At 29.0% G+C, this 113,609-nt stretch overlaps 1 protein-coding gene across 10 annotated transcripts; it reads left to right on the plus strand.

Moving 5' to 3' along the window:
* The first annotated feature begins 3,636 nt into the window (after positions 1 to 3,636).
* LOC107442660 (RIMS-binding protein 2) lies at positions 3,637 to 110,601 on the plus strand. Of its 10 annotated transcripts, none has more exons than XM_043057810.2 (29): positions 3,658 to 3,795; positions 52,848 to 52,967; positions 54,192 to 54,275; positions 54,408 to 54,488; positions 56,534 to 56,656; positions 58,047 to 58,202; positions 61,318 to 61,452; positions 62,945 to 63,134; positions 67,154 to 67,315; positions 70,129 to 70,233; positions 73,747 to 73,845; positions 75,615 to 75,976; positions 77,864 to 77,939; positions 78,018 to 78,167; positions 79,524 to 79,622; positions 79,721 to 79,908; positions 84,142 to 84,223; positions 84,302 to 84,463; positions 87,172 to 87,309; positions 91,275 to 91,451; positions 92,248 to 92,396; positions 95,269 to 95,466; positions 96,577 to 96,669; positions 97,732 to 98,293; positions 99,462 to 99,838; positions 100,555 to 100,711; positions 101,165 to 101,262; positions 104,220 to 104,412; positions 107,696 to 110,601. In XM_043057810.2, the coding sequence occupies exons 6-29, from the start codon at positions 58,050 to 58,052 to the stop codon at positions 107,905 to 107,907; spliced, it is 4,317 nt and encodes a 1,438-aa protein (XP_042913744.1). In that variant the 5' UTR covers positions 3,658 to 3,795; positions 52,848 to 52,967; positions 54,192 to 54,275; positions 54,408 to 54,488; positions 56,534 to 56,656; positions 58,047 to 58,049; the 3' UTR covers positions 107,908 to 110,601. The 10 variants fall into 10 exon arrangements, with proteins under 10 accessions (XP_071034594.1, XP_042913744.1, XP_071034581.1 ...); XM_071178480.1 differs by having other exon boundaries at positions 87,172 to 87,300; XM_071178473.1 differs by having other exon boundaries at positions 3,670 to 3,799.
* The last annotated feature ends 3,008 nt before the right edge of the window (positions 110,602 to 113,609 follow it).

Raw genomic sequence — 113,609 nt, forward strand, 5'->3', positions numbered from 1 at the left:
AATACCGGTAGCATACCTGCCAACTTTTAATCCTTTCCATTATAATTTTTCCCAGTGGTATTAAAATGGAATTAATACTTCAATTTTAAGCAAAGAAATACGTTGTATTTAAGAAAACTTAAGTTGACAACCATGATAGTAACGCATATTGATATATGTGCTTAATTTTTGTAAGAATAGTGGTGATCAAAATCATTTAAAAATTAAAATTATAAAAGAAAAAATAGTATATATTTACTACCACTTTAAATATGAAAATAAAATCTTCCGGAAAATCCGGAAGAGTTGGTAGGTATGCGGTAGCCTGAGTGCCGATACTTTTTACCGTAATTTTATCAGAAATGTTTTACAGTGTACCAAAAACAGTTCATTTTTTTCACTAACTAATACACCAACTTTAAGATACTTTAAATATCTGTTATCGGGAAAAATTTAATTAAAATTCAATTTATAAATAATGTTTTGTTGCATGTTAAAAAACTTAAACGCTCTTTTCTAATTAAAAAAAAATTGTTAGATAATTATAATATTTTAAACAAAAATTTATTTTTCAATATTTTTTGATTTGCACAATTCTCTTTAAAATATCTTTTTTAATGTATATATTTGCAGAAAGTGATGCAAATATAGTACGGCTTATATACTCTGGCTTCATTGTACTCTCAGCCATAAAGTACTCTCAACTCTAAAACTGTAACCACCTCCACCCTTATTTTTTCTTCTTTGAAATGTTGATGCTGTTTAACTCATCAAAAAGTCAGCTTTAAAAAATGCCCTCAAATGACGTAAATTTATCTGCCACCTTTTAACACTAACACTAGTTTATTATATTATACAGTTAAAATGAGAATTTCTTAAAAATTATCATGCCATCTGAATTAATGTTACCTTCAATCTACATTCATTTTTTTCACAAAATAAATACTACAATACCCCAGCTCTTGAAACAAGCGTTAAATTTCAGTTTTTTAAATGTAAGTCATCTCTGTTAATTTGTAAACTTTTCTTTAAAAATAACTTTTTGTGTACAAATTATAAAAGTTTAAAAAGAGGTTTTTCAAAATTTTCATTCTCATAAATTATCTGAATGATTTTTTGAAAATTTAAATTTTGTCACTTAAAATTATATAATTTAAATTCATGTAAAGTTAGAGTAGCTAACAGCAAAGAATTTTTCAAATGAAAGAGTAATAAAATTAATAGTTAATTATAAAAATATAGTTTTAAGTTGGAGCTATTTTTGGATGAACAAATTTTATAATGGTGTACGAAAATTTTTCAATTCATTTAAGCATTTTCATTAAAAAATATTTGAAAAAATTAAAATTCAGATATACAAAATTTGTTCCCAATTCTCACCAACTAAAAGGATAATATTTTAAAGATTAAAACTAGCTCAGAATTTTTTTTTGAAGATGAAAAATTAGTTCCGAGGAGGAAATATCAAAAAATATTTCTTTAGCATATAAATAATTTTATTTCAACGCTAATAAAGTAGGTGTAATTGATTAATTGGATATTTTAAGTAAATCACTTATGAGTCGCAGTTTATAATCTTCTTCTATATTATATAAAACGCTAATGCGTACGTATGTATGTATCAATAAAACCGATGATATTTCTTTTCTCGCGTTGGCAACAGTTTTCATTTTTAATTTATTGGATTCGGCGCGCAAGAGCACGTAGTGAGCAACCAGATAACAATAACCAGAGTGAGCATTATCAGGTTGTTCAATACAGATTCATGCACTAAAAACATGACAATATTTAATTTAAACTCAATTAGGAATTAATTAATTAATTGAAGTGAGAATGCTTTAAAAGGCCGCTGTTGAATTGATATTTTTCTACTGGGAGCTACCTAAACGTCTAAAAAACGTTTAAGTGTTTGTATTGAATGCATTGAATTTTTTTATATTTCGCGTTTATTTATGCATTGAATTTTCACGCTTTAAAATGCAGAATATTAGTGAAGCAATATTTGATAATTTATTTTGCTAATATGTTTCTTATTTAGCTAATGTTTTGATTTTTTCACCATGTACAATCTAAATAGCTAATATACTTTTTTAAAAGCCAATAAGAACATTGGTAGAATTCTTCTACATAAGTACAATACTATGTCTTTGATGATAAAATACTATGTCTTTGATGATAATATATTATGTCTTTGTGCTAGAACATTGTGTTCATTGGCGAGCGAGCGCAGCGAGCCATGGTTCACGGCGTGAACCACATAGGATTGCGTAGCAATTCTCGGGGGTTGGTGAGCGTTAGCGAGCAGGGGGCGGAGCCTCCTAGTTACTAATATTATCTGAATTTTGAATTTTCTTGGCAAATATGAATTTACATGAAAGAAACGAAAAGTAAAACTTTTTGTGAGTGTAATTATTACACACAAAAAATTATGCACAAACAGTGTTACTACTGTTTTTTTTTTTTTTTTTTTTTTTTTTCAAATTTTTTATAAAAGTTTTTCATTTTCCTATCATACCTTGTGACTGAAAGAGAGCATTTTTTGATTCTTAATAAATCATTGAATAAACCTTAATAAATCATAAAACTGTTATCCCAGTTTAGCCCGTAAAATGGTCCTTGTCACCAATATTATATGGTGCTATAATGGTCCTAAGGATCGATATTATATGGTTCCATATATGGTCCGTATATATATATATATATATATCATACAATTCATTAATGGTAAATATATTACTAATAATTTACCGAAACACTACAGAACAATTGTAAATTTTGTACATTATATGGATAAACCAAGATAAAATAAAAATAAAATTCTTCATTAATTAATGTTCCTTCATAATTACTATTTAATCCAAACTACAATTTTTTTACTAAATGATACCCTACTTTCAGTTGCTAAAATCATTCCCACTCCCTTTTGTTACATTTGCAATTTGCCTATCATTTCTTGTAACTAAAAGAAAATTTTCTCAATCTTAATAAGGTACTGAGTTAAAACACATTATCATACTTCGTTTACTTGGTTTCATGATACTATATTTGAAGTTGAACAAAAACAAGGTTCAGTTTAAAACCATATTAGAGATTTTAACACAGTTTCACCCTATATTGATCCTAAGCATCAATGTTATGGTTCAAAATTGAACCTTTTTTTCTGAGAGTATTTCACATAAATCTCCACTCATATTTTCTTATATATATATAAGACAGTTGCATCAATTCTTAAGAATAACTTCGTTAAATAAAATTTATAATTTATTATGATTATCAAAACATTTTTGATAGTTCTAATAACTAATAATAAATTAATAGCATAATAATTTTTAAACATATTATTAAAATATTTAGCCGTGCAGCTTAAATATATAATGAGGTATAAAATTCATACATAATTTTGTAATTTAAAGAGCGGAACAAGCGCTAATTTTTCACAGTGTTACAGATTAGTTTTTTAAAGAAAATCAAAAATTTTCATTTCTTTCCAAATTGGTGTTCTTTTCGAAACCACATTCACTTTCTTCACTAAATGATACCCCGCCCTCAGATGCTACAATCATTCCCTCTCCCTCTCATCCCCTGTGTCATTTGCCTATCATCTCTTGTGAGCACTTTTCGCACAAAAACCCTCACTAGCTACCTGTCACCCCCTACAGAGCAATGGAATGGTTCTCTTTCTCTCTATCTCTCTTTTAACTCCGGTACCATTGATCAGAGAATGCTAACTGTAACTGGGACACTGTGATACACATTTGGAATACTTTTCCAGAGGATAGAACAAAAATTCCTCAAATAAGATTGTTCTTATCGAAAGTAAGTGAGTTATGTTACTTTTCTCTATCATATTCTTACGTAGCTAAAAAGGAATAATCGAATTTCTTCTGAGGTTAGAGAGTAGGCTTAACGGCCGGTGCTTTCACTGCAATAACATGAACCATGCGGAGAAGCGACTAGTTCTGGGTGCAGGCCTGCGGGCATCTTCCCGCACTACTTCGCTTAAAAAATAGAAAAATATTTTAACCCTTTAAATATTTTATTTAAAATTAAAGAAAAATTCTCAAAATATTAGTTGAATATTAATTTCTTACGTTTTGTAGCATTGTTTGAATGAAATGAAATTTGAAATTTTTATGCTTACCCAAAAAGATTGCCTTTTACATGTTAACCCATCTTATAATATCTGTAAATGAACTTATTTTGAGAATTTTATATATTAAATTATGGAATTTCTATAGCCTATATAATATGGAAATTTAACGGAAATGAGAATGCTTGTATTATCAATGCAAAAGTAAAGATCTTTAAAATAATTTTTTTTTTAAATTTTATTATAGATGTATTTTATGACCTTAATATAAATTGTAACTTTTATTCATGTTATTATTTATATAGTGATATTTTAATTAAAATTCTAGAAATAAATAAAATAATGAATTATTGATGAAAAAGAACCTATTTTTACTAGACAGTGTTAAACTATTTAACTAATATTTTATCTCTATTCAAATGTTATAGTTTTAATCACTTCAATTAAGTTTAATGTTTAAAGCATACAATAAGTTTACACACTTATGCTCTGAAAATAAAGTTTAAAAAAATACTTTTTCCTGGATAATTTTTGCTGTCATTTTCTTTATTCAGTCTTCGTTTAAAGATTAAGTATGAGAAAAATATACATTGCATTTTATATATAAAAAAAAAAGTTCAGAACGTACAAGCTATTTATGCGACAATAATTTTAAGTTATAATTTGATTTATATCAATAGTTGTAAGTTTGGTGAAATTCAAATCTGTCTATTCAAAAATGACAAATGAAAGAAAATATAATTCCATTTAAAAATAATATTTCTTTAATTATTAATATTTGCATTTTAATTCCTTCCAAATATCTCTTTATCAAACTTTTATACAATTGTACAAACATTTATTTATTTTTACTTTCAGTACGGAAACAATAAATTTAAAGGGTATATATTAAAAATTATTTGGGGGACATTGATCAAGTCATTGGGTAACAATTTTACCCATGTTCAAGTATTGTTTATTATTTTTACGATGCATGAAAATCTCTGAAAGTAAGCAAGCAATTGAAATATTTTATTCTTTTAATTAAATTTATTCCAGTTAAATTTTTCTAACAACATTCCAAACTTCTTAATATTTTGATATTTTTATTCCTTCTCCGTAATAAGAAAAAAAATACCTTCAGGCTTGTAGTTAGATAAGAATTCTTTTATAATAATAAATCATATCTTTATTGTAGAGTGCTCAAAAAATAAATGGAATACCCAGAATAACTTTTTAACTAATGATCAGATTTTCACGCACTTGGACTCAAGATGGTTTAAGGGAATGACCTCAAATATGCTAACTAATTAGTGAATACTATGGTTAAAGTTACGAAAGCAGACACAATGTAATTTCTCTGAATTAACGTTCCTTTTTTAAACGAATTGTGATTTCTGATCCACAAAATATCGAGAAGCACTCTTGGAAATAATGTTCTGAGATCTTAATTAGGAGAGTGGGCAAAAGTTTAAACTCTTTAATATTAATATGACTATAAAATAACTGACTATGACTATATGACTAAAATGACTGATTATTACTATAAAAAGCACTTTTAAGGTACCCAAATATCTTTGGAGGCAAAATTTTGAAATTTTTAATTTAGAAATTTTTTATTTAAATGTATGAGTGCATTTTACTCTAGAACATGGCACGAATACAAAAACAAATCTGGAAAAATTGTTTTTAAAAACTATGGATGGAAAGCTGGTCTAAAACAACTAAAAATCGGCTTTCAAACTTTGTTAAAAAGTATTATTTTTCATTACTCTTGCTTTATTCATAATTCTATTTCGAAAAAAGACCACTCATCTATACATTATATTAACATTTAGATAATTTACAACAGATATCAAAAACTCATTTAGTAGAAAAGGCCAAAAATTGTAATTAGTTATTCAGCTGTAAAATATTAAATAATAGTTTAATCAACTGATCCGTAGTTAACTCCCTAGACATCTACATAAAAAAATATTTATATTAAATTTCAAATAATTAGAACTAAACTATTTTGAGATAATACATAATGCATTTTATTGAAGGAAAGTAACCTAAAAATTAAATTTAATAAAAAGGAGAAAAAAAAGCACAATTATCGAAGTAACACGCAAAATATTTTATTTTAATTCATCATAACTTCTGTTCGATTTTATGTTGAAACATATTTTGAACATATGTTGAAACATAGAATCGAAGTTTTTTATATTGAAACGAAAAGTTCATAGTTTTATTTCACATAAAAAAGCAGAAAAATGATATTTTAGTCAATGGTGGTTAAAAAAAGGTAGTCAGGTACCTTAAAAAGTAAAGTGAAATGATGTAGCAGTTTCAATCCTATCTAACATCCTTATTATTAATATCCGTATTCCTAGTCGATAATTATATCTATAAAATGTACTTATTAGTGATCTCAAATTAGTATTTTATGTAAGAAAGGGAATAAAAAAACATCACAACCTACAAAATTACCATCAAACTCAAAATAATGTAAATTCAGTTTGATTGTCACTATCTGATGGGAACGAAAGGTAACACAAAATGGTTGTTAAGAACATCATTTAGTTTCATCTGGTGCACAGACAGATCGTGATGCTTAATTTTGATTATTGTTTTCCTAACTTGAATAAGACTCTTAATGATTGTATTTTTTTTCGGGTAATAACGTCCTGATAAACGTTTGGAAATAATATATTTTGAAGAAAATATATATTATGGAACATCCAGTATTCTTTAAATGTGACTTTTATCAAGAAAAGTTTTAATTAATTCAGATTAATCCTTTTCCATCTTTTTAGATGAAAAATAAATTTTCTTTTTTCTTTTTTTTCGTAGGCGATATGAAATGAATTTCTGCCTAAATAGTACAAAATTTCCATTCAGAAGCAAAAACCAACAAACATTTATTTATTTAAGTTTAATGCATAGCATTTTGATACATTTTTATTACTTAAGTTTAATGCATAACGATTTTTAATTCTATTCTTAATACTTATATGGGGAAAAATAAAAGAAATCTAAGAACTACAAAATTGTAACATTTATATACATCTTATGTAAATCCAACTTATTAACCTCTAAAAATCAATATACTTTCCTCTTATAGAAAGTAATCAACAAAAATCTATGTAATATTAAATCAATATTGTCTTATAGATTAGGAAATTAGAAAAAAGTCAACAATGACCCATAAAAACTATATTTCGTATAAATCGTCAAATTTCTGCTCATCCAGAAAATGCAAGTAAAAATTGTAAATGGAAATGAGCTTGCAACAACTTTAACTTTTCCTTTTCATAGAAAGAAAATACCAATTCAAATAACTTAGTGGTTTTGCTAGAAATACATTTTAAGCTCCTTAATTAGTATTCTGACATTATTTGTGTGAACGAATTTGGTCATACACTTCAAGAAAAGAATTTTAAAGTCAGGAACATTGGTTTAAGGCATAACCACCACATTTTAAATCTTGAAACTTTCATTGTTACTTCTTGGATAACACTAATTTTTAGTTGAATTTTTTTAGCATCTTTGTTAATAAAATTTGAGTATTCATGCTATTTAAATTTATTTTTCGAAGAGATTGAACAAGTTCTGAATATCCAAATTAGTAATAAACACAATACTGCATAAAAAATTAATGAATTTTTTTTTACTTTAATTAAAAAAAATTCATTTATTAAAAAATTTTTAAAATTTAACGGTTTATTTCAAAAGTTTCTAACTGTCAAGAACAGAAGTCTTTTTACATGTTGTAAGTAGTAAAGTCTACAGAGAAATGAGTTTGTGTTAACTGAACCTGCTGCACGTACCGAGGGGAAAAACAGAGAATGCCCAGCATGCATCATTCTTTGATTTTTTAGTTCTAATTTTGATTATATTAGTTCTAACTTTGGTTTTATTACTTCTGACTTTGATGTTATTAGTTTTGGTTAATTTTATTAGTTCTTTCTTAAATTTTATCAGTTTTTTTAGTTATAAACTAATTTCCTTCAGACATTAATATTTCATCTGGAAAATGACATTTTGAATGGATCTATCTTATTTCGGTTTTTTAATATATGTTCTATTTTGTAATCAAATTGATTGAAAATAATGCAAAATTGCTAAATAATTTTAAAAAAAGTTCCTTAGCACTTGCCTAAAAAACCTAAACGGTTACCAACACAGAAGATAGTGCCTATTTTTAATGGTATCAAAAACATATTATTAATGCTAAATTCCACCGGTAGGTGGCGCAAATATTTACACGGATCCAAAATACTTGTGAGCCAGGCTACAAATATTCAGTAATTTTATTTTATTTATTTATTTATTAATAATTTTTTTTATGTTTTAAATTTAGGTCGTTTGTTTAAAATTTTCATTTTTAACACAAAAATTTAATTTTTCTGCTTTATTTTTAATTTCACTTTTTAATGCAATAACTCTGTTTTAATTTTACTAGCAAATGAAAAAATATAAGTAAATGTTTATATTTGCACAAAAGGATTTTTGAATATACATATCACGTTTTTTGTAAAATTTATCTTAAGAATTGTTGTTGTATTTAAATTAAAAACACTACCTGCAAAACATCATTTTATTGTTTCAGCTCATTTACTTGTGAATGTTTTTAATAGCAGTCACAATTTTATGCAGGACATCTCCTTATTATTTTTTTATAAACTCTATAAATTCAGAAATACAAAGCGTTCTTTGACTTAAACCATTTTGTGGTTTTTCCTATAAATTGATTTTCGCTTCACGTTTTCTTTTCATACAAAAAGTTTTTCAAGTTGGAAAACATTTTTTGGGGAATTTACAGAACTGTTAGAAGAATTTTATTTTAAAAAACTTCAATAATAGAACTTGAATTGTTTTGAATATTTTAACTGTTAACATCTTTTCGATAAAATCTAGATGTGTTTGAAGATATACAGTTATTCCCAAATTTTGAAATTTAAGCTTCAAATTATGCTAAAATTTTGTGAAGAAAGGTCAAATTTCGAATTTTATACGAAATATTGCTACTATCTGCATGTTACTTTTTAAAAAGATATCTCTAAAAGAGATAATTTTAAAATTTATTCCAGAAAGGAGTGGAGCATAAATATTTTTGTGTAGATAAAACTTAGTTATAAAATTAATGTAAATAAAATTAAGAAATATTTTTGTTTACTATTGAATTATTGCTCTACAACCACTTATATCTCCAAAATAATCTGTATGTAGAACATTAAATAATTTTTTAAAATATTTAAAAATTATCAAAATAGCACAAATAACTTTTTCCTTTAGTATTATTTTAATGATTAAATTGATTTCAAATTACTTTTGGAGTAACGATTTATTTTGAGGTAGTATTTGTTTAACTGTGTAAAATTTTGGTATTATTTTAGCATGTTTCAGATTTGCTCAGAAATTAACTAAGAAATCATGGTTACAGCGTTTTCTGAAATGTTACATTTATTATTAAAGAGAACTTACTTTTTTGCAACAAAATAAAGTATTTTTAACAGCTGCCTTAATCTTTCATTTTACAACCAGACTTTATTTTTTTAAGAAATTTATTCATCACATGTTTAAGACTTACGTGTTTTATTATTATTGGAAGGTATCAAATTATTTTAAGTGTCATTAATTTAAAAATTGAGTTATTTAATTAGTAATAAATTGATTTTAATTATGAATTTAACCATTTATTTGCCTTTGCAAAAACAGATTAACACCGGAGTTATTTTAAATTACTAAATTATTTAAAAATTATTTCTTGATAAAAAAAAAATTTAATAGAAATTAAATGTGCATTTAATTTATCTCAAATGTTTTACTTTTAATACTGTCTCTTACAAATAATTGTTTGCATTTGCATATTTAATGCCCTAAAGAATAAAAAATATTGTTTTTATACTATTTGTATTAAAAATTTATTGTTTAAATTAAATTAAATGGAATACAAACACTCATATTTTTAAATAAGTATATCACCGTCGATTTTTTTTTATTTAATATTTTCAATTCCCTTAGATGTATTATTTTTCACATAAAATTTTAACCAAATTGGTTTGCCAAAACCTTCGCATTTAAAAAGAATTAAAGAAAATACTGGAGTGCAAATATCTTATAACTTCCTTTGAAATTTGTTTTATTTAAAATCATTGTATCAGCATTATTGCTTTAATTTGAATTACAATGATTTTTATTTTCATAACTTAAAATTAGCTAAAAATAAAAGTATAAAAGATTTATAAAATAAAATTTAAAAAGGAAACATTAGTTTTTTATCATTTCAAAAATAAAATATTATTTTAAAATTGAGAGAACACTTTATATCCATCACAATTTTAATAGTAGGTGCAAGAAACAAAATGTGTAATTTAATTTTTGTATTACTAAAAGGAAAGATCACAAATATCTAGTACATAACTTTTTAATAATTTTTAGGAAAAACTAAACTCTAGGCTTATCACAGTCTGGTCGAGAAAAAAAACATGTCTGCAAAGCTTGCAAACTATTCTAAAGGTTTGAAACCAATTAATTTTGTGTTTATGATATTTTTATAAAATACCATTTGGGGTGAGAGTGTACAAAAAATGTATTTTATTCTTTAAAACTTTTAGAAAAACTTCATCATTTTTATATTTCAATTGTTTCCTCTATGCTAATATATTGAGCTTTTATGCTTGATAATGTTAACACTTCATTAAAAAAAAAATTGGAAAACTCACCAGGAATGGTGGGAAAAAAACAGATTTTAAAAAATAAAAACACAAAGTTTCTATCAAAAAAAGAGCTAAAAAAAACACGGTAGCGAGTAACAAATCAAGGCCAGGTGAACTTCCAAGCACTATTATGGGTTATTATGAACTCAAGTCCTTAACTAGGTTATCGGTTTTCATATGAATTAAACAAGATTTCAAACTATCGAGATGAGCTGATGTGACAGATATGGAAAGAATTTAATTGTATATTGAGCTTGTAAATTGAAAATCGAATGCGTAAAATATGAAAATTCATTTGCGTAAATGAGTTTAATTTTTATAACTATTATAAATTTATTAATGATAAATTTGTTTTTAAAAAAATTCCATTAAAAATCCTAAGGTTTTCTAGTTTTTAGTTAAAAATTTCTTTGAAAGCATAATTAAGACATAGTTTTTGCTTTTTATTATTTTTTCGATGACTCAAATAATTTTCCAAAGTAGTAATGGCTTAAACTTGTACTTTAAAAAACATCTAATTAAAAACAGTTTAGGCCTGGTTTTACAGAACAATTAAGACATTTTATTGAATTATTGAAAAATTACTGCCACACTGATATGAAATTTAAGTATTAATGATATATATTTTTGAAGACGTAGGAAATTCATCTATTTTTATTTCAAATTTTTCCATCAATAAAAATAAAACATATTTTCTTCTTAAATCTTGTCTTGAGTAAGCTTATTTAAATAATAATTTACTTTTTGAGTTTATGAAAACTTGATTTTTATTGTTGTTCATTAGATTTCTCCTAAAGCTATGAAAAATAAGTCAAAAATTTTAGATAAAGTTTAAGTTTTAGTTAGATATATACCTTTATAATGCTGTAATTTTTTTCAAAAGTGAGCGAAAATGTGCCAAAAAAGCTCCGAAACAAATAATAATCGAATTCGAAAATCCCATGTATTCGAAATTGAAGGAGCATATGCTCTATTTTGAGCAAAATTTAAGGTGTTGGAGAAATGTATTAGAGAGATGTTCGTAGGCTGCTCGAGGGATTTGGAAAAAAAATCTCAGGGTTCGGTGTAAATCGCTCTAACTACCATAGCTGTACAACTCAGCCCAGAGAGTGTTAAGTAGCTTTATACACCGAAGAGCAATTACATTATGACCACCCTCCATCTATAACAATGGGCTCGCTCAGGTTTCATGGTTTCTCGCCCAGGAACAATGTTTTCATGGGGCACATTAGGACCCATAATCCTCATAGAACAATCCCTGACGTCTGTAAGCTACTTGAACATAGTTGCAGACCAGGTTCACCCATTCATGGCAACAGTTTTTCCTGCGGGGGATGGTGTTTACCAACAGGATAATGCACCATGTCATAAGGGTCGAATCGTCGAGGAACATTCCAGTGACTTTCAAGTCTTGTCTTAGCCCCCAAATTCACCTGACCTGAATCCAATAGAGCATTTGTGGTCCTACTTGGAAAACCAAATTCATGCTACCAAGCTACCCCCTCGCAATGTGAGGGAATTGCAGGACTAGTTGGTGAGCGCTTGGTACCAGATACCTCAGACTACCTATCAGCACCTTGTGGAATCAATGCCACGGCGGGTGCTAGCAGTTTTGAGGGCTAACTGTTATTAGCATGGTGGTCATAATGCAATGGCTCTTCGATGTATAATGGCCGTCGCGATGACACATCAAAACATTAATTTCCAATTTAAACGCTACAAAGGGTAGCAATTTGGAAAATATGGTTCCAAGAGCTTAGTCAGGAGATCGATAAATTTAATTTCACTTCTTTCTTATTTTGCTATATCTTGAAAGCTTTTAAGCTAAAGGAATGTATGTCATGATGTGTCATTGCACACTATATAATGATTCCTATTTTTTCCTGAACTGGGTTGTAATGGTAATTAGAACAACCTACTACCAACCAGAGCTCATCGGTTCGAATCCTGCCAACAGCAACATCTCTCTGACATAATTTCCCTCCACATCACTTTTGAAACTAAGCATTTTGGTCAAAAAAGATTATATGCTGTTTCAGTTTTGAATATATTGGGTTCTCGAATTCGACTATTATTTTTTCGGAACTATTTTTGAAGATTTAGGCTCAATTTTGAGAACCCTTTTTCACAGTGTACTTTTAATTGGTTTAAACAAATATTAGAATATTTCTTTTCCATGACTAAAAAAAAATAATCTTATTGAAATCTTTTGTTTCAACTATCTAATTTAAATTAATAATCTATTGGTTATACATGAAGTAAATTTTAAAGACAGTAAAAAAAGAAATAAATTTTTACTATTCATTAAAATTAGAAGAAATTTTTTTACCAAAATGTGACGTTAAAAGTGTATTTTTACCTTCTATTACCTTCAATTAAAAAGGAAAGTTTTACCATAAGTTACCTCAATTACGATTAAAAGTAAAGAATTTTAATATTAACTTGTACTAAGTATGGTGATGTTATTATTTGAACTTCGAATCACTAAAACTATTTTTTAATCACTAAGCAGAGCTTTATTTATGTCTTTTTTAACTGTACCTTTTTGTTTTAGTTTGAAACTTAAAAATACTAATAATATGAACAAAATATAAATTTTATAAAACTCTTATACCTACAAATAGCTTACTTCATTTAATTATCTTTTTTCTTTAAAAAAAAAAAAGAAATCTTACTATAAATGCATTTAATTAAAGTCACTCTTTTTATAAAAGCCGAGTAATTTTGGTTTAATTACTTTCAGCTAAGAGAAAATAATGATGCATAAATTGTTAGATTATTTTAGAACACCGAAAAGTGCATTTTTTCTGGATAAATTTAGTATGTTTGCATTTTTTTTCCTTCTTTATTTTTTTTAGTATAGACAAGAAAGAGTGTAATCTTCTCGATTTAATTAAAGTTTAAAATATTTTTTTCGTAAAACTGAAAGTACTTTATGCGTTTTCGATACGATTATCTTTTCCAACTCTTTCACTAAAATTTTAAAAAAATAATAATAAATTCAGAAACTGGTCATTAACATATCTTCCTAAAAATACAGCCACTTTCACTTATTATTATGTACAAAGGCGAGTAAAACTGTTTCATTTCTCGCATAAGTACTTTGCCACATTTATTGTTTTCTGAGAATTTGACTTTTCATGTAGAGTTTTAAGAAAAAAACAAAGAGATAAAGTTAAGGACGTGAATATATTTGTTGCCTTAAATGCATTTCTACAAATAAATGCATATTTTCACGCTCTGGAAACAGAACTTCTCCGCGAGAAAAAAGATTCCAGAACAATAGAACTTTTCAAAAGGATTTTATGAAGTTCTTTAAGTAGGGGGGAAATTGAAATCCTCAAAAATGCAGAATGGTTAAGCATCTGGAGAGCCTCCAGAATATTTTGTCTTATTTTATTCCTTTATTTCTGGAATAACATTCTAAATAGCAGAATTTGAAACATATTTTAATATATCTTTATTAAATAAAAATATATAAGGAGAATATTTAATTAAACATTGATTATTAAGTAACTTTATTATTTATTTGCTTGAGAAAAGTTACTTTTTTCTTGTTTGTTGAAACAAGTTTTTGATCAGCCATGTTCTTGTAAACTTTGCGCGTTAATTTAATAAAGCATAGAGTTCAAAATCTATTCTTAAATACTTTTAGGAAATAAAAAATATATAGTAGTTACTATTAATTTGAAAGTAGGAAGCAAAAATTATTTCGATATCTTATAAAATATATTTATAATATGTTTGTTTTAGTAAGTTCAAGTACACTGTTAGAATTTTCATTTTTAAAATTATGATAAAATAACTGGCAGCAGTCTGTCCATCCAGTTATCCATAAAGTTTACGGTAAAGAATATTTTTTACTTTTACGGTTTTGAAACCGTTCTTAACTAGCATGGTTTAAAAAAATATGAATGTGAAATTATATGGTTTTTTAACCATTTGCAATCAGCATTTTTCCAAATCGTTAAATAAGAAATTTAACTGGACATTGTAGCTAATCTTTTAGTAAGGTAGCGGGCATTAGAGATCCGAGTGCAGGACATCGGAAACCATTTAATTACGACCATTTAAATAATCCACACTACTAGATAGGATGGTATCGTGTCTTGCTACGCAGATTTTCCGGTTTTGAATCCCAGAAATGACTGAGAGGTCCTTACTTCACATATTTTCTAAATTTCATACAAGTAATTTTTTACAGCAAATTTTTGAATCTGCTGTAAGCTACAGGTACGTTTTGTCGCTAATTTTCAGGAATATTTTTTTAAACTTTGTAGCTAAAATTTAGAAAAAATTATTAAAGTTATTATAGGTTAATATTTTAAGTATCTACGCTATTCAAAATTCAGGATCAAATTACGATTAAAAGTGCCGGCACTCATTGTGCGCAGGTACTTTTTACCGTAAAATGCTAAATCAATCTAATTAAATAAATACTTTATAAAATCCTGTTTATTATTTAACGGTAAAAATGGATTTTACGGGTGATGCACACAAAGTAATTGTACTTTATACCGGAATTTGATCCGAAATTTCTTACAGTGTGCTTAATATTTTAAAGTTCAAGAATATATTAAAATACATATTCCAAAGACAATTAAATATTTCGCATTTGCATGCAGTACGTGTAAAAAACACTAAATAAACACTTCAATACTACGGTAAACACTTAAATAAAAAATTTAATAAAAAGACTTAATTGTCAAAATAAATCTAAGCTCAAATCTTTCAAAATCTCATCAATAAATGTCAAGAAGTTATTTTGCATATTTTGAGTTCAACATACTCTCGTCGATATATAAAATAAGAATGGCTTATTTACAATAGCTGTAATTAGATCATAGTTCTTTGGATATCTATTTTGAAATTCAAATGCAATCATTCAGAAAAAGTATACAAATATGCACAATGGGTATCTAAATATTAAATTCATGTTGATGGAAATTCCTGAAATAGACTTGATTGAAATTATTTTTGCTCTTTTGTGCTGGAATGTATTCAATCATTTTTATTCTAAATTTATTTTACAAGCACATTAAACTTACAAATATTTATTCAACAATTTACTAAATTAAAGTATTAAAATATAGTATTCTTGCTTAGAAAATAATGATTTTTAAATTCATAAAACTAGTTAGAATAGTTATTAACCAAATTTTTTCATTTTTATCAGCTTTTTTAAATAAGACGGATATTTAAAAATGATTTTTTTTTTAAATAAAAGGAGATTTACTGATAATGTTTTGTTATTTAAAGAAAATTACTAAAAACACAGATGATTCAAAGTTAATATAATTTGCTTATACTTTGGAATAATATTCTAACAAGAAACAAAGTTTCATGATCTCTTAATCTAGTGATAAAAGTTTCAAAAGCTTAGGGATGTTATTTAAAAAAAAAGGTTCAAAGAAGAAATATATATACATTGATCACTGCATAATTGATTTTATTTCGATTTGTTCAATGTATTATTGATTTTATTTTGATTTGATCAATGTATTATTGATTTTATTTTCATTTGATCACTGTATTATTGATTTTATTTCATACCCTATTTTGATTATATTTCGATATCCTATTATGTATGATTATACTTTGATACCCTATCATGATTCCATTTTGATACCTTATTATACTTATATTTTGATACACTGAGAAAACAAATAAGATGAATACTACTGAAACATGGTAAAATTCGTTGTATTTCTGGCATAAGAACATCTAAAAGCTCATAATTTTTACAGAATCGCTATGGTAATGATTTTGCTAAAATTAACAATAAAATATGGTTTTAAAATATTTGATAAAATTTAGAAAATGTCGTAAAATTTGTAATAATCCGCATCCGGCTCACCCTGTTTACAGTGCTAATGAAAAATATCCTCAGTGGTAATCGGATCATGAGTTAGATTTCACTGGCCGTCAGGCTAACAGTGAGAGATTTTCGTGGTTTTCCTCTCCGTGTAACCCAAATGCGTGAAAGTTCCCTCAAAAAGTCCTCCACGAAGGCAAACTCCCAATACTTGATCAAGCAGTTCCCTTGTCTTCTTAATTGAGTTCAAAATTACAAGGCTACGAAGTGGAACATTGGTAGTCGTAAACTCAAAATTAAGTCGGCTATTCAATGATGGTTGTGAAATAAAATTAGGAAAATATAGTTAAAAATTTGATCCTTTCTATCATAAAAATTTTCCTTTTTCTATTATATTTCAAAATAAGATGTGACTTAAATTTTTCCTATCATTTTTTTTAATTAGAAATGTCTCTAGCAGTTTTTTTCCTACTCTCGCATTTCTAACACTTAGAGGAAAATAAGAAGAAATAAAAAAAAAACTTATTCAAGCAAATCTATATTGCTTTTGGTATTACATCTTTTTTTTCCATTGCTGTAAGATGATATAAACATGATGTTCATCGAAGAAATCTTTTGTTTCCTTACCGTATATAAAAGTCATCCGGCTCTTCCCGATAAACCATTCATTTCTTTTTCGGTTGCCTAGGTAACAATATCTGTAAAATGTCTTTATGTTCTTGAATATCAGAAGAGTAAGTTCGATATAAGTCTCTTTTTATTGGTTCCAGCGGAGTGAAATTTTGATTAAGTTTTTCGACAGGTGAACAAGTGGCATTCGGCACAGTTCTTTGCCAGCTGTTGAATCCTGTCGAATCAAGGAGAGCAGGATGTCTTCGATTTTTTGGACAATATTAAAAACGAAATGATACTCTCTTGATACCTGTTAATCGGTTCGATGTGTAAATATTCTTCGCTATGATACTTCTTTGATTGAATTTTTTTTTGTACTACATTTAAAAAAATAACCTAAAACTTCTGCAAAGTATCAAAACGTCTGAATTTTTAATATTTTTTTGTATATTACGTATTTTTAGTAAGTGTATTATAAAACTTAATTTATAATACACTAACTAAGTGTATGATAAGCTGAGTTATAAATTAAGTTATAATTTAATTTACTCCGAAGAGCCATTATATTATTACCACCCTGCGAATAACATGTAGGACCACCTTTAGCCCTCAAAACTGCTAGCACCCGCCGTGGCATTGATTCCACAAGGTGCTAATATGTAGTCTGAGGTATCTGGTACCAAGCGCTCACCAACTGGTCCTGCAATTCCCTCACATTGCGAGGGGATAGCGTGGCAGCACGAATTTGGTTTTCCAAGTAGGACCACAAATGCTCTATTGGATTAAGGTCAGGTGAATTTGGGGGCCAAGACATGACTTGAAAATCATTGGAATGTTCCTCGACTATTCGACCCTTATGACATGGTGCATTATCCTGTTGGTAAACACTATTCCCCGCAGAAAAAACTGTTACCATGAATGGGTGAACCTGGTCTGCAACTATGTTCAAGTAGCTTACAGTCGTCACGGATTGTTCTATGAGGATTATGGGTCCTAATGTGCCCCTGAAAACATCTGGGCTAGAAACTATGAAAACCTGGGCGAGCCCATTGTTATAGATGGAGGGTGATCATAATGTAATGGCTCTTCGGTGTATAATGCATTAATTTATAAATTTCTTTGTAATGCATTCAATAATTTATAATAATTGTTATTGTTCTTAATTATCAAAGTCTATCTCAGTGAAAGTGGAATACTCTGTTTATTACAGTAATTACCGATTGCTTTTTTTAAAATAATTATGAACAAAATTTAAAAACATCATTTTTTCCAAAGTAATAGAAATATAGGTACTCTAATAATATGCTGTTAATATGTATTGACTCCTTCTGAAAACGAACACAAAATTTAATCTGTAAAAATATCCATGATTAAACATGTAAACTTTTCAGTGTTTTAATATGTATTATATTTATAAATTGAATAATTTCTCAATTAATGTTTATCAATTTCTATTTTTTTGGTTATTTAATATTATTATTAGCTATTCTATTTGGCATTATAAATTTACGTTAATGTTTTAGTAAAATGCTTTATATAAACTTTATTTGTTAGGAACTCTAAATAATATATTATAAGATGCATTCGCTCTCTTTGCAAACGAATATAGAACTCAACAGATGTAAATATCTGTGGTTAAGTATTTTAAGTTTTAGGGTTTTGATATAAACTATATTTATACATTGTATAAGTTTGCAACTTAATGTTTGTTACTTTCGGCTGAGTCTAGTTTCATTAACAATAGAAAAATGGTTGGAGCCAATTTGGCACATCTTCTTTTTGTTGCTGTGAAATTCGAAAAATAACTTAATAGAAGAGGGGAGTAATTCTGATTTTTTTATAATTTGAAATTTAATTGTTTATTCAATCATTCATGCGTTAACCTTACAGAAACGTTTATATAGAACTTAATACCTAGAATAACAAATGGGGTCACTTTGGTATTTCGGTAGGTATACCATAACCCCTTGTAGTTTTGGGACTAATGTACTCTTTGGTATGAACTGGGAACCCCAGTTTTATTAAAAAAACAAGAGTATTTCAACATATCCATTATATTATTTATAGTGAAAATGAAACTCAACTATATAAAAAACTAGTGTATACCTATAATTAAAAAGCCAGTGAGTTGTATTTAATTAAAGAAAAATTTTAGCCAAATTGAATAAAATACCATAGAATTTCAATGATATCTATAGTAGTTTTTTTCTAAATTAATTACGATTCCAATTTAAGATTTTGAATGTCTTATTTATCTACATACAAACAATCTAGAAAGGGCCATTATTTAATCATTCATGCGTTAACCTTACAGAAACGTTTATATAGAGCTTAATACCTAGAATAACGAATGAGGCCAGAGTGGTCACTTTTGCATTTTGGTAGGTATACCATAACCCCTTGTAGTTTTGGAACTAATGTACTCTTCTTTGGTATGAATAGGGTACCCCAGTTTTATTAAAAAAACAAGAGTATTTCAACATATCTATTATATTATTTATAGGGAAAATGCAACTCAACCATATAAAAAACTAATGTATACGTATAATTAAAAAGCCAGTGAGTGGTCCATTCAATTAAATATTTTTGTTAGACAAATAGATTAAAATACCATTGAATTTCAATGATATCTATAATAATTTTTTTAAATTAATTACGATTCTATTTTAAGATTTTGGATGTCTAACTAATCTGCATACAAACAATCTGGGAAGGGCAAAATTTGCCCCCTTCATTCTTCTAAGTATACAGCAATATTTAGTCCTAAGTATACAGCAATGTTCAGCATTTATAAGTATACAGCCATGTTCGGCATTTCTATGTACACAGCCATGTTCGGCATTTCTATGTACACAGCCATGTTCGGTATTTCTATGTACACAGCAATGTTCAGTATTCCTAAGTATACAGCAATGTTCAGTCGTTTTAAGTATATAGCAATATTCAGTATTTCTAAGTATACACCAATGTTCAGTCTTTCCAGCATTAAACTACTTTAGTATATTATTTCAATAGTTAAGAACTCTAATAGACTCGTAATATTTACTGAAAGAACACTCCAAATCAATAAAAGTAAATATCCATAATTCAGTGTCTAAATTTTCATTATAGTAAAATAAATTAAATTTATACATTGTATAGTTTCTCAATCTTACGTTCGTCACTTTCCATTTATTTCTACATTAATTTTGGTTAATTTTTCAGTAAAATACATCACTTCAATAATTAGGAAGTCCAAAATTTAATATCTGAACGTGGCACTTTTCCTGCGTTGCCAGATATAATCAAAAGTTATTTCTCGCTATCTTTCAATCCGTTTTATCGTCATTCACCGGAGTACTCCGGTCTTTTCCGTTGAATCCTAATAACGGCAGCCTCTTCAATTTACTCGCTACGCAGCTTTGCTTATCGATTGATTTACATACGTGACTGACTTGAGGTTGACTGCAAATCTCGTAATAGTGGCTGAACGGGAAAAAAAACTTTTAATCTCTCCGACCACTTCTGGTTAAAAATAGTTCCGAATTCTTTGGATGAAATGTCGTAAATTGCACTGTCAGTTATAGTAGTTAGGAATTTCTAGTTTAAAACAACTATGATAAGTAATTAAATAACTTATATATTATGTGGATTAGTTTTGTTTACAGGAATATATGATTCCGCATTTATTATTCGTCTATTTTTGGATTTAGTTATTACTACTGTCATGTTTTTATATTTATTATTTCTGAAAAATTTCATTTAATTTCACTTTATTACCTCTCATTATCCAATCTTTTTATTCATACATATGTTATGGTTGAAGTAGTAAATCCGATTATTGTTAATAGTAACCGCTTTTGTTGGTCAAAGTGAGAAATATCTCAAATTTTTCACTTTAACCGGTTATTGTTAATAATAACCAAAAAGGTTTGGTCAATGTGATTAAACGGTTTATATAGTATTGGGATATGGGTGTGCCTCTTTGTATATGTGTTACCATTAAAGTGATAAATCCGGTTTTTATTAATACTAACCGTTCAAAATTAATATTAACCTCTTCTTTTGGTCAAAGTGAGAAATATTAGAAGATTTCCGAATCGTGATCTGTGGCAGAATTATTGCCAAATCTTGGCTACTTCCGGTCAGTGGCCCGTGAGAAACTACAAAAAAACATCACAGAAAGGGATCAGCTTGAAGGGTATAACTCTAAGCCCTCCACATGTTTTTTTCTTTTTTTAATTTTTCAAGTTTAGAATCAATTTGGCGCCTTGGCGATTGCAGTTGGCGTGGCAGATCACTATACGGAAATATGCCCACTAAAATCCCGGAAGAATGACATTGACCAAACTTCCTTGGTTATTAATAATAACTGGTTAATGTGATGAATTCTCTTAAATTATTCACTTTAATCGGCTTCTTTGGTCATTATTAATATTGACTGGTTAGTATTAATTGTAACCGACTATTCACTTATACTCTCATTTAATCTATCAAAAATATCCCCATACATTTATTTTGATTTTAGTTTTATTCTTTAATTTTACTTTTCTTAATTTTCCCAACTTTTAAAGTATGATTGGTTGTAATTCAAGTTTAACCTGATTCGAAAATAACTTAATTCTAAAATTAAAAATATAATCTTCACTTACGGAACTACAGGAATCACATTTTGAAAAAACAATGTCATCCTTTGTCTTCTTTTTCTTCATTTTTCAACCCTGACGGAAACCATCATATAATTTTTAATATTCATAAAAATATGAGATTCTAATCGTCTGCTTTTTCCTGCTTTTGGTGTTCTTAATAACAACTATTATTGATGATAATTGCTGTTACTAATTTTTATGTAAACATTTTTACAAAAATTCTAATATAAAATGTTACTACTTGCCGCCCCTTAGTACTTATTAAATAGTAAATTGTTTACGATACGCAAATGATAAGATTTATTTATTATTTTATTTTATTTCTCTATGATAAATTTGACATAATAAAGATAGCATCTATTGCAATCAAATTTAGTTAAACAGGAATTACTTTTACTGTGTTTTATTAGCTTACGAAGTAGCATCTTTTTTATATTTTCTGTTCCTTAGAGATAAGGTTTTTTTCATAAAAAGCAAAAACTGCTTAGAACAATAGTTTTATGTGCTTTAGATTAAAGAAAAAGGCACTACATATGTAAGAAAACGTCATTATATTTATAAATCAACATAAATCTAATATTGCATCTACTAATAGTGTTGATGCTAAAACTGATGTAAATGAGGTGATACTAAAACTGAGATATAAAAACTGTATAGTTAGCATAAATAATATTGTAACTTTTTTTATTTCATTTATTACAATGAGGCTAGTAAAACGCAAGAATTGTAATTATTTTTGGAACTTATCCGTTTACTGGTTACCTACCAGGTAAAATTTGACGAAATTCGTCTAAATTCACATCAGCTTCGCCATCTGCAATGAAAGCTTGTCTCTTCATCTTTAGACTATAGTCCAATTGTGTAGTCTCTCTTAGCATTTAAATAAACATGTAGTTTTTTCTTAAATATGACTAAAAAGTTTAAGATTAACTGTGTTGAAAAGTAATTAATTAATTAATTCTTAATATTTTATGCCCATTTTAACGCATATAGGTTTATTTTTCTTATATCTCTATATTTTTATGCTCTTTCTACTTACATCATACTATACTGTAATCTTTGTAAAATTAAAAGTATATTTTCAAAAAATTTTTTACTAAGATTACACTTGATATTGTTTTAAACAAACAAAGTATTCTTGAAAAATTTAAGCATGTTTTAATCTTTTTTTTACTTTAATGGATTAATGTACACTGATTACATAAAAAAATATGTTCTAAAGACACCCATGATTTTATATACAGAGAAAAAAGTTCTAGTAAAATTATCGTACTCTAATGAAATTTCTTGTTGAAAACAACTGTAATTCTGGTAATAAAAACCAAACTATATGGTAGTTAAACCATTAATTTGGTAATTTTACCGTTCATATAGTATCGGTTTACAAGAAATTCTGTTTCTTAAAATTATAGTTCTTATTACCTCACCTTTAGAAAAAACAATGAAACTGAAAGGTAGATTTTATAGAATAAATGGTTCTTATGTCATTCTCTAAAGTATCATGGTAAAATTACCAAATTTTATCACATATTAAAAAACTATATTCATTGTTAATTTCACCAAAATCATTTCGAAGCACTTTGGAAACAATTACCGAGATTCCCATAGAAACACTGTAAATTAATTTGAACCTAATTTTTTTCATCAGTGTGAAATTTGTAATGAATCGTATTCCTATAATAAACTTCTTATTTACCTTCTAAGACCCATATTTAACATTAATTTTGATAAAGTAATAATAAGCTGAAAATTTTTTAAAAAAATTATTTCCCTAAACTTTTATTATAACTTTCTTACAAAAGTGTTAAAATGTAAAAAAATACATCGATTTCATCATTATACTTTAAATATTTTGTTAATTTAAATAGTTTTTAACATTTGACTTTTACATCTAAATATTCTACAAAACATTTCATCTATTTATGAATTACAAACGCTTCTCAAATCCATTATCTAGGTGAGATAAATGGATTTATGTTTGGTTCATTGTTTGCATTGACACAGAATTTTCATCAAATGATTTAGGTGAATGACCTTAGAAAGTTTTGATTAATGTTATTTTGCAATCTAGGTTTAATTTTGAAAGTGCTTTACTTTCTCTTTTCTGCCATAAAACTGAAATATATATGAAGGGAAATTAATGATCTGACTTATATATTTTAGAAAACTTTTATTTACTCTCTTTTTTGGTTAACACTGATTTACTTTAGTCAAGAATCAGGAAATGAGAAGAAATCATTCACAAAATAATTATTTATATTAATGTAATTATTGAAAATTTTTAATTTAAACTTTAGTTTGCATTTTAAAATTTTTCGTGGCAACTGATTTGTATTTTACAAAATAAATTAGAATCTGAAGGTAAAACTTAGAGAGAGGGATAACTTCCATTTTAGTAAATTATAACTAAATTTTTTTCATTTATTAATTTACTTTTTCATTTTTACATGAAATCAGATTTGTAGAAAATTACTTATCTGCTCGAAGTATTTGTACAGTATATATATACCTTAAAGCTAATTTTTCTTATCTGGAACAATTATGCCATGAAAATACAAATCTTTCTGCATTTGCTATATTTAGTTTTCGATGTGGGTTTTTTACCACAGAAAGCTTTATTCCATCAACAATTTATTTGCTTATTTAAAAAAAATAATTATTAATCATTAATACAATATTTTATTATATTCATTTAATTATTAATAAAAAAAATCAGAAATGTATCAAAAAAATTCTTTTCGAATCAGTGTTTTGCAAACCCTAAAGGTTTACTACCTCACTACGGAGTATCCTGTTAAGAAAAAGTTCTATTTATCATTCTCAAAAATGAAACGGAACATTACAAACCACAATTTTAATAAATTATTTTTTAATTTTCTTCTCTTTTTTTTATTTTAGCTTCTCAGTTTTTTATTTTTACACAAAAGCTGACTTATTTGCTTGAATAATAAGTTACGTTTCTTTAACCTTACGAAAAACATATGTGACAGAAATCTGTTTAACAGGTGCTTTTGTATGATTTGTTGATTAATTTTCAACAAAAATTCTAATTAGATTTTTAAGGATAGGTAATGAATGAGAAGTTTAAGTAAATAAAAAGTTGAAAAATAATAAATAAGTAGTAATAAGTAGAAAAGAAGTCTAAAAATATCGCATTAGTAATTATTTTTATTATGTTTAATTTTGCATGAACACAAAACTGCAACAAACTTTTTCTCTACTCAAATCGAAAACTCTATTAATGAAAAAATATTTTATTTACTGCGAAGAATTTTTATGAAGACACACCTTTGCACATCTTTTTATTTGTACTTATACGAAAATACTAATTTGGTTTCATCCAATCTGTCAAGTATTTTTTTTGCTTTAAAAAAATAAAAAATAAATAAATAAATAAAATAAAAAAGCATGGAATTTGTGAAAACTACTTTTTTTTGTTCAAATCACAGTCCGTATATCCTGAAAGTTTACCTCATATGAAACTTGTCGGGAAGCAGCTATACTAACTCATTTGTTCCATTTGTTATAATTCTTATTCAGTTTTCGGCAAAAACAAATAACTTTTATTATTTGCTTAAATATAAAGACATTATCACATTTCTTTTTTACGAAAATTGAGCCAAGCACTGTTCTGCGCAGATCGCGGTCCCATGCATCCTGAAAGTTTATTTTGCCTTACTAAGAGGAAACTTGCTGGGAAACAGTTTTACATGTGCACTTAGAATAATTTGTTCTTCAGTTTTCGACGGAAATAAAACGGCGGAAAGTTTTAGGTTAGTTTTTACGTCAGCGAGATAAAAAACTATAAAAGAAAAACATTATGGAGACAGCAATTTTGAATAAATTTTTAAAAAATTTATTTTGTAACAGTATAATAATATATAGCTATTTTTTTCTGCTTTTCTAAGAAGTATCACATACAATCTCTTTTACTAAAATATATTGTGCGGGGAAAAAGTTAACAGTTTTATAATTATTTTTGCAATATTAATTATTTATTTTTTTGACGTAACAAGTCGTTTTCGACAGAAAATTTAACTTACGCTACCATTATTCCTGAATTTCGACCCTGCATAACTTACCTGAATATCCTGAATTAGGAATTCTTAATCTTTGTTATTCCTTAATATTTCAGAATTTCATATTGTTCATATTTTTGGTTTGGCTTATCGTTTTTTCTTGAGTTATACACCTTTTAAAGACTATACAAATGTATCTAAATTGAATTATTTTCAATTGTTAAATAGTCATTGATATTTAATGATTTTCTAAAAATTAATATTTTGCAGAAATTCAGCTAAATTTTTAGCAAATAAATGCTTTCTATTCATCTGATTTGTTGCTTCTAACAAAGTCTAGTTCAATTTATATGCATTCTACTTTAAGGCATAATTAAAAATGTAAAGCACATCAATTATTTTTATAAATAACTGTTCTAAAACAAGATTTTCTGCACTTAATATCGTCGCCACATATTTGTGACAAAGAAAAGTATTTGTGATCCAATTTTTCATACTTAAAAATTTACCCCAACTATAAAAAAAATTCATAGTCCTTAAAAATATTTTTATTTTTATTAACAATTAATCATATATTAAAACATTGCATTTTTTAATAAAAAAGTAATTAACGAAACGCTTAATATTTTCTTAATTACAATAATAACATGAAAAATAACGATTGTGATAATGTGATAAATAATGAAAAGACTAAAAGATTAGATATTTGTGGAATGAACCACTTCCCATAAAAATTGCTTTGTCCAAGTGCTGAAATTATTATGAAGGGCAGTAGGGCCATACACTCCGCCAAGACTATTTGGAGCCACGTGTTTTCCCTGCCCACCACGTTTGCGTGTTCCGCCAAAGTGTGAGGGTGGTTTCATTCTACCCTCACCCCCATAAGTTCCCGGGCCAGCAGCAGTCTACTCTTGCGCGGGTGGGTTGTGGATGTGGGTGGCAAGTGATCCCAGCCAATGACCTTGCATCAGGCAGTTGAGAGTCTACCTGCATATAGACACTTAGCCACACTGCATCGATTTCGTCCACCCTCCCGTCGAACATTTTTCGAACCTTTTTCTCCTCCTTTTTTGATGAACCAACGTCACGCGCAAAGGGTAACTTATGTGCATTGCCATTCCTTTCATTGTTATTTCAAACATTTTTTTTTATCCTACTTTTCCAGCAAATATTCTTTTTTTTATATGTATCTCTCTATATATATTAGGTTTAGGAAGCGTAAGAGGAAGCTGGAGATAAGACGTATAGCAAAAATGTGTGAGGAGAAGTTTAATCAGAAGTAGGATTACATGGAGTATGTGAGCACAATTGAAGACGATATCCTGGCGGGATGTTTAATATAAAACTCTTTTGTAACAATCTTTCATCTCCTTAATCTACAGAAGCCCTCTTCGTACCAAAAAAGAAATCAGGTTTTTTTCTCCTAGTTAAAAAAAAAAATCATGTCACAATCTTTAACAATGTTTCTTGATTGCACGCGGTACTTTATTGTAGCAAAAAAGCAATCTTTAAACATCTAACTCATTTTTGTCACTTTTATAATTTTATTAGAATGTGCAAGAATTATCATTATACTAAGAAATTATGAAAATTTAATATTTTCACGGTAATAATGGTAAAAACTAAAATTGTAATTTTCCTCTTTAATATAAATCTTTATTTGCTAATTTTCGGTTCTCCTATAAAGGTGACTTTCAAATTCCTTTTTAAAGCCCTATAAATATTGTTACCAAACTTTACCCATGAAATTAGCACACCTTCATTATTAGTTTGGAAAGCTTTTGTTTTAAAAAATTCATAAAGTTTAGGCTTATTTCAGATTTGAAAAATTTGGTTTTATGAGCTTTGCATTATAAAAATAGATTTTAAAGTTCTGTCATTTTTTTTAATTGAATTCATGCGAATACATCTCTAGCAAGTTTTAATTTCTAATCACCCTCCTCAGTCCCGCATTATCAACGGTTTTTTTTTTCTTTTTTTTTTTTCTCANTTTTTTTTTTTTTTTTTTTCAACCATCCGGTCTGGAATTTTTCATTGTCGGATCCATAAAAAAAACACAATTGACATCATCGGTAAAAATTAGAAGGTTGCATTTTTTTCATTATTCAAACTCTCAATTTTTTTGCCCCTTAATAAATGTTACAGTGATTAGAATAATTGGAAATACAAATGGCGTCATATTGGGCTAGTATGCTGGGTGAGGCAATACCTCCCACCTCCCTAATTTGTTCCACTTCTAGAATAGATATTCTTGATCAATATGACTTGTAAAGGTAAAAATCATCAAATTTGCACCTGGAAAACTCCGTTCGGCTTCCGATAAGGATTACTGCAATTTTTTAGTACCTACTGTTGCGTTACTACCAATGTAAAACTCAAAGATATACTGAATGTGAACCTCCACTGTTATTTGTCTAGCCATAAATTGCAAAAAAATAATAATATTTAATTATGAACAAGTAAACAAGTCGCTCTAGTCTTAAAGTGCCTGGGGCAAAACTATAATGATCTGTGGTAAATGACTTACGAAGATCGATATGCGCTAAAACGACAAAACTACCTGGTTCCCTTTTTATATTCTATTGTTAAATACTGGCGTCTTAAGTTATTCTTTTCAGTGAATATTATGCTTTTATTTTGATGAGAATTATTTTTGCACGCAAGAATTAGTTGTCAACTAAATAATTTAATATAGTCTAACGTGGTTTTCAAGTTGTCAATCAATTCAAAATATCTTGAAGTTTAATTATGTAGTTCAATTCGCATTACGGAAGTCCAAACTCTCGATAATTTCGCAGATCGGAATTTTGATATGAAAAGTTAAGATTGTCAGTCTTTTTGTTTTGAGTTGAGAAAGTTGTTGTTGTTAATTTACGTCACACTAGAGCTGCACAATGGGCTATTGGCGACGGTCAGGAAAACATCCCTAAGGTTGATCCGAAGACATGCCATCACAATTTTGATCCTCTGCGGAGGGGATGGCACCCCCGCTTCGGTAGCCCGACGACCTGCGAGCGAAGTTGAGCACTTTACGGTAGCACAGTTTAACGAAGGACCAATACCGCACATCCTCGGTCCCTACTCAGACTGATCCAAGTGGTCACCCACCCGCACACTGACCATAGCCAGTGATGCTTGACTTCGGTGATCTGTTAGGAACCGTGTCTTAACGATCAGTCCACTGCGGAACGAGTTGAGAAAGACTACTGATTAATAGTTTAAATTTACTACTTGCTTTTTTTATCTTATAAAACACAAAAAGTAAGAAATCCTCCCGAGAAATTTCTAAACGTTTAAAAAAGAGATATTTCTACTCTTTTTGATGGCTACTGTTTGATGCAGAGATTAATATGATAGCAGCTATGCTGAAAACAAAAGAAGTGCACGTTTCGCATATTTTGGTAGAAAATTAAAAATTTGGAAGTTTAATAAAATTTATAAATGTCAATGCAGTTTTTTTTTTAAAAAAAACTAATTATATTTTTAAAGAATAATATTTTATCAGAAAAAAAAGAAAAATATTAACTTTGGTTGACATTCACAATTATTTTATTTTTTATATATTAAGCAAAACTAAAAATAATTTTAAAATTCTAAAAACATTCTGGAAATAATTTTACTTAAAACTACTTTTAAATTTAACTGAAAATTGTTTTTTAAAAATCAAAGTGGAAGCTTTTTTGAAAAGAATCACTACATAGCTGTAAGAGCCAAGAGGCATTTATTAAATTAAATCAAAATATTTAGAATTTTTGAACTTCTAACATATTTTATTACAATTACTACTTTGATTGGAAATTTAAATTTAAATAAAAAATTTCAGTTTATTTATTGTAATTCTTTTTTATGTATAAAATTATTTTTATTAATATAATAGATTAAATACTTTTCATCATTGTTTTTATATAATTGTAATATATTGTAAATTATATAAAGATATAAATATATTTCTATTATATTTCCCCTCCATTCTCTTAAAAGCAAATTAACTAAATTTTTCAGGCAATTTTTTTTTGCTCATTAAAGACATTTTTACGGAAAACAGAAATATACTTTTTACACTTAATTTGCACAAACTAATTTGTGACAATTCTGTATTATGCATGATATTTATTCTTTATTATACATAATATTTATTCATTATTGTGCATAATATTCCATAACAATATATCATTTCAATTCGTTGATGAGAATCCTTTTAAATGGCGCTTCTCTAAGCAAAACTAATTTGTAGCAATGATGGAGATTCAATATCAGATCCCATAAAAATATTTAATTCCTACTTATTTGAAAAGAATCTCTCTATATTTTTATTTTTTCATTTTCTATTTGTTTGTTAAACTCTAACGCAAATTAGTTTATAACAAAGATACATAATATTCATATTTCGTAAGAATATATCATTCCCACTTAAAAAAACATTTCTATTTGTAGCCCTATAATTTGACATTAGTTCATTGTTTAAATCATAATGCAAACTAATTAATGAAAATGATACATAATTGTCATATCAATGCTACCCCTTTCTTACTTAATTAGAGTTCTTTTCGTTGTATATACACTTAAAAAGAGATTTCTAAAAATTAAGCATAAATGTGTCAAAATAGCTCCGAAACAAAATGCAGTCGAATGTAAAAATTTCAGGTATCAAAATGATTAATTTCAAAAATGATGTGGAGAAAGAAATATGTGAGAGAGAAGCTCTTTGCTGACAGAATTCGAACCAAAGACCTACGGGGATTCATATTGAGATGCTCTAAAAACCATAGTTATACACCCTAGTTTAGGAAGAATCAGGAAGGTTTTTATAAAGGCCGCCGCAGTGGCACGTCATGATATAAATTCCATTCGCTTAAAGTTTCTTTAAATGTAGCAAAAAAAATTAAATAATGAAATAAAAATTATCAATCTTCAGACTAATCTATCCCAACTATACTAACCAATTTTTAACCCTTGAAATTGGAAATTAGCATGTCAAGATAGGTCATTGAGACTGCCATTATATAAAATATCCTGAACTCCCCCTAAACGGGGATGTACAACTATATTGATTAAGTCATCCTATTACGAACTCGAAGGACTTTGGTTCTAATCCTGCCAGCAACCAATAAACATCTCTCTCATACATTTCTTTTTCCATATCAATTTTGAGACTATGCATTTTGCTCAAAACTGAGTATACTCTGTTACAATTTTGAATACGTGGGGTTTTCAAATTCGATTATACTTTGTTTAAGAGATATTTAAACACGTTGTTGATAGATTTTAAAAAAGCTCTTTTTTTAACCTCTTTATGAAGATACGCATTATTGTTGTTATATTCTGACCCTAAATAGTTTATAACAATTCTTTATGATACATAATAGTCATATCCTTTAAAAATATTTCATTCCTACTTAACGGAAGAGAATCTTTATAAATGTATGCCATACAATTTGTCATTCGTTCATTGTTAAATTCTGACACAAACTTGATTTATAACAATTCTTAATTATACATTATAATCACATCCTATAACAATACCTGGTTGGTTGGTTCTAATGCCACTTGCCACACGGGCAAGCCTGCTTGGTGAAACCGAGCAAATTTAAGGCAGAGCGTGTGATTCTTGTTCTTCAGTAGCGCCATCTATTGCCAAGAATTCGACTTCTACCACATCATACGTCACACCTGTTTAAAAGACAGACCCATTCATACATCCATTCATTCATCCACAGATCGCAATTTTGACCTGAATTAGAGAACGATCGATCTCCAATCCAGTACCCCCAGAGGTATTGATTTGTTATGGGAACTTGGAGGACTTTGCGACTCGACAGAATTTTAACGTGCATCAGTCACCAACTACACGGGGAGTCTTCGACCGGCGGGATTCGAACCCATGAACTCTCGGACATTAGCTCAGCACCCTACCGACCAGGCTATCTCGACCCCACAATATCTTATTCCTACTTAATTAAACAGAGGTCTATAGTATGTTAATCAGATAATTTGATATTAATCTGTTCTTAAATTCTAACCCAAGCTAATTTGTAACACTTATATATGATACATAATAATCAAATCCTACTGCAATATTTCATCCCTACTTAACTGAAGAGAATCTTTCTAAATGTATATAATTATATTTGACCAAATTTTTGACAAATTATATTTGACATTCCTTCATTGTTAAATACTGATCCAAAACTGATTCTTAATGATACATAATAATCATATCCTATATCTATATCTGATTCCAACCCAATTTAAAAGAGAATCCTTCTATATAGTTCATATAATTTCACATGAGTTCAAATAACCAATTAGTAAAAATTCTCAATGATACATAATCCTATAACAATATCTCACTCCTCTTCAATTAAGAAGTGGCCAACTACATGCAGATTATGTAAATTGTTATTAATTCAGTGTTAAATTCTAAACCAAGCTAATTTGTAACACTTTTATATGATTCATAATATTCTATAACAGTATTCCAACTTAACTGAATAGAAACTTTCTAAATGTAGACCATGTAGTTTGACATTCGTTCATTGTTAAATTCTGACCCAAAACTGATTTATAACGATTCCTAATGATACATAATAATCGTATCCTATAACAATATCTTATTCCAACCTAATTGAAAAGAGAATTTCTCTATACGTAAGTCCATGTAATTTGACATTAGTTCAGACAACCAATTAGTAAAAAATAAACTTCTCATTTATGTATTAAAATAAAACGAGTCTGCTCATTTTTTTTCTGTTCTATAACATCAAAAAGAATGGAAATCCTTTACATTTTCTCTCTGTACGACAAATGTAGAAAGGTGAGTAATTGATTGCCGTCCCAAGGGAAAAACCATCTTACTTTTTCACGTGACTCACGTAACATTTTCTACCTTATTTCGGAAAAAAAATTTATTTCCTGCATGTTCACTTATAATCATAAAGATTAGATTGCCTTTAAGTACTTAAAATGTGTCCTTTGTGGTAAATATCTTCTTACACTGAATAATTTTTTTAATTCCACTTTTGTACCCATATATTAAAAATATTTTTTTAATGCTTTTTTTTAATTTGTAGTTAATATAATCACTCAAGATGATAAAAATGTGTTGTGGTTTAAAGCTGCATTTTTAATTTCTTGATAATTTGTTAAGCATATGCTTCTACACGTTCTTATGTATGTGTTTTTACATTCGTACATGCATTAAAATTATTCATTAAGCTATTCCCTTGAATTAAATTATGGCATTGCATTTAATTGTATTAAGATATTAAAACATCATTAAATGATATTACGACACTTGAACAGCATTATATTACAATTAGATGTTGAATTTATTTATTACGATATTACACGAAATGCATTACGATATTAAACCGGCGTTAAATTACAATACAATATTAGGTTGTATTTAATTACATTATGAAATTGAAACTACATTGTATAACAATAAGATACTCAATTAGTTTATTATAATATTGCATTAATATCGCAATATTGCTAAATTGAATTAGGATATTTAAACAACATTAAAATGAAATACGATATTAAATTAATTCTTTTAAATATTACATTAAATTATATTACAATAATGAAACAGTGTTATATTTAAATAAGATGTTAAATTATTTCTGTATTGACATTATAAATTACCCACGTAACATTTTCTACCTTATTTTTAAAAAAAAAAATTTGATGCATGTTCACTTATACTCATAAAGATTGATTTCTAAGTTCATAAAATGTGTCCTTTATAAAAATATCTTCTTGCATTGAATGATTTTTCAATTCCCTTTCTGTACTCGTATACTAAAACCATTTTTAAATGTGTCCTAATTTGTAGTTAATTTAATTTGTCAAGGTGATAAAAATGTATTATGGTTCAAATTTGTATTTTAATTTTATTAATTAAACTGAATTAAGATATGAAACATTAAATTGTATTACGACGCTTAAACGGCATTATATTACAGTAAGATATTGAATTAATTCATTACGATGTTACTCTAAATCGCATTACGATGTTGAAGCAGCACTGAATTACAATACGACATTAAGTTGAATTTAATTATATTACGAAGTTGAAACGACATTATATTACGATAAGATATTCAATTAGATATTATCATTACGTTGCATTAAATTGAATTAGGATATGGAAACATCATTAAATTGTTATACGTTAATAAAGTAATTCATTTTTATATTGCTTTAAGATATTTTACGATAATGAAGCAGCATTATATTAAATTAAGATATTAAATTAATTTTGCATTGACATTATAAATGACTCACTTAACATTTTCTACCTTATTCCAAGAAAAAATTCAATTTCTTGCATATTCACTTGTACTTATAAAAATTAGATTTCTTTTAAGTTCTTAAACTGTGCTTTTTGTGAAAAATATCTTTTTACACTAATTTATCTTTTAATTCATTTTTTTTATTCGTATAATAAAAATATTAATTTTTATTTTGTAGCGTTTTAATTTGTAGTTAATTTAATCAGTCAATTTAATAAAAATGTATCATAATTTAAAGCTTTATTTTTAATTTCCTGTTAATTTTTTATGCATACTTTGCTACATGCACGATATACATTAAATTATTCATTTTGATGTTCCCTGGAATTGAGTTACGCTATTGTATTAAATTACATTAAGATATTGAAACATCATTTAATTTTATTACGACACTGACACGACATTATATTACAATAAGATGTTGATTTTATTCATTGCAATATTACACGAAGTCACATTACGATATTAAAACTCCATTAAATTACAATACAATATTAAGTTGATTTCAAAGATACGGAATTTAATTACATTACGAAATTGAACCGGCATTATATAACATATTCAATTAGTTCATTACAATATTGCATTGAATTAAATTAGGATATTGAAATAACATTGAACTACAATACTATACTAAATTAATTCATTTCGATATTGCATTATCTTAAGGACTTATATTACGATAATTAAGCAGCATTATATTAAAATAAGATATTAAATTTATCCTGCATTTATTTTGCATTAATTATTTCGTTATCAAACTGTTTGTTGTAGAAATACTGAATTTCTTTGACAAATAGTCTACAAATTTACCAACTTAGACTTAAATCGAAATTCTTTGGTGTAAAATTTATAGGAATATACTTATCTATTTTTCATCAATTAGATTTACTATTAAGAATATCATACTTTTGAAACAAGACAATAATTATTGCAGATTCTAACTGCAAATGACTTATAAATAATAAATAATATTATATAGACTTATAAATAATATTATACTAATAAATTCTATTTATTATTCATAATATTCATATCCCATAAAAAATATCTCATTTCTATGTTATTCGTTCCGATTAAAATGTTTCTTTTCTCCTTAATTGCAGAGAATCTTTCTATGAATAGTCATTATAATATAGACATCAATTCAGATAGCAAATGAGCAAAAGTTAATCTGCCGGTTTATTTAATAAAATTATTCAACTATATTTTTTTTCTTTTTCCCTAACATAAAATGCGATTAAAAACTCTTTATAATTTTATTTCATGCGATAAAACTAGAAACGTGAGTAATTGATTATCATCCCTGGGGAAAACCCTTCTTGTTTTTCGGCTGACTCATATAACATTTACCTTATTTCAGGAAAACTCCGTTTTCAAAATATTTGCTTATATTCATTCAAATCGGATTTACATTACCTAATAAAAATTAGTCTTTGATTTAAGAGGTATTTTTAAAAGGGAATCCCTTTAATGTATACTGCATTAAAAAAAATTGAGTTAAATTTTGAATTCTAAATCTAAAATTAAACTAATAATTAAAAACACTTTATAAATATTTGCAGATTGGAAATTTAAAAAAAATTATTGTATTTAATTATTTTATTACTAATATATTTAATATTTTCAGAAAAACAAATAAAAATTTACAAATGTGCACAAAATTTCATGTGCATGTTATTATGAAACTTTGACTTTGATATCATAAATTTTCAAAAAGAGCTTTTAAAAACTTATTTTTTAATAAATTTTCTTCTCTCGTCCTTAGTCTTGACTTTCTCGCGAGTTTTATTCTCCACAGCTCATTATAAAACCTTTTTTTTCTTTGCAAGTCTTATGCCCGTTCCAGCTTGAAAAGTTGGCAAAAAAAAGATTCAATATTCATCGGTAACACCGTATATTATTAGTTATTATCATTATTAGATATTATTATTATTAGATATTATTATTATTAGTCAGTATTATTTTTAATTATCATTTTTATTAGGTTATTAGTTACATTTTTTATGATTTTATACATTAAATTGCGTGCTGCGTAACATAAAAAAATTATTTTCATGGAAAAAAAACTAATTTTTATTTTTTCAATAGGAAATAAGTTCTATTTTTCACTTTTTGTTTAAGAAAACAGCATAAATATGAAATATTATGTACATATAACACATATAATACCGATTATAGTAGTGGAGAGACAAAAAACCCCTAATTTAATCAATATTTTTATCAAAATAACCAAAAAATCAGACAACTATTCACTTTGTATCAAATCCTACTTAACCTAAAAATATTTTTTTTAAAAATCATGTATTTTGTTTGCTTTATCTTTTTTACAATATATCAACTACTCAACAACTCAAAATGAAATGTATAGATAAAGGATTTTTATTCAGAACGGGTTAAAATTTCTCAAATTGATTCAGTTATTCTTGTAATAGTTACTGCTGCAAAATGAAAGCTGTTTAAAAATTACAAAATGAAAGGATTTAAAAGCTTTTTTTACCGTTGCGAACAGCTATTAAGCATTACAATCTGTGGTTTCTTGTCATAAATTTCTCGCTTGGCAAATTAGCGCCTCTTGAATCATTTCGTTCTGATGTAACGACCCAATTAATTAGTTCAGTAACAAATGACTATTATCTTGGGTACTTGCCAAAGTATCTGAAAGTAAATTGCTTTTCACAGATTTTCTCCTTGAATTTAAGCTTAGAACCGATGTTCTACATAAATATTATTACGAGCGTGGTACGCTTATCATTCTCACATTTTAAGTTTTACAAACGCGATTTGTGTAATATAAAAAATTATGCATCCACGCTGTTAAGAAATAATTTTCATTTTAATTCTATTTAATATCATAAAAAGATAATTATTATATTATCATCTCGTAAATTCTCATTAGACAGAGAAATCACGAGATTAGACAGAGGAATCGCGTGATATGATTGTTAATAAGCAAAGACTTAATCCTTGGATGTCATCAGCATAAAATTAACTCTACATTATTATGTATTTGATTTTAAATATTATTCCCTAATACTATTCTGTAGAAGCATTATATTGCCAATTTATGGTAGAAATTTTTAGCTGTTTTAAAACTATTAAAAAGTAAATAAGTAAAATTTTGTTTACTTTTATAGTTTAAAATTATTAAAATTATTTGAAGACTTTTATCGAAAACTCCATGGCAACGAACAATAAATATAATACACTTTATAACAATAATAAATTTTATTATTAACTTCAGTAATTTTATAACCTATTTAGCAAAAAATATTTTATTCATTTTTAAAGTAACCTTAAATTAAATTAGAATTTCTAAAGTAAGTCTGAGGTTACTTTTAGAATTCTAATTGGTATGAAATTTCTTCCCAATGAAATCCATAATTAAATCTGTGTTAATACGATGTAAATTTTGACATATGTCTTTTATTTGAATAATTTTTGATTTTCATGTAACAGTCCATTAACACTAAGAAATAAAAATGATTCTGAAGCAATCGTGTCGGCTGTTGAGCGTAGGAAGCAGGAGGAAGAGCCCTCTAGTTATTTATAATATTACAAGTTATAAAAACTTCTTTTTTTACTTTACTAATGATGAACAATAAAATGAAGTGGGTTATTGCTTGTAATAAGTATTTTGATAATGTCTTATATCACGAACAGATAAAATATCAATAGTGCCTAAAGAAATGTTATACCAATATATTAGAAATTATACTTTAATTAACATCATAATACTGAAATTTTATTGCAGATTCTTAGATTATTCTAATGTATTTCATGTACGTAAATAGCATGAAATATTTTTTATTAATAAGTAAAGCACCTTTAATTATTTAACTAAATCGAGCTCGTTTTCAATTTGTTTTTATGAGTCACAGAATCATTATTAATACATTTAGACGAAAGATTTGATTGAAAGATTGAAGGATTTTTTTAGAGATTTGTTCATAATTGATAAGTAATCATAGAGCTTGAATATTCAGTTGTGAAACCATCGTGATTAATAGGAAGCTTCATATAATAGAATAGAGATATTTATTTAAACACAAGGATTTGCAACCACAATGATTTGCAAAATTACACCCATTTTAGAGTAGAAATATTTATTTGGATATAAAGAATTGCAACTATCGTGATTTGTAAATTTCCTAAAAAATGTTCCTGAATGATAAAAGGACGTGCGACCATCATGGATTTTAGTAATCCTCCAAATTTAATTTGAAATATATTTGCTTGAATTAGGAATATCTAATGATAACTTAATCAACAAGACTTTTGTATTCACATTTACTCATCACCGAACTAATTAGCATAAATAATTCTATTCGTAAACACGTGATAAAGACTCTCTCAATTTTAATCACTAAATGAAATAATTAAATACCCTTATATCAAATTTCACTGCACTTCATATTTATTAAGTTGGTAAAGATTTTATGTTTTGCCTCCCCTTACCTTCCTTATCATAATTCGCTAATTCTGCTTAAAAAGAAGCTTTCTATACTTTACAGATCTTAAAATACTGCGTTAACATACTTGTGTCTTCTCGAAGCAAATTTAAGTTTCGTGAAGAATTATAAATGTAAAATTAAAATTTAACTAAAAAGTGAATAAAATTAGACATAACTAAAGTTAAAAAGATTTAAATGTAAAATTATAAAGAAAGAAAACTAAAAATAATTTAAATTAAGAAGACAAAACTAATAATAATTAAGAAATTAAAAATTCTTTAAATGAAGAAATATTATTAAAAAATTGAAAATAATTTAAATTGAAGAAAAAACTAAAAATGGTTAAAATTAAAAATATTTAAAATTGGAAAATAATTATGAATTAAAGATATTTTTCAAAAAATCTTTATTTAAAGAAACTTTTTTCGTAATAAAAGCATTAAATAACAATGCAACCAACAACTCTATACCAATTATCGTGATAATTAATTATAACCTATAACTGCCTTAACATACTTGTGTCGTCTCAAAGCAAATTTCGTGAAAAGGTATTAATGTAAAATTAAAATTTAACTTAAAAATGAATAAAATTAAACATAACTAACGTTAAAAAAATTCAACTAAAAGAAATGAAATTATAAATATGTTAAATTATAAAAAAAAAAATAATAATTTAAATTAAAAAGATAAAACTAATAATTGAGAAATTAAAAACTATTTAACTTAGGAAAATAATATCAACAAGTTAAAAACAATTTCAATTAAAAAAAACTAAAAATGGTTAACATTAAAAACATTTAAAATAAAAAATAATTATAAAATAAAGCTACCTTTTTTAATAATCTTTAATTATAAAAACCATTTCCGTAACAAAAAAAATTAAACAACAATGCAGCCAACGACTCTAAGCCAATTATTGAGACAATTAATTGTAACTTATAATTTCCTTACTTACTTGCATCTTCTTGAAGCAAATTTTAGTTTTATGAAAGATTATTAATGTAAAATTAAAGTAAAATTGAAATTTTACTTAATGTATAAAATTAAACATAACTAAAGTTAAAAAAATTCAACTAAAACGAAATAAAATTATATGTATGTTAAGTTATAAAAAAAGAAAACTATAAATAATTTAAATTAAAAAGATAAAACTAATAATTATAAAATTAAAAATTATTTAAATTAAAAAAGTGTACTAAAAATTAAAAATAATTTTAATAGAAAAAAAACTGAAAATGGTTAAAAATTAAAAATATTTAAAATTTAAAATTGAAAAATAATTATAAATTAAAGCTATTTTTTAATAATTTTATTTATAAAAACTTTTTCTCATAACAAAAGCATTAAATAACTATGCCATCAACAATTCTAATCCGATTATTGTGATAATTAATTATAACCTATATATTTTTCTATCATTGTGGTATGGATCTTAAAAAACTGATATCACAACTCCCCTTTAATTTATTTTACTCTTTCAAAATACAATATCTTACATCTTATTACCTTTAAATGTATATTAATATTCATAGCCTAAACAAAATTACCTAAACATCCTAATAAGTTCCCAGTTCTGAACTAAAATCACCATTTTTTATTTATCACAGATTGAAATATTTGAAATAAAATATTAAAATATTATAATAAATATATTTAAAATTAAAAAATAATATTGATTTAATAAAATATTGAAATATTAAATATATTTTAAATTACAAAATAATTTTAATTCGATGGATATTTTTTTAATAATCTTCAGTTATAAAAACTTTTTTCTCAGTAGGTACGCTAAATAATAATACAACCAACAACTCTAAAAAAATACTCATGATATTATCTGATTAATTATCAAGATAATTTATTGTATCGTATATATTTTTCGCCCGGCGGTTAGGCGATAGCGCTTCGCGATGTCGTGACACAGGTCCCTGGTTCGATCCCCGGGATGGGCAAGGTTGGCTCAGCCTTTCATCCCTTCAGTGGGTCGATAAATGAGTACCAAGCATGCTTGGGAACTAAACGCTGGGGGTTCCGCGTTCGGCTGACCACCTGATCAGAACATCTGCTCCTGCATCCCAGAACCTAAGGTCAAGAAAACTGAGATGGGCACAGTAGGCCTTGGCCCTCTATGGGCTGTCGCGCCACTGAGTTTAGTTTATATATTTTTCGATCATTGTGGCATAGATCTTAAATAACCGATATCCTAACTTCACTTTATTAGCTGTAAATTTATTTTGCTATATTATTATTTTATTATATATTTTACTATATTATTATTTTATTATATATTTTACTATATTATTATTTTATTATTATTACTATATTATTTTGCTATATTATTATTTTATTACATATTTTACTATATTATTATTTTATTATTATTACTATATTATTTTGCTATAAAACAATATCTTACACATTATTACCTTTTTGAGGAATATTAATATCATTATTATTAATACCTTTTATTATTGAAATATGTCTAAATTAAAATTCATGGAGAATAATGTACCACATAAACCCATGAATATAATAAATAGCGAAACACTCAGAGTTTAAAATTTATGTAGCATATTATTCTATTTTCTTGAAACAAAAACGACATTTAATGCAAAAATATAGGTTTATTTTTCCGAGGCAATAAATAAAGATACCCTTAAGCCAAAAATTCATTTTCCGATGTTCATGCTTCTACCGTTATTTTTATAAATTACTATCTTTATTTATCCACTTAATTTTTCACCATCAAAATATCTCTACAGTGGTTATCTTCGTCATTTTATCCCCATTAAGGAAAACAAAGATCTTCTTGTCACGCAAGGGAACAAAAATAACTCTGCCGTTGATATCCAGACTTGATGCCCTTAAGACTGCGTCAAGATGTTGTTTGACTTAACAGAAACTTTTATTTCGGAGGAAAATGAATAATCAACATTGTTGAACAAACTTGTTTTCGTTGCTTGAGCCGAAAGGTGCATGATGCATTTCATTGCATGCTCCAAACTTTTAACTTGCAGAAAGATATTACATTGCCGCTGGAGTTCAGCTATTTTTAACACATCAACAGGCATGCTTCAAGAAAAGACCAAGATGTACAAACTATGTTTAGATTATTTTTTCCGAATATCCACTGATAGATAAATTGCAGTGAGTTGTGCCAGAATATCATACAAATTTTATACAACTTTAATATAGTGCTAATTTGAAACATGCAATAGCATTTTTTAAATTTAATTACGCGGTGCTATGGTTCCATTTAGACTGAAACATAAATTAATTAAACATCTTAACATGTTTGTTTTAAATTTAAACCATTTTATGGTTTATTTTACAATATAAGTGCTCAAAATTGAACTTAATTTCCTAAGAGTGTTGTGGTAGTAATAGTTTATTGTTGCCTTCCTAGTTAATCTTCATTCTTTTCATTAATTTCATAATTATAATCATAATTTAATTACACGGTGCTATGGTTCCGTTTAGACTGAAACTTGAATTAATTAAGCAGCTTAACATGGTTGTTGTAAATTTAAACCATTTTATGGTTTAACTTGCAATATAGGTGTTCAAAATTGAACTGAATTTCTTAAGAGTGTTCTGTTAGTGATAGTTCATGTTGCCTTCCAAGTTAATCGCCATTCTTTTCATTAAAAAGACTGCTTGTCGAGTGATCAATATTTTTAAGCTTATTCAAACTCTGTGAAGAAATTGAGTTTCTGACTCGAATGCCTCAGAAATTTTTAGACTGATTTCAATGCGATTTTTTTACATCTTACCTTCTTATGTTTAGCTTAATTATTTACAAAGTCTGATTAAACCACTGCTGGTTTTTCGATTTCATAATAAACAAAACCATTTCTGAACACTAAATTTCTACATTGTAAGATTTCTTGATAGAGGAAAAACATCTATGTTTGGAAGAAGAAAACAAGAAAAAACTTTCGCACTAAATTTGACCTTTCATTTGACCCGTCATTGAACAGCTGACCCAATTTTGGGTTTGCGACTACTAATGTTCAAATCCGTAGGCTTGTAATTTTGAATCCAATACAGAAGACAGGAGAACTCCTGGATTAAGTATTGGGAGAAATTTGCGTTCGTAGAAGACTTTTTAATGGAACTAAGCAGCATTTGCGTTACATAGCGACTAAAACTGTGAAATCTCCAACGGTTAGCCAGATGACCAGGGGACTCTAACCCATGATCCGTCTACCACTGAGGATATTTTTACGTCAGCACTGGGGTCAGTGCGAGCCGGTTGCGGAATTCCTAGCGACCAGTTATCGCTGAGATTTGAACCATGTTCACCTCATTGAAAGGCGAACGCTCTATCTCCTGAGCCACCACGGCTCAACTGTTGATAATGTTGGTAGCCCAGTCCCACGTGGGTGACTCGCAAATGTGATTTGAACACGCCTACCTCGACTGAAACACTCACTTCGATTTAAACGCACCTAGTTCTATGGATTATTCACAATAAACAGTTAACTTGCTATTCGTGACTGCGACATTGTCCTCCTAACGCTGTTGCTACTCAATCTCGATTACACACTACGGAGACCTGTACACACTCGACTGTTAACTGAAGCACAGGAGCTACCAATCTCACAACCGTGATACTGATACAGCTCTCCGGCCACTCGCAAAACAGTAATGAATCAACTTGCGGTATTCGCTCATCAAATTCTATCGCAGTTAAAATTCTGACGGGCGAGCAATGTAACGTAACTACCACTACAACTATTAAATTCCAATTCACTAATATATATAACACATGTTAACCCGATTTTGTTAAATGAGATTTTTTAACAGATCTTAGATACTTTCGTATAGCTGATTTCAAAAATGCCCTTGATTTCTTTCTCCAAGCTACAGTTTTTTTCTTCCAAAAAATGACATTAACATGTAGGACCATCTAATAACCCTGCTAATAACATGTGTGACCACCATTAGCCCTCAAAATTTCTAGCACCCGCCGTGGCATTGATTCCATAAGGTGCTGATATGTAGTCTGAGGTATCTGGTACCAAACACTCACTAACTGGTCCTGCAATTCCTTCACATTGCGAGGGGGTAGCGAGGCAGCACGAATTTGGTTTTCCAAGTAGGACCACAAATGCTCTATTGGATTAAGGTCAGGTGAATTTGGGGGCCCAGACATGACTTGAAAGTCACTGGAATGTTCTCGATGATTCGACCCTTATGACATGGTACATTATCCTGTTGGTAAACACCATCCCCCGCAGGAAAAACTGTTGCCATGAATGGGTGAACCTGGTCTGCAACTATGTTCAAGTAGCTTACAGACGTCAGGGATTGTTCTATGAGGATTATGGGTCCTAATGTGCCCCATGAAATCATTGCTCCTGGCGAGAAACCATGAAAACCTGGGCCCATTGTTATAGATAGAGGGTGGTCATAATGTAATGGCTCTTCGGTGTATAACAGAGAGTCACATAAATGTTGCGACAAACTTCTAGGGAAGATAGGGCACATCATCTGGATTAAAATAACAGAGAAGCCTATGCACTGCAATGTCATCATACGCTGCTAAGAGAGCTTCTCTATAATGAACTCTTTCCTTATGTGTTTCTGAGCAATTCATTTGTCAAATTAATTAAATTAAAGAAAAATTTGTAGCTTTAGGAGCAAAAATAATTTCAGATTTGGAATCCCCACACCCGAATTAAACACGATCAAGTATTTGTATATATCTGCAACGAAAATTTGTTCCATAGAGTTTTATTCGTTTATATGCCTAAATTTATGATTAAAAATAAATAATATAATTCATTCCTGGTAGAAACGCTCTAAAATTATTTTTTTACGCTAATTATTATTTGCTTTTAAAAATTTTTATTTCTCAAAATTGCTTAGTTAAATACATGTCTAGACGCCCGGTGGCTAAGTAGTAGCTCTTTGCGCTCCCGTGCCACAGGTTCTGGGTTCGATCCTCGGCCCGGGCAAGGTTGACTCAGCCTTTCATCCCTTCAGTGGGTCGATAAATGAGTACCAAGCATGCTTGGGAACTAAACACTAGGGGTTTCGCGTTCGGCTGACCACCTAACCGGAACATCTACTCCTACACCCCAGAGCCCAAGGTCAAGAAAACTGAGATGGGCACAGTAGGCCTTGGCCCTCTATGGGCTGTCGCACCACTGAGTTTATTTTAAATACATGTCTAACGTTAAATATAGCTTTTAAATTTAACGAAATTTAACTAATGAAAAATTTGTAGAATAAAATTAATTCAATGAAATGGTATGAAGACTATAAATAATTAACTACAGCATTCATGTAGAAATGTAAAATAAAATTGCATAGGCTTAATAATATCGTTTTATCTAACCATCATATCGTTTCTAAAATTACGCTGTTGTATTCCTGCAATAAACTTATGCTTGTAAAATTTCGAATGACTAAATTATACACAACATTTCAATCTAAATATTTTTATTCTAAATAATCCAGACTGCTTATGAATACAAATTATATTCCACTTCAGAATGCATCAACAAAACAATGTAAAAAGTAACCATTTTTCGCTTATATCTTCCACACCGGAAAATTATTCTTGTAAATGCATTTGGCAACTGCACCAAACATCACAAGTAGTAAAGTGCCAATGGGGAAAAAACAAGTTGTTTTTTCAACACTCCCAGCATCAAAAAAGAGAATGCTTTATTTGCAGCCTATTGCTCAGTTGTTATAAGAGTAGCAGCGGCATGTCTGTCACTGCGAATTTTTCGTCTGCCGCTTCAATCCGCCTAGCCTGCTAGGCGTCTTTTCTTGATTCTCTTTTTACTTTTCTTGGTGTTTTCTATCTTTATTGACTCCGTAAAAGAGGAACGGGGAAGCTCTAGCAATTTTCATGGCACTCTGCCAGATCTGGATCACTGCGTTCAGCGATCCCCTTTCTTCTCTTAAATGTTCGAGAAATCGAGTTTGTTTCCTTTTAGGTTTATATAAACTGGTATTTTGTTTTATCAATAAATGCGGCGCGTTGCCTCTCAAACTTATTCCTTTTCATGTTTTTCGAAATGAATTTTTTTTTTCCGATTTAATTCTATTTTATGTTGTTTTTTTTTTTTCGGGTGAAAACATAATTAAACGAGTCGTCGCAAAAAGATACCATCAATCGTATTTTAGCTTTGTTAGATATTTCTAGAGTTATAGTTTCCGTAAAATAATGTAAGTTCGTTTTAATTTTCTAACAAAATTTGGCTCATCTGATCAATCAACGAGCATTAACTAATATAATTTAAACTAACTTTTAATTTATTTTTTTTAATTAATTTCAATTTAAAAATTTGCTTAGTTTTAAAAAATACAAACAGAACAAATAAAGACGAGTAAAATACGTGTCCTGAGCTTTAGTTACATATAGTCGCGTTGCCTCTCAAACTTATTCCTTTCCTTGTTTTTCGAAATTAATTTTTTTTCCCGATCTAATTCTATTTTTTTTTCGGGTGAAAACATGATTAAACGAATCGTCGTAAAAAGATACCATCAATCGTATTTCAGCTTTGTTAGATATTTCTAGAGTTATAGTTTCCGTAAAATAATGTAAGTTCGTTTTAATTTTCTACCAAAATTTGGCTCATCTGATCAACTAACGAGCATTTACTAACATAATTAAAATTAACTTTTTATTTATTTTTTTAATTATTTTCACTTTAAAAATTTATTTATTTTTAAAAAGTACAAGCAGAACAAATAAATACGGGTAAAATACGTGTCCTGAGCTTTAGTTATATATAGTCGCGTTGCCTCTCAAACTTATTCCTTTCCTTGTTTTCCGAAATTAATTTTTTTTCCCGATCTAATTCTATTTTGTGTTTTTTTTCTTCAGGTGAAAACATAATTAAACGAGTCGTCGTAAAAAGGTACCATCAATCGTATTTTAGCTTTGTTAGATATTTCTGGAGTTATAGTTTCCGTAAAATAATGTAAGTTCTTTTTTAATTTTCGAACAAAATTTGGTTCATCTGATCAACTAACGAGCATTTACTAACGTAATTAAATCTAACTTTCAATTTATTTTTTAAATTAATTTCAATTTAAAAAAATTTTTAGTTTTAAAATGTACAAGCAGAACAAATAAAGAAGGGTAAAATACGTGCCCTGACCTTTAGTTATAAACCCTTTTACCGACAATAAACATCTCTGGCCCATTCATTGCTTACCATATATGCTGACAGTATAACCATTAAATAACTAAAATCATTCATAAATTTTTCGAATAACATATTTATTATTTTTCTCTTCATTTCATAGGAAATTTTCATAGAATTTTAGGCTGCTAGAAAGATAAGATGGTTAGCTTTTTCAAGTCACAAGTTGATTAGCTTTTTCAAAACATAAAAATTCTATATATATTGTGTTTATGCGACAATTTGAGAGTTCATCCTGTAATTTTTTAAAAAGAAATAGTTTACACCAGACAATTACCTTGGCTAGAAAATAATTTTAAATATAAATCTTTTAACCACAATTAAAATACAGTCCCTTTTTTAAACATAATATGGTATGTCACCTAGAATAGGGTTTTTTTTCTGGTCGAGTCTTTTTTTTTTTTTCAGAATAATTTTTACGCGACCCTGCATCTTTATGCACTGAGAAAAAAATTATGATCAAAACTACCAGAATAAGATAAAATTTTTCCGTTTTTCTAGCTCTAAATCAACACCAAAAAGCACTTTAGTTTTTACCGGCCCTCTTTAGCTGTGACTTTTGTAAAATTACAGTAAAATATTACTTTATAATATGTGTCCGAAATTTGATAAATCTGGTCGGAATTTTATATTTTTATTACGGTTTTTTAGCGCATAACATGAAAATCATTTATTTCTTTTAAATTTATTTTTCAGTTTTGTATTTTTACTAAACGTGTGGTAATAAGAACTACAATTTTGAAAATCATATGAACAGAACAACTAACAAATGAATGGTTTAAATACTGTATACTTCAGTTTTGTTACAAAAAATATGAATTTTTTTTTATCAGAAATGTCTTTATAGTGCGGTAATTCTGCAGGAATTTTTTCCTTCATGTAGTTTGTAATTAGTAAAAATGGAGATGAGCAACCTAAACGCAAAACCTGCTATGTACTTGAACGAAACGTGAAAAATACCTATGCCAGCATATAATATAATATAAATAACTATATGATATAAAAATATGTTACAAGAGCACATAACAGAGCCTACTGATGAAGCTTACTTTTATAAATTTATAATAATAAGCTGTTAGAAACTGAGAAAAAAGATATTTTCTTACTGAAGCAAATTTAATCTCTGGTACAATGACGTCTTTAATTTTAAAAAGAAAAAACAGCTGTCAGTAGGTTTAGAATCGTTATAATACTACTTATATTAATTGATAAATAATATGGTCTTTGGTTTCTTTAAAAGCTAATAAAGTGGATTTTTGTACAAACAATTTCATTCTTGTTGCTGGCGTTAATTTGTTTGGCATTATAGTTTGTTTTTTGAATAATTTTAAGTATTTATCAAAGTTGAATAAAAAATAAAAATTTTTCAATGTGAAGCATTTATTGAAGAACAAGAGAAAAAACTACTTTTTTCGACAGGTAAAACAACAGGTTAAGGAACGTCTTCAAGTATCCTACAGTAGGAAGCTAAATATACTGGTATTTCAAATTAATAAACAAGTTTTTATTTTATTTTTTAATTTAAATGACTATAATATTTAAATGGCAATAATTTGAATTGATAATAAATAGTTACAATAGGTAGGAAAAGTAAAAAAAATCTAAAGCTCAATCTAATAGTCACAAAGTAACATTCTGAAATGATAAAATTTCAAATTAAAAATTTAAAAATAAATACAGTGTAAAAACAGAAAGATAAAAAATAAAGGAGCTGATGTTTATTCAATATTAACAGCATTTAGTACTGGAAAAGTCTTAAACAGAGAAAAAATGTATAGTCAGAATAACCAGAATATGTAAAATTGGCTCTAATACGCCAAAAATTTCGGTAATTTTTATCGAAGCTCTTTGATACTGATTTTGATAAAATTAACCATAAAATATGGTTTTATAATGTATGATAAATTTTGGTAAATGTGGAAATATTTAGTAATTTTATCACAATACCATAAAACATGGCATAAAAACCATTTCTTTGGTCAAATCTACTTATGCATGTATGTTATGTATTTTTTGCTAAATATGAGATTCTGCGAACTATAATTTTGAAAACCAGAATTTCTGAAAAACCGTTACCATATGAACGGAAAATTACCGAATGAATGATTTAATTACCATATATTTTTATTTTATTAACCAATTATCAAGAATTACGAGGGTTTTTTTTTACCAGAAACTTCATTACCATAAAATGCAGTAATTTTAACAATTTTTTTTCCTCCATGATTCTATTGATTTAGTTTTTAAGAAGCTATTGGCTGTACAACAAAGCTTCAAAATCATAACCGTAGCATAGGAACATTTATATTTGTTCTAAACCATTTAAATACTTTTTTATAATTTGCTGTATGCTGTTATAATAATTGATTTGTTATGTTTAATTGCGATATTTTGTTATAATTTAAAACCACGAGTTAGAAAAACATCACAGCAGCATTCCCAAATGGAACACAACAAATAACACGAGCAAAAAACAATAACATTTTTTTTAAATAATAATGACATGACTACTATGTCATAATAGAATTAAAAAATTATAGTGTTTTTAATAATAATGGTGCAGTAAAAACTAATTTTTTAAGTTTCTTCAAAGATTAATAATTCTGTTATGAAAACATTTTGTTGCATTACAACAATGGCAAATTAACATATGTCATCATTATAACTTAAATTTTTTGAAACTGCTTTCGTAAGCTATAAAATATTTAAATTTATCATAAAAAAAATCCTTCTGAAGCAAACTTGGACGGAGATTGTCTCTTGCATTGTTTGATATTGATAAATTACCAAAATTGGGATGAGGCGAAGATTATATTCCCGGTTTTTTTTTTTTTTTAACTGTAATAGCTCATGAATAGAAAAATCTGGCTCCATTCCCGGCTTTTTTGGCAGCTGTCGTTCTCAAACTATTGATCTCTAAGTAATACAATAGTAGCTGTTCTTTGAGTATAGATAAATCGATTATATTGTTATACCCCATCTCTGAAAGCGTTTAAAGTCAATTGATTCTACAGATACATAGAAAATTTTGAAAATTTTAGAAAAGCACCTTTTTTTTAAAAAAAAGAAACATAAGTGCTAGAAATTTTCTGTATTTAAAAATAATAAGAAAAGCTACTGCAAAATTTTTTTTTTATCATTTATCATAATATACTTAAACCATTGACGGTTTTGCACGCAAAAAGTGGTATTTTACACTGGAGTATTTTCCACATAGCAAAAACGGGTTTTGCGTGTTATTAGAAAAGAAAAAAATGAATAGGGGAGAAACATTCTCCCAATTTTGCCCATTTGCTAAACCATGCACCAGTGGGTTAACTTTAATTTCTGCACAGCAAAAACGGGTTTTCCGTGTTATTAGATAGAGAAATAATAAATAGTGAAGAAACATTCTCCAAATTTTGCCCATTTGTTAAACCATGCACCAGTGGGTTAACTTTAATTTCTGCACAGCAAAAATGGGTTTTCCGTGTTATTAGATAGAGAAATAATAAATAGTGAAGAAACATTCTCCAAATTTTGCCCATTTGCTAAACCATGCACCAGTAGGTCAACTTTAATTTCTGCACAGCAAAAACGGGTTTTCCGTGTTATTAGATAGAGAAATAATAAATAGTGAAGAAACATTCTCCAAATTTTGCCCATTTGCTAAACCATGCACCAGTGGGTCAACTTTAATTTCTGCACAGCAAAAACGGGTTTTCCGTGTTATTAGAAAAGAAAAAAATGAATAGGGGAGAAACATTCTCCCAATTTTTCCCATTTGCTAAACCATGCACCAGTGGGTCAACTTTAATTTCTGCACAGCAAAAACGGGTTTTCCGTGTTATTAGATAGAGAAATAATAAATAGTGAAGAAACATTCTCCAAATTTTGCCCATTTGCTAAACCACCAGTGGGTTAACTTCAATTTCTAAATAAAAAAAAATTTTATTTGGCTTTCAGATATAATATATATCTTTGTACCTTTCAAATTTTCGTTATGATAGGTTTTTTTAAGTATCATTTGAAATAATTTAATAAAAATGCTAAAAGTTCTTAAAAGTTAATCCTCACTTATAATAATTCAACTTTTTGAATGAAAATCACTTGGAACAGTTTTTAAAAGTATGCATCGTCTAACTGAAAAATCTTCACGAGACTCAGATTATCAATTTTTTTCAATACTAATTGCTAAGAACACTTTTGAAAATAATATGTGTAATAAACTTTTTGCACTAAAAGCTGTAGTAAAATAAAATCTAATTTAAGCAGTTTTCAAAAATTGAGCTTCATCCAATATAATTTTATAAGTACGCGTTTTATTTTTTTTTTTTAAAAAATCTAGCAGACCATTTTTTCATAAAGTATTAGCACTTTTACCGCAAATTTTACCGTAAAATATCATACTACAGAAATTACGCTATGTTATATTTTTGTTCCGTGACATGTTTCAGTAAAAATAGATTTTACCGTAATTTGATCTGGAGTTTTTACAGTGCATAAACTATAAAATATTACATCTGCAAATCAAAGTTATTTGCAAACAAAATCAGAGAAAAGTTAAAGTTAAAACCTGACGATGCAATTGTACCATTTCTCGTTAAACCACTTTTCAAGATCAATTTAATAGAAAGAAATTAGTGATACTGTCTTTTCATTTCTTAAAGCAAACTAAATGCTTTGATAATTTTAATATTTACAGTTGTAGTAACGTTTGATTCTTCAAGTTGAATAATGTTCTTGAGAAGCGTAGCACTGAAGTATTTAAAAAAAATTTAAAGCCATTATTAATTTATCATAATTTAGCTTATTTTCTGTTCTATTGCCCTCTAACTAGTATAAAGAGTTTAATTTTCCTTTTATTTCCTTGAATATTTTCACAGTTCATCTTGAATATGTGAAGAATAATTTAAAATGAACGGAATTGTGATGAAGTATTTGTTACATAAATGTTACATCCCATTAAATTTGGAGAAAAAAAATAGCAATAAAATGTATAAAGAAGCAATATTTCCATTATTTCATTTCTACCTTAAAAATCCACTACTAATTATCAAGTAAAAATCCCTCTTTGTAATTCAGAAAGAGACGAATAAATATTTAATCAAAAATTTATTTTTAAATATAAATAATTGAAACTTACGGAACATATTGTTTTCAAACTTATTAATTTTTCCATTTTATTAAAAAATAAAGGATACTTCAAAAAATTTATTCATACTATTTTTACCTAAAAAGATTTAAAAATCATTAATCATTAAATCATTCGATTAAAATTTGAAATTTTTTTTATTTATTTGTATAATTCTTTGCTTTACTTATCGTCAACGATCTCATAAGTAAATGTTTTCATTATTTCATATTTAGTTTCCTATAAAACATATTGAATGTAATGATTCCTTGAGAAATTTTTCTTCTAATATATTAATAAATTTAATGTTGTGAACAAAAAAAATAGAATTTGAGCTTCGTTGCATTATAAGACTTTTATATTTTAAATTTACTCATTTCTACAAAAATCATTAATCATTAAATCATTAATCATTAAATCTTTCGATTAAAATTAGAAAATGTTTTTATTCATTTGTATCATTCTTTCCTTTACTTATCATCAACGATCGCATAAGTAAATGTTTTCATTATTTCATATTTAGTTTCCTTTAAAATATATTGAATGTAATGGTTCATCGAGAAATTTTTCTTCTAATATATTAATAAATTTACTGTTGTGAACAAAAAAAAATAGAATTTGAGCTTCGTTGCATTATAAGACTTTTATATTTTAAATTTACTCATTTCTACAAAAATCATTAATCATTAAATCTTTCGATTAAAATTAGAAAATGTTTTTATTTATTTGTATCATTCTTTCCTTTACTTATCATCAACGATAGCATAAGTAAATGTTTTCATTATTTCATATTTAGTTTCTTACAAAATATATTAAATGTAATGGCTCATCGAGAAATTTTTCTTCTAATATATTAATAAATTTACTGTTGTGAACAAAAAAAAGGAATTTGAACTTCATTGCATTATAAGACTTTTATATTTTAAATTTATTCATTTCTACATAAAAAAAACCTTAAGTTTAAATTGATAATTTATACTTTCCAGACTGCTCGAAGAACCTCCGTTATAGACATTGCTCAGTATGAAGCTCTAAAGAAAAATAATGAAACACTGAGACAAAAGTTAGAAGAGCTATTGAGGACATCAAATGACTTGCAAGATGCAGTAAGTAGATTGTAATGTTCGATGCATAACAACTGAAGTGGAAATCTAATTTATGAGAATCTATGATTAATGTAAAGTTTGAATTTTAATATAAATATACAGTTTAGTGAAGAAGTTTAGTATAAATGCCAGATAATTCTTAAACTTAGTCTGATACAAAGTCTATTCAGTTAGTTTTGTATAGAAGTTTAGTTTAAATACCAGATAGTTCTTAAACTATTCCAGTCTGGTCAAAGTATGTTTTTTTTACTTATTTCTCTTTTATCATTAAAATATACTCTTTAGACTTAAACCGAATAAATATTATTTTATCAGACCAATGATTTCAAATGTTGCAAGCCTGTTTGGCTTTGTTTCAACACCGAGGTCATTCTTTTTTTCTTTTTATGTTTTTAAAAACATACAAAAACATGACAAAACTTTCATATCATTATTTCGTAAAAATATTTTTCATGTGAAAAAGACAAATCATTAAAGCTTCAATTTTAAAATTTTGCAGTCATTCCCTAACCTCGCATTTTTTTCTTCTGAAAAATGATTGCAAAACAATATTTAAAGAGACTAACCAGACAATTTTACACTATCTTTTATTTGCAATGATCATCCATTCTGGTTTGAATTCTAGCTTTAAAGCAAAAGAATTGTGTAATTATTTTTCAACAGCTAATTTTAAGAAAAATAAAAAAGGATTTCCTTAAATTCTAAAATTCCTCTTTTTGCACATGTTAATTACAAAAGTCACTCTGTTCTAGAAAAATGAAAATCTCACTTTGTGTCAAAAACAAAATTAAATCAAAGTTAATTTTAGTTACCGGATTGAATATCAATTAATGATTAAACATCAATGGTTATGCACTTATATATATAATCGATTTAGATCATGCCTGAAAATATAACGTTTGTCAACGTTGGGACTTGAACTCACGTTCTGTCGGTCATGAGAGAAACAGATTAACCCTCTCGGCTATAATGTGTAACCAATTACAAGGAACTAAGTGGTTTTCGTATTGGGTGAAGCCTGTCAATCTAAGGTTTTTCTCACTGTTAACAGTTAAAATACCGTCTTATTAATGGTTACTTGAAAGATTTGTTTGAATATGGTAAAATAACAATTAAATAAATTGTTACTTAACTTTTTTTCGAGACATTTCTTATAGCATATAAAATAAAAATTTTTTATAGCCAATACTATGTTAGTAAAATATCTATATCTTCTTTACTCAGGAAATTCGTTTACAAAGAAAAGATTTCGAAGTTCAACAGCTGAAACAGGAACTGAATAACAAGCAGCACCTGTGCGCCAATCTGGTAAGATTATTATACTTCAAATTATTATTCAGCAACAAGTTTTTTTTCAAATAAATAGAATTTTAATTCATCTTTACTTTATTTTATAATATTAAAAACGTTTAAATGTGCATTTTCTATATTTATTTTCAGGAGCACAGGTTGCTTGTTTTGTTTAATACTCAGGACAAAAATCAAATTTGTAATTCTGAACAGTTTTTACATTTTGATAACGTAAGTCAATACCTGCATTTTTAACAAAAAAAACGACAACTTAAATACTATTTTTTAGTAGATTATTGCAATAAAATTACGTGTTCCTTTATTTTGTAAAATTTTGTCAATAAGAATAAAAAACACAAAACATAAATAATCTGATATAGTTACGCTGATAAAAAAGAAAAAATAAGTACGCTCAAAACTATAAAAATGTGGTGAAATGTACCATGTTGCTACCAAATGGGAACTCCACAAAAGGCTCTGTGGGAACACCAAAGAGCTCGGTAATTTTTACCAAAGCGCTTTGTTTATGATTTCGGTGAAATTGACAATAAAATATGGTTTTATAACATGAAATCTGGTAATTTTACCATGATACCTTAGAGGATGGCACAAAAACATTTAAATGCCAAAAAAACTTTCTATCTATGTATTTTTTATTAACTGTGTAGTAATAAGAACTATAAGTTTGAAGACCAATTTTTCCGGTAAACCGTTAAAATGTAAACAGATAAATTACAAAATGAATGATTTAAATGCCACGAATTTTGGTTTTATTTTCGTATATATTTTTTTTTTCTTTCAGAAGTGTCACTACATTATAGTACGGTAGTCATAGCAGAATATTATTTATCTGTATACTACCAGGGGTCTGTTAAGAAGAAATTTGGGTCCGTTATATCTTTTTATGAAAACGGACCCTTCACAAAATATTTTAACTTAAAAACGGACCCTTCACAAAATTTCATGATGACTACNATTTGTTTTTTTTTTTTTTTTTCATTATTCTTTTGATAATCGAATAAACCCTTCCCAGGAAGGAGGGGGGGAGAAAGACAGATGTAAAAGAACTAAATTTCGCCATCGGCAGACGCTTCTTCCTTTATTCGTCCGAAATGAATATTCTGCGTTCAGCAGTATAGGCTAAATACGGCAGACTCTTCTTCCTTTATTCATCCGAAATGAATATTCTGCGTTCAGCAGTATAGGCTAAATACCAAACATTTATATGTTACATCGCTAATTTAGTAGCTGCAATTGCTGTTTATTTTTTTTAATTTAATTTTTTAATTTAATTTTTTAATTATAATTTTGCAGTGCTGAGCATAATCTTGTATCTATTTACAATTTAAAAACTCCTTGAAAAAGTTTTTTTGCAGTAACGGACCCTATTTGCACAAATTTACAAAAGCGGACCCTGGTTGAAAGAATGTGACTTAACGTTTATTTTATATTCACAAATTACGAGTAATTTTTTCACAATTTTACAAAAACGGACCTTTCACAAAATGTCTGGACAAACCCCTGATACTACCCAAACATAGGTTTATACAAAAAATTTCATTTTAATTTCAAAAAGGGCTTAGTGAAAAATGAATATTTTTAATAAAAGTCTGTGTGATTTGGTACAAATGTTTGGATTAGGTCAAAATTTAAATTTTAGTTATACATTCGGTTTCATTGTCATCTCTTTTCCTTCCCTATGACGAATGAGGTTTTCAATCTGGTTTTCCATCATTTTCTGTCTTCCTAAATCCCTCTTGCCTCCCCTATGTTATTATACATGTTATTTTCTTATACATTTCTTACATAAAGAAACAATATTTCTTTTCATATTTATTATTCTGTTTAACTAAACATACCAAACTCAAAAGCGTTTTTCAAAGCATAACAATTTCGTCAATAAGTCTAACTAGTTAATTGAATTTAAAGAAACTTTAAAGTTCACATAATTACAAAAAAAAAAAAAATTTTAGCCATTGCCACCGAAACAGCTTTTTATTCAAACTTTCTAAAAGCAACAGAAAAATTCTAAGAATTTCGAATAGTTGTATTATATTTATTTTCCTGAGATATTTCTATAAACTAATAAAAATATTTTTAAAAATTGACTCTTTTATTCAAAAAAAAAAATTTCAAGTTATAACCTGAACTTCGAACTTACAGTCTTGCTTTCTTTTCCAAAATTAAGAACTTTCAAACAATTTTTTTATTTTTATTTTAATATTAGATTTTAAATTCCGTTCACATTCAACTTTTAAATTTGTTTTCTTTGATAGAATAACGAAGAATGTTTAGAGATTTTGAATAGCGTTGAATCCACTGAAAGTCAGTCCACCCTGGCTAAATCTGAAGCAGAAGGCCAACAAGGCAAATCCAACAATCTGGAGACTCTTATCAAGGTACTAATGGAATAATAGCATTCTTTTTATTTTAGTTATAACAATGAATATGAGCGCATTGTAATTATGTTACTAAAACACTAATACTTTTATCAAAATACTTACATTTAACGCAAGTGTGTTTAAATATAAAAACCAAAGTTTTGAGAAAACAAATATTACATCAATAAATAAAATTAATGTCAAATTCTAAGCATATAATTTTATAAACTATATAATACTCTATAAAAAGATTTCCGGATAAAATTATAATAAAAAGTAATAGCACCCTGTGTGCAGCTTCTAAAAAATGTACTATAATCGCAACTTTTATATTAATATTTATTTAATTACAAAGATTCAGTAAATATTACTGTATGAATTTCGGTATATCAGATTTTTCTGCTCTGTGAAATTTTACGATAAAATGGGTTTTACGGAAAAAATTACCTGCACTCAGGATACCAATACCTTTTTCTGTAATTTTATCCGAAATTTTTTATGGTGTATGAGCGTACCAATTTAAATTTACCTTTTGTTGCATAGATTTTTTCAAAAAATAACTGAGATTAATCAAATTTCTTAGTTTTAAAATTTAAAATATATACTACATTTATTCACCAATTTATATAATTTACGTAATTTTCAAAAACATTTATAAAATAATAATTAAAAAATTAGCTTAAACAAAGGAACACTGACTTGCATTTCGTTACCCAGCTTGACAAAAAATGATCTATCAAACAAATGAATATAGTATACATTTACTGGTCATAGTAATGAACTCAATGTTTATACACTGTAAAACATTCTGGATCGAATTACGGCAGAAAGTACCGGCACTCGGAGTGTCTGTACTTTTTACCGTCAAATCCATTTTTAACAGAACGTGATACGATACAAAAAATCTGATATACCGTTATTTTTACAATAATTTTCGTAACAACACTGAATACCTCTAATTAAATAAATATCACTGTGAAAATTACTGTAAAATATTTTACGGTAAGAATGAATTTTACGGATGATGCACCCAAAGCTCCGAAACTTTATACCATAATTTGTTTCGGAATTTTTTTCTAATGCTCGTATATTGTTATTATAAACTTGTAATAAATAACTTTTTTAAATAAAGGCAAAATTATTTCTATTTGTAAAGTCTGAAATTGAAATAAAGTAACAGAATCATAAATGCACACAATTAAGTGGCATATATTACTTACTTAATATGTTAATTATATTCAAAATTTATGTATGTTCGCGATTTTACGACATGATTATTTTTTCAAGTTATATTCTTATTATTTTTATCTTACATTTTATACATTAAATTTAATCTCAAAGTTGGCCTGCCTTTTAGCTGTAAATTGAACAGAACTTAGCCTTAAACTGAGTAATACTTTTTTTCTAGCATATGCAAGAGACCGCTGACAGGCGGAAAGAGCTTGAAAAACAATATGCAGATGCTGTCGCAGAGTTACATAGAAAACAAGACGAAATCCGTCACCATCACTACGTCAGTAAAACCGAAAAACAGAATGCCCAAGAAACAATACAATCTCTTGAGGTAAATACCTTCATTTATTTAGAAAAATACAGAACTTCCGTGTCTTTATCCTCCCCTTTAGAAAACTTGTTTTCGTAAATATACTTATACACTTAAATTCTTAAGTAATAAAAGTTAACTTTTAAATTTTTTTTAAGGAAAGCTGCTGTAAATGTCCTACTAATAATTCCTAAATAAAAAAATAATAAATTAATTTAAATCCATATGGATAAAGAAAAGATTACAGTTAAATCTTAACACATAAATGCAGGGTTATTCATAATTCCCTCCGGGGTTTCGAAGAATTATAGTTGAAAAAACGAAGACGAATATGGCAAAAAGGAACATATGAAATTATTCCGAAAGTATTCTCAAGTTTTAATTTAAGCAGTTGCCGGTAGATGGCAGTAACATGTACCACTGAAACCAGTTGTAGTAAAGAAAAATGGCGTTCATAGGCGGAGGGAATTAAAAATAACCCTGTATAATCATACGTTATTATAGTATATCTAAAAAAAGTCTTTGTATCCTTGCGTTAAAACCTACATTTAACATTTTATCCAAGCGCCTTTTTTAAAAAATATAAAGCGCAAATACACTAATGATATTTTCAATTCATTTATCTATCAGTTAAATTTATTAAAAACAAAATATTTATTTAAAAAATATTCGAACATATTTGAGAAGAAAAAAACTTTTTATGAAACATTTCACCTTTTTAGGAGATTGCACTGGGATACAATAATTTTTTCTGTTGCACGAGATTTATCAACAGATGTCAGATATTTTTGTACAGCTAATTTCAAATCTGTAATCATTTTTTCTGCCTCCAAGCTCCAATTTCTCTTTTAATGACATTTTCAGTCTGTTTTTTCCGAAATGAAGTTTAAAAACGACAAATATTTCAGAGGATCGTATAAAAGTTGCGACAAACGTCCTGGGGAATTAGAGCACATCATCAGGATTAAAACTGCAGAAAAACCTCAGCCAGTAAATGATATTATACGCCGCTAGAAGCACTTCCTCATAATGAAATGTCTCTCCGTGTGCTCTTAACCAGGTCATAATAGGTAAGCACCCCTAGCTGCGTATGATGACATTTTCGGGCATAAGTTTCCATGCAATTTTAATCCTGAGGACGTGTCCCAACTCCCTTAGAAGTTAGTCGCAATATTTACTTTATCCCCTCTTATATATAGCTTTCTTAAACATGTATTATTTTTATTTTATTTAATAACCGTCGTTGAGCAGCCCACCCTATTTTGGGTTTACGACTACTAATGTTAAACTCCGTAGCCTTGTAATTTTGAACCAATCCAGAACACAGGGAAACTCCCGGATCAGTACCCCTTTAGGTATGATTTGTTATGGGAACATGAAGGACTTTGTGACTCGACAGATTTAACGTGCATCAGTCCCCGTTTACAACACGGGACGTCTTCGGCCGCCTGGAATCGAACCCAAGACCTCTTGACATGGGCTCAGTGCCCTACCAACCAAGCTATCGCTGCCCAACTTATATTTTTTGGCAAAAACTAGAATCATAATGTCATTTTTTTCAAAACAAATCTGTAGTTTTAGGAACAAGACTAATTTCATATATGAAATCCCCATGGTCGAATTAGACAAGACCAAGTATTTGCATAAATGCAACAAAAAATTTGTTCCCCAGTGTAATACGTTACAAAAGCAATTCTAATCAAAATTTTTCTACCATTGGGTTTGTACCTGCATTTGACATTTTATTCCTGTGCTCTACTTTAAATAAATAGCAAATACACTGCTGAGATTTTTCAGTACATTTATTATGCCACCTAAATTTAAGTAAAACAAAATGTTCAATCTTGAAAATATTCTAATATATTTGAGAAGAAAAAAAACTTTTGATTTCAATTTCTTTATTTTAGATGCTTATTATTTTGATGAAAGGTTTTTATAGTTGTAATTTAGTGAGAATAATTATTCCTTTAATTATATTAGGGAATGCGTATACATATGTTTCATTATTCATCTGTACTTGTATGGCTGAATTATTTAGCTAATAGTAAAAATATTGTGATAATTCTGATTAAGAGTATAAAAAATGTCTGTAATCGTAGCATAAACTCATATATTGTCTCAAAATAACCCCCAACCATCGAATCGGCAAAACATTGGCACAAGATCAATTAAATTTTATACGTCTGCTATCTATGAAACTTCAGGGAAATACATGCATTTAGTCAGAAGAAGTACATTATCATCTAACTATTTTAATAACGTTGACAGTATATACTTGAAAAAATTGCTAACTTGGCTTACAAAAATCATAGCATAATAAGTTAAAAAATTTAAAATATAGATTAAAACTTTATTATTAGAAAAAAAAGGAATAAAGAGTGATTGTTAATTTTGCTAATAATTGTTATGATGATAATGAATCAAATATGTTTGATGACTCTGTAAGTAGGTCAATTTCACCACTTCCGAATGCCATATTTAAGGCGTATATTTTAAGACATATATCTCAGTCAAAAAAAAGTCATTTAAATAATTACGCTAAAATAATTCGTGGCATCATTTACATTTACTCCAACTTTTAGTAACTTTTATTTCAAAAGTTTTAAATCTAAATATTCTTTTTTTTAAATTTAAAACTTGATGTTACGGAAGTCGATGAATCTGCAAGATATTAGTAGTTCATTTTCACCACTTACGAATGCCATATTTAAGACTCATATTTTAAGGCATATATCTCAGTCAAAAAAATATCAAGTCGTTTAAATAATTATATTAAAATAATTCTTGGCGTACATTTACTCCAACTTTTAGTAACTTTTAAATTAAAAATTTTCAGTCTAAAACGTTTTTTAAAAAAAATTGAAAACCTGATGTTATGGAGGTAACACTATATTTGCATTAGAGCCAGCTTTAAATTAAGAAAAATTTTAAATTTCTAAGAGTTACAAGAAAATAGACTGCATTGAAATAAAAACCAAGAGTTATTTTTAAAATAGTTATTAAAACTGCTCCATATTTTTACTGAGTCAATTTTTTTACTATGCATTTAAAGCCTGCAAATATTACATTTGTAAAAGATAAAATTGCTCTATAGTATATTCAACTTATGTATGATATCATTTTTTTTTCTCCTCAGTCTAAGGTTCGTGAACTTCAAAAGAAATGTGAACTGCAAAATGTTCTACATGAGGAGATTGCTCTTGAAATGGCGACTTTACGGCGCTCTCAGGTCAAACATGCTTGGCGATCAAATAGATCTCATTCAGCTGATGTAAGTTTAAGCATTTTTTTCAAAAATATGCTATTGTATTGAAACATTTAAAAAATGAGTAAATAGCTGGAAAAGAATAATAAAAGGGAAAACTGTTTACAAAATGATATATATATATATATNCCTATAACTGACACCAAAAGAAATTGGTACTTAATTAATAGGTATTATTGGTAGAAATTGGTACTTACCCATCTCTAATAGAGACATATAATCGCTATATATATATATATATATTCGCCTGAAACCGGAAATACGTTGTCCATCACTTATCTATGTGAAACTATAGCAAACGCAACGCAACTAGAACGCAAGAGAATTTTAGGCGGTGATAGAAGCTTATTTCAAGAGTAATTTATCTTGGCTATAAATTTCGTAAAATTTATGATTTTAAACTGGAAACTGAATTGGTCATGCAAATCGTAAAACTTGCTGAATAAATCCGTAATCTCAACGGGTTTTTATCATATAATAACTTTTTTCCGTAAAAGTTGCAAAGTAGTAGACTGTTGTCGCTCATATTTACTTATTTTATTTTACTTTTTTACAATACAAGATCACATAATCTGTGTTCACAACTATACTTTAACATGAAATCAACTTTTCTCCGTAAAGAGTTTTAAAGTAAATCTGTAGTCAAAACAGATTTTTACTATATGAAAACAAATTTTTACTGTGATAGTCATTTTATCTCAGCACTGAGGATGGTGCGAGCAGGGAGCAGAATTCATACGACCCTTCATAGCTAAGATTCGAATCTGGGTCACCTCATTGGAAGACGAGTACTCTGTCTTCTAAACAATCACCGCTCTAGTGTTTAATTTTTATTTTATAACAGTCATTGAACAGCCGACCCAAATTTGGGTTTACGACTACTAATGTTCAACTCCGTAAACTTGTAAGTTTGAACCCAATCCAGAAGACAAGAAAACTCCTGGATCAAGTATTGGAGGAAATTTGCCTTCATGAAGGCTTTTTGAGAGAACCAACCCGCATTTGCGTTACATGGAGAGGAAGACCACGAGAACCTCCATCGGTAATCCTGAACGTGAGGGGACTGTAACCCAAGATCCATCCACCACTGAGGATATCTCACGTCAGCACTGTGGTCGGTGCTAGCCGGATGCGGAATTCGTATTGACCAGCCATTGCTGAGATTCGAACCCGGTTAACCTCATTGGAAGGCGAACGCTCCATCCCCTGAGTCATCGCGGCTCTAGTGTTTAATTTGAAGAAAAAGTCTTAAACTATCTTTACTTTAAAAGTCAATATATATTCAAAGGTTCCAAACCTACACACTACATAGAAATTATTTATTTAACATTGATTAAATGATAAGTAAAAGCTTGAAACTTAAAATCAGATCATTTTAAAATAAACAAAAATTTGGAGAGAGAAAAGTTTTTAAAACTCAGTGGAAAAAATTATTTGCAATTTGAATTTTTATATATAATTTTATGTATTTCTATGCTAATTTTTTTTCCATTTTTAGGTACCTAATGAAGCTTCCAAGTTAGATCAAGAAATGGACCTTTATTTAGTTGGCAGTGACACAATCTTTAGTTCAAATCGGCCCCATTCATCATCTTCCTCAACTTCTCATTCCACAGTATTAGAAAACTCAGTTTCTAGGAATCTTCATGTTCCTCTTGTAAATTATAATTCTATTTCAAACACTACAGGTGAGTTAATTGAAATTAAGAAAATTAACTGTTTTTATCTCACTATATCTTGTTTTGATGCTCGATTTTGATTTCATATTTAAACAAAAGTGAACAAAAAATATAATGAAAACAGTAGTAAAACTATTCAATGATTTTTAAAAAAATTGAATTAGAAATATTTCATTGTCTGTGTTCTACTTAGAAAACAGGAAAATTTTTTCTCACTCAATTTCGAAATTAGTTACAATGTACTGCGCTCAAAAAAAACAGCCCACCCTGAATAACTTTTGATCTAATGATCAAATTTTCACGTTCTGGGACTCAATCTTAATGGCTCGATGGGGTAATCTCAAATATGCTAATTAATAAGAGCAGACGATGTTTTACTTACGAAATCAATCAAAAACGTACTTAATATGAATAAACATACCTTTTTTTTCGGCAGATTCAGATTTCTGACACCCAAAAATATAGGGGGTAGCCACAATCTGGAAAATATGATCAAGAGAACGCTCCAAAGTTTGGAGCCCTTAATGTTAATTTTACTTTTTGGATTATTCACTATATCTCGAGAGCTTTTTAAGTGAATTGAAAAATTCTTACACTCATTGAAAAATACTTACTATATTATTTATTTATAGACCCAAGTGCCCGCCATTAACCGAAAAAGAATTTTTATTTATTTTAAATTTTAATAATTTATTTACTTTAATAAATATATTTACTTTAAATTTTTTTCACCGAAGTTTAATTCAATAAATTTGGGCTGTATTCTCTTAACTTAAATTTTTTGTTAATAAGAGAGATTAGCATCTTCCTTTTGCAGTCTTTTCTTGAGGTATAAGGATATATTATCTTCGCATGTCACGCTTCCCGTCATTTGGACTTATATTTTCTTAAATATTTAAATAAACATCAAGTATGCTTAAGTTTTGGACACCAATGTAATTTCAAAACTTCATGAGAATAATTAATTAATGTTCCAGGCAGAACAGAGAAAAACTTACATTTCTACTTCCTTCCATTTTTTTTTTTTTTTTTTAAGTTGCCAGCTTTGACTATAAGTGTATTTTAAAAGAGCTAAGAAAACATGCAACTTCAAATTATGACTGTAAAGATTAATCTTACTTATATATTTTTTTTTAAATTTATATGTAAACATTTAAATTGATAGCTCGCTTATTTATTGTTTTACAATACCTCCTTAATATTTTTCTTCGATTTAAATTAAACAAGTAGATTTTTTCACAAGTAATGACGTAGAATTTCAAAGTTTTGTTTCAAAAACATATAATTATTATAAATAATGTCTAATTAAATAAATTAGGTGCATAAAATTCTCTTGCACCATACATATTTTTTGACACTATCATATTGTGTGAATATGTTCATTAATACGTATAACTTTTTGTTCAAATTTGATCATGATTGTTAAAGTATTAAGAATAACACCAGAAGAGCCTTATTGATTTAATATTCATTAAGACTATTATTCAAAGGTGAGTATTTATCTTGAATTAGGCACTGTTGCATTTTTAACAGTAGAATACTGTATGAATAAAATGTTCATTGATACATATAACTTCTAATACAGAGTTTATTTGATTTTTAATATATTAAAGGTAAGTATCATCAGACAAATTTTAAGTTTTAATATTCATTTTAAATACTTATTCAAATAAGAGTATCTATCTTAAATTAGCCAATTTTACACTGTTAACAGTATCGTATCGTGTAAGTAAAATGTTCATTCACACATATGAACACGAAGTTAACTTTGTTGATCTATCAGACAAACCTTAATATCATGATAGTTGTCATTCATAGTAGCTATCATACAAATGTGGGCATTTATTTAAACACCATTACACAGTTAACAGTATCATATTGTATAAATAAAATGTTTATTTCACTCATGCATCAGAGGAAACATTTGGTAAATCTTTATGTTTAGGTGACTGTTGTGGCGTAACCACAACTACGGTTATTAAGCATTAATTCACTGGTATATAAGACATGCTAACTTGATTCAATCACTAGGTACCTTTTGATAGATAAAGGTTGGCATGGTCGATAACTCCGCCCCAACATTGGTGACCTCCGGACGTGATTTGATCACGCAGTAACGCCCACTTATATCTGGTAACGCCTACTTCGATGGATGATCCACATTGAACAGTTGACTTGCTACTTGTGAATGCGACATAATCCACCTCCTAACCAGGGCCGTTTTATCCATTAGGCACTGTAGGCAACTGCCTAGGGGCCCCGCCACGTTCAGGGGCCCTGTGCTACAGAGAAAAAAATTGACAATGTTTCTTAAACAGTAAAAATTTAATTCGAAATTTCAATGACGATTGTCTTGCTCTGTACATTACATCGACGCAATTTTAGTACATTTCTGAACGCATTCCAAATTAGATATTAATATTATGGTAGTTAGTTCATATATAACGCAGTAATATAATCGCAAGCAATTTTATCGCGGTAGTTTTAACGCCGACTAATCAGATGACTAGACAGCAAGAGCAGCTTTTTTAACACAACACGCTTGAAAAACGCGCAAAATTTTACGTTGTGAATGCATACTTACTGTTCTGGTACCTACCATAAGTATGTATATTCTATGGCCAAGCTACCAAAGAGTATGTAAAAATAAGGTTGGCAGTACTGGTTCTTTCCCCGATCCGCTAAATACATACGTTGTATTGTGTCATAGACAACATTTTTGAAACATTTTTAATGTAATTGTTGAATTTTCACTTCGTGCAATTTGTTTGCGAGTTTTACGGCTGTGAATGAAAAGAGAGTTTTACAGTTTGTGTTTCAAAAGTAAAATGTAGTAAGCAATGTAGTAAGTAAATGTACCTATGTAGTAAAAAACAGCGTAATTATGAATAAAGTGTTGTGTTAGTGAAAAAATATATTAGGAAGTTAGAAGACGGTAGGGGGGGCCGAGACGAGCATTGCCTAGGGGCCGCGACTTACATAAGCCGGCCCTGCTCCTCACGCTGTTGCTGCTCAGTCTCGTCTGGAACATCGACTGCTAAAGGCAACACAGGAGCGACTACGACCGTAAAATTAATACACCTCTCACATTCGGCACTCAAAAACCCAATGACCTTAATCCCAGCTCTCCCGGTCTTTCACAAGTACAGCAACTAGTGGTATTAGTTCATCCAATTCTATCCCTGATTAAATTCTGGTGGGAGAGTATTGTGGCGTAACTACCACTACGGTTATTAAACATCAATTCACTGGCATATAAGACATGCTAACTTAATTCAATCACGAGGTACCGTTTGATAGATAAAGGTTGGCATGGTCGATAACTCCGCCCCCACACTGTCATACAAATGTGGGTATTTATCCGAAATTGTGTGGTATTGTCGATATTACCCGTATTGTGTGAATAAACTTTTCATTTACGCATATGAACACAAACTTTACTTTGTTGGTATATCAAACAAACCTTGATATCATGATAGCTATCAATCATGGTAGCTATCATACAAATGTGAACATTTATTTGAACACCATTGCACAGTTAACTATACCGTATTGTGTGAATTAAATGTTTGTTTCACACATGCATTGGAGGAAACATTCATGCATAGGAGAAAACATTAGATAAATCTTTATTTTTAAATTGTATTGTAGATATCATACAAATGTAGATATTTATCTGAAATCGTCATGTGAATTTACTAAATTATCCATAGTGTGTGAATCTATGTTTACTTTTTTTAATCTATAAGACAATCTTTGATATTTTTATATTCATAGTAGTTATAGTTCAAAAGTAGGTATTTATTTGAACACCATCACACGTATAACTCTTGTCACAAAATTAATTTAGATTGTAGATGTATCAAATATCAGAAAAACCTTGACTTTTTTTTATTCCTTGTAACTATTATCCAAATGCGGTTGCTTGCCTTAGATTAGATACATGCTTTGTTCCGCCAACTCATAGAGTAGTTTCCCCCCATATAAGAATGCCCAACATTTGACATAATTATTTTTTTTGTGTGCAGGTACAAATTTTAAATCCCCCGGAACAACGATATCATCTTCATCGCCAATCTCATCATCCAATATTTTCAACTCAGCTGCTTCTGAAATTGATAGAATCTTAGCTCGGATTGAACAAGATAATAAGGTTTTATCAGAATTAGAGAAGTCAAGAGCAACCGTTGGTGTGTATTAAATAAAACTTTAGTTACAAAAAAATATGTGTAGGTAGTTTCAAAAACATTTTGGCCGTTTCAATTCTTTGTAGAGCAAATTAGTTGTAACTAGCCACTTTTTTAACGATCATTTTAGAGTCACCCTCAAGAACTGTGAGTTTTGCAGCTCCTCGATGCACGATCTTGCTTAAATCTTTTAGCTTTACCGGAATTGAATTCTCAACTGAAGCCAATGATATTGCAGCGAACTCCCGAAAGTTGTAAATCGCATAGAAGCACTATCTGAAATTTAAACTCCGCTACCGAAGCAGGCATGACAAATCCTAAATTCATAACTTAATTTATTCTTAAGCTTGTGATATTCCAGAGAACCACTGAAAATTGTAATTCATTTAGAAGCACTATCTGAAATTTGAAATTTTGATCCAGGTGTTCCCTTGTCTTCTGGATTGGGTTCAAAATTGCAAGGCTACGGAGTTGAACATTAGTAGTCGTAAGCCCAAAAATTGGGTCTGCTATTCAATGGCGGTTAATAAATAATATAAAATATAAAAATATAAAATCATTTAGAAATACTATCTGCAATTTAATCTCCGTTGAAGAAGCGGGCATGAAAAACCTTAAAATCATACAGAAGTTGAAAGAACAAGGAAACTTGGAAGGATGCTTAACCCTCCAAAAATTCGGTGAAAGCAAAAAAAAAAAAAACAAAAAAAAAAATTAATTATTTAATTCTTTTAAGAAATTAAAATTAAAGTAACTAAACAAATCATAACATCTAGTAAGTGATAAATCAAACTACACGGAGAAGTCACTATGTTATAAAGTTTAAGTATAAATTAGACGATAGACCCACTAAGAAAAAGAATATAGTCAAAACTAATAGAATATGGTAAAAATTAATGTGTTTCTGTCTCTATTAGAACAACAAAAGCTCAGTAATTTTTACCGAAGCACTTTGGTAATGATTTTGGTAAAGGTAACAATAAAATATGGTTTTATGATATGTTATAAATTTCGCTAAATGTGGTGAAATTTGATGAAGTTACCATTATACCAGCATGGCTAAAAACCATTTATTCGGTTAATTTTACTTTTTAGTTTTGTATTTGTTACGAAATACGGTAAATAAGAACTATAATTCTGAAAATCAGAATGTCTGGTAAACCGTTACCTTGCAATTGGGAAGATTAGTAAACGAATGGTTTAAAAACCGTGCATTTTGGTTTTTTTAATCAGATTTATTGTTTGTTTTTTTTACCAGAAATGTCATTACCATGCAACTACAGAATTTTTCCCAGAATTTTTTTTCCATGTGGATGTTTAAGTGAATCTCTTTGATAATTCCCAATTGCAATTTATTTAATACTTTGCAAATCTATTTAAATCACTCTTTGTGAATTTAAAACCATTTTGTAGTCAATGCTCGGACAAGTTTGTTTTTACCGTATTTTTGACCTACTATTTTAACTTTCACAATATCTTAAGACAAAAAAACTGATTACAATAAATATATTTTACTAGGAAAAGAACTACAGAAATTTTTTGTTTCAATTTAAAAAAAAACAAAACAAATCCAGTGTTTTTGCGTATGACTGATGTGTTGACAATTAAAAAAATTACTTTTTAATTTGCATCCTTTTAAACAAATTTTAAACAACGTGTATGAGATTTAACTTTTAGATTGTCTCACTTGCAAAGTTTAATAATTTCCTCAACAATAGAAAGGTTTATAAAAAGGTTTTAGCCACAAAATTTCAAAAACTTTGTAACAAGATACTTGCATTAAATTTAAACACTCATCAAATGCAATTTTTTATATTTGCATATTTATTTCAAAAATATTTATATTAATTAGCAGTCTAAAAAATATTAAAAACTTAATACTAACAATGTATTATACTAGATTGTGCAAATTAATTGGTACAAGTCAGTTTTTTTAAAACCTCAGCCTTCTAAAAAAAACTAACTCAGTTCTATCTCTTCCTTAGTCTAAGTCTCAAAATTTTGATGGCATTTTTGTATTTTTGCTTTGTTTTTTCACTTAAATGTGAATTTTTGAATCCCAAATAAATACAATTTTGCATTCATAATTGAAAAAATTTTTCAAAATGCATATTAAGGGTGATCATCACGCAGATCATGTACATCTTCAATTTTTTTTTGTGATACTGTTGCCTAAATACATGGTGTCCTAAAATAGACTAACGGTTTTCAAAAATTTCTAACTCTTAAACAATTCAGATTTGAGAAAGAAATATATTTTAACGAATTTATATGGCTAATCATAAATGTTTCCTTTCAAAATTCCTAATTTCAGTTCTCTGCAAATTCTTCTAACAGTTTTTTCCGTTACATTTTGATGCATGTGTTAGATTGTATATATATAACAAAAGTTTTCATGACTGTGGGTTCGACAACTGATCAAATGTTACCGGGTTCAATTATTTGTGAATCGCTACTCTTTTTGTCCGTTTTTTTGTTTACGGATGTCGGTGGAAATTTTGGAAATTTTATAATGCAACTTTCATTTATAAAAATATTTCAGAAATTTCGAATTTGTAACCTACAAAATTTTTATCCTTGATTTAGACGTTATCTATTTGCAACGCCATCTGTTGCAAAAAACTTATATAAAACCAGAAATTCTGGGAGAAAATATTTATGCTATGTCACATGTTTTTCTCAAAAGTTATTTTTTTTTAAGCTCAACCGTTTTGTTGATACCAATTTTTGAAAATCGTCATTCAAATTTCGAAAATCCTATTGATAATATCAGTTAAATCAAGTTAAAAATACTGATTCCTACAATTATATTTCAGATTCTCCATCTTCTATGCATCTCGAAAGACTGAAGGCACAATATGAAGAGGAAAGAGGAACAGAAAACATGAGCCATAGCCACAGACATATGATGAGTAATATGAGTAAGTATGCATATTTTACGTAAATGTCATTCATATTTATATTTAAATAATATTTTTTACACTTATAGATTTTATATGGATATAATACTGTCATATTTTTTGTAATAATATGTGAAGGACTTTGAACAATATAATGGTAGGCCACTGTTCCAACTTGTCCAAAGAAACTGTTTCTGGTAAAGAAAATAATAAATTTATTAAATAATAAAACATAATTTCAATGAAGGCAATATAATGCTTCTGTACATTAAGGTATTATCTGGTGAAAATTTCGGAATCTTGTAATCTACTTATATAGAAATAATGCTAAGAAGCAATTTGATGTTAAAATATCACATTTAGGAAAAATGTGTCCAACCAATGAATTTTATCAAACCCTTCATTTATATATATTGCTATTTTTCTGTCTCATTCCAACTATATTCTTTTCTAAACCTATGAATTGTAATTATATTTCAAGGAATATTAATTGTTTAATTTGTAAAATTAATAAATTTGTTATGAAATGGGAGCAAAAGCAATAAAAAAATAAGTTTTCTAAAAGCTTATGACTTATTTAATAAGATGTGTTTATTGTTATGCGCAAATTGAACTACTTTTAAAACAGACTGGCTAAATTAGAGCACTACCTATAAATATAGATCAGTCCAACTAAATTTATTCATATATGTGAGCTCTATTTAAAGAATGGATCATAAACGCTTGTCAAGTCGAAGAACAGACAACTGATATCAGCGAAAGACAGCACTAAGTCCAGGGTCACGACGGGATTCCAACCTGCTACTTCCACGCATCAGAGCACTTGAAACCCCATGGTCACGTAGGTTCCTCAAATAGCTAAATGCCAATGAGTCAAAACAAAATCTTTTTTGACATTATTTAGCTTATATAATAAAGTAAAATGAAAATCATTTTTGTTGTTTCTGTTCATAAATTATTTGTGGGAATAAGATTAATATAATTAATCCATAACTTTCTATGTACCTCATAATTGTAAATATTTGGACAGAATCCTCTTTGTCGTCAACTGCGCTCGATCAATTATTAATTGAGACAGAGAGGAGTAAACATATGTACTGGAAGCTCAACAAGGGCAAATGGAGTAAGTATTTAAAGATACTCTTAGCCACTAGCGGCACTCTTGCTCGCCAGTTTATAGCTAGTGGCAGTAGTGCCTTGCTGATTTTGTTTTCAGCTTTTAATTTATATGATCATTTTATTATACTTTGAATTTGTTTGAAGCATATAAAACACATAAATACACATAAGCATGCATTATTCCTGAGTTTTTTAATGGCAACAAATATTAAAATACAGTGCGGTTATGTATTGCACTACATAAATTACATTTGTAGTTTAAAATGTTTTATTATAGTTGTAGCTATTTGCCTGTTAATAATTTTATTATCTTGTATGAAGAATTCTTTTATATACCTATGTTATTTAACTAGAACTGACTTTTATTGAAAATGCACAAATGAATCTAGCTCAATTTGTATAATTTCTTTAGGAAAAGTATTAATTGATGTATAAACATATAATTATTTAAAGTGTGAATATGCATAAAAACAAATGTATATGTGACGTTTTCAAAAGTAATATATATTCTTGTATATTCAAATATTTCCTATTATCAATTTAATACTACTAATAAGGTCAGCAAATAAAGCTCAATCAACCCTAGAGAAATTATGAAAACGTCAGGTTCAAGGCAGAAGTGGATCTAATGTTTTGATGGTTTTTTACTTATGTTGTTGTCTCGCAATTTGAAGTCACCACTAACAAGAACCAACATGCTTATTTTTAATATTCCACGTGATAAAGCGTTAACTGAAAGTCGACATCTTCATGATGAGTATGCTGTTGATAGCAGGTTTCTCAGGGTGATAACAGCAAAGTTCATTAGGAAAAGAATATTTGACAAATTAATGAATACTCACATTACTTATTACCTTTAAATCGGCCTATGAAAACACCCGTATTGAATCACATAAAAAAAAATCTGTGGGGAAATATTAGAACAATGAGTGAAACACCGAAATCGGCATGCCCGCAATTTGGTGGATTGATCCATCAGCGAGTGGTAATGGTTGCTAGTGACAAAACCTTGTTGAATTCGCTTCCTGACCGATTCCAAACTGTTATTAGGTCCAGGTGCGATGTTACATGATTCTAAATTAAGCTTTTCATGATTTCTCTATTAATGACTAATTTTCTACCTGGTGAGCTAAATTCAGACTATTCATTTGAAGAGTAAACTTGTCAAATAAAAACAATTATTATCGTACTATCAAAATTACTTTAAAAGCTATCGTGTTTGTGTCTGTATTTGTTTAGACGGTGTTATAATGTCTTGAAGAAAGACCATAAAATTAAATATACCAAGGACTAACAGCAAATTTTTGTTAGATTTGAAAATTACGTTCAGCATGTTTTTATGGATGATGTAATATTCTCATTCTAGTTGCATAAAATCATGGAGTAGTTCATGCATGGGAAAAAGTTTACTAATTTTTGTAAGAGTTTAAAAAATTGTAGTTTTGCAATTAATTAGAATTTTACTTTTGTAAAGTTTTTTTTTAAGTTTTTGAAAACTAATAAACTTTTTAGATGTTTAAATCTTATTTATTGAGTAGTTTGCCCAAAATTTTGAATTGTAATGGATCACCTTCCCTAAATTAAATTAGCTTGTAATAATTATATCTTTAATAAGCTTGCCTAAGGATCATAATGTAGTTTAATAGGATTTGCATTTTGAACTCTAGGTAGGTTAAATTACATAAGTCATGTTTATTTTATGATATATAATGAAGTAATCAAATACGATACAGATTATTCTAAAATTTTGGCTTTTTAGGCATTTAGCAAAAAAATATTTTTACTCTCTTTTACGACTAAGACTTAACTCAAAAATGCAGGGGAGAAACTTTATCAACGGCAGATAAAGTACCGTATTTTGATTTTTTTTCTGAATAATTACGAAAACAGAGATTTATTAAACTATTTGAGCAATAGTTGAAAGACAAATCAAAATGAAAAATTTAAAAATGTTATGAAAATATAAGTTTTTGTTGTAATTTTTTGCTGCATTTTTTCTGATTCAACTTATTCTCATATCCTTAATCAGTCTTCATATTATACACTTATAGATACTATCTACGATAGATACTGCACATACTATAGTAATTTACTATTATAATTATTTTGCTTCATTGCATTTATTTTTATTTTTCAAATATAATTTCGCTATATATTAATTATAAATATACTTTTTTAAACATTTTTTTTACAGTTTAATTTATATAAAGTCAATATTACTTTATTTTTCAAAGAAAAATTACTGAGTTTTATAGCTTATCATGCTTTTATCACGTAAAATTCATGTTTTTGAAATAAAATTCAATAACTAAAAATTTCGCAACTGTCTCCACTAATTTGTTTCTGAATATTTAAAACTATTTAAAAATATTTTGAAAACGAGAAGTACTTTGAAGATTTTTTTCTTATTTATAGAGTCATCTGTTACAATGAAAGAGCTTGATGTATTAATGCAAAAATTAGAACAAGACAACAAAATTTTAGCAGAACTCGATAGAAAAAGAGCCACCTTTAGTAAGTAATGTAACTCAAAATTTTACAACATAATGTTTTACATTATTTTAAGAAATTCCGTTCTTAATTATTTCATAAAAAATTATTCTGTCAATACTTGCATGAATATAATAAACTTTTATATTTACAATATGGTCTATGGTAAACGTAACAATTTAAGTTTTTTCTTCAAAGAAGATTTATTATATATTTTGTATTTTGAATGAAAAAAATCTCATAGGATACTATACCTCAAAAGTTTCTTTATTCAAAAAAGATTTATTATATATTTTGAATGAGAAACATCTGATAGGACACTATACATTAAAAACTTGAAGCACTATCTTTTATAATTATTATTAAAACACGCATAATGCTTGAATTAATATTTAAACATATTATTTACTCTAAGATATTAAGTGCGATTGAAAGAAAAATGCTAGCTTTATGATTAAAACAAAGGAAGACTGGTTGATGAAAGACGTCTTCAGGCGACTTCAGAATACGACTTCAAGAAACGACTTCATGAAACAATTTCATGATGAAAAATTCATTAGACGAAACATATAAGCGAAATATGTCAAACATATACCAGAACACATTAAAATATATTAAACATATCAGCAAACATAAAGCAAAATACAATAACGAAACAATTAAATGCTCTTATCCCAGCTTTATGTTTAAAAAAAAAAGAAGACTGGTTGATGATAGACGTCTTCGGGTGACTTCAGACGACAATTCAAGAAACGAATTCATGGAACGATTTCACGACGAAAAGTTCATTAGACGAAACACATAAAGCGAAATATGTCAAACATATTCCAGAACATATAAAAATATATCAAACATATCAACAAACATAAAGCAAAGTACAATAACGAAACAATTAAATGCCCTTATCTCAAAATATTTTTCCTTCATCGCTTATGTATTTTATGATAGATTCATCAGATAACTTTAATTATATTTCTACACAATTTAAAATGGAATTGTCTATGGTACTAGTTAGGCTCTTTTTTAAGGCATTTCAACATTGAGTTATTTATACTTTTTTTAACTACTCATTAAAAAGAATTACGATTCAATATTTTAAAGTGACGTCATCGTTGGTAAATGGTATTTCTCGAACTATCCAAAAAGTCAATCAAGAACCACTTAGCCAAACAGGTTCGACACCCACGCGTGACGTCGCTTACAGGTATCCAATTAAATCTGATTTAAATGACATGGTTAGGAATAATCACTTCATTTCTTCAAGTACCCACTTCCCTTTTTAAACATTTAACTAGATTTTTGTTTTGTTTTTTAACCTCTTTTACTGCACTTAATTATGTAAATATTTAAAAACTACAAACATATTTAGAAACTTTAAATATACAAACACATCGACAATTAAATATTAGGAAATATATAGAAAAAATTCCAAGAAGAATACTTCATTATTTTAACTTTGTTAACATTATAACTTTGTGTGTATCTAAATATATGATTTTCAATTAATTAAATAAAAAATATTTCTAATTTAAAAACTTTTGGAAATTAAAATAATTCTAAATAAATAAAGAAAAAAATAACCCAAAATATTTAAAACTTTCATTTAAACTTTATATGATAACTAATACAATAAATTTTCAATCATATAGAATTTTAGTAACATTGTTCTACCTTTAAATTAAAACAGCAAAAGTTACGACAAAAAAGTTTAAGCGAATGTATGTTTCAATTAAATTTGATACGCATTAAGATTTAATCTGGATCCTTAAATATTTTTTTTTTATGTTTTGCAGCTAATAGAAGACCTTTTTCAGCAACACCCCCAGGTAGTAGAAGCAGTACTCCATTAACGGGCACTTCTTCTCTATCTGGTATGCATGTAGGCAGTATCGGTCAGTCGGGCACTACTTACAATTCCTCATTACCTGCATTACCAAGCAGTACTCCCTATGCTACAACACCTGCCGTAACAGCCAAATCAGAAGACATGTACGATGAAATAGATTACATCGATTTACCACATAGAGGCCAGTGTAAAGTCTACATCGCCCGTTATAGTTATGACCCCATCAAGCAGAGTCCGAATGAAAACCCAGAGGCAGAATTGAAACTTACAGCTGGAGATTATGTTCTAATATTTGGCGAGATGGATGAGGTAAGTTAGATTCAATTTTAGTGCATTTTTGTTTTTGTAAATTAATGAGTGATAATATAGGTTTCATCTAGTGGAAAATTGTGCAAAAACAATTAGGGGATACCTTACACATTTAGATTTTTTTTTCTCCGAAAAAAGGGAGTTTTTTTAAAAGGTTTTTCATTCCTATATGGAAGAAAAATTATAACTCGTCGAAATATCCATGTTCATTTAATATAAAGTTAGTTTTCGTTTCTAAAACGCATTCCCGCTGTGTCTCGTTGTGGGTCAGGCGGTTAAAGCACTATAATTTCATGCCCAACGGAATGATGGTCAATATTGCGACCATTCATCTTTACTTACCACACAAACTGTTAGTCATCGATCTAAAGTTTGGTATGCTTTCAGTCGCCATTTGGAAATTGAACCCCAGAACTTCACAGTTAAAGCTCAGTGGCTTAACAATTGAACTATAGTGGTTCGCTTTCAACTCTTGTTTCTTTTTAAATTTCAACTTAAATTAGTTGAAATATAAAATGTGTATGCCTTTCACTATGCAATATGCAACCTAATACTTGAAATTCTTATCATTAAATTGAATATTATCTAGGCTGTTTTGTTCTTACTTTGCAAATTGTAGTTATTATAATTACACTTAACACCATCTGCCATTCAAAGCTGTAATAGGTTTGACTGTTATAGGCTATAATAATAACAGCTTTAATAGGTTTACGGGAAATGAAGCAGGTGAATCTGAACCGGAGTTCTAAAAAAATCCTTAAATCCTTCGATGAAAGGAAGAGTTACAGTTAAAACAGTGTACCTTCAAAATTTTGAGTATTAATTGTAAGTAATCTTCAAAAGCCTGCCAAAAAACACTGAGATTAAGTAAAGTTACAAAAAAGAGCCACATATAAACTTTAAATCTAATTTACTTAAGTTCACTGAAACACCACTTTATCAACTTAGCATTTAAAATTGTATAGAAAAATATTGCATTTTAAATCATAAAAAACATATTTAGAGTTGGTTAGAATGTGTCTGATATTGTTAGGCAGAATCAAACCTAAATTCCAATAATTCTTGTAGCTTCAATATTGAATCTTGAGTAAACCTTTTAATTTCAATCTACGTCCTAAATAAAAGTAAAGCATGAAACATCTTTGGTAAAACTACTTCGCGCATGAGTTAGATAAAGAGGAAAACCAGGAATTCCGTGGTTAACTCGATTGCAAGAGGATTCTGACCCATGATCCATCAAACACTAGCGACAACTTGCATCAGCACTGTGGTTGACATAAGTTTTTTTTATAGGTAATCAATTCTTGTAGCATAATTCTTAATCACTCTAATGTTAAGAAGTGTTAATAGTGTTAATGTGCTGGCTTTGTTGTTATGTATGCCAGCTAATAATATTAATAGTGTTGATGTGTCTGCTGGACAGCACAGCTCGTGCAGTGCTGGTCAGTCATCAAATTGAAGGGCTTGGACAGAAGATCGTTTATCCGTGATAATGGATGGGTATCTGATAGGATTACTCTTTCTCCAATAGGATTTTTGTGGTTGGTATCCATTTTAGTGTCTCTGATGATTTAATATCTAAAAAAGTCACTGGCAGTTGGATGGTTGTAAAACTTAGTAAAATATGATACAAAGACTACTTACTACCTCCATCTGATTCGTTCATCTAAATTCTGGCAGTGTAGTCCACCCATGCGCCATTATTCTCTTAGGATCATCATTAGGGTCATAAGTCCATTTTTGTAGTCCAATGTGATTTTTGTGTCAAAATTGAATCAAAAGTCTTTTAAATTAAATTCTTTTTAAAAAATTGTCTGACGGTGTTCGGTATACTTTAGTACATTTAAAAATTTCCTAAAAAATTCTAATCTTTACAACACATTTCAGGATGGATTTTTTAATGGAGAACTTATGGATGGTAGAAGAGGATTGGTACCATCAAATTTTGTTGAAAAATTAACCGGTGAGTTCAATCTCCTACAGACAAAATGAAATACATTAAATACCACGGGAATGAGATATTTCATTTATTTAATTTTAGGAGAAGATCTTTATGAATTTCAATCCCAAGTACTGTATGGAACAAGAGATTCAGACGATGGAAGTACTTTAATATTTCGAGACGTTGAAGGAGATCTTGCTGGAGACGATCCACAAATGTTCTGTAGACTAGAATCTAAAATTACAACGGGTACATACTTTTATTATTTCTAATATGAACATTTAGTTTTTAATTTTTAACCCTTATTTTTATTATGTATTTTGTATGAAAAAATTAGCGTACAGAAACAGCTATCTCGAACATTTAAAAGTCGGCAAGAGCCTTAAAATCGACTGTAATCTATTCAATTAAAAATTTATGCAGAATGTTCAGAAGATCGTCTATATTACATATTTTTAGAATCCTCGAATGTAGGATATTAATTTGGTTCACTATGCACAAAAGATGAAACCCACATTCAGACATTTCATTATGAAAACAAAAAAATAAAACATTAAACACAAAATAAAAAAAATGAAAGCAATACAGTCCAACTGATCTCGCGCACCAGCCGGAACAATCATTCGCCATTTTTTTATTTTATTTGAAGGATGATTGCGGTATGCCCTTTGGCGGAGTTAACGAACGCTACATAACCTTGAAATATTCGGGCTCTGTTTTTAATTTTAAACTTATATTTTTTGAATAAAATATGACATTCCAAAATATCTTTTTAGTTGCAAACTCTGAAAAATTTGAAAATTTTGAGTAACATTGTTTTATAAAATAAACAATTTTTCAGTTTTTATTTACTTTACGATTTAGAAATAACCTAACTGCTGTACACTATTGGAAAACTTAATTCAAATAAGAACCCTAGCATGAGCCAGTGGCGGATCCAGTGGGGGGGGGTCATAGGGGTCATAACCCCCCCCCCCNCTTAAAAAAATTTTTAAGAAAAAAAAAATAATTTTTTTTTTAATAGTTTACAAAAGAAATAAAATATTTTAAAAATTATTTAAGGGGGCATATACACTTAGGTAGGTCGGAAAAATCAATTTTTTCCCATCTAATTTTGCTCTTCACTGTTTCAAGAATCATAATCCAAAAGATTAAAGCGAAATTCGTCATAGTTTCATTGTAAACATTAATAATGTTGAAGCGCTCTTCAACAGGTTTAACAAAAGCTAAAAAACACATTACATTTATTATTAAAGATTTTGAATAATTGAATTATTTATGTATTGTTCTATTGTTCATTATGAAAAAAATAAATTAGAAGACTAACATTAAAAGCCTCAGTTTTTTTTTTTTTCAAAAAAAATTATTTTAAAAAAAATTTCCTTATAAAAAAAATTAGTTGTGGAGGGGGGGGAATCTGAGTCTATGACCCTCCCCTGGAAAAATTTCTGGATCCGCCCCTGGCATGAGTATGGTATTAAACTAAATATTAAGCCCTGAAATTTCATCCAATTCAGATTCCAAATTACTCAAAATGATGTAATTCAAACTAAAACATAAGAAAGAAGCGTATTTTGATATACTCACCATTTTCCTCATTAACAGAGGATTTCCACCGAATGAATGATTACATTGATTTAGAAGACATTGAGGATTTTGAAGAAGATGAAATAACAACTGATTTAGAAAGAGATGAAGGTCCAGGTAATTCTTCTTACTGGATTATTTTTCTTGATATATTTTGAAACACTTAGCACACTGATTTTCTTTATTTGCTGGAAATTAATATATTTATATTTCAGTACCACCACCAACAAGACTAGTCTTAGAAAGACAATTTAACAAGAGTATCCTAATCGGCTGGTGCCCACCAGATGCCCCGCGAGGAACAGCAGAAGCTTATCATGTTTATGTGGATGGTGTTCCCAAAGCAACAATAAGGGCTATAGAGAAAACACGAACACTAGTGGAAGGAGTTGATTGTAATCAGGTACTATTTCCTCTTATTCAAAGATAATTTATAAAATAAATGCCTCTATGAAAAAAGAAATCAAAAAATCACCAGTGTTTGCTTCAAAGTCAATAATGTGATTGAAATTAATTTAACAAGGAAACCGTCTTTACTGTTCATCTAGAGATCACCAATGAGTTACCAAAGATTTCATGCCAATGATATGAGATTTCTCTTATTGGTTGCTACACAAACTAATTGAAGGAACAATGAAATGTTCGATGCATTCTCAAGAAAGTTTTATGGATTAAAATTAGATGTTTAAATTCGTTTTTAAATCCGCAGAAGGAAAACGTTTAATTTTCTTATTGGATCTCATTTCTAATGATAATTTAATTTTACACCTACTCCTTTCTAGATATAGTATTCGTATATATTCTAGATATGGTAATAGTATTTGTTTAGTAGTAATATTTGTTGTTTCTATTCTAATAGTTAGGAACTGATTTATCAAAGTCGCAATCTTTGATACCCTGAACAAGTGAGGGTCTTAAAGCGACATATTTTAGCGTCCCCATTAATCTAATCAGTGTAGATAGTGCTATTCCGTAGATCAGTGTCATAGTGCTATTCCGTTAAGTCCCGCTCTCGCTTTTCAGTACTTTTAGATTTGATGATGTGGTTTTGGTAGACCTGCCTACTCTTTTTCCTGCTAATGCACCAAGTTTTAAGTACGATATTTCTATATCACGTCTAACTTCCCTTTATACTTCTGTTGCTAACTAAATTGTATATCTCTCCTCATCTCTTTTGGAAATAACGTGGTTTATTCCGCCAAGTCGCAGGTTTTTCAGTTCCTTTCATTTCAATGATACGCTTGCAATGAGTCATCCGACTTTTCCTCTTGCTGATACGCCCAGTTTCAAATACGATATTGCTATTTCACGTCTAACACCCTTTTATACTTCTGTTGCTAACTAAATTGTATATCTCTCCTCATCTCTTTTGGAAATAACGTGGTCTATTCCGTCAAGTCGCAGGTTTTTCAGTTCCTTTCATTTTAATGATACGCTTGCAATGAGTCATCCGACTTTTGCTCTTGCTGATACCCCCAGTTTCTAATACGATATTTCTATTTCACGCCTAACACCACTTTATACTTCTGTTGTTAACTAAATTGTATATCTCTCTTCGTCTCTTTTGGAAATAACGTGGTCTATTCCGTCAAGTCGCAGGTTTTTCATTTCCTTCCATTTTAATGATACGCTTGCAATGAGTCATCCGACTTTTTCTCTTGCTGATACGCCCAAATTCAAATACGATATTGCTATTTCACGTCTAGCACCCCTTTATACTTCTGTTGCCAACTAAATTGTATATCTCTCTTCGTCTCTTTTGGAAATAGCGTTGTCTATTCCGTCAAGTCGCAGGTTTTTCAGTTCCTTTCATTTTAATGATGCGCTTGCAATGAGTCATTCGACTTTTCCTCTTGCTGATACGCCCAGTTTCAAATACGATATTTCTATTTCACGTCTAACACCCCTTTATACTTCTGTTGCTAACTAAATTGTATATCTACCTTCGTCTCTTTCGGAAATAATGTGGTCTATTCCGCCAAATCGCACGTTTTTTAGTATTTTGGGTTTTGATGATAAGCCTTCTTCTTGACTTCTCTTTTTGCTGATATGTCCAGTTTCAAATGCAATATTTATATTTCACGTCTGACTATATTTTATACTTTCGTTCGCTTTGGTAATTCAATTGCACTTAATGTGCTTACGTACCATTTCTTCCTTCTGATTTTGATGTTGTGTTTCTCTAAAAGCCACTCGTTCTTGTTCACATCTCCCATGTTCATGTTGTAATTATTTGTTAGATTTTTCCGTTCAATTTTACTATTTTCAGTTTTAGGCTTTTCCCGGGTGTGAAAACCGTGATAAGAAGTTCACACATTTCTTGGACCAATGAAAGATTTCATTTTCTTCCTACTGCCAGCTGTGGATTACGATACCATATCATTAAGAGATTTTGCATTACTTGTCTTAGCAGAATTAAACTATGCAGTTGGTCCAATATTTTGCTTAATTATGTATTTAATGTCGGATGCGTTAATCGATTTTAAGAAATTAAACTCTACTTTTGAAGAAGAATACTCTTATAACTTTCGAACTATTTGTTTTAGAGATGATTGACTCAGCGTAGCAAAATGCGCAGAAAACATTGCCTCCTTCATCAAAAAAAAATATAAGGCGCATTGATATATATAAGTAAAAGTTTTTATTGTTTATGCTAAAATTTCATAACTTTATAGCTCTATCTAATTTATTTCGTTCTGTTTGCTTTATCGTTAATAAATACATGGAAAATTAATATTCCTTTTGCCTAGATAGCATTGTTTCTTCCTCATTTGTCCCCTCTCCCAATTTTTGGAATGCAGCCCGTGAAGGAACTTAAGAGATTTTTTTGGATAGATTGCCAACATATCAGAGTGATGTGTATCATGAAATTTTCAGCCAATTATACATAAGTGGGCAATCAACCCCTTTTTGTCCGGTATTTCCAAAACGAATATTTTGCGAAAATTTTACTTTCTGTCAATTTGGAACTATAGACAAATAATAATAAATATTTACGTTTTTCTTAGATAAATGATGATGATAATAATGATGACCTTTATAATGATGACCTTTGTCCCTATTTATAGCCATCCGAATTATAGGTCAAATAGTAAACTAATATGAATTGCTAAAAGGATCAGAAATATGGAATATAAGAATAGAATTCTTTGCCATAGAACAAAAAAATTCTAAAAATCTCAAAGTTGTTAAGTTTCTACAAGAAATATAACCATAGATTCTATAACTAAAAGTATCTGAATATAAAGTGCACAAAAGAATTAAACAGATCACCCTAAATAACTTTTGATCTGATGATCGGATCTTCACGTTCTAAGACTCAATCTTGGTGGTTTGAGAGGATGACCTCAAATATGGTAAATAATCACTGCAGACTATATTTTTAGTTAGGTAATCAGACACAAAAAAGTACTTTCTCTGAAGAAACATGCCTTTTTTTCGACGGATTCGGATTTCTGATTCTCAAAATATAGGAATTAGCCACAATCTGGAAAATATATAGTTAGTCCCAATAGTTTAGTCAGGAGAGCAGTCCAAGGTTTGGACCCCTTATGTCAATTTTACTTTCTATATATTTCAAAATATCTCTAAAACTGTTTAAGTGAAATGAAAATTTTTTGCATGCAATTATAAAATTCGTTTATCCAAAGATAATTCCATGCAGAATAATATTCAGCATAATAATATGTTAATATTAAAGCATAATAATAGTATAATAATATTAATAATAGTCAAAAATATTTTGAATTCTAAGCTATGCAATTTTTTACATCATTTTAAGGAGTGCAAATTTCAATAGAAAAATACAAAATTTGAGCGAAATCGGTTGAATAGTTCCTGAGAAATCGAATTTTAAGAATACGATTTTTTTCAAAATTCGATTTCTCAGGTGCTATTCGACCAATTTTGCTCAAAATTTGAATTTTGCCATTTAAAACTGCATTCTTTAAAATTGTGTAAAAAATTGTATAAATTACAATTCAAAATATTTTCGACTATTAAATAAAATAATAAATAATAAATGTTTACTAAAAGTTATATTTTGCATGGATATATCTTTGAATGAATTTTTATGATTGAGTGCAAAAATTATTCAGTTCACTAAAAAAAGTTCTCGAGACATGACGGAATACGTAAAAAATTAACATTAAGGCTTGTCCGAACTTTATCCTGACCAAACTATTGAGACAATATTTCCCATATTTCGACTACCTCCTATATTTTGGAAATCAGAAATCCGTTGAAAAAAAGGTATGTTTATTTAGAGAAAGTATGTTTTTATATCTGTATTTCGCAAATTAAAATATCGTCCATACAAAATAAGTAGTATATTTAAAGTTAATTGAAACCATTAAGAGTAAGTCCAAGATTGTGAAGATTTCGCACTCAATCTTAATGGAACTCTATCATTAGATCAAAAGAACTCAACCATTAAATCAAAGAAACTCAACCCTTATATCAACAAAAAAAAACTCGATCATTAGATCAAAAGTTATTCAGTGTGGTCAGTTTTTTCTTTTGCGCACTGTACAAGAATATGGTTCATTTTTGCTTCATATTAAGGAGGCAGCAATTTTAAACGATGTTACGGTTCAACTCGCTCCAAAATGACTAACAGTGTACAATGCATTTACAGCCTCACAGAATAAGCGTTCGATCTGTCAGTTCCACTGGTCGACATTCCAGAGATGCAGCTTGTACAATAGTAATAGGAAAAGGTATTTTTATAAAATTATGTACAATATTGCTTTTTTCACGTACAATTTGAATGACTCAAATAACATTTTATTTCATAGATATACCATTAGCTCCCGTTTGTGTCAAAGCTCTGAACGTCACATCGACGTCAGCTGTTATTAGCTGGTTGCCCAGCAACAGCAACTTCCAGCACGTCGTTGCCATAAATAGCGTCGAAGTGAAAACTCTGAAACCTAGTGTGTTCCGCCATCCAATCTCAGGTAAATGCTTTAAATCTTTCAATTTTATGTTATTTTTATACCTTCCTAAATTAGAAATAGAAAATGTGAGAATGAAATTAATGTTTCATTTTTAAAATACTGTATTATATTCATCTGTCATATATTTATGAATATTATTTGTTTGACTGAATGATTTTATGACGAACATATGGAGCTTACTTCATTTCATACTACGTATCTTTCTTAGTATTAACTTAAGGTATATTTTTATAATACTATTAAGTGAAAATATTTATAATAGTAAAATTTACTCCTAAATAGTTAAATTAAAATATTTTGTACAAGTTATAAACATAATTTAAAATTTTTGTTTATATATTTTTTATAATCTCAGAATTGAAAATATTGAGTATGAAGTTTTAAGAGTTATGTTTTGAGAAAAAAATGTATTCGTATACATAAATCATGATACAGATACTGGTTTTCTGAAAAAATAAGTGAAAACGGATACAATAGTTTCTTTAAAGTTAAATTCAAAAATTTCCATGTGATCATATGGTAGAAAAATTACAGTTATGTATAGAACAATACAATAAACAAATATTAGAGGGACAGGAAAGTAATGTCGTTTCGACGCATTAAATATTCGTTTGTCTTAAAAACCAATCCATTTTTGAAAGGCATTGAAAGGTTGTTGTTAACGAGGGTGAAGAAATTATTGATTAAAAAATAAAATCTTGTTAACAAATATCAAATGCACCGAAGCGACGTTACTTTCCGGTACCCCTAATACATTACTTTTTGTAGCAGATTTTAAAGTTTCTTTTTTTTCTGTTTAAAACTAAATGTCAATAAACCCATTATCATTAAGGGTTTGAAAGATAATTCTAAACCCTAGAATACTGATATACAGCCACATTTATGCCAATTCGTGATTAAAAATTTCGTTGATGAAGCTAAATCAACCAACAAAATGAAATAGAGCATTCATCAAAAAGGCGCTGCTCTATATTTACCATAACTGCAGTTTATCCCCATCGTGATTAAATGGGGGGGGGAAACTATTTATTTTGGAATTTAAACTCTTAGCTCTTGTTATAACACTCCGTATAAACTGAAATAATTTCTCAAAAACATGTTATGCAACCTTTATTCAATTCGACAAATTTATTGCTTAAAATTTATGAAATACAAAGGAAAAGTAATTAAATTTATTATCATTGATTCAACTAGTAAGAGAATTAGCACAATTTTTACCTAAAGGTAAATATTATATTATTGTTTTTAAAATTTTTTATGCTATCCTGCCAAATAGCGAGAGAAAGAAATAGTAAGAAAATACTAATAACGGATTTTCTGTAGAGACTAGTTTTGCAAATAATGGGTTACCAACTGCTGCAGATTTTCTGTAATTTCTATGAGTTTTAATTTCAATTACAGAAGATATGCAAGAACTGCGTAAAAGTCCAATTTCCAAAAATAGCCAAATTCCTGATATAAGAATGTTAGTGTCGTACTGACTCTATTTATCACTGAAATTTGTATCGCCATTCAGTGAATCAGTCTATTTATCTTATTAGTATCATGTGGGGTTTTTTTTGAAATTATTTGTTAAAGTAAAACAGTGCCACGAAAAAAAAATTTATTTTAATTCTAATGCCATAAAATTTCAAAAATGGTGATCGCAAAATTTGAAATTAGTAAAATCTACCTAGTATTTTACATAAGGTTTAAAGCAATAAAAATCAATTTTAAAACCAACCGAACAATTAAGGTTTTGTTTGAAAATTATTTTGAAATATTTCAAACTAAAAGGGGATTTTTAGACTAGCAGAACAACCAAAACATAGTTTGATTTTTGCTTGAAAAAAAAGTGCAATATTCTCTTAATCGGTTAATCAAATTAGTTTTATTTATCCGACTGCGTAAAACTCGGCAATTTCGACAAAAATTTAATTTCTTTTTTTCTTTTACTGTCTGTACTTGAACTTTTGTTCATTAGCTTTCTAAATCTTTTTATATTTGTGTTCTCTGATCTTTAGAATCGAATTTGTAGTTGTTCTTTCGCTTGCTGACAAACGGAACAAAATAGCAATAGCTTACTTTGAGGAAATCTCTTTACGCTAAAATACATTACAAAAAAAATTAATATACAATTCCCTGAAACTTTGTGCGTATATTTTGTATAATTTTAGCTATGTTTTGAACTAAAAGCTAAGGTCTAAGAGTAAATTTATTATTATCTAAGGTCTAAGTGTGAATTTGCTCTAAGTAACAATATTTAGAATTTTCAGCAATAAATCTATACTAAACAGCATATTTAGTTCCATTTTATCATATATTTGAATTTTGTTGAAGATTTTAGTTCAAAACATAGAAAATTATATTATTGATCTATGAAAAACATTATTTCGATATTTATGCATATATTTGTCGCAGAGCTGTTGGCGTGATATAGTTTTATGCTCAATATTGTCCTCATTTTAAAAATTTTTTAAGTTGACTGTAGATTTATAACCTTCCAAGTACCAAAAATAAAATGAAATCAATTAAAACCAGTCGGATGCCTTAACTTTTTAAATAATAAAAACAATGCATTTTCTAGATAAGGAACCTTGAATTCATTTTATCAAAATTTCAGCACGTCATGCGTGCTCGAAAAAATTAACTTTTTAAGTCATTATATTTTCTTTACCTTACTACTTACTTTTCAAAGTACCAACCATAATTTATTGGGTCATTTTCAGGCTTAGCACCAAACACTACATACCGAGTGTCCGTCAGAGCTCGTCCTGCCCGGTTGTTCTTCAACCACGATAATCCGAAAAAGATTGGACTGTTAACATCAGCCATTGAGTTTAAGACTCTTCCCAAAGGTTGTAAAGGTTAATTTTTTTATCTTCTCTTTGTGATTCTTCTGAGTAATCTTCTTCAAGCACTAACAATCCCTGCTTTTGCTGAAACTGCACATCTATGGTAATAAAAGAGGTATCACTTCGTGTAGCCAATGCTAAACTAATATATTAACTATTCGCACAACTAAAGTAAACTAGTATGGTGATGTTTCTTATGCCGTAGATCTGCAAGCAGCGTTAATGGCTGCCTGTACTACCAACCTACCATGAAGTCATGCTTGCAGATAAGTTTGGCTGTTTTTGTACCCTTTTTTTATCTTATTTTATATATAATTCAGATTAAATGTTGAATTATTTTCCATAAACAGTATGTAATGGCATTGGTAATTAAATTAAGCCATGCTTCAAAAATATCCACTCATCATATAAATTTTAATTTTAATTCCTTTATTCTCGGCTTAATATTATGCTTCAAAAAGAGAGGAAAGATAACGCATTTTGAAATAGAATATAGCATTAATAATTTCTCAATGATTTAAGTAGAACTAAAACGCAGTTTTGATTTAATGAATAAACATGGTACAGAACGGAAAATAAAAATCGAAACACCAGAATAACTTTTGATACAATGTTCAAATTTCCCCACTGTGCAATAAACATGGTCAAAATTATTAGAATATGATAAAATTTATAGTGTTTCAGTTTCTAAAGAAACACCAAAAATCTCGGTAATTTTTACCAAAGTGCGTTCGTATTAATTATTGGTAAGATTAACAATTAAATGCAGTTATATAATATGTAATAAAATTTGGTAAAAGAATTCAAATTTAGTAAAAGAAGTCAAATTTAATAAAAAGAAGTCAAATTTAGTAATTTTATCACGATATAGGTCTTAGAGCATGGCATGAAAACCATTTATTCGGTCAAATTTACTTTTGAGTTTTGTATTTTTTTTACTATTTTTATGGTAATAAAAACTATAATTTTCAAACCAGATTTTCTGGTAAACTGTTATCATATGAACTGAAAAACTACCAAATGAATGATTCAAATACGGTATAGTTTCTTTTTATTTATTAATTAATTATTTATTTTTTTGCCAGAAACTTAACACCATACAGTACGATCATTTGATTTAATCAAAGTTTTTTTTTTCTCTTTTCATGTACTAAGAGGCTATAGTAACATTTTGGAGAGTTGGTATTAAACATGCTAATTAATTAACATTGACGATATTTTAAGTTACAAAAAGAGATTTATCCATCAGAGAGCTACCCACTAACCCCTCTATCCCTAAAAAGGTTAACCTTTAGAACTCCTAATATAGCCTCTTAGTACGCGAAAATTTAATAATTAGTTAAAAAGTTATTTAGAGTAATAAGATTTCAATTTTGCTCAATGTACTTTGTTTAAAAAATTCTCTATTTTGAGTGGATATCTTAAAAGAAAGCTGATAAACCAATAGCTTTGATCAGAATTTCGTCATTTTATTCGTCTTTTAATGCATGCTTTCAATTGTATATTCCTTTAAATCGTAAGAGGCTTTTTTTTCGTGTTGTACAAAATATCTAAGTTTCGATGGCCATACGATGAGCATTCAGTTAAATATTTTTAAGATAAAGCTGCTACACTAAATTGATTAACAAAATAATTTATAAAACATTTTTTTTACATATTTTATCAAAATATGTTAAACATTAACTTAGATTCAATATATTGTGCATTAATTTTTAAATATAAAAACAATACTTAAGAAAAAAATGTGTCGTTGTTTTTTTATTTATTCTTAAAAACTCAGAAAGATAATCCTAAAAAAAGTGGCGTTAGTCCAGTCTTGATATAACAGAGATTCACTGCATAGATACTCATACCGTTACACGTTCTGGATATATAAATACTGTGTTATTCATAGCTTGTTAATATTAATACCTATTGATGTAAAACATGTAACTTAAACGAATTTTTCATTGATAAATGTCAGTGTAACAGCTTCATTTGCACTATGCTGAGTCGATGTTTCACCAAAACAGTGAAATTTTGCTTGCGTTTCTCAGTGTATGCATTGATGTGCTTGATTTAATTATTAATTTCAATTACTAAACAGTTACTATCATTTGCATCAAGTTACAACTCTTTATCTGTTTTTAAATGTTTAATCGATGTTTGCATGATATGTTGCTTACAAATATTGACTTTCCATTTGTCTGTGACACTACCAAATAAGCTTGTGTATATTTTCAAAAACATTATACAGTTTTCTATATCCATGTAATTGTAAATAATATACCATTTAATGATCCAAGAGTTAGCTATTTATAAGCTTTTTGTGCTTTTTTTCGCTAGTGCGTGGTGTGCGTGGTTATGGTGTATGTTTTATAGATTTTTGTCAACAGTTAAATTTTAAAAAAAAAATTTATAAAAACATGCACCTTACGAGTCACAAATCAATATTTGAACATAAAAAAACGTTATTAAAACGTCACAATTCATAAACTAGGTAGACGAGATTAAAAGCATCAAAACCTGTTCTATTAACGGAGGCTAGTAAGTGTAGCTGTAAAACACTCATTGAAAACATCTTGATGTATCATTAAACAATTAAACTGGCTTTGTTTTTTATCATAAATTCTTCAGTCGTGCATTTTTTTGGGGGGGTTGATGTTTTTTTTTTTGCGTTTTTCCCGCTAACAAATTAATTTGTCGCCTCTAATGGGTAATTTTCATTTCATGTTTAGTTAAAATTCTAAAAATATATGTGAGGCAAAAATACTGACACTTTATATGTAAGCAGAGGGTTTAAACAAAACTTTCATTAGCTTTTCGATCTACTAGTAAAGCGTTGAGTGAAAGTTTTAAATTTATTTTAAAAAGTGGCACACCAAGTGAAAGTGCAGGGTAATTAATTAAAGTATATTTGTCCTTAATTTTCTTTACTACTCCCAATTCAATTAATCACACTCCCTCAATTTCTCTACATCCGGCTCGAAATATTCTATCATTTTAAGTTAATTATAATTAATAATCTTTCTTTTGCACTTGATTTGCAGCTTATAAGAATGGTATAGAGTGCTCGCTTTCAAAATTGACTATTATCACTGTACACAATTATTACTCAAAATTTTCAAGATTTCTTCGTTATTGGCGAAACTGTTTCCTAGTTAACGATCCAAGCAAACATTTCCGTAAGTCACTGAAATCATTATCTTCACTTATTGAGGATATGTTGCATTAAATACAACGTTTGCAATATGTTGCATTTAATGCAACACATTAAAAAAAAAAACATTTTTTTTTCCAATGCCTAAGTCATACAAGCATCTGAAAGTTAGATTTGTTGGCCACTCTTTCAGTGGCACCATATTAGGTGGGCCAACGTTGCTCCCACAGTAAGGACAGTACAGAGAATGAAAGAACATCCATGCCTTTCCCGGGATTCGAACACAGAACCTTTCTGGTGCAAGGCCAGTTCCCTGACCCCTACGTAGGCCGGTCTGCTAAATAAACGTATTTGATTAGAAAATATAAAAGGAGTATTGGTTAATGAGTCATAACTATGAAACGAACTCTAGAAGCATGCGTTCCAAGTGAGTGCCCTAACCCCTGTACCATCCCCTTATGCAGGTTAAATGGTTAAAAAATTGGATTAAAAAAATATTAAGGATTTTAAAGAAATATTGAGGTGACACACGAAGGGGAATCAGTTTCGACAAATGTTTCAAGTTTATGCTTCATTAAAAATCGCTTGATTTCGTGACGAAATGGTTACCAAACGTAAGAAAATACACCTTAAGGATTGTTGAATTGACAAAAATTAATGTTTTATTTTTTTGAAGTTCTATATTCAGTTCAGTACAGTAAAGGCAATCAAGTTGCAAAACTTATGAAAAATATTAAAATTACTGACTTTTTAGTAGTGTTGCTCCCCAGGCTTATGAGTATCAATAACAGAAATGTGTCTTTCTTTCTTTTTTTTTAAATTGCAATACAATATTTAGGTCTTCCTGAACCTCCTCTTGATGTGCAAGTGGAACCAGGACCACAAGATGGCACATTGCTAGTAACATGGTTACCTGTCACCATAAATAACAGAGGAACATCTAATGGGGCTCCTGTTACAGGATATGCTGTTTATACAGGAGATCGAAAAGTTCAAGAAATTGAAAGTCCTACAGGTATCTATAATCACACAGGTATTCTAGATTAGTTAATCATAAACTTGATAGTTTTATAAATCAATTCATTACAGCAGTTTGATTCTCTGCACAAAGTTTATTGATTTATGAATTACTTTTTAAAAAAAATGAAGTAAAAAGTATTTGCAAATATACGCCACAATATTAGAGACTTCCTTTTTTTTTCATTTCATTTTTCGTAATTCATTTATAAAAAAATATTCATTTTTATAATTTTTGTATGAAAAATTACAATTTAATTAAACTATTCTTTAATGAAATGGCAAATTCTACATGCAGCAAGAGTCTTCCGTAGTTATGCTCTCACTCTATATTTGAGCCCTTTTGAAAAAATTTAATCAAAAAAGTATAAATTAGAATTATCAAATTAATATTTAAGATAGAGGGGAAAAAGTTATGGAATCTTAACGAATCGCTACAGAGGAAGATGGAACTGAAAGCATCCAAACATATTTGATTGCCGGAAAGAACAGAGACGATGAGATAGGTGATTATTGTAAATGCCTCCCAGTTTCAGTAGACTATTGAAATGCCTTTGATGTTTTTCATCCTGTCTTAGTCTCTTGCCTTACTGGATAGATTTTTATAGTATCTTAACTTCTTCTCGGTTTAAATATCAATTTCAGACCTTCAATGTATAAGCTTTCGTAATTATTTTTGATATTATACTAAAAATATGGAAACCATGATTTTTCGGTACAGCTAATATATTTTTTTACATTTAAACTTTATTTTTATTTTCCAAATAATAACCCAAACTTTTACATTTTTACAGGAGATCATGCTTTACTAGACATTTTAAATCTAGCTCCTTTAAAGAAACGAGCCGTGACCGTGCGGACAAAATCAGGAGATAATTTATCCATTGATTCTATGCCTTGTCTGATTCCTGTGGAATTATTAAAAGGTGTAGCAGCAACACTGGTATGTATTACATATTTCGAATCTCATAATAAGCATAAAAAATTTATAATCACGATATAATTTTATTTAGAACTTCCTTCCTATAGTTTTTTCTGACAATTTCTTTTTCTTTAAATATTTTTCTTGAATGAACTTTTAGTGCCCAAAACTTAATTTAACGTAGGAAAAATAATAAGTTATCAAAGCGTAGTTTTTTAAAAAGTCAGTATTAAATAAATTATAATTAATATTCAGATCAACAAAGGGTTTACCTTCATATAATTAATTCATTCACCATTTTTTTCTCGAAAAATTATTTTTATAACTTCGTTTCCTCTTTAAGATTAGCCCCCATACAGATTGATTTAGCTATGGCCAGTTTATTTTCTTCTAATTTAATTTAATTTAATTTAATTGGTGTGCTGCTAAAAAATAACTCCGCGATTAATTGGAGTACCATTAAAACAATATAATATTTTAATATAATTTATAAATTCAGAATTTTATTTATTGAAAAATACATGAGATCTCAATCCCTAAATTGATACACATGATTAAAATTTCTGCCTCGGAGGGAGTTCAAATGCTTTTATATTTAACTTGGAAGAGGTGTTTCTGAATATAGCATGGTTTGATTATGCTAGTTTTGAACTTGTGCTTCGTAGAGTCGTAAAGTGATGAGAGAAAGTATTGTGATAGTCACGTTGCAGAGATATATGAATACCTAGCATATCAATACAAAAGTTTTCTATCGATACAAAAGTTTTTAGTTGTGCACAAATAGATCTGAAGTGTAATGTCGTCAACACACGTCCTATTAGAGATATTCAAGAATTTCGTGTCGTACACATAATCGTGAACGTACGTTCTGAATTTGATCAAGCGTGATTTGAAGAACCTGTGGCCATGGACATGCACAGTTAGATCAAAACATAAGCACGTATATGTGATAGTTCGTCGAATCGCGAAATGAAATCTCTCCATTTATTTCATGATTTGTGTTGCTACTACTAAAATTGTGTAGATGTAATTCACACAAGTCATAAGCAATGCGACAGGTATAACCAATGGGATAGACAAAAAGGGACTTAAGTTACGTAAAATTTATGGATAGCGCAAGGGGGCAGGTATTACTATAGGAGACATCTCCTTTCACCGTAGTCATTGAGAGCCTGAACAATAATGACAAAAAATGACTATAACGGTCAGTATTAAACAGCGGGATACAAGGTAGAGTGATCCACAGTCTTATGATGGTGTATCTGCATGAAGCCCCCTAAAAGTGTACCATTTATCATTGGTTTCCTAGTTCAGCAATGGATTGAAGACTGTAGCCAAAGATCTCAACACAGAAAGGTGTCACCTACTGCAGTAAATGTAGCAGTCATGACAGGGTTTGATTACGATAAACCAGTACAAAACATTCAACGAGTTTCAGGAAAAGTCAAAGCATGTCAGAGGCTAACGCTTTCAATCTGTCCTTAGGTGGTGTATTGGTGGTGTATATTGGTGGTGTACTACCTAAGCCCTCTTAGACCTCTCAGCCAAGTAGCAGGAGTGCTTAGATTTGACTGGGAATTATATCTAACAGATGAACTATCCGTCTTATTAGTCACGTATTTCATTTTATAATTGGCGTTGAACAGCCGACCAAATTCTGAATCCAATGCTCAACTCAGTAGCCTAGTAATTTTGAACCCAATCCCGAAGACAATGGAATTTTCGGATCAAGTATTGGGAGAAATTTATCTTCATGGGGGACCTGTTGGTGGAACTAACCCATATTTGCGTAACATGGAGAGGAAAACCATGAGAACCTCCCACAATTAGCCTAACGGCAAGGGGACTTAGTCAAGTATTTTATTTTATTGTGGTCGTTGAACAGCCGATCCAAATTTGCATTCGTGGAGGACTTTTTTATGGAATTCAAAAATCTCTCATGGTTAGCCTGGTGGCAAGGGGACTCTAACCCCTGGTCCGTCTACCACTGAGGATATTTCATGTCAGCACTGTGATCGGTGCGAGCTGGATGTTGAATTTGTTTCAACCAGCCATCACTGGGTTTCGAATTCGTTTCACTTCATTGAAAGGCGAACGCTCTATCTCCTGAGCCACCACAGCTCTTAGTCAAGTATTATGCAAACTTGCCACGAAAATAATCTCGTGAAGCCATGATACCATCCACCTGTTTGTTTGAGGCAATGAGACTCATGAACCCATGACCTATCTATTACTACAAATAAATTATATCAACATTGTTGTCAATGCAGTTATCATCAAACTGGCCACTAATCTGTGACTTTAATGTTTCTAAATTCTTCATGTTTAATAAACCAAAATGCTCATCCTTTGGAACTCTATCCAGATATTTAGAAGTCCCACACTGCATGCTTTTCGAAATACCGTATTCCCCCATACTCTGTAAATTTACTTGTTTAATCTATTTGTATTCTTTTTTTCTACAGTTCTTATACTCGATATACAAATGTTCATTCATATTATTTACTTTCTTCAATAAATTAATTTTTAAAAAATCAAAATATCTTTAAAACAACTTTGAAATACGAAATTTATTCAAATCTTATCACTTAACTTAAATTATTTATTTTATATAATGAATTTTTTAAAAAAATTACAAAACTCGATGTTTTGAAATATGCTTTACTAAAAAATAAATTTGATAAATATTTAATGCCATATTGGTTTGTAATATATTGCCGTTCAGAGAGGACAACATATACAGTTCTAAATGATAAATCTACATAAAATTACGACTAGAAATCTTGTATATAATAAGTAAAAAATATGAATGGAATTTCAGTATTTACCCAGAATTTTCAATAGTCCTTAGAGTGAAATCTAGTTCTAAATCTCTGTTGCCATCCCTTTAAAGCTCCACCAGACAGAAACGGATGCGGTCCACGTGGAAGATGGCGAAAAGGAACCACAAAGACCACAAAGGAGGAGGTCTACAGGCAGCTCCGATTCCGAATCGGATACAGAGCTAGCCGAACTTCTGAAGCATGTGGCTCGCAGGACGGCTGAGTTCGATCCTGCCGCCGCTGCTACTGAAGGGTCTAACGGGCAACAGGTGAAATTCAAGACAGACGGTTTTATTGGTTGTGGGCTGCTTGCCGTTGTTTAATATTCTTGCTACTACTTCTTGTGCATTAAGAAATCAAAATTTAACTCTCCTTTTCACAGTAGGAAAAAACTTAACACTTTACCATATTAATTCCATGCATTCAGTGTTATTATATCACAACTTTTCAATTTTTTTTCGATAATAAAATTGAAGAGTTTTACTGACAGTATTTTATAGAAGGAACAAAACTTTTAATCCTAGAATATTGACAATTTTTTTTTATGAAAACAGCAATATGTATGTTTCACGTTACTGTTTTACTTTTAATTATCATTTATGGCATACCGGATAGCAAAAATAACAAAAGATTTTAATGGAAAGAGACAAAAATGTTGGTTTGTCGCGATCTGCTTAGAAAACAAGTGTGATCACCAAAATTCAAAATTCGTTACAAAGTTCATCAAAAGATGGCGCTGTTAGACTGGAAAAATTATAGAACAATGTGTTTCGCAACACCTTTAGACGCAATTCTCCTACATTTAACCTTTTCTAACCTTTATTAGGCGAAAAATCGTGTTAAAAGAGATGCACAAGAAGTGTTGGCATTTACATCTTGCTGCAGAATGGCTAACCTACCCTAACTCTGCTTCCACTAATCCACCCATTTCCATATTTAAAACCTTTTAGAATGATTTTTCTAAAACACTATATTAAGAGCATTTTGTTGTTTTTGCATTGCAACTTTCATGTGTTATGATAAGCATTTACTACAAGATTAAATGCATTTAAAAACAATTGTCTAAAGTATTCGTTTATTTCATAAATTTTTATTAAATCTAGTTGTTTAATTTAAGATCTTCAATTGGTGTTTCTATTTAATATAATCGATGTGGTGTTTATCATTCAATTAACAAAATTAAGCTCGCTTTTTATTGGTGTTTTTTTCTTTCTCTCTAAGAAGATATCTATTTGTTTCATATCCATACCCTCATCTGCACTAATGTTATCACTTCCTTCTTTCTGGTATATGGGCTCCACTGCTTATGGATGTTGTAACTCTGTCAAGCTTGCAGCTTAAATTTGCCAAGTATCTGATTTTTTTTGTGCATTTTTTAGGGAGCTAGAGTAGAAGACTTGGTAGAAGAAGGAATTAGATCTGAATTATCAGATATTGCTGAAGAACCTGAAGAGGATTTAATGCATTCAGAAGTGAGATGCTTTGTATAAGATTAAATCTTGTAATGCGAGTAAATATTATTATCTGCCATGAAATAAGCAAGCAAAAAAAATAGAGTTAAATTATTTAAACTGTTCTAAACAATCACTACTTTAAAGTTACTTATTTATAAAGCTACTTATTGACTTTAAAGTTCAACAATGGTACAGTGTTTAAGGTTCTGAGCTGTTGCTGTGAAACATGCTGAACATTGGAATTCCATGATGACTTATAACTCACTCAACTTAAGATCAGTGGAAACTTTTCTGTTTAGTAGATATGGCTTTTGTGCAATGCTAGCCACATTTCTCCTATCATGCCGTTACATGATCAGAAAGTTCTCTTGATCTATCCCCCTGACCAACGACTAATTGTTGAGGGAATACTTTTATTATAATCATTTTCATTATTATATCAGTATACTTAGTACTTTAAAACAAATATCTTCCATTCTCAATAAAAATCTTTCATAAAATTTTAAATTGCTTTTATCATTTACATTATCATTTTTATTATTATCATTGTTATATTCATTTTACTTTAAAATGAAAATGTTCCCTTTTATATTCGAAATTTTAAATTGCTTTTACTTCGTTATGTCTCTAAATGCAACACCGTGTAAAAAATTTGTTTTTTTTTTTAGATATTTTAAGTCTTTTAAGAAATTTCACTATTTTAGATGTTTAAAAAAACTTCTTAACTTCTAAAAAGTTTTAAAATATACTGTAAAGATAGTTTATCAGTATTTGTGTTTTAATTTCTCAATTTCTTTCAACACTGTATCTAATCTTCAATTTAATTTGTATATATTTTTCAAAATAGTAGTAAATAGTTATAAGCATCTAACAAAAAAATCTCTTGTGTGATTTTGCAAAGACTGAAACTTTGAAATGCAGTCGTAATAACTGGTATACTAGCGCGACTTTTTAGGCTTTTGCTTTCTTTGCAAAGCATAAGAAAGAACTTTATTGAAATATTGTTTTGGTAGATAAAATAAATGAACAGTTACGACAGACGAACATATTTAATTTTCAATTTCTCTTTATTAATTTCAGCGTAAAGATAAAAAAGGACAGCAGCATTCCAGAGAGGGAAAATCAAGGGAAAGCAAATCTCCCAGAGATTATGACCGTAGATCCGACAGAAGAGATGACAGGTACGATCGTCGTGTTGATGATCGTTACGACGACCGACATGGTAGAGTAGACGACCGACGAGACAGAGATACAAGAATAGGAGACAGAAGAGACCGAGATTATAAGGATGATAGATACGACGACCGTCTAGATGAGAGGTCCAGAAGAGATGGTAGAACAGACGACAGACGAGACCGTTACAATGTCCGAGACGGTAGAGATTCCGATCTTCCACGCACAAAACACTCTCAATCTCATCCCGATTCTCGGTCTCATGATCGACATCATGGGCGGTCATCACCGACTAATGTTCATAGAGACTCTAGAGACAGGCATTACGGTGGCCGAGGTGGTGTGGAGCATCGCCATAACTTAGATGTGGAAAGAAGAAACTCTGCAGGGCAAGTTGTAATTGAGCCTGAAGAGAATCTTAGTGATAAGGAAATATACCCTCAATCCCAACATGTTATTCCAGCAATAGGTAAGAAACATGCTATTCCTATCTAAACATATTATTCTAATAATAGGTAAGGAACATTTTATTCCTTTTCCTGACATATTATTCCAGCAATAGGTAAGGAACGTATGCACAATATTACATCTTAGAAAGGAGATAAGTGCGGGGTGCTGGATCATCATATACTGAGTACTCGATGCATAACTCGTAGTTTCAATTCGCTTTTCTTCTCAATACGCAGTATACTCTCCCACATTCGAAAATTCCGGTTTGTTTTTTCTTGTGATAATAAACTAAAGCAGAAATTTTTTTTAAAAATTGCATTGTAATAACACTTATGTCTGAATTCTGAAAAGCATGACTATTTATTTATTTGACCTTTTATATATCAGTTTAAATTATTTCTATTAGGAGGACGGGAAAGTAATGTCGTTTCGGTACATTTGATATTTGTTATCAAGATTTTATTTTTAATCAATAATGTATTCACCCCCGTTAGCAACAACCTTTCAATGCTGGATCGAAAATTAATCGAATTGGATCGGAGAAATGATTTGGTGTTTTTAAGACTAACGAATATTTAATGCACCGAAATGACATTACTTTTCGGTCCACCTAATATGTAGTGGTGGACAAAATTCCTTTAATCGTAATTTATCAGAACATTTAGACATTACCGTTGTACTATAGAGATAAATAAATTTTTTTTTTTCAAATTGTGGAATTTTCGTAGTGGTTGGAGGATATGACACTGTATTCTATAAACACTCAAAAATCGAAAAATTTTCTTCGTTTTTTGATGAAACTGTATTCTGGGCAATCCCCGAATAAACATTTTTAAAAAAGAGCCTTAAAAAATAAACTAAGAGCAGGCATTATTGAATATTTTATTTATATAATAGATAAGGTATCTTATAGTAAATGAATAATCACAAGAAACTAAAGTGGAACAATATATTTAATATTAAAACTTCATTTGCTTCAAAAGCTTAAGAAGGTGGTAAAAGTGAAAAAGCCTCGACAGCTCAAAAATATACGCCTATTCTCAAGATTAGCTGAACGTGGACTTGAGAATGGGCGCCTATTTTTGAGCGCTCAAAACACGTGTCGACTTTTTTCACTAAGTTTTTGAAGCAAATGAAGTTTTTATATTATCAAACCATTTAATAATTTTTATTGATGTGCATTTCAGAAATTACTCGAGACAGTGAGCTAGCCAATCATGACGACTACATGCGCGGTGGTCGCCGTGGCCAGTACTCTGATGCTCATAAAAGCCCATCGTCACAATACTATCCAGGAGATAGGAATCGCCCTCCTGCCGCATCACCAGCCCCCGTAAACCGATACTCTAGAGGCCAAGAGAATAGTTACTACGACGATAGAGGTCATAGTCGGTCTGCGAGGGATGACTATCACGGAAGGGATGACTATCGTGGCAGAAGTAGTCGCAGGAGCGAGAAATCTCGTATGTTCATGGCTGTCTACGACTACGATCCTCATACCATGTCAACAAATCCAGCCACTGCCAATGAAGAGTTGTCTTTCCACGAAGGACAGCTTATTAAGGTAAACAAAATTATTTCATCATGAATTTAATTAATGCAAAGTAAAGTTGTCTAAGCTGATGTCACTACACTGACTTGCCTACTGTAAATTCCTAATTGGACAATAAATTACCAGTAGCAACCAATTGGAATACGTTTCATTTCGAAGTAAAATAGAGTAAATAACTAGTTACCATTAAAATCTACAATTCTCGATTATATATTCGTTACGCGATTATATATAAATTACGATTAATTGAATAATCAAATGATACATTTCCAGCTAGCTTGAATGCGAAATCTCCTAACTGCATTATATCACCATTAACCTCATTTCACCATCTTCAATACAAAATTTTATTTTCCGTTTTTTTNTTTTTTTTACGACTAATTGTTTCAATTTTATAAAATACGAAATTCGTGTTGCATAAGGCATTTACCATAGTACGTACGCGTTGTATAGGTATTTCTGTATCTAATATGATTAAAGAATTGCAATAAGCAGCTTTAAACTTGCCCAGATTAGGCTTGGGGGGAAAAAGAAAATAGTCGTGCCGATTAAAACAAATTTCTCTAAACAAAAAACATTTTAAACAAAACAAAAAAATATTAACTGATGTTGATCTGATCTTCTTTTTCTTCATATTATTGTTATTAAAATAATTATTAAATTCTGTACAGTAATAAAATTAGTTGTATAATATTATTTTTAACAACTGTACATAACACTTTTTTTAGGTATTTGGGGAGAAAGATAGAAATGGTTATTTTTATGCTGAAATAAATGGTCGAGTGGGTTATGTTCCTTATAAGTTTGTCACAGAAGTTCCGTTAGATGAAGAGGAAGCCAATCACCACTTCATGAATGAAACTCTTTCTTCTCGCCATCATACAGGTACGCTTAGAACAAACAGCAATACAAGGTGCTTCATAATTACCACCCTTAATGTGCACTTGACTCTTAATCATTGTCATAATGAAATTAAAAAAAGTGTAAAATTAAAGGTCTCAAATTGATATTTAAGAGACGAAAACAGAAAAACTATCGAAATATGTCAAATCATTAGCAGGGTGGAGGAAAAGCATCAAAACCAGTTGCCTAATGAAATGGAAAGGCGTCTTTAACGATATACTTCTTCGTATTCCAGCAACCAAATTGATTTTTATACTTTTAATCTCTGCCTCCGCATATGATACATCAAATTTTAATATTTTTCCTCTTTTTGCTTTGGTTAAATATTAATTTGCCACGTAATGTTTTTTTTCGCTTAAAATGCATATTAAGAGTGGTAATTTAGGAACACCCTGAATACATCCTAGATATTTATTTTTTATGGGAATTTTGCAGGGGATCCTAGTGATCCATGGTCATCTCTTCCGGTCAAGAAAATGGTCGCTCTCTATGATTATGATCCTCAGGAACTTTCGCCAAATGTTGATGCTGAAGTAAGTAAAACATGCTTTTTAGTCAAAGCAGATCCTTGAATAATCTGTAATAGCTTTTGTACCTGATTAAAAAATATTTGCTCTCTTATCCTATATTATTAGAAATTCTATTTAACTGGGGAAAATATAATTGAACAAAGGTTGGAATTTACTACATGCAGCACATTGAGATTTACTATTTAATTTATATAGTTAATCAAAAAAAATTTCAATTTTGATAGTGATGACTAAATAAATTTTAAACAAATAATATTTAAAGCAAATCATTTGAGAAATAGGCAAAAATCATACTTAAAAATTTAGTTTATTTTCCACTCCATTTTGTAACTTATGAAAATAAAGATAAACACATCGATAGACTAATATAGTATAACTTCCCTCTAAAAATCATAATGTCAAAACTCCTATAATATTTAATAATTTTAAACAAAATATATCCCTAAATAAATTTTAAACACTTTTATTCATAGCAAATTATTGGAGAAGTAGGTAAAAATCACACTCAGAAATTTAGTTTATTTTCCAATCTCGTTTTGTTACGGATGAAAACAAGATAGACACATCAATAGACTAATATAGTAAAAATTCACACCAAAAATTATAATCAATGTCGAAATTCCCAAATTTAATAAATTTTAAACAAACTGTATTTCTAAATATATTTTAAACAACTATATTCATAGTAAATTAATTGAGAAGTAGGTAAAAATCACACTCAGAAATTTAGTTTAATTTCGATTCCCATTTCGTTTCGCAAAAAAACAAGATCGATACATCGGTAGACTAATATAGTAAAAAATTCACACTAAAAATCACAATCAACGTCATAATACCCATTATATTTAATTTAATAATACTATAGTCACGTTCAGATTTCCATGTAACAGTTAATCTTCGAATTTCCATATGAAGATATTCTGGTCCAAATAAATTTTATTGTGAAGATAGTCAATGTCTTATTTTAAACAAATTCCCAATGATCTTCTTTTTCTTCAGAAAGTATTCAGAATTAAGAATTAATCCATTGACCTTGAGTTCAAATAAATCTGATCCACGGTTTCAAGAAAATATTTCAAAAACTAAAATCTCAAGTTAAGGATATACTTAGCATTCTTTACGTTTAGTCATTAACACCAATCTATCCCATGTTGCCAAGTAAAAAAGCATTTAGCATTACAAAAATGAATACATGTTGGAATTATTCCCAAAATTACCATTTAGAACATTGATAATAAAAACCTATTATTCTAATTTCATTAAAATTTCAACATGATTAGTTCTATAAAAATAGTCTCAAAACTCTAAAAATAAAAACTATTACATTTTTGCATCCCTGTTTCGTAATCTTTTTAATAAGGAGAGAAAGAAAGAGAAAGCACCAATATACAATATTTGAGCTTGTTCTTTTTATACTTTTTAAAACTAATTCCTACTTTTTACATTTTCATGCGATGCCTTCCTTCATAATGGATTATATAAAACCGAACTTTCACATTTACAGCAGGTAAGCTTTCATAAATATTAAATAAAAATTATTTTCTTCAAAAATCGAAAACTATTTGTTCTTATTTTGCATACAATTTTTATGTTTCACTAAAATTTTTATCATTACTGACCTATAAAATTTTTTAAAAAATTAAAACAAGAAGTATTTAAAGAAATCGTTTTTAAATAATTATTAATTCATCCTTCATGTAGTTTATAACACTACATTATGGCTCATATTTGATAGTGCTTAATTTACTCAATATTATTTATTTAATTTATAAACTAATATGCATTTAATATGAAGGAAAAAAATTAAAAATCGTTTATAATCAGGGGTCTGTTTAGAAGAAATTTGGGTCCGTTAACGGACCCTTCACAAAATATCTTTTCATAAAAACGGACCCTTCACAAATTTGTTTATCTTCATTATTGTTTTGTTAATCGAATAAACCCTTCCCAGGGGGTTGAGAAAGACAGATGTAAACGAACTAAGTTTTGTCTTCGGCAGACGCTTCTTCCTTTATTCGTCCGAAATTAATATTCTGCGTTCAGCAGTATAGGCTAAATACCAAATATTTGTATGTTGCATCTCTAATTTAGTAGCGGCAATTGTTGTTAATCTTAGAAATTTTAATTTTTTTTATTATAATTTTGCAGTGTTGAGTATAATCTTGTATCTCTTTACAATTTAAAAACTCCCTAAAAAAGTTTTCTGCAATAACAGGACCCTATTTGCACAAATTCACCAAAGCAGGACCCTGGTTGAAAGAATGTGACTTAACGTTTATTTTATATTCACAAATTAGGAATAATTTTTTCACAATTTTACAAAAGCGGACCTTTTGCAAAATGTCTGGACAGATCCCTGATAATAGTTCAGTAAAAAACGAAGCATACTGAATAATTTCTGATTTACTGATCAGATATATTCATTCTAAATTTCAATATCCATTGCTTTAAGTTGCACCCAATTTTATGCTCATCAGTTACAATAAGTTTTATGTATTAAGTATAGTAATATGTGAGAGATTTTTTTTATGAAATATTAATTAAAAGATAAAGTTTTTTTCATGAAATATTAATTTTTAGCCCCTAATAATTTTAGTTCTTATTTGAGAAGCATTCATAAAATATGAGCTGATTATTAAGTGCATATGCGCTAGAAATTCTTCGATTCAAAAATATTTACACTAGATTTTGAAATGCACTGTGCCAAAGATAATTTCCCATAAAAATAAAATTTCTTTAACTTTTTTTTTTTTTGTTTAATTTTAATAGCCATGATTTACCAACTATAAGTATTAAAATATTTTGCATCATGTTTTAACTTATTTATATATAGTCATTTTAGCTTGTAAACAATTTTTTCGATTTTATGGAGTTATCGTCTTCAATTCGAATTTTGCATTGTATAGGAAGTGCGCAAATCAATACGTTATTAATGTTTAAAAAAATATTCAATTCTGTAGATGGAGTTGCCTTTTAGAACAGGAGATATGATTTATGTTTATGGAGATGCTGATGAAGATGGTTTTTATATGGGTGAACTGAACGGTGAGAGAGGTCTTGTTCCGTCGAACTTTCTTACAGAAGCTCCTCCAGATTTTAGAGACCCGCGATTAGCTCAATCTAGCCGTAGCGGAAGTGGTGCATACACAAAAGGTGAGTTTATTCTTTGGAACAATTTTCTATGAGCAGTAAAATTATTAATTTTTCTGCTACCCCGATAATGTGCTGTAGTAGTAGGGGAGAGTTGGATAAAACGGGATAGTCGGACAAAACGGGATATGTCGCCTAGGGACCAGACTATTGCAGCTATCTAGTGGACAACGACAGAAACATGTTATTCGACCGTGATTATATCATTCTCGGTGCGTCCCGCCTCGAGATCACTATTTGATAGAGTTGTAGGTCTCAGAATCTTTTTACTCTATTTTTTTGCCATTTTCTACATTTACGTGCGTTGTTTTTTACATTGTACTGCCTACATATATGGGAATAAAATTCCGGTGAGTATTTAATTTAATTAACCATTTATTTACCAATATTTTTATGTGCAGTCTATCTAATTTTCTTTTCACATTTACGCCGCAACCATGTTTGTTTCAAAAAGTGACGGAGTCGGACAAAACGGGACACTTGTGAGATGGATAAAACGGGATAGAGTTTTTCATGTCCCGTTTTATCCACCTATTTATTTATTTGATTATTACATTTTAAAATAGCCATATATTAATGTAGGCCTAGGCTTTTTAAACAACTTATTTATATTAACTATATATTTTTTTGAATAATTTAGTCTCTTTATATAGTAATGCAAAATTTGTTTATTAACGTTCATTATTAAGCATTTTATTTTCGACTCCAGGATTTCACATCTTTCTTTAGAACTAATTGTAATGTATTTCTCTGATGAAGACTTTTTTATACATAAACAATTATTATACATAAACAATTATTTATATATTTGCATTATTTATTATTTTATCTTTATATATATGCAAAAAATTAAACATTGTAAACCCTATCCCGTTTTATCCAACCCAGGTATGCTAAAACGGGATATGTAAGAGTTTGGAAAGGAATTTTTTTTTCTATTTCGCTGTCATTAAAATTAGTTGAAAATAAGTTTTTTGTGTGCTTCAATAAATGGTGTAGCTACAAAAAAAATAATGCATTGTTTTCCTAAACAGATATTTCGTAGTAAATAAAAACAATAATGGTATCCCGTTTTATCCAACTCTCCCCTACATCGCAATAGAACCCCGCACTGTCTGAGAAATATCTTTGAGGATGATCGCCGAAGACTTGCCATAGCAATTTTGACTCTCTGCAAAAGGGATAGCTCCCATACTTTGTTAGCGCTATGACTTAGACGCGAAATCGAGCAACTTATGGTAGAACAGTTTCAAAAGTTCGATATCTCACACCCACAGTCCTTTCACCGGTTGATCAAAGTGACCCATTCACTGACAGCTGCCAGTGATGCTTGACTTCGGTGTTCTACTGGGAACCGTGTCTTTACAATCAGCTCTCTGTGAGACGTGGTGGTTTAGGGGATAAAGCGTTCGCCTCCCAATTATGTGAACCGGGTTCGAATCCCAGCCATGACTGGTTGATACGAATTCGAATTCCGCACCGTCTCGCACCGACCACAGTGCTGAAGTAAAATATCCCCAGTAGTAGACGAATCATGGACCATGAGTCCTCTAGCCACCAGGCTAACCATGGGAGATTGTCGTGGTTTTTCTCTCCATGAAACGCAAATTCGTGTTAGTTCCACCAAAAAGTCCTCTACGAAGGCAAATTTCCTCCTATACTTGATCCAGGAATTCCCTTGTCTTCGGGATTAGATTCAAAATTTATTTTAAAGACAATAGAAAGCATGAAACAGTTTTAAAGCACTAAATCAGTGGTCCCCAACCTTCGGTCCGCTGGTCGATACCGGTCCGTGAATCAAATGGTACCGGACCACCCTAGGAACATTAAATTATTTCCAATCTATCTTTCTGTGGCGTATTTGTCTCTGAGCAACTTTCTATGGACGAGAGGTTAACTGGGAGCTGAGATAAAACTAAATATCTGAGATAAACTTAAAACTAAGATCCGTCACCTAAAGCCATGCCCATACAGGGCATTTAACTGTATTTTATTTTGAAGGTATGCTTAAATACAATTAAATTTAAGTTATTTAATCAAAACCATCTAAAATCTGAACAATCAACGTCCCCTCCCCTTCCATGGTAAAAGTTTCAAACGTTGACCTGTCAGCGGCGATTAAAAGGTTGGGAAGCACTGCAGTAAATGACTAATTTTGTTTATGAACACAACTTATCGATTTTTATATCATGTTCTTGAATCAAATCAAATAATTTTCTCTAACAAAGACATAACCTTTTACATAACAAATAAGAAAATCTTATTTGAAATTCAGAAGAGCGTATTTTAACCTCCCTTTCACGATAATCCAATTTAAAACTAGAAGCGGCTACATCTGCAGCTGTACGTACATCTACAGCTTATATCTGATGACAACCAATGTCATTCATTTCTAACTTATTTTAAAACCAGTACTAACTTATTTTAAAACTAGTACTAACTTATTTTAAAACTATTTCTACTGCCAAAAGGCACTACAAATCAGATAAGATAGGAAAAACAATCAAATTCAAAGTTTAAGCAGACTTTGCTGCTCCTATCCAGCCCATGTTTGTCCAGAGATGTTAAAATTTGTTTCTGTGATAAAATTCTAAACTTTTTAGTGTTTTTTCTGTCTTGTTTTATTTGTGGTGCCTTCTGCTAGACCGTAGAAATAAGCTGTGGATGTGAACTAGTTTGGAAATAAGACAGAAATTACTTGTATGAGCAGGAAGGTAGTGCTAACTCCATTTTTTAACAAGTAGAGTTAGACCATTATTCAAACAAGGCCTACAATTGTTCACTCATGTTTAAAACACGCTAATACATATTGACGAGCCGCGTTGGCTCAGGCTATAGAGCGCTCGCCTCACAATGAGGTGATCTAGGTTTAAATCCTAGAGGTGACTGGTTGATACGAATTCTGTTCCCGGCTCGGACAGTGCTGACGCAAGAATATCCTTATCGCTTGACCGATCCTGGGTTAGAATTCCCTTGTCGTTTGGCTAACTGTTTGGAGGTTTTTGTGACTTTTCTTGCTATGTAACGCAAATGCGGATTAGTTCCATTAAAAAAGTTCTCAGCGAAGGCTAGTTTGTTCCAATGCTTAATCCAAAAGTTTCCTTGTCTTCCAGATTGGGTTCAAAATTACAAAGCTACGGAGTTGTAAACTCAGAATTGGGTCTGATGTTCAACGCCTGTTTTAAAATAAAATGCACACTGACAAATTTTGGAAATCAGGAATTGTAAAATAATAATAATTCATTCAATTTTCATAAAATTATTAACACTTTCTGGTTTATTTCAGATTACCGAGATAGTTCGCAACCCATGCGTGGCAGTGGCAATGCACATTATTCATCAAGAACTTCCAAAGATCACATGCCATCAGATAAGGGAAGATATTCAGAGAGGCCTAGTTCAGATCGAACTGGCTACGATCGATCTAGGGAACACACAAGTGAAAGAGACAGCAGGGGACAGTACAATAGCTCAGGACGTTCAAACCAACACTGGTAGCGAATATTTGCTTTAAAAAAATTAACCAACAGATAGCCAGAGAATCAACTGTATGTATTACAAAACTTGTTCTTCCGCCTAAAAAATAATGTGCTACACTATCAGTGTTTCTCTCAGCTATTTTCTGTCATAAAAATATACATTGAGACTCGCTATATCTTTGTGATTGAGTGTTAAAAAAATCATATCGTAATACAACAAAGAAAAAAAAAGATTGATGTACTTGAACTTAAAACTGACGCTTGTGTTGGCTTCTTGCTTGAGAAGTGTTGAAATGCTGTTATTCACTGCCATTTAAGATTTTGTTCATCAATCTTTTTTTAAATGATGCTGCTTCCTGAAAATGTTTAATGAATGTTAATGTTTTTAATTGTTTATGAAAGATATACCTGCCTCTAGTCAGTCGCTTGGGTTGCTTAAGGCTGAAAAAGTCTCTTTTTTTATCAATTAAATAAATTTAATCAAATCTATATAATAAAATGTATTGGATGGTAAAGAATGGCATCGCATATGCCATTAACCGAAAAAAATTGGCCGGCTTTACTTTCTATTTCTTTTTTTAATTACTTTATTTTCTTACGTGACTTTTGCCAATAACGAATGAAACAAATGATTTAGAAACATGACGGGGCGCTAAAAATATAGATTTAGCACTTTCACGTAGCTCTCTCCAGGTTCGTGTTCGTATGGTCTGCGCAGTTACAACAGTGCAATCTTGGTTCTCTGCAGATCTCGTGCAGAGCAACAATATTTCACTTTTTGACTTTATTGTTAACGAAGACTCCGAAAATATATATTCCGAGCAGTTATTACAGAAAAATCTGTTGTAATCATGTTATAATTTTATAACATATTAATGGCATTAAGTCTTTTTTTTTCTTTAATTAATTGTTCAATACCAACTAAAAGAGTTTTCGAAATATACCCTTATTTTAACTAATTTAGTTTCATTTATTAATTCGAATATCTCTGATTTAATAGTTGAACTTTAAAGAACATTATTGAAATCTACAAATGCATCAATTAAAGCTAAAAACACTTTTTTTTAATTATGAAAACCCAAGCCTGTTTAGTGCCTGCAGGATGATACTAGTATAGGTGGTGTAGACGATTTTAGGATGCCACCATCTTCTCATTGTTGAAACTTTGTGCCTTTTCGAATGTAAGATGAATATCTAGTTCAGTTTTAGAGAGATAGATCATTGCTCATTCTAAGCATGGATGGAAAGAATGATTGATGAAACGGAAAATAAACATTGATGATTACAGGGGCAAGGTATACTTTTGTTTATTTTCATGTCGTAATTTTAAAACGCTCCTCTCTTGTTTATTTAATTAAAAAAAACTGTAATAAAATTAAATATTTAAAGGAATTAAGATTTCAAAATGGCCAAATCCACTTTTCACTATTTTGAGAGAAATACTCAAAAATTATGTGTGCTTTGATGTTCATTAACTTTAAATTCGTTATACATTAGGAAAAAAAGTAAATAATAATTATTTTTAAATTAAAGTTAAATCTTAGCACTTTATTAAGGTGCCAGAAATTTTTTACAAAAATAGGGTTTAATATGCTGCAATATTTTAACATTGTAAAACAACAAAATTATTAAAAAATATATGTTGGACTTTGATACCTTTAAAACCCATTAAAAATAGAACTTGATAAATTTTGCCTCCTTGATTTTTGGCTTTTATGTGTTTTTTTCCTTTTATGGTGTTAGTATAATATCTGTATCGCCTGCTGCTATAGATGTAAAAAAACATTTGATCACTTTTAAAAACTAAAATTGCTTATTAAAATCTTATCTCAAGTTAATTTTTCTGTATATAAAAAAAAGTGAGTGAAAATTGCCCCATGGAACTTAGTTATAAATAATTTATAATTTGAACATGTCTGTTTTTAATATTATGCATTAAACAAACTGAATCTGGTCAGTTTAAAATAAAGTTTTACTTATTTATTTAAAACTTTAGCTTAGCTGGCTTAAACTTTTTATTTTTAAGTTATTGGTACTTCTTTGACACCTCTTCTGCATTTTATTTTAAGGGTTAAAATTGTAGTCTTTTTGGAATTGGTCACTTTTGAATCTAAGTCCTTCCTTTCTATATATATATATATAATAGGAACACATGATTCCTGTATAAATTTAATACAATGTACGTGTAAGCATTTATTAAGAGCATTCATTATATAACAACGAACAATGCCAAATTTAGGCAGCATAATGTTTTCATATCGGCAGGATTACTAGAAAAAGCGTTAAACTAAATAAATACCATTTTTAAACTGCAAATTTTACATAAACTAAGCATAAGATGCCTAGTTGATAAATAGTATTTTACACTTTTCTCTACATGCTTAATTTGATAAAAAGCGCCGGAGTAAAATTAGCATAAACAATTTAAAAACTTCAGCATCGCATTTTTCTCAAGAAAATGCTGTGATAACTCTGTATTTCTATTAATGTGTTATAATAATAAAGTAAATAAAAATTTGTAAATTTTGATTGGTAAGGCATCTCTAAATGTATTCTAATTCTAGTCTTTTATCAACAATTTTTGAACTATCTTTCCATATAATGTATACCAAAGATTAGTGAGTAGTGTGAATGTTATGAGTGCTAACTATACGATATTTACAAAAATAATACTTATTAAGCGAGATCTATTGTTAATATAATCAAAATAAAAGGTGTAATTATGATATTGCTCTTAAAATTGCAAAATATTGCAGAGATTGCTAATTTAAATCAGGCAATTCTAAATACCGCTAAAAAAAAAAACTCATATCAATTAATGAGCTTTGTGTGCAATACTAATAACATTTAGAATGCAACTTATCTATTTCATATATTTATCTATATATAGTGATATTTATTTTAATGTTTCTTATATTTTGATATTTAAAACCAGAAAAAGAAAAGTACATTTTTTAAAGCTGTAAGTGTAGCATTTGTAAAATGTAAGATGCTATTTAAGCTATCATTTATTTGATTTCAGTTTAAGTGTAGTAAAAGTGCAAAAATGAATTTCTGCTAAAAAGGAACTCTAATGGATTTTGGTTCTAAATTTAGTGTGTTAGGTTTTTGGTATGATATGGTGCTAATTTTCCTATATTGCCTTATTATTGAACAATCAAATATTTTAGTGAACTTGATGTTTTTTTCTCCATTAATGTTTGTTTGTTAAATAGTTTTCAATATGTTGCTATTTATTGTAAAAATGCAGCTCTATAAAAAAAAAATTCCAGGTAATAATACATTTTTTTCGCCTACATATATACTAAAAATTAACAGCATTAACGGTTATTAACATTTTGCCACACAAGCAAACAAAAGCACTAAATGCAACTTAAATAAAGAAATTGCAAGCTTATTTAATTATTCATTTAATTTATATTTCTTACATCACATAAGAGAATGACAAAAAAAGTTTCCAAACATAACAATTAAGCTGTTTTTCTTTTGCATGGAAAATATTTTAAAGTAAGCAGATTTTACTTCAAATTAAATATCTATTAAATTTCAATAACAATTAAATACGAAAAAATCTTTGCATTCTACTGAATATAACAAATAAAAGTGGCGAAACAAAGAAATAAAATGCATCCGAAAAAAATTGAGCATTTTTTGAAGCATAGGTATGCAAAAGAGCAAAAGTATGCTTTTAAATCTTTATCACTGTCATGCTTATAACTCACACTTGACGGCTGTATATAACTTAATTAATATATTTCCCTAATGCTTTTACCACCGTATAAATTATTCGTAATCCATATTTACCACATAAACGCCAATGTTAGCTGTCATTGCTGTCTTATGACGAACAGTTTGATAAGAAAAAGTTTAACTCTCCTCTCGCTAAACTCGCGTTCAGCTTTTGGCCTAAGTGACCTTTCAAGAAAATGCTACCCTCTGTGCGCATGCGTGGAAAAAAATGAATGTCGGGACAACACGCAATGTATTGGCATATGAGAAGCAAGTGTATATCATGCAATGGCCCTTAAACTTTTAAAATCAGAGTAGGACATACCGAATAAGTGATTAATGTGCACTTTTTATCACATTTATCAAACAATGTAGTTATTGCTAAGAATAACCAAATCAATAAGAAGAAGAATGCACTTGCACTTGCACTGGAGTGAGTGCACTTGCCAGTATTCTCTACATTGATGCTATTTTAACTTCAGGTCAGACGATAGAGAAAGAAGCAGTTCCCCAGGCCAGCAAGAAACAGAGTTTCTGCCTACCTAAGTGTACGTATACACACATGTACTAATATGAGATATAATACGAGAATACCATATTAAGGTCACTTCCAATCTGATCTTGAGCAGCTACAGTCAGAAAGGTTCTTTCCATATATGATACAGTGGAAGATGAAGGAAGTATTGCGAGATCACATATGTGTGATCATAGTCTAAAGTTCTTAAGGCTAAGTCATTGTCAAATATTGCCTACCACAGAGGAATTTCCAGGCTTGTACACTGAGTGCAACACTTTCATGAAATGTCACTTGGATCAAGAGCTAGACGCAAATATTAAATTATGAATCAGTTTTTTTGAGTGATAACTGGTTTTCTAAAATTAACTCTTCAAATTTTGCTTACAAATTTAATATGGCTGACTATATATATTTTTTCCTATAATTCAAAGCGTCAAAGTTAGCCTGTTGTGTCTTACTGATGAATGTAATGTTTTTTGAAATATTATTCTTTGGTATTTTTGATGAATATGTTCATGTATATATGTAATATTTTGAAGTTCTATCACAGAGATGTACAGTTTTCTTTACTGTTAATGGTTCCTACCATGTACATAAATATGTCTCATACCAGCATGCAGCCACTTGCTGTGTGTGTAGTGGACATCTGTCTGTGCATGCGTTTCAGTGGCCATAAATGTCAAATATCCACCTCACTTGTTATCTTTGTGTCAACTTATTTTCCAAATACAACACAATTAAAGAGCTAAGTGGATGAAGGTTCTAAGTTAGCTTTAATGTTTATACTTAAACAATAAAAAATGGAATATTACCTTTATTTCTAATCTGCGAGCTTCATAACGGCAAATCAACAAATCCCTAACATTTATTTTAACTTTCTAATAAAAGACAGTTTCTCATCTATTTGTAACCAAATGCACTTCAAACCCTCTTCCAATTCGAAAAAAGAAAAATTTCACTCAGTACCTTCATTTACTAAGATCTGCAAAACTTAAAGACCTAAAAATAAAACAAAATTAATGTTGCACAGTTAAATAATACCAAAAAAAAGGTTCTTTAAGGTATTTCGATTTTTTTCTCTAAATATGTCAATCAGAGCTGTCATCCACTAACCTCTTAAATTCATAACTTCCACTAAGTGAAGTTTAAATCACTAACTCTCACATTCCTAACCATCTTGAATTTTCGATAAATTTTTTGATTTCAAAAACTGACACAAATTAATTTTCCTTAACATAGATTACACTAGAACAGCACTATTTTACCAGTTTACACACAAAATTGATTATAAATCTTCCATTCTAGTGCACAAATTAAATTAAAAAATTTTTTTTTTTTTTAAAAAAAATCTTTGGTTCACCAAATGAGATGAAAAATAATTCACTATTTAACATTTTTTTTTTTTACTTACAGATTTATAATTAAAAAATGTTCGCTATTTCAAAACTCCTTTAATGAACAGCTGCCAAAAAGAT

This window comes from Parasteatoda tepidariorum, chromosome 1 (assembly GCF_043381705.1).
Source record: "Parasteatoda tepidariorum isolate YZ-2023 chromosome 1, CAS_Ptep_4.0, whole genome shotgun sequence".
NCBI classification, from domain to species: Eukaryota; Metazoa; Arthropoda; class Arachnida; order Araneae; family Theridiidae; genus Parasteatoda; species Parasteatoda tepidariorum.

What these genes read in the sequence shown, in the direction of transcription:
- LOC107442660 (XM_043057810.2), top strand. Translation starts at nt 58,050, where the DNA reads ATGCAAGAGACCGCTGACAGGCGGAAAGAGCTTGAAAAACAATATGCA. An exon ending in ACGAAGGACAGCTTATTAAG is followed by an intron (nt 99,839 to 100,554) that starts GTAAACAAAATT and finishes CACTTTTTTTAG; the next exon opens with GTATTTGGGGAGAAAGATAG. An exon ending in AAGTGGTGCATACACAAAAG is followed by an intron (nt 104,413 to 107,695) that starts GTGAGTTTATTC and finishes GGTTTATTTCAG; the next exon opens with ATTACCGAGATAGTTCGCAA.